This window comes from Haemaphysalis longicornis, unplaced genomic scaffold (assembly GCF_048455015.1).
Source record: "Haemaphysalis longicornis isolate Haplotype H1 unplaced genomic scaffold, Haemaphysalis longicornis Haplotype H1 scaffold_7, whole genome shotgun sequence".
NCBI lineage: Eukaryota > Metazoa > Arthropoda > Arachnida > Ixodida > Ixodidae > Haemaphysalis > Haemaphysalis longicornis.
Window position 1 is genome coordinate 70,103,284 of NW_027526422.1, and position 134,846 is coordinate 70,238,129.

Below are 134,846 nucleotides of genomic sequence, written 5' to 3' on the forward strand. Positions count from 1 at the left end.
TGTGTACATGCAGGCACTGCGCTCCACAGCGAGGCACTTTGTGAGTGACTGGCGCTACAACGCGACCCCAGTCACCCCTGAAGGAAGAGGGAATCGAGATGGGTCCCAAATGTCTTGTTTTTGGTTATTACTTTTGGTTGGAGAGGGCGATATTATTTCCTCAGCTACTGGGAAAAGGTTGTTTTATCTAGGATCTGTCTTGAGCTAGTCGACTGTACAACGACGTCAATGAAATCGTCACCAACAAATCGGGATGGGCGCGACCGAACGGTTGTGACCTAGCGTGTGGCGCTGATACACTCGGGCCCGTACGAATCTGATATTTTACTCAAGAGTTCTTTCTTTATCGCTTCGTAACCTCCTTCGATTCAGATTTCCTCCATTGACTAGTGGCTGCTTCACTGGTAAGCCCGAACCTCACATTTTATACTTTATGCTGTGTTCGTTTTCCCAAGATGCCAATGTCAATTAACTTATTTGCAAATGTGTGGTGGAATCTTTTTACAACGTACGAAAGGAAACGACAACATTGTCGCAGATAAACATCCACACGACTAGCCGTGCACTGGCCGCTTAGACGACTCATGTACGGCCAGTCATCTCTTTCCCTGCTAAATGTTCCCTTTCTATCTGCTTCCATTCTCAGTAATCACATAACCATAGAAATAGAGACCCGACAATGTATCTATTTCAAACGTACTGAAATTCTCACTTAGAGAAATTTCCAGCAGTTGCATGCTGGCACAGAGGCTGCCTTTAGTGACAAACGGGCAGGCGCAGGCGGTTTTTCCTAATTTATGGGGCGGTCGTTTCCTTCACATTTTATACCACTTTTCCTGCACAATACTTGGAAATAGCTTTTTTTTAAGTCCGGCTGTTGTTTATTTGCTGGGACAACTTCTATTTCTCCCCCAGCCTTCTTTCACCAGGCTCCGCCTGTGGTCCTTCAAGCATAATTTGTTCAAGGTGTGTTCCTAGACACAGGAAAATTGATGCGAATGAAGCGACTATTTGTCTTGCATGTGTTGCCTTTAAACAGCCCTATCATTGCTGGCCACCCTCCTCCAGGCCCGCGGGACGTCTGCATGATTTAGTCGGCACAGCGGGCTGCAAAGCTTTCCGAACGCCTCTGGCGACCACCTTATAATAAGTGTCGTTTTCTGACGAGGCCCGAGACTCTCTCACACTTCCATTGCTCTTGCAGGCATCCATTCGCTTGGTATCGGCTGTAAGATGTGGTACTCTCACACTGCCGCATATCAGCCTTCACTTTTCCCCTAACCTACTTTGGTTTGGCGCATTACACCCTGTGCTGCCGCAAGTAGCTCTTGGCCACTCCTTTCTCGGCTGCTAATGGTGTTTTCGTGCTCACGAGTGACACACCATAACGCTCCTTACTGTGGGGATTTTTATCGATGCCTAATTTACTGGAAAGGTCAGTGTTGTGTATCAAGATCTGCACCAGAGTCGTCGTCTGGGGTTCTCTAAACCAAGCTCGTGTAGCTATTATTGCCTAAATAACACACGGCTTCTTATCTTGCTGCTTACTTTTCTAATATACTATTGCCAGTTCTTTATAAATAACTACACATCAAGTATCCTGTGGCTTCATTTCGCATCGCATGTCGCATATTATGCATGCTTGCATTGACGTTTCGAAGCCCATGCACTCAGTAGCTGTAAAAAGTTTTTTTTACATTGGTATCCAAATGAAAGACACAAAATTTGTCGAGACCAATCGTTCTTGTCGCGCGATGAGAACAATGCCGAGTGACAAGAGTGACAGAAATCGCTTTTGGTAGCTCCAGTCACAAGTGTGAACCAGCCTTCATATGCTAACAATAGAAGACATTAATATTATCAATAATAACAATAACACTAGTTTTATTATTAATCATTGTTTTGTATATGTGAGGGGGAGACAAATTTTCTGAGCCCCGGGTGCAAGTTTACCCAGCAACGCCACTGCTCAGCTTCCATTGCCATCACTGCTGGAGAGAGAAAACTGACAAGCAAAACCTCATCCCTGACTAATTTCAGTTTTAAGTTGTAGTGGTACTTTTGTGCTGTTCGACAAGCAATCACTTATTTGCGGTAAGGTTGCTGCAGGCAAGTCCTCAGTCACGCTAAACACAGAAGAAATGAACTTGAAAGCATTGCACATCATAAGATCTGTTCCTAAAAGTACCAACTGAAGTACAATATTGTTCTTCAGCATGTGACAGCACATATCAAGGGCATATTGGGTGAACTGTCCAGCATCTGTTGAATGCATGGCATTATACCAGCTTGAACGTGCCTTAGAAGGGATAATTTTAAAAACGGTAACTTGAGAGGGCCCACGAAAAAAAAAAATGCTTGGCACCAGGGCTAAGTGCAACTAGTTAATATTTTCTCATTCACTACTTGAGGCCTGGATGTGGATTAAGGCTTGGTTCCTACAGCCGGTAACAACAACAACAAAAAAAACCTTTGTCCTGTGCGCAGCCCTACCTCCCACCGGGCTGCATGTCCTATTATCAGCTGGCTTAAGGTTTCAGACCAACAAAGTGATTAGCAGACAGATTATGGTAGTTACTACACCTTCGCAATGGTGAACATTACCTGCCTGCCTCACGACTCCGAACACACAATTATACCTTCGCACAGGTTAACTCCGTTGTACTGGGACAAAAACACAGCCCTGTGGTCTACGTTTGCAGTGGCTAGCTTGGTTACGATGGGAGTGGTCATGCGCCATCCCAGTGCCCTAGTCTGACCGGCGTTGCTGCCTCTCGCCACGGCACGTAGGCGGCGAAACGCCCAGCGGCCTCAACACGGCGCTCTAATAAAACACAGTGCAGAAATTCGACGGGAACGCACTCATCACTGTCGTAAATCGAGGCGGCAGAACTGAGTGCAGTGCGCCCGTCGTCACCGTCGCAACGTACTACGCGAAAACTAGGCAGTCGCACGCACTCAGCGTCCCGATCACACACTGCACACCACCGTAAAGTGCTCTCCAGAAGTTCTTCAAGAGCACCTTCATCACAATCGTAAGCCAAACACCCATGCACCGCTGCAACGGCAGGCAAAAAAATCACGACGAGAAGAGCGCAGCGAAATGACCGCGCAACAGCTGCCATTTTTTTAAAATCATGACGTCACATCCGGCAAAAAAAAAAAGTCGCTTTCTTTGTTTTTTGATGTCTAGTTGGCGCATGCGCAGTAGTGCTCGTCCACCGTTCCTGAACGTCAGGTGTCACAAGATGCCGCCTTCCGCCGTCGGGCAGCGGGTGCCAGTGGGTGCCAGCACACGTTGCCATAGCAACGGGGCTGATACGGCGCCTAGTTGGCCTAGTCGGTTCACTTCACTGCCGCCCTGCCGCCGTGTGCGTAGGGCTGTGTCCTTGCCGCTTGTGTCTCGCGGTGACTTTTGTTGACCACGGGAAGCTTTTCATAACCATGCCAGCTCGGTGAACGTGTTGGGAGTTGTATGAGCACCAAAAATGCCCGGTTGTTGCGTTCCGCAATGTACGAACCATTGCAGAAAAGGCACACGGATGTTCCGCTTCCCGGCCAGCCCGAACCGAAGAAAGCGCTGGCTCGTTCAAGTGAAAAGGGACCGCTGGGAGCCCACTGCTGCTTCTCGTGTTTGCGCTGTGAGTATTGCACCTCGCTTCATGTTTTTTTGCACGCGTACTTGCAGCTATATTCTATTATTTAAGTGCTCTGCACCTGCAACGCTTTCAGCGTTTGTGGTCGTGTCCTCAACATCTCCTCCGTCGCCGCAGCGCCGTTGCGCGCCGGTAGCGCAGGCCATGGCCTGTTTTGATGGCTTCCAGCGACGGCTGCACGTAGCCGAGCGGCAATTTAGCGTGCGAATGCAGCGTGCGCGCAAGTGGATTGTTTGCGTGGCTCGATTATGCCGGATTCCGCATGCATGAAACGTGAATGTTCAAAACAGCCTGGTTATAAAACATCCCCGAAAGGCAAGGACCGTTCACGCTTGCGACAGAAAAGGCGCGATTCTCGTCACTGCGACAAAATTTGGTTGATACCAAGCGACAAAAGCGATCGCTGGGCGACTGCGCAATCTTCGAACGCGCTGCAATTCAGAGTATTGTCTCATCCCTCAGCTGCGTTCGGCAATCGACTTTGAAGCTGCCGTGTGCTGGATGTTCATCGGATCTCTGAAAACATTGTCCCCTGCGTTGCTTGTGCTGATATTCCGCACGGGGGTGGAATATATCATTTATTTATTTATTTATACATACTGCAGCCCCTATTAGGGCTATTGCAGGAGTGGACATAGAAATGATCAGGTGATAACAGGTGATTGATTCTTTCTTGCAACACTGCCAAACTGCGAATGAGGGGTCACTAAAGTCTGCAAAGATTTCTGTGGCGAACCGCCCTATAAAAATTCCCGTACTGAATTAGTTGGAGGGGATAATCAATTTCCATTCCAAAAGGTAAAAAAAAAAAAAAAAAAACGCGCGAGAGCAAGCATTCTGCCTCGCGAGCGAGTAATTCAAGTGCATTATGTGGTTTTCAAATATTTTTGTTAAGAATGACATTTTTTTTCTAGGCACATTTTGAAGATTCAAGTTTTGAGCAGCACCGACAAGATGGACTGAAAAAGCTGAGGCCGGATGCTGTCCCAACTCTCTTTCCCTATCGTGGTAAGAACATATCTGAAATCGTTATATAAAGCCGTAAAATGGACACAAATTTAATTTTCCTTTGAATTTGTGAATCTAATTCGGGTCATTCAGAGAAAAGCAAGCTGTATTCTCTACTTGCTTCCTCCTCCATTAGTTATCTCTGCGTTGGCCTCATCAACAATGGGCCTCTTCGATTTTCCACTTCTGGCTCCCCGCGGGCTGCCCGCGGGTAGTCCGAGGATTCCCCGAAGCCATAGGGATACACGGCAAAATCAAATGTTGGACTGCTTCTCGGGGAGTCCGCGGTGAGCCCGAGACTGTAAATCGAAGAGGCCCAATGTCCACCTGTGTAGCCCATCTGGGCTTTAATCTTGCTCGTTGCCTGTGTGTTCAGTTTTTTTTTCAACAGCTCCATTGAAAAAAAGTCACAAATTAGTGATATCACTTTTACAGGCATTACTCTGCTACGTAAATGCTTCTTGAAATTCGATGCCTTTATCGGCTCGGACACGTTTACTTCGTGTGTTTGTTGTATTTACCATGTACCCCTGTTCGAGAAGGGGGCATCTGCATGTCATGCATACCTGCCAACTCTTCTGAATTTTCCGTAAAATGTACGAATTTCGACCCGTCTTACGATTTTACTAATCGAGCCTGAAATTATACGAATTTTTGAAAAAAATATAACCACTTATTTAAACGACACTGTGGTACCTGCGCCGCCACGAGAAAGCAGTACGTAGTGTTGTTATTACCGTCTGCGATGCTGCGATTTCTGTCGTCTTCTCGGGGTGGGCTACGCATCCATATCCAGAACTCGCTGCTGCCTCGGCAAGCCTGCTTCTAGCATGTTGTTCACGGGCCGGTTACGAATTCCGTGTTCATGGCGCTCTTTGCATGACTGGTGCGTCCTGTGCAGTAAGACCCGTGGTATAACCACGGTAGTTGCTTTGCTGTGTAATGGCGGGCTCGAAGCCGCGAAAGCACTACCAAGTGTTCTCAAAATCGTACATATCCGACTTTGCTGCCCTTCCCAATGAAGTTGCTGCTCATTACTCTTCAACACTGACGGTTTTCACGTATGGTTCGGAAAACGTGAATCCTTTTAGGCTTAAAAATTAGTGTGCTGCCCGCCACTTCCCACAGTCTGCAGATATTCCGAATTTCCATGTCACCAGGTTGGCAGGTATGTTCATGCAAGCAGTGCAATAAAATAATTTTACGTGAAGTTTGTCTTCCTCCCATATGCGTGTAATAAAAGTACGCTTCAAGGCGTGCTCACTTGGATGTTGAGCCATGGATGTAATATTTTGTGTTACCACCTCAACAATATTTTTCTTGATGTGCGTAAACACATTAAATTACACATTGGGCACGTTAAGTTGCCCAGTTTGGGCAGAACGATTCAAGCATAGGCTGGGGAGGTTCTATGAGCAACAGTGGTTTAGTCTGTCTTGGCCATTTTTCTTGTATGGGAAACTTTACTACTACACTGATATTTTCTATGCAAAAGCATTTGCTGGGTACCACAATAACATGTAATGCCTTGTATCTGCACAAAAATGCATAATTGGAGAAGTCAACCTATTCAATTGAATAATAGTGCATAAAAATAAAAGGGCAATAGTGCCAAAACAATTAAAAAAACGATATAAAAGGCAAAACTGGAACTGAAAATGAAATTACCGTCTCTCTAATGAGGCGTCATCGTGCAATTACCTAAACAAAGAACCTTTCCGGGTTAAGAATGACGGCGAAGTAAGGCGACAAAAAATCCCCGGCCATTTCCACTAACGTGAAACCTGGGGAAAGGCGAAGCACGCGGTGTGCAAGTGTATCCTCGGCGCTTTGGCGTTTTTGCCACGGAGGTGAAACCGTTGGGGGTAGAGGGATACAGCTTTGCTTGAAGTGCAGCGCGTTCTAGCGCGAGGCATCCCGCTGAAGCAACCTTTTGCAGTTACCAGCAGCATTCCATGTTTATGCTACTTGTGAATTTTTTTTTGTCGACTGCACGCAAGAAGAAAGAGCGGTAATGGTCGTCAGGAAGTTAGACCACCCGACCTGGCGATACTGTCCCACGCCGCGACGACCGCGACAACTCGCTCAAAAGAAGGCCGATAAATCGGCTTGTTTTAGTGGATATTATTTTGTTTAGCCTCTGGAACTACTTTAAGGGCTATTTCATACAGTATGCAGTCATTTAAACGCGCCACAAAGCGATTAAATTAAGTATAACCAACTTTTACTCGCTTGTATTGAAAACACATGAAGGGCAGCGAAGGTCATCTGCTTTTGTACTACCCAGAGGCGTCGGCCACTAGGGGCGCTGCATGTCGCCAGAACTCCAGCGCAGGAGGCCTATTGCGTGTCATGGAGAACTTCAAGCGAAAAGAGAGGATGGCTACTTGTGGTGCGAAAGCAGTTCTGCTAGCTGTTTCATCAGTATTGGCCGTGCTGCAGGCCCATATTTATTCACGTATAAAATCTCCATTTCTTCTAGCATTTATCTTAGTGCACATACAGTTTGCTAAAAACATTGAATTCGGCTTCTGGAACATGCGGTTGTCTAGAATCTTATCCTCGCGCCCGTGTGGAACGAAAACTGGGGGACCGGAATCGCCATCTGGTGGGCATTACCATTTTACGCTTACTGGCGGCCGATGGCTTCACGAGATTGCTCCGCGTATCTTGTGCGGGCCTCACTTCCAGAGTCCTTGCGCTGCCAGCGAGCTGTGCTGTTTGGGTTGACATTTCGGTTGAAGCGTTCAGCATAAAATAACCGCGCGCCTTGTGGCGGGAAGGCTCAGGAAATTTCAACGGAGCCATGGGGAGGCGGGGGAGGCCATGGGTCATCTGTACTCCACTAGGACAGCAAGAGTTTCAAGAACGCATACGGTCGCAGAAGCAAGACTACATGCGCCGCGTACGAGCGTCGCAAACTGCTGAAGAACGCGACAGTGAGGTCAAGCGCCGACGAGTGGCCCGTCAAGCCAACACGCAGCAACGAGCGATCGAGAATGCTCGCAGAAGGCTGAGGCACCAGGCCAACCAGGCGGCGAAGAAGGAAAAGGAAAACGCCTTCAAAGGTGCGCGTTCGAGATTCAAGCTATAGTGAATTCTAGTTCACTGTATTCAAGCATTCAAGCGCGACCACTTAGATCGGCATATCAGAGCTTTGAAGTCACAGACAACTTTTGAGGTTCTTTGCTAGCCGTTCCAAGTAAGAATGGGGCGCTGTAGCAGCTGTAGTCTGTAGTGGCTGTCCTGTAGCTTCTCTGCATTGATATGGCGTGCTCGTCGAATCTAGAACCACCAAATAGCATATTTAATGGTTCTAGTCGAAGCGAAGGTTTATAAAAAACGCTGTTTCGAAGCACCTTAGAGGAGCTTCGAGACAGCGAAAAGCTCTATGCGAAGCGCGGCTCGCCTAGAGCCATATTTCGTTGGTTACTCTCACTCCGGTAGTGCGTTCTGCGGGTGCGTAGCCTGCGGCAAACGTTTCGCTCCGTGGAGAACGTCGCCTTGTAACCAACGTTACCCCACTGTTTAATTCTCACCGAACGAGTGATGCAGACTTCGCGAGTGTTGTGTCCACCAATGCTGCAAAACGCGCAGCCCTCGCAAAGGCCCAGCGCCTCAGGCGCCAGGACCCCGTGGTGCGTGCCCGTGAAGCCAAAGCTAAGCGCCGTCATCGAGAGGACCCCGCAGTGCACTCCGCTGAAGCAGAAGCCCAGCGCCGCCGCCAACGGGACACCGTCGTTGGCGCAGACGAGTCAGCCGCCTTCCGCAAAGTGAGGAATGAGGGTGCGACGGCTGCAGTGCGGACCTCCCGGGGAGTGGCCAATAATTGTATGCACCTCTCTCACAATTTGCCGTACCTCATCTCAAAATCAAACGATACCTACAGCTGCACTTAAGATTTTCATTCATCTTTGGTCCATCTGCTACGCTGGCCAGCGCAGTGTTGTTGTAGGTGGTTTGGTTTGAGAATGATACAAACTGCGGTGAAATGTTGTGTTGTCATTGGGATTCGTCTTCATTCAAGTTGGCGAAGGGAGAGGGTACAAAAAGAGTGACGCAGAGGGGTTGCAGCTAGGACTGGGTCTTCGATGCACAAGCACTTCTCGTACGTACTCTGGGTTGGTGTGCTGCGCCCGAGAGAAGAATCTTTAAGTGATGAGGCAAACGTGATGCAGTGAGAAGGCATTCGCAGTGGTTTCTACTGCTTGATGAACAGCTGACTGCGGGGGCGTGGGAAACAGCTGTGTAGTTGGCCGCTTGGCAGTCGGAAGCAGATGAGTGCAGAAAAGCATGTCCGCACTGCTCAGTGGTGACAACTAAACTCAGCATGGCGGCTTCACTGCTGTCTCGCGAGACTACGGGGCTTCCGCTGCGTAGTCTACAACTATGAAAATGGAGGTCGAGGAGGATGTGGCAGCAGTGGAGAGGCACTGTTGGACTGCCAGAACTCTCTCAGCACTTGCACTCACTTGGAAGGGGTTCACTTGGCAACACATGGAGCATCTTTTCTTCAAACTGGCTTCAGAAGAGGAACATGAGGCTCACTGTAGTGCCAAGGCAGTGCAAAGTGTGACTGGAAGCTATGCCGTGTGCTTATGCAAACACCGGAACAGGGAGCAGCAGCGTGCCGCAACACTATCTCGGAGTATAAGGAGACCTGGAGAAAAGTGAAACACAGTCTAGAGCAGCATGAAGCTAGGCTTGCGTAACTACAGGCCTGGGGGAAATGGGTTCTACATCGGAACTGCACTCGGAGTAGTGTTCCACGTTATGGTTACTCTGCTAAATATTGCTGCAGAATTACTCTGAAAATGAGGATATATATCTGAGATCAGCGTAATAGAGAGCCCCATCGACTATAACCATATCTCGCTCTGGTGGTCACGTGAGGAGCTGGATTTTTAGATGCAAAGCATCTCTTAGTCGAGGCTCCGTCGTTCAATGTCCGGCGTCCACTCCTCTCCACAACAGCTGTGATAACGCCGCTCTCTCTCCCCTCCACCTCTCCACACCACCTGTGCGATAGCGCGCGCGCTGCTCCCCCTCTCCCCACCACCTATGCGCACTACTCCTCCTCTCCACTTCAGATAACCAGGTCCGCGCCGCTGCTCCCTTCAGTTGCTGCTTTCTGTCGAGACAACGCTGCGCTGTCCGATGAGCTGACAATGCACGCCAACGATTCTGGCAGTGAACTGGCTGTTACGCCTTCAACCAGCAACAACCAGTCCACTTCCAGAACCGCGAGCACCTCTGAAGACGGCTGCGAAGAGGAAAGCTCGTGACGCAGAACGTAAACGCCAGCGTCGCGCAGCGGATCCCGCGCTTTGAGAACGCGAAGCCGCTTCGAAACGCCAGCGTCGAACAGCGGATCCGGATGCCGTTCGTCAACACGACAACACTTGGAAACGTCGCCGTCGAGCAGCAGATTCCTCGCTTCGAGAACGTGAAGCCGCTTCGAAACGGCAACGTCGAGCAGTGCAAACTCCGTGCAAAGCCGTGCAAACTCGAGATGCTTTGCATCTCCTCAGGGTTCCCACGTGGGAAGATGGTGTCTTTTTTTTTTTTTTACTTCTGATGTGTGTGGGTGTCTGCATTTTGCCTCAATTAGCTGCTTAGATTGGCAATCAAGCCCTGCTATTGCATGGTAGCCTGACACACCTTCACCTTTCACTTGGCTTGGCACTAAAGATGACGCGAGACTTTATGGCTGTTGCTCCCCACTCCCATGCCTGACAGCAAAGAAATTGTGGTAGGGTCTGTTTAGTCCAGTTTTTGTAATGTTCCACTTCACAAGGTCTGTTTCATGAAATAGAAAAGGTTGGGTCCAGTAACTCCCAGTTTTACTGATTTTTCATAAATTCAAGTGTCCATCTTACTCCTGAGCATTTGTCTTATTTACATTTCTAGCCAACAATGTGGTCCTTGATAATCCCCCCAGAGAGCCTTGAAAGTCCCTGAACACTTTGTAATTGTTGTACAAGCCACACAAATCATGCTTGGTGTCTCTTTACTGGGCTGAACCTTAAATAACCTGCTGAAATTCTCACAGTCCCTCTTGAGTTTGGACTTGACGGCATTTCTTGTCCCAGGTTCTCGGGCGTGTGCAACCAGCGTAACTTGGCCATCGCTGTCGCCTGGGAAAAGCAATACGCTGACACAGTCCGTCGTGCCTATGAGGTTTAAGGCTTCGCAGGCAAATGTGAAAGTCAAATTAAAGAATGTCGGAGTGCAGACACGACATACTAGGAGAAGACGACGTACAGGTACGTGGGCACAACCTTTTGGTCATCAGAAGGAGGATATTTCCCCCTGCCCTGCTTTCTTTGTCTCCGCAATATGTTGCAAAGATGGCTGTGTCTTGGATGGAAATTTCGTTATATTTGAGCTGTTGAGGTGAAAACTTGTTGACATACACAGGGGTGAGACAGCTGCGCATATTGCGCAGTTTTGATACAAATTTGTTTTCTTACGCCAGGCTGCTCCAAAAGCTTGAAAATTGCAAAAATTGCGCCAAACTGCTCCAAAACAGTGTGAGAGCCAAGGATTTTAATGCTCCCGTCAGTTTCAGTGGGAAAAAGTGCTTACTTACGACACAATTTTCCAGCACCTCCAAGGTGATGCTGTTTTTAAAGGTTTAATTGATTGATCAGTCAATAAAAAACCGGCATAAAATTGTCCTCGGGATAGTTTTTTGAAAGTCGCTATGTCGGGTTGCACATGTTATATTCCGCGTGTTTTTCAAGTTTTGCCATCGAAAACAGGTGCAAAGGTTTTTAAAAATACTTCTGTGTACCGAGGTGAAAAATTAGTTGTGCAGGTTGATGAAAAAACGGCAATTTTCAGAGCACCGTTTCTCCGGAGCGACAGTACTGGGCGCCGCCATCTTGGTGTGGTGAACATTGGAAAACATTGCCGCCGGTCGAAGTAGTTGCTTCTGGTTGAGACAGAGTGCTCTTCGCCGATTTCTACCGCGGTTTTGGTTATGGGGGTGGCTGGGTTTACATTTAGTCGTTTGATTTGCTGCGGGAAGTAGTGCGACTCGCAAGACGGGAGTTCATCAAAAACAACACGGTGCCCGCGAATTCGCCATGTTTCGGCCTTGAGCATGAGGCGCGGTACATGCTTGAAGTGAAATTTCGGACTCATTGTGGTGTTATAAAACGCTGTTATTGCTGCCTTTGACAGCGAGCTTGTGAGCGGCGGGAATGGGACGATCGACACTGCAGAAGTGGCGGCGCAGGCTATATCGCTGAAAATGTTCAAGCAGTGTCCGATAGCGGGACAAGCTAATTTTGCACGGTAGTAAAAAATGGTTCATCTATCTGAAGTGAAATTTAATGCTTAAAGGGAGGGGCTAAACATACCAACGTTACTCAAATTACTATCGTAGTGAACGTACACCTTGGGGATTGAAATGGGAGGGCTAGTGGGGTGGGAAGACTGTCACCTCGCTTTGCACAACTTTTTTCGTGACTCTACACTTATTTGTTAAGCCGAGTATGTGATTACAAAAATAATTTCGGCATTCACGTGATAACAAAAAAAATGCCTTTCGATTGCTTTTTTTTTTTCAACTCGATATTTCCAACTGCACTTCATGCTATCTATGCATAGAGCCTAATAATTTAAAATGGTTTGTGAAAAGGTAGTGCAGTAGAAAAAACTTTGTTGAAATGCTGTTCAGTGTTATGCACGTTCAAACCCGATTAAAAAGTGCACTTCTTTACCTGGACTTGCCAAAACGTTGATTTTTTAGGCTCCTAAGGGTACATAATAAATGTTGTAATTCTGCTCCAAATCAAGGTTCTGCTCCAAAATCGAGATTTTGCTGCTCCAAAAACTGCTCCCAAATCTGATTCAGCTGTCTCACCCCTGCATACATGCATGGCTCAAAATACCAATTTGAAATGTGGGATTTCTTCTATGTGAAAAGGTTCTAATTTGGTGCCATTTTCCTCTTGCACCGCTTTTTTAGAAGAAATCTGCTCTTTTGATGCTCATTACTGTTGCCTTTCATGTCGTAGGGTGAGAGTGCGACTAAACAAAATCCCCACTTGAAAGATGCTGCTGCATTTTTTACTTTATTTTAATTGAGTTTCTCAATTTTTCTGCTTCCCATTAAATGTTGGTCAGGGTAAGGGCTGTCAGGTTTTTGTTGAAGGAAGAAAAGCCTCCGGCATATTCTCACAAGTAAATGTTTTCCTTAGGCAAATTTTTTTGTAATGTAATGCTGTTTCACTGCTAATGGCATAAGCATTTTTGATGACCCCAAATTATACTTTTAGGTCGTGTTATTAGGGCACACATTCAATATGCGACTTATGCTTTTGTTATCTTGGTTTTGCAGGATTTATTATTTTTTGGTTGGGAAAGTTGTTTTCAGATTTGCAGTAGTGAGATAGCTACGCGTGTGCAACTTTCTCATGTCCTTCTTTTCGGTCTCAACTTTAAACGTAGAAGTAAATGCGGAAATGTAGAAACAGTTTGTCGAGTGATCGTTCAACATACTTTGTTGAACACACTTCTTGCATTTGCATCATTGGGCATCGTGTGGCCAGGCTGCGTGGAGCTGAAACTGCGATGCTGACACTGTGACTCGCAATGAAGTGGGAAATTTTGTGCGTATACGGCAACACGTGCATTCTCTGACGTTCCCTTTGAGCATCGGCCGCTTTCTTTTCGCCTTCAGTGATTTGCGAAATGACTTCAGATACATGTGTGATCAATTTTGTGCAGCGCTGAGGCTTATGACTCGATTGTCAAACCTTTCTTCAGGTTTATGCAGACAAAATTCAACTGGTGAAGTATTTGAGCATGTTGTGGCTATTCTCCTTTGTGTTAGTTGGGAATGAGCGCTGGCAACGGAAGGAGGGCAGCTTTTTGTTTTGCAGTGATACTTATAGCACACGCAATTATTTGAAAATTAAGTCTGTGGTGTTAAAATTGGATGTGCAGGACGGCTTGGAAAGAAGACCTAAGTTCAACTACGATCCAGCCTCGAGCCATCCACAGCTGCTTGCCATGGTTCGGGAAGTCGGCAGCTGTGTTGTGGAGCAAGACTGGGAAGGGGCTGTCAGCGGCACCGTAGACTGCTTGCTGCAAACTGTGAGTGTTTTGAGCAGTGCTTAAGTCTTTAAAAAAGTTCTTTCGTTGTTACAAGACCTCTTTAATGTTAACGGCCAAGGCCAAGCACAAGAACGTTGCATCTCTCCCGGAAGTGGTTAGAGTCGTGTGACAAGTATTTTAATAATCTGCCTTCACAAGTTCATAAAAACTTAACTTCAAGTTTTTGTTGTGTTACATTTGAACTCCAGAAAACAACAGCAACAACAAAAAAGCTGGAAGCAATATTATGAGAGCCCAGCTGATCGATTAAGTGGTGACCTCAAACACCAAGAAGTTTGTTTCAGTTTTGGTGCAATACTGGGCCGGAAAATTGTGTGACCCTTGTAGGGGGTACCGTTTGCAGGCTTCTCTTTGCGGGCTTCTCCTGCACTAAAAAAAATACAGCAACACTTATTTTGGCTAAGTTCAGTATTGCATACCTGCCCACTCTTCCGAATTTTTCGTAAAGTTACGAATTTCGACCTGTCTCAAGATTTTACAAATCTTGCCTGAAATTTTACAGGAAATGATTTAATTTCCGGAAAAAAAAAAAAGAAAACATCTATTAAGATGACACTGTGGTACCTTGCGCAGCTATGAGAGGGCAATACGTACACCTGTAATCATCAGTAGCAGAAGCTGCGTCTTCTGTTATATTCTCGGGGTGGGCTATGCATCCATATCCAGAAGTCGCTGCCACCTCGACAAGCCTGTTTATAGCACGTTCGTGGGCCGGTTAGGGCTTCCGTGTTTGCTTCGCTCTTTGTATGACTGCCGCGTCCGATGCAGTACCACCTGTGGTACGACTGTGGTAGGTGCTTTGCAGTGCAAGGACGGGCTCGAAGCTGCGACAGTACTGTACCAAGTGTTTTTGAAATCGCACACGACAGAATTTGCTCCTGCTGCTTAGCGGAGTTGTTGCTCATTGCTCTTGAAGACTGACGATCACGGTGGAAGAATAAGAAGTATCTCAACAGCTCTGGCTTGCCGCTTGGGAGGCGAGCGCGCTGAATTGAGTGCCGTGTTTTTGTTCGAAGTGCCGAATGCAATTCCGTGATGAGAAAAAAGTGTTTCGTGCCTCATTGCGCGACGGGATACAAGACCTGTCAAGAGAAGTTTTCCCTATTTTTAACCCCGAAAGAAGAGGAATGCCTGAACGTGTGGCGCCATGCAATCCCAAGGGAAGACACCGGGTTGCTGCAACCGATGGACCACGTGTGTGAAAGACATTTTGAGCTGCACCTTGTATGAAAACAAACTGCAGAATACAGGGGACGTGTCCAGATGAGCATACCACGACATGCAGAACTTGCGAAGGACGCTCTGCCGACAGTTTCCTGATTGCCCTGTGTACCTTTCCAAGACCACTAAAAGCAGGAAGCGATCCGTGGAACGACATCCTCTCCAGCTCGTTCCACCGGCGAAAAAGAAGAATGCCACACCTGTAATGAAGGAGCTTCGCAAACAGCCGACTGATCTCCCTAGCCCAGACCACGGAGGATGCGGCTCCAGCCCTCTTTTTACGGCACTGCTCGATGAAAACACGAATTTTGCAGGTGAGTGTGAGCAAAGCGCCTCAGCTTTGTCAACAAAGGCTGTTTCCTTGCCCTTCGGAGATTGTTTGACGGCCCACTGGAACCCTGCCTTCTATTGGAAACATGGGGCCTTCACAGGATTGAATTTGGCCAGTTGAACAGCGTTGTCTTTTCCCAGTCAAAGTGCATGAAAATTGCAGGTGAAGGTGCATCGAATTCACCGCATGTCGACAAACCAGGTGCAACTGCATCATGCTCTTCGGGGGCCGCTAGCTTTGCATCATCATTCGTGGCACCGCGAATTGTGGAGATCGGTGACCAGGGCAGTGCTCCTAGGAAAGGCAGTGCTGGTAGAAAACAGGCAGCATTCAGGCCCCATGCCAACAGTTGAAAATGTCAGAGATCTGCTGAAGTGTGTAGAAGTACACTGGAGTATCCAGATGTGGAGCCAAGAAGTGCATTTGTGTACATGTATGACAAATGGTGAAACAGCTGCCAAGTCATGCTCAACACGTACTCATCAGTTTGCCAAAAATGTGCCAGCCTTTCAGACACCTTACGGATACACCAAAAAGAAAACTAGAGAACAAGTGCAAAGGGAAGGCTCAGGGTTTGTGCACTTTGCCATGGCAGCAAAGCAAAGACAAGATAGCAGCACTGCGACGTGCTAATTATGCTTTGGGGATATCAAAAAGTCACCTTCTCAAGAGGTTTAAGAACCTTTCTACAGAACTAAGCGAGGTCGTCAATGCATTCAAACGCTTTCCGTGTAAGAGCTTGACGTCAAAGTCAGTCAAATGAGTCTTCCAAGTGCACAGCTAACCGCAGTCAGAGAATGCATTTCAGCAGCCAGATTTCAGAATAAGGAAAGCCTTCGCTTCACAGAAGGCTGGCTTTTGATGTGCCTCCTGTTGCACATCTCTTCTTCGCGGCAACAATCTGCTACCTTTACCATGTGAAACAAGTTTTTATATGTTTGGAGACGATTACTTCCAGCCAGTTGCAGACTTTGCAAGCAAAAGGCCTTCGTGGGTGCTCTGGTGTGTGATGGTGCAACCAGAAGCCGCTGCATGTGGGGGGAGTTTGGGATAAGTGGCTTGCTGCAGCACACTAGGCACTCCTTCATACACCCTGTAGATGACACACGTAGTGTTTGTCTTTTCAGATGCGCTGCATCCGATGAAGTGTGTGCATAATCATCTCCATGCCGAAAAGGCGCTTTGTTTTAATGCTGAGCGTGCTCATTAGGCCCATTACGGTAAGCTATTTGTTGAGGATGGCAAGCAACCTGCCTACCTGCGTGTCTGCACAAAGATAACTTTTGCACGCATCAATCCCACAAACACCGAAAAGATGCTTGTGAAGCTGGCCAGTCCAATTCTTAGCCGAAGTGTAGCAGATGGCCTAGAGTTCTACTCAGCAAGGGGAACAAACAGGTGGCCTAAAGGGACAGTGCAGTTTACAAAAAAGTTCAGTGACCTCTTTGATGCACTGAACAGGAACCATCCCTATTGTATCTTCGCAGAAGCAGGGGCGGGACCGGCAGGCAGCACACGCTGAATAAGTGCAACACGTGTTTGTTCGGTCACACAATGAAGCAGTCTAAAGAAAGGAAGGAAAAGGGCGGCTGCGTATATATAGGCTGGAGCCACTATCACACCGAGGCATTGACGTCGCGTCCAGGGTCACCGGATGTGACAGTCCGGGGTCACCGCTGTCTGGGGTCACCACTGATCCGAGGTCCGGGGTCACCGCAGCAGCACCACGATGCACAAACACGATAACACAACACTCCTCTCCCCTTACGAGGTTTCATCTCATGGCACGTAACGGTCTGGCGGGCGCCTTAACCGGGTGGAACGTCGGAGCTGCGGTACTGATTGTCTCGAGGGGTCGCCATTATGGGGACCACTGGCGAGCGTCGGACCGCTGTCGGGTAGAAGGCTCGGAGTAAGCCCTGCCGACTCAGCTGCTGGTGAAGTCAGGTTTAATGCTGGTTAGTCCTGACCGTTGAGCGGAGTAGACGTGCTGGTCGAGGTGTGCTCTAGTGTCCATGATAAGTGGACCCCCGTCTTCCACTCTCGGCCTTCCAGTACTGTTCCCGCCGCCTTAAGCCAGTTCTGGTTCTCCTGAAATGTACGCAGTCGCAGGTTATCAGCATGAACATCTCGATCCTCGTCTCCAACGTGAACGATATACGTGCAAGCGCTGCACCGCTGAGCAATTGTACCCAGCAGCCATTTGTCGGCGCCCGGGCGGAGTCCTTTTACCAAGACCTGGTCGCCTTGACTGAAGTCTCTCCATGGCCCTCGATTCTGGTCTGCGTGGAGCTTCGTCTGCTCCCACCTTTCACGCATGCGTTGTTCCATTTCAGGGTGCAGCAGACTCAGTCTGGTTCTGGGCTGCCACGACCAGAGCAGCTGGGCTGGGGTCTCACCAGTGGTGCTGGATGGGGTGTTGCAATAACTGAAGAGGAATTGGTCTATACAATGTTGTACGGACTTCCTGTCTCCTTTTCTTTCTTCGTCTAGTGTCTGTTTAAACAAGTCCTTCTTGACTGTCTGAACGCACCGTTCGGCGCTACCATTCGAAGCTGGATGATAGGGAGGAGATTTGAAATGACGAATTCCATTCCTGCTCGGGAATGTTTCGAAGTGCTGCGATGTGAATTGGGGCCCGTTGTCCGTCATGATCTCCTCTAGTAGTCCGTAGGCCGCAATACACCTTGCAATATCTCTACCGTCTTTTCACTTGTTATGACAAACACCTCAACCCACTTCGAATGAGCGTCCATCAGGAACAAAAAGAAATGCTGATCCGTTTGCGCAAAATCAAGATGAACTCGCTGCCATCTACACGTTGGCCAGCCCCATGACATTAGTAGCATTCTGGGCGCCGTATTCTGTGACAACTGACAAGTGATGCACTCATTCACCGCTTGCTCTATGTCTAGCGTTAAGCGAGGCCAGCAAACATGACTCCTTGACAACATTTTCATTCGAGTCATCCCTGGGTGACCTTCGTGCAGCATTTCTGGAACCTTGAGCCGCACCGAAGCAGGTATAACCACGCGATTGCCCCATGTTACGCACTCTTGATCTACCGACAGTTCGTTACGGCGAACGAAGTATGGTGAAAGATCGTCCGACACATGCGCAGGCCACCCATTCTGCGTAAAAAACAACACTTTGGACAGCAGTTGATCTTTATGTGTTTCCAATCTGATTTCCCTTGCAAACAGTGGAGCCTCGTCTAGCACAGGAAAGAAATAAACGCCCTCCGGCTCCTCTGCTTTGTCTCTGAGCGGTAGCCGTGAAAGGGCGTCATCATTTTGGATTTCGCTTGCCTTTTGGTAGACCCATCGGTAGTCATACGCTGCAAGGATTAAGGCCGACCGCTGTATCCGTGGTGCTGCCATTGTAGGAATTGGCTTCCCATGCCCGAAAATTCCAACCAGGGGTTTGTGATCTGAATAAATGGAAAATTTTCGGCCAAACAAAAATTTGTGAAACTTCATTAGACCAAAAATAACTGCAAGAGCCTCTTTTTCCAGGTGGGCATAGCCCTGCTCTGCCTGGCTTAGTGTCCTCGATGCGAACGCTATCGGTCTTTTGGCCCCCGCGGTTTTATGGAATAAGATCGCACCTACTCTGTATTCCGCGCGTCGCCTACCACACCCAGTTCCTGATCCGGATTGTAATATATTAGTACTCTGGTATGCATAAGCCAATCCTTAGATCTCTTAAAAGTATCCACCACCCTGTCCGTCCGTTTCCACTTTACATTTTCACTTAACAACTCGTACAGTGGCTTCAGCTTTGCTGACGTGTTCAGAAGGAATTTGGCATAAAAATTGAGCATGCCCAAATATGCTCGCAGCTCCTGTTTGTTCTTTGGTGTGGGTGCCTGCTTTGATAGCGCGCACCTTATCATCCGATGGCTGAATGCCATTTGCGTCAAGCACATGACCCAGATACGTCACCGATGTTTCGAAAAACTTGCACTTTTCTTTACGCAGTGTAATGCCTCGTTCCTTGAACCTCGTCAGCGCGCTTTCCACCTTTTCCCAACACTCCTCAAAACTTTCCCCGGCAATCAACACATCATCAAGGTAGCAGGTGACTTTATCTAGGCCTCCTAGAACATCATCCATGACTGCCTGAAATATCGATGGTGCACTGGTTATCCCATACGGTAGGCACGTAAACTTAAAAACCCCATGTGTGTATTTATCGTGAGCAAAGACTGCGAGTCAGCGTGCAACTGCAGCTGCTGATAGGCTGTTGAAAGGTCAAGCACAGTGAAATATTTGCACCCATGCAAGGCTACAAACGCGTCTTCTATGACAGGCAGCGGATGATCGGTGCGCAAGCGGGGATTCGCCGTCGTTCTGTAGGTTCCGTGTATCCTAACCGTGTTGTCTCCTTTTGGAACCACTACCAGCGGCATGGCCCAGTCGCTTTTTAGGACGGGAACAATCACCGCTGCGTTCTGCCGGGCCCTCAATATTTGGGAAATGGGATCCCGGAGTGCGAAGGGTACTGGTCGGGGTTTACAAAAGACCGGTGTTGTGCCATCCTTCAGCAACAAGCTTACTTGACAATCCGCTATCGGTCCAAGCTCTGGTTCAAACACTTCCACGAATCTTTCAAGCAAGCTAGCTACTCGATCGATTCCCACCCCACACACACTCAACCAATCCAACTTAAGAGATTCCAGCCAGTCTCGCCCTAGCAACGCAGTCTGACTGTTTTGCAACGTGTGGACAACGACCAGAGGCAGTGTTGCTGTCTGGTTATTGTGCTCTACCGGCATCATCAGCTTGCCCAGAACCGCTAACGGCATTCCCCCATAAGCTTTTAGCTTTATGTTCACGGCCCGCCCAGTGTCGCTGATGGAGAGTCTCGGGGACGATAGAAACAGACGCGCCTGTATCTATTTGCATCGTCACATTACGACCCCCGACCCGTCTGTTTACAGTATAGCTTTGGACACTCTAGTCACAGGAAAATACATTCTGTAGCAAAATACTGTCCTCGCCACTACTTTCCTCCGCATAATGCGCCGTGTTGGCGGACAACCGCCACGCTCTTGCCAAGTGGCCTACTCGTTTGCAGGCACGGTAGCAGCTTTTCCGGAACGGGCACTTTTCGTCGGTGTGGGAGGAGGCTCCACAGCGATAGCAAGACCACCTTGTTTCTTTTGCCGCTCGGTTTTTCATGTAGTCTCTACGCGGCTGTCCCGACCTGGTACTTAGAGCTTGTCGTTGTACGGCAAGGACACCCAGTTCTTGCCCCTGGGGCTGGAATTTCTTTGTCTTGGAATGGGCGAGTTCAATACGTTGGGCTAGTTCGCACGCCTCTGCAAACGTCAGTGTGTGTGGTCCTCTTCAGAAGCTCTGCTTGGGTTATCTCGTCTTTCAGCTCGGCCACGAAACGGTCCCGCAAAGCTTCATCCCTAAAATGCGCCAAAATTGCAGGAGGCAGCCATACTCTTGAATTCCTACGCAAAGCCCGCTACTGGTGCTGTGTCCTGCTGAATCCGGCGGTTGAATCGGAAATGTTCAGCTATGACCCTGGGTTCCGGAGCATAATGCTTCTTGAGGATTTGAATTAGTTGCGCGTATTCTTTGTCCTCGGGCTTCGTGGGAGCTAGTAGATTTTTAAGCGTACTATAGGAGTTCTTCCCAATAGCGGTAGCCAACACCGAAACTTTGAGGTCGTCACTCTCCTCGGTCGCCCGAAGGAAGTTCTCGAGCCGCTCGATGTACAATTCGAAATCCTCGTCTCCGTCCTTGAGGAAAGGTTCGAACTTGGCAGCCGCTGCCATGTTGCAGTCTTCCGCTTCCACAAGGGGCCTGGGCGTCTGTTGGCAGTGCGGATTCACACGGATCCCTTCGTCGTCGCCACTGTTGTATCTTCACAGAAGCAGGGGCGGGACCGGCAGGCAGCACACGCTGGCTAAGCGCAACACGTGTTCGTTCGATCACACAACGAAACAGTTTAACAAAAGGAAGGAGAAGGGCGGCTGCTTGCATAAAGGCTGGAGCCACTATCACACCGAGGCATTGATGTCACGTAGAACAACAGTCCGGGGTCACCGCTGATAGCAAAGCACGTATTCTGCAGCACCACGATGCACAGACATGATAACAATCCAAACAAGGGCATTACCAATGGAAGCAAGGATTTAAACGTTCTTGCTTCCTTTCTGTATTGGCTAAATATGTGGGAAAAGGAAGCAGCATCAGGCAAAATAGCTGGAACAAACTTTTTAACCGACCAGATGGCTTAAGGCCTTCGTGGGACAGTTCTCTCCACACTGGAGCCGTCGCGATACCTCTTAAAAATGTGCTGTTTTAAGAATGTTTGGCTGGACAGTTCAATCAGAATGTGCTAGAGTGGTTTTTTGGGGTCATTCGCCATGTTGGCGGTCAGAATAAGTACCCCTCTATGCCCACTTTTCTTCAACTTTATAATATGTTGTCCTTCTATAGTCTAATGAAGCCACCGAAATTTGGAAATTGCAACTCCAGGGTAGCCAGGAACACTGTACGCTTACACTGACAGACTTGAAGCTTGCTTTCCAAGAAGCTCGTGCACAAACGACAAAGCTCCAGCAGCTGAAACAGAAACTAGATGGATTAGTTTCAGCAGAAGTCGAGTGCGATCATGTTTATAATAAAGTCCCAGGGACTTCTGACTGCATCATTTACTACCTTGCAGGATTTATGTGCAGGAAACTTCGTAACACATTCTGCCTCGTATGTCGAGAAGGCCTTGTTGAAGAAGGCGAAGTTCACAAACAACCGGAAGGAACGCTTTTTTTGTGCAAAACCATAGGTTGCCTTCTGCACTCGAAGCATCATATTTTTTGCTTTCTGCAAGTCGCAAAAGTGCAGTGTCATAAGCTTGAGGTTGACAGGACTGTTGATGAACTCACTGTTGAGAGTGTGCTTGAAAAGCAGAAATTTTCATTTCCTTGTCCAAGCCACAAAAAACAAATCATGGCTAGCTTGCTACATGGGTACGTTGCTATGAGAGTGAGGCTGTTTTGGAAGCAGAGGCTCGTTCAAATGAAGAACAAAGCCCAGCAACTGCTCAAGCTTGCGAAGCTGGCATTATTTGGTGGATTATATTGTATGTAATTGCTGAAGCGGTGTTTGTTACACAACTGTTTTCCACAAAGAGAAAGGACATGCTCAAAAGTGCCATGTGTAAATAACATAGCGCTAGCTGATTGTAATAATTCCGCTTTTGTGGTCCGCGCTGTGTTGGAGACAGCACGTTTCCTTACGATCTCTCGTGCTGCGTGAAATAGAGAAGGGATGCCCCATTTCTGCTCACCCAGCCTACGCAAGTGATCGATTGAGTTTTAAAGTACAGGGTGATTGCTGCGCTTGCCTTTAATGCCCCCGACGCCCATGGGCAATGCACATAGCCTGGCTACCATGACCCCGACACCAGTGCTTTCAGCTGCTGGAACGAGTGTAAGTGCGACTAAACCGTCTGCGCCCTCACGGCCTTCGTTCACACACCTGTAATATTCTTGCACCGTGCTGACGATTTTCACTTATGGTTGCGAAAACGTGAGAATACTTGACACACAATGTTAATCCTTTTAAACTTAAAAAAAATTGGCTTCAATCCACACTGTGAAGGTGGTTGGAAAGCAAAGCTTTAAATGACACCCACAGCAATTGCCCGTGCGACGTCACTTGAATTCAAGCACGTGGCTCTACAAAGAGTGAAACCAGAGATTTTGCCTGCCGTTACCTGGAATTCGCGGGGGCGGCGTTCTGAATGCAGCAGCGTCGGCCACGGCTGGCTTGAGCGGCGGACACCCCCACTGTACCCCGGCCGTGAGTTGGGAGAAAGAAAACGGAGACGAGCGTTTTTCGAAGGGTGAGACAGCAGAACCTAGCCATCCTGATGTGCTAGCTTTGGGCTACACCACCACTTTACACAAGCGCAGACATCGTAACAGTTCGGCATGTGAGCTTAGTGATTCCCATTTATACCGATTTAAACTAGTAAGTTTGAGGATTGCAAGAAAGCTGAGGGAACTTTTATAATCGCTATTTATCAGAACCAGTTGCTACTTTCGCCTTTCGAATTGGTTTTCACCAATTTAGAAAATGGACTCCCATTCGTGGCAAGCACTGCGCAGAAGGTAGTGTTTTTCTAGCGACCAAATGTCTGTGATTTGTACATTTTGTTTTCCCACCCTGCAAACCAATCCTTAATGTATGTTTTCTGTACGACCACTTTATTCCATCGGGTATGGGTTACTCAGGATGTGCTCTCGAGCAAGTTAATCAAGCTGTGCGAAAGAAGTGCGCAATGGACGCGAAGCTGTGCCAAAACAGGCCCAAAACAACCGTCGCTAAAGCAGACGACAATACATACCGCCGCCGCCGGTGAGCAGGCACTTCCGTGCAGGGAATGCTGGGTAAATTTTCCATGCCATCTCTAGTGTGCTCCGTGAGTGAAACCCTGCGCCCCCCCTCCTCCCGCTACCTTCACCACATTGGGAGTTTGTTGTCCCGCACGCCATGAAGGAACCGTTGACTGGTGGAACTAGAAAGCTTTGCTTTAAAAAATTAAAGTGTGCTGCCCCCCCCCCCCCCCATCTGCAGGTTTTTCAAATTCGTCACCAGGTTGGCAGGTTTGGTATTGGCAAGTGTATGCAATATCTGGCATGTTACGTGTTACGTTGCATTGTATCTTGTTGTACTGCTTTTTTTTCTGTTTTTTTTTGTTGTAGTTTACACACCATGTGGTATTGGCCCCCCCCCCCCTATGCAATACGCTCTTCTAGAGGGTTGCATTGTATGTTGTACTGCTTTTTTTTTCTGTTTTTTTTTTGTTGTAGTTTACACACCATGTGGTATTGGCCCCCCCCTATGCAATACGCTCTTCTAGAGGGCCTTTAGGGGTAACCTGAATAAATAAATGTGAAACGCCTTCCCTCATCCACACACAACTCATGCACACTTGTGGTGGTACCGCTATGCGAGAAGGCCTGCAGGTGCTGCGCATGAGCGATTGGTTGGATGGAAACATTCACGTGGCCTAAAAAGAACAATATGGTTTTCTTCAACAAAGCACCGATATTGAATAGGGTAGCACAAAGAAACATGTGGCATCTGGTATTCTGGTCATGCGCAAGTGTTGTTTTCACACTGTGCAGTTGGGTCAGATTTAATGATACCTGCATGCGTACATCTCTGTGTGCTCTCGCGCAGGCTCTGGAACGTCCCTGATCCAAGCATTCAGAGCTACTCCTCGAGTTCAATGACCAGGTGCACGCCAACCAGCTGCCAACTTTCCAAGCACCTATGAGGCTACTGTTCTAGAGAACTGCCCGGTGATCCAGAGAACTGCCCCGTGATCCATCCACACTGGGTCTACAGCAGCTCCTCCAGTGCAACCTGTGGTCACCTTCAACAAAGTGCGCTGTGATCTACCCACTGCACACGACAAGCAAGTGCTATCACCACTTGGCAATCTCAGCCCCAACAAGGACATCCAGAAGGCTCTTGTGGCTCTGGCAATCCGTGCGGGACCTCCAGTGCTTCAGCGAGACCCACTTACCTCCATGATGAAGGGCCCGGCCACAGGTGCCGCCGTCGGGTACAAGGTGGGCTTAACCGCCGACCCTCTGAGCAACTATTAGGCCACTGAATAAAGTTTTATCTCTCTCTGTCTCTCTCTTTCGAGGTGGCACTTGTAAACATGTGGTGTACAACTGCTCAGAGAACTGCCTACGTCGGCTTGTGTACTTAGGCGGAGCTGGGGACACATTAGTCCCTGATGTGGCAAGTGTGGATGGGGACTTTGTGACTGGTATCCTCGTATCTGGTCTGGCCTTAGCAGCCTCATGTAGGTAGCATTATCAGTGGCAGGGTTGAACATGAGGTTATTAGCCACCTACGCTGTCGATGTAGAACACGTCAGTTTCTACGTGTCACAGGCCTGAATGTGCTCTGATGAGAGATCATGTCTGGCCATTGTTTGGGAGCGTGTACATTGTGTACCATCTGATGGTTTGAGTGTGGGCATTGCTGATATTATTTTGAGCTATTGTTGAACCGGGGTTGCTGTTTCGACCTTCATTGTGCGGAGGCGGTCTCTGGTGAGATCATTACATTGCCCGTGTCAGCATCTATGGCAGGTGTGACCTTAAAGGAGCCATGAAGACAGCATAACATTGTTTTGTTCAGAAAGTTGTGTTTTATAGTACCCTCGGTGCTTGTCTGGCAGCAAGCGATTATTCATAGAGAAATTTGATATAATTAAACCCACCATTTCAATCCTGCTACATTGCATGTTTTGCAACTTTAAAGAAAGGTACTCAACTGGATAGTTTGGATGTCAACTCCCTGCTGAATCTAAATGCACTAATCTGCCAGAAACCAGTAGAAAAGCTGACAAGGCCATAGCAATACAGCAATATTGCTTTTGTGTGCGAGGTTTCGGCGTACGTAAAAGATCCCCAGGTGGTCAAAATTAATCCGGAGCCCTCCAGTACGGCGTGCCTCATCGCCTGCGTGGCGTCGGTGCGTTAAACCCTGCAGTCAATCAATCAACAGCGATGTTGCTCCACCTGGGCCCCTTAGCTCTGTCGAGCACACCGATTTCATGCTCAGTTTGCTTCATCTGAATTACGATTCATAGTTATCGTTTCTTGAAGCATTGCTCGACAAATAGGATTATGCGAGTGCTTTATAATTACTACGGCGCAATGAAACGGACGAAGAAGAAACACGTATAACAACACAGTGCCGCTTATGCCAACTGGTTGGTCCTATGTCAGCGTGCCACCATGATGGTCGCATCACACTGTGTCGGTTGGCAGTGATTTTGTGCGGGGTGCTTGCACAGTTGCGTGTTCGTCCGTAACTTCCGTTCTATATTTCCCCTTCTTACTGTGATGAATAGAATATGCACTAAATTCAAGCACAAATGTCTCGTTTTGCAAGCTTATAACCCTGTTTAATTATGCATTTTTCATCTGCCTCGGCCAATCGCGCTAGTGGGCCAATGCGCCATAACTCTAGTGTGGCAGAGTAGCTTGTGAGCAGTCTGTGGTGAGGGAAAACTCCCCCGCAGGTTCTTTTCAGGTATTCTATGGCAAATGGGACTTGCCACAGTGCCAATAACTAGACGAGGGCGCTTGACAATGACTCAAAAACATATTCTTAAACCGAACACACACATGGCAAGCAATTACAACTCAAGGTTAAACAACAGTTATATAAACTAGGAAATACAAATCTACAGCAAATATAAAGTACAGTCCCCACCAAATGTTTAGGGCGATGGAGTGTTGTCCGCAGGGCGTCGTGGGTGCTGGTGGTGTTGCGGGGCTATGGCGACGGCGTCGCGCACGCCAAAGCGTTGATGAGGAAGACGCACCGTTGGCCTTGTATGCAACGGTCTGCTTGGCAGCCACTCAGGATATGGCGCCCTTTAGCAGCAGGCAGGAGGAAACTGCACTGCCAGTCGCCTAGGGGCAACAGGCGGCGTGCCGTCCAAGGGCGGAGCATGCCAACGTTGCGCGCCTCCACGACTCGGGAGTCACGCCTTGGCTCCAGGATGCCAAGGTGCCAGGTAGACCCCTCTTGTGCTCGGGTCCCGAAAACCCAACGAGCTTCGAGTCTTCCACCAGGACATCGCGCTCCTCCAACCTGCTCCGTCCACTCCTCCCGGCGTTCTCTCTCGTTTCCGCCTGGCCTCCCTAGCTCTTCGGTTGTGGCCGCCTCTCATTGGCCCGCATCAGCCCCTCATGTGGCTTGCCACTTCTTTCTTCTCGGCACAGCCACACTGAGAACAATCGCTGCACAAGTACTGCGTGGTTGTCATCGTCATCGTCGTCACGAGAACCTCACCTCACACACTCATGGGCACGTTACTATTCAAAAGTATCTGTGTTACACTTACAGTTACCTAAGCCAAAAAGTAACTCTGTTACAGTTGCAGAAGTAACTTGTTAGGTACAGTTGCTGTGACAAAGTTTTCTATTACTGTATAATGTATAAAACTAAGTAATAAATAGATCGCAAACCAAATCACATAGAGTTTATTGGATAGAAACGCACGAAGGCGTGCGGGTAGTGAAGAATGCAGGAGTAAAACCCTAGATGAAGGGCACCTAAAAGGGGGCACACTCAAGCTCAACACTAACAGTTGTCGTGTACGACTCGTTTTGTTGATGCACCCTTAATGATGTCATTAGGGGTGCCCCGTTCTCACTGGGCCCTTCTATGGTGGTCTCTGCAAGGGTGCACCAGTGTCTCAACTGAGGAGGCCTAATTGACATTTTTTTGTTTTTGTATTGTTTCTGCTTGACTCGAGGCGAAGGAAAAGTTTTAAAAAATCACCTAAAGACCATCCTAGGTCTTTTGCAGGGACGATGACCTTTTCTGCTAAACTGGGAGGGAAGCTAGCTGTGCTGTGAAAAGAGTGTAGAGGATATGGCAAAGAAGTCTAGGAAAGTGGAAAACGCCAATTCTGTGCGTCGGCCCTTATTAACAAGTGTTGCAGTTGAATATTTTTGTATAAAAAGGAAGTAGCTAATGGTATTCCCTGTTAGAATTACTGTGTAAAGAAGTAACAGTATTGCAGTTATTCTAACTTAAAGTAACTAGATACAGTTACAAGTTACTCTAAAAGTAACTAGTTATGTACTGGTAGCATATTACTAGTAACTAGTTACTGCCCAAGACTGCTGGTGAGTCGTGTGCCTATTCCTTATTTTCCATGGTAGATTTAAATTTGTGTTAAAAGTGATATTTGTATTATTCTAACAAGGCAACCTTTTTAATTAACTAACCTTGTATTTAGGTAGTCTTCATCGCCACGTAAAGCCTACTCCTGCATCCCTCTTTATCGAAGACGACCCGCATCAGTTGCAAAGAAATGAGCCCCTGGTTTGCTGCAGTGCACCTCTCGCCTAACATCTATCAAGCACGTACCTTTAAATTCACGCTACATGCATTTCCCACTCAGGCGAAGAATTCAGTTGTGACCGGCAACTTTAACATAAACTGCTCACGCTTTTAAAGGTGAATGATCCAGCAACCTGCCTCTGGCTGTGAAAGTAGATGTACATACGCTGATACCTGCTATGATGAAGAATGCTGGTATGAATTTAGTTTTTGCTGCCCGAAGTCACCAAAGCAATGCTGTAAATATCCACTTGAGAAAACAGCCACTTCTCAAACCACGTAGGAACACTGATTATCTAAATAAATCATTTGAAACATTGTCAAAACTGCGTCATTGTGTACAATAGTTTCCGATATCTGGTTGCACAACCTCTCTCTCTGGTCCCTCTGCTGATGATAGTAACACTAGACATGATCACCTTCGCATTTCTTATTGTCGTTTTGCTTCCTTGTACAGGCTATGGCCGCTGTGGGCTGCCCTAGTGTTTCACTTTCCACTGTGAACCTTGTCTCCTTTTTTTCTACGTACTCTCATAACATTCAAATCACTGTGTCTGGCTGGTACTCAAGCTAAGCCATTTTTGCCGGCCAATGTGATACTCTTTTTCAGCACGACGAATTGAAATGTGAACTCAATGGTGAGAAGAAAAGAAAAAGAAAAATGGTTTAACTTGTTTTTTTTAAAGGATTGGTCAGAACCAAAATTATGTGAATACTACCACAAATGGTTCACGGAGCAGAGGAAAGGTGTGGTGGAGGTTATTTTTTCATTGTACCTTCAAGGATATGCCAAATACTTAGATGTGTTTTTTAAGATTGCCTGATCTTTATCAGGCCTAAGTTAACACATTGGCTTTTTGCCTCTTAAGAGAGAGAGAAAACTATTTGAATCACTCTACGTCACGGTTACCAAAGGCAGGTTTCAGGATGGCCAGATTGAGGGTCCCTTGCATATGCAATGTGCAGGGCGAGAGGAGATCATTTTGTAGAACATTTGCCTGTAGCAAGGTATCTTCACTGTGTTTTCACAACTCCAACATAAACGTTTGTGCAACTACCCGAGTTTACTGAAATGGTTTTTTGTTCTTACCAGTATGGCAGCTCGTTGGATCGCTGTCATGCTCTGCAGGGTGTTGATTGTTGGTGGAAGGGAGTAGCCCAAAGTGCTTAGCACATATTGCCCTGTAGCAGTTAGTCGAAGTTGTTGATTGATTGATTGTAGGGTTTAACGCGCCGACGCAACGCAGGCGATGAGGCGCGCCGTAGTGGAGGGCTCCAGATTAATTTTGACCACGTGGGGATCTTTATCGTGCGCCGAAATCTAGCGCACACGGGCGTTTTTGCTTTTCGCCTCCATCAGAAAAGCGACCGCCGCGGCCGGGCATCGAACCCGCGACCTCGTGCTCAGCAGTGCACCGCCTTAGCCAGTGAGCCACCGCGGCGGGTGTAGTCGAAGTTGTTGATGCAGACTGTTGGTGTAGGCTTCAATTAGTCCAGCCAGGGTGTTATGCAAGCCCAGCTGCAGGAGGCAGTAAGTTGATGGGAAGACTGGTAGGCCAAGGGCTGTTTTGTAGGCTTTGCGAATCATATCGATTTTGTTGGTCTTTTTGGTCTCGAGAGCCTTGTAGGGTGTCCCATAAGTGATTCTGCTGATCATCATGGCCTGAAGAATCCCGCGTGGGTCCGCTCTTTCGAGTCCACGATTGCGGGAGCAGACACGTTGGATAAGATGAGTCAGCTGGGCCAGTCTGTTGAAGCCTAGGAAGCTCTGCCAAGAGTCAGGATGGGTCTCCCAGGTTAGTTGTAGCGCGTTTTGGGAAAAGCTGAGGTCGGGAATGGTATCGGGCCTTGTTACACTAGTTCCCATGCACGTCGGTACCGTCAGGTTGTCGCATAGTATAAAGCTATACAGCTGCAGCATCTAGAAGAGCTGCGCCCTTTTTAGAAGCACAGTAGTAGTGGGTTGCCGCCCACACGCTTCACTGCTTGTTGGAGTAGGTTTTCTGTGGCTCTTAAAGGTCGCCGCGGTGGGCTGTAGACATTCATGACGAAAAGGCTGGGCCAGTCGGTTTGTTTCGGGAGTATGTCTGCGAAGACATGGTCCAGTTGAGAGTCCAACTTTATCGCTTGGGCAATAAGGTTGTGATTGACTAGAACTGCTGTGTGGTTATTGTTGGGGTTAATGAACGTGTCATAGTGACGGTTTGGGTGTGGGTCCCCTGTAAAGCAACGATGTTCGGGAGCGATGTCGTTTTTAGGAGATTGATGGCTGCTATTTTCGTTTGAAGTAGTGGCAATTCCATTGGTAGATGACCAAGGGTGGAGACCCATTGTTGCGGCAGTGGTGGGTCATGCAGCGTTCGGATTCTCTTGGCTTGCGGGAGGTTGGGGACGATTGCTTGTTCTAAGGCCGGCATTCGTTCGGTAAGGAGTTTGACGATTTGTTCTGCTGTGTCGGTGATTAACTAATTGGACATTTGCAGTGAAGATTGCTCGACTTGTTGCGCCACGTAGGGGATAACTTTTGGCAATGAATTGATCCTCCAGTGGCCTTTACCTGGTCCCGCATAGAGGGTGGTGTGGCGGCACAGGAAGCCTCAAGAGCCTCCAAGCAGTCTATCAGCTGGGCGTACTGCTGTTGAAGGTTCTGAATTAGCGCAATCAATGCACGTATCTCAGGTGACGGTTCATTGACTGTCAGGGGGGGGAGTTTGCGCAGTGTGTATCTGCAGTGACACTGTGTTGAGGGGGGGGGGGGGGGGAGGGGGTGTCTGTATAATGGTTTGTTGAGGTTGATTTTCGGCAGCGAGAGAGCGAGCAGCTACCTCAGACCAGCTCACCTGTTGTTGTTGACAGTCATGGAGGCAGTCCGTGACAAAACAAAGGATTAATTTTGTACGCGAAAAGTGACCCAATTCCAGGAACTTAGAGAATTGTCTACTGTGCAAAGATTCTTTGCCGCTTCTGTTCATTTTGAGGCTTTTAACTGTAGCCAGATTGGTGCTTATCAATGATATTTTTGGGGTTCCTGGTTGCATTTTCTGGATTATTTTATTTTTGCATCAGACATGAAGTGAATGAGGCGAATGAGGTTGTTTTTTATTTCAGTGTTTCATTTCTAGCTTCATTCATAATGTTAGTTTTCCTTCTACAAATAACACATCTACGCTATTATACGCAGATGTGTTAACTTTGCTTAATATGCCCTCTTGTGCAAATGCAAGGCGTTTACGTTTGGAGAGTTTTGCGAATTTTGAGGCTTGTATTTCAGGGATTTTTGTGATTTTGTTTTGACAGTTCGAGTGATGGTGGTGAATAAGTTGCACGTTTTGATGTAGCAAGTTTTTTTTTCTTACTCTAGGTCTTGTCGGATTGGCCTGCACTTTCTCCATGAGTCAGAATTAGTTCAGCACAGGTGCACTGTAGTAGAAGAGAGAGGTGTGCCGTTAGGGGCTGATTAAGGGGGTCCCTTTTGCGATGAAAATGTCTGCTGAGGAACTCTTGTTGTATGCTGCACCCCTGGTGGCTGCTGCTTGCCAGTTTGTTTTAGTAGTTTTGTTTGTTAATTAATCCTTGTCTATCACTCTAAATAGTCTTTTTTTATTTCGTGATATAAAGATTTTATAAAACCCACCAGATAACTGATAAGTTTGATTTAAAAACTTGTAGGTGGAGCTGGCTGCAACAGTTGTTTTCTGGGGGCTTACGCCCATTCCAATATGTATCAGCAGTTCAAAGAGATGCACAATGTTGATACATCCTTTTCTTTTTATTTTTTCATTACAGTTTGCATGCGTTCCTTCAGTTTACGCCTCTGATGTTTCGTCACTCTGTGAGTGCACATAGCTGAACCTTAAAATTGTCTGTACAAAGAAGCATACAAGACAAGCCCTAAACATCAACTGTAGTTTACCGACAGAAGGCACGACCACAATAAGAAATCACACGAGACACACACACACACACAGCGTGCTTTAAATATGTACTAATGACATAACATCGTAATTGCGACTTTCCAAAATGAGAGTGCAAGGTCGCCGCGTTCCCTTATGTCAGTCTGCAAATTGGCAGCGTATCTTAAAATGGGCACTCCAGCGTGGTTGCCTTAAGCACACCCACAATCACCCAGCTTGGAGCCACTGCCCCCTTCTCCTCTCCTACTGGTCATGCCTGTGTGCCTTCCGCTCATGCATCTTCAGCTGGCAGTGGTAAGTGAAGGCCTCTGGGCAGAAGCGGCAGCGGTAGGGCTTCTCTCCCGTGTGGGTGCGCACGTGGGTGATCAGCGTGGCCCTCTGGGTGAAATCCATGGGGCACAGGTGGCAGTGGAAGGGCCTCTCGCCAGTGTGGATGCGCACGTGGATGTCCAGGTCGCTTTTCTGCCTGAACGCCCTGCTGCAGTGGCTGCATTGGTAGGGGCGTTCACCCGAGTGTGTGCGCTGGTGTCTGTTCAGCTGGCCTTGGTACGATGTTACGTAGCTGCACTGCTGGCAGCGCAGCAGCCGACGACCGTGGGGAGGGCCCTGCTGCTGCCTGTGGCCATCGCCCAAGGAGGGGGAAGCGGAGGGGCCTGCATCAGGGAGGGAGGCGAAACACTGGGAGTCCTTGCACTAGGAAATAAGGTGGCAGTGCACCAACTTTAAATGCCAACTGGACTCTCTTGCTTCGGCCAAATTTACTTCTAACAAATCATAAGTATCCTGTAAACAACTGGCACTTGAATGGTAGCACCGTGAAATGCATTCTTAATTAATTAGAAACATTTAAAATAGCTCCGTCACAGACGACACTGCACCAGCCGGCGGATCGCGCACACGGACATTAAGTGGAAGTGACACTGCAGGCGGCCAGGTGCTGGTTCCTCCGCCCAGCCAGGAGAACCGGTAAAGCTCAAGCTCCACTGGGTGCTTCTTCGGGATGTAGCGAGTGCGATGCATCATGCGCAGGTTTGCTCCAGCTGGCTGGCCAGACGTAATGCCACTTCAGCCTGGCTGCAAAGGCACCACTCTGCTCAATTCCAGTTTCAAAATCAGCGATTTTTCATTCTGACTTGCGCCATGCATATGTGCATTTCAGCTGCCATATTTTGAATCTTGCAGTTTTTTAGCCAGACAATATGGAAATAAGGTTTTCAAGAGGTCAAAATTCTGAGTGCAGTTGGCCTTTGAAGATAATACTCTCTTTTGGGCTACCTAAATGCCAGTTTTTGGTCTGGCTGTTTGTCCCTCAACATGGCCTTCCAGTCAAAAATTGAAACCATTTGTCAAAATTAGGTATATTTTGGCAGACCCATTCAAAACAACATAACCTGCAGGCATAACGCAAATATGCCCTCTCCGTTACTGCAAAGGAAGCCAAAGGCACATTTGTTGCAGAATGTAAATACTGAATTGGCAAGACACGTGTTCTTCGAATTAAGAATATACCTTAAATTGGTTCTCACAATATCAAGTGCTTTAAAAATCGCGCAGAAGGACTTGAACACGTGCGAGATTAAAATAAGACAAAAGAAAAGACCACGCACGCATCATGCTGTTCTAGGCCGAGCAAGAAACAACAGGTAAAGAAAAGGGTGCGCGCTCACTTAATGGATGGGTGTGAGCAGTGCAAAAGCCATACCATCGAAATAAAGTGAATAAACATCCATTCAAGTCACTGCAAGAGTGAGAGCAGAGGAGTTAAATTACAGGGGTGACAGATGACCATCTTAAATGGAAGGTTTAGCGCAAACAAGACGAGGACGGTGGCAAACGGGACAGGCGCTCCCGTTTGCCACCGTCCTCGGCTTGTTTGCGCTAAACCTTCCATTTAAGTATGTACCAACTCGCCCAACAGCAGGTTCTGTTATATATGACCATCTTGTTTCGACGACATTTGCATCGAACCAAGCGCATTGTGGACTAACCTTTTTGAGGCTGCTTTGGAGCCTACCAGAAACAATCGTATCTGATTCACCCTTAACTGAACCAGATCACCTTCCACTCACAGCAGTCATTTCACCAATTCACAAAAACAAAGTTCTTGTCCGCAAAATTAACTTAAAAGAGTTACTGAAGAAAATTAGTCCCAGTCCTATTTGTGGCTTCATTACGAAGTGTCTCCCACGTGATTAATTCCTTGTTTAGCGAACTCTACAGTTTCGCTCTGCTGTTAGCAGGTGGAAGAACAGAACACCCTGTACACGAACTATGGCAGCCCTATCAACTACCGAAAGGGCACTGCACAGCTGGTTTGCAGTCTTTTTTCGTGCTGCGTCAGCTTTCAAAACTTTCGCTTTTTTCTTGTTTGTTACAATGAACGGTTTAATACGAAAGCACCAGTCAGTTCAGTATGTCTAAAACCATTGGTAAAGAGATAGCACACAACACGGCTGACGAATGGTTTACACACATACAAAGGAAACACCGGCATCTCAGAGAACACCAAAAGGTGAACGAATGCCCACATTGACGGCATATTTCTCAGCAAAGCTCCTTTAAACAAAGTATAATGCAATTGAGTTGAAAAGAGAATTGACTGTGCAAAGTACACCGTAGGAAAGAAAACCGTACAAAAAAAGGAGAAAGAGAAAAGGTTGCAGAAGAATAAGCTACCGGTAGGTAGCTCAACAAGAAGAAGCTGGTTTTAATGGCCACCACATGGCCAAAAAGCCAGGAAAATTAAATTAGGGGCCAACGTAGCTTGTACCTGCGCAAAAAACACACGGGACAAGCACTGAACATCACCATTTGCGTGGCCCCTTCTACTTTAAAGCTACTCTTACCAAATCAACCCCGCCGGAAAGTTAATATCATCTGGACTCCTGGCCATTCCTCACTGACGGGCAACAACTTTGCTCATCACCAAGCCTGCGCCCTCTCTCTCCAAGCTTCCGAGGAGATCACATGGTCAATCCCGCTCGTAACATATCAAGACAACATGCAATATTACCGGTCCGACAGACAACACTTTCCCCCCCCCCCTCACCCTGCACTCTCCAAGGAAGAAGAATCGCTGCTCCGCAGACTACAAACCAATATCTTTCCTCGCCCAGTTCGCCTGCATCGTATGTTTCCAACTCAATACTCTGCTGAATGCCAGTTTTGTTCACAACCCGGAACTCTACCTCATACACATTATAATACAGTGTGGGTGCGATCCCAAGCTTCCGACTTTCCAATCCCCTCTTCCCACCGCTGAGTTGTGGGAGAACCTGATGACCAGCAGCCATCTTGACGTACAGCAGCTCCTGGCATCCAGAGCGAAGGCTCTCTGCTCGCCTCATGGATTCCTGGACTAGGGAACCACTCCCAATTTAGAAAGCTCAAATAAACGTTTCTCTCTCTCTCTCTCCTGCTGACGGAAGGCAGCACACCACAGTGAGAAATAGCCTAAGACACATAAACAGTGCGTGTTAGCACATCTATCTAGAGTGATGCATTACGACTCCCCCATTTCACAAGGTGTGGTCCTTTTGCTTGCATCAATCTGCAAGGCTGCAGTGCCTGTTCATACAAGCACCCCATGGTTGTGGGCCGACCCTCGGTGCAAAGCGGTTGTGACCACCATAAGGCACGGCCGTCCGCCACAAGTCCCACCCAGAATGACGCTTCCCACACACATGGAGTGGAGCAATGGCCACCCGGCTGGTGAGGCCACAATGTCATCACAAAATCTTCGCTCGTAGCCAGGTCTCATTGCAAGAAAAAATTGGCTCTCCCTCCATGACTCCTGCACCTCCTGGCGCACTGCAATATTGCTCTGTAATGTTCCGCAAAGAGGAGCTCGCTCCAAATTATCTGCGCACACACCCGGCTGGGCACTTCCCGCTCTGCTGCACTACTGGCAGTGGCTGTGCACTTTCCGCTCGTGCCTCTTCTGCTGGCAGTGTTGTGTGAAGGCCTCTGGGCAGAAGCGGCAGCGGAAGGGCTTCTCTCCCGTGTGGGTGCGCAGGTGGCCATCCAGGTGGTCCTTCTGAACGAAGGCCTTGCCACAGGTGTTGCACTGGAAGGGGCGCTCGCCTGTGTCTATGCGCTGGTGCCTCTTCAGGCTGCCGAGACAGGGCGTCGCATAGCTGCACTGCTGACAGTGCCACTCCCCACGGCGTCCGCCCGGGGAGGGAGAAGAGGTGGAGCAGCCTGCAAGAGGGAAACAGTGAGGGTCCTTCTAGGGTTCTTCCGCCTCGTTTTTGAGGCACTGCCTCAAAAACGAGGCGGAAGGGGAAAGAACCAGCACGCAAGAGATGGGAGTGAACTCTGCAGATGCCAGGTGACCCTCCTTGCTGAAGCATAACATGCGTTGGCGTTGCCCAGTAGCTCAAACAAACCCCCCCCTCTTTCTTCCTGGCTCAGCAGTTTTTCACTCAGAAGACTTGTAAAATTACAAAATCATTGTTTCTTTAAGAACAGCACGTTTCTTGCTCTCACAATGAAAAAATGTGCCCATGCACAGGTGGGTAACCAGCAAAGGTGTGACACATGGCCGGTTTTACTTGGGTGTTACTCCTTAAGGTTCAATAAAGACTCTTTCATTATACATTGCATGGTTGTGGTATTTTCGCTCGCTCCCAACCCCGCCCACAACGTCGTTGACTGTACGCTTTCTGCTCCTCACAAGTACATATCTGCTTTTCACTCGGTAGCTGATTGCGCATTCACCCTGCTGAGAGAGGGATAAGCCCAGACAAACTCCGTCCTCGTACTTCTAATTCCTTTCCGATTAGTTTTTTTTCTGACGCATGCTTATAGGGTTTTTCTGGAGCAGCTAGCTTTCCATGTACACAGGAAAACCAGATTTTACTTTCGTGCAGCCAGATAAAGCTTCGCATTTAAGATCTCATTTGATGCCACTCTCTGGGCTGAAAGCTGCAAAGTTTGCGCCTACCCAATTTTTTTTTTATTTTGCAGGTTTTCTGGTCACACACCACTGGTATCGCAAAATGCACTCCCCACCAAACGGACACGCAATGTGAACGGCCCCTTTTCAGCGAGTGCTTGTCACCTCATTGTGGCTGTACCTGCCTCAGCCTCTATGCTCGCCTGTCACATATAGCATCCCTCTAAATACACACACACACACACAAAAAGCAACAGCTCAAAAGATTTAGAAGCAACTGTGTGGTTTTGACTCAGATAAAAATGGCTTCTCTACCACTCTCACTAGGCTAGCACCTCAGCAGTGTTCACTAATTTCGACATAGACAATATGCACAGCCATCAGATTATCCGACAACCTCAGATGAAGCAGCAAAAAAAAAAAAACACTAAACATCCTGTGCAAAACCTTCAACTGCAAAGCATGCACTTGGACTTGGTTAAAGTAGCCGTGGTTGTCTTCCTGCTACAACTAACCTAACCTAACCTAACCTAACCGTACAAACGTTGTACGAGTTGCGGGCTGTTTCTCTGGTGAATTTCGCTCAACTTCTGGAGTGCCTCAGGGAAGCAACCTGGGCTCCTTGTTGTTCTTGATTTTTATCAATGACTTGGCCGAGCACATGCAACACTCTGAAATGCTCCTCTTTGCTGATGACATTAAGATCTTTCGGCCTATAGACAGGGCTAGCGAGTGCTCTCTTCTACAAGATGACATTAACACTGTGTCAGCATGGTATTCAGAAAACATGCTTCGCATCAACCCATCAAAGACCAATGTGATATCATACCATCGTCGACAGATGCCGATTCAATTTTTGTATAAGCTGCATGGGGGTTCCATTACTCGAGCGTCAACAGTGTGGGACTTGGGTGTGCACATTGACTCATCACTAAGTTTTAAACACCACATTGAAAAAACAGCCAGCGATGCAATGAAAGCCCTTGGACTCGTAAAACGTGTCACGAAAGAGTTCACTGATCCTACCTGCTATTTGTCCCTGTTTCGGGCTATTGTACGTTCCCGGCTAGAGTACTGCTCGTTTGTATGGAACTCTGTTCCTCAATACTTGTCACTGTCTCTGGAACGAGTCCAGATGAGATTTGTTCGAATCTATTATGATCGTTACCTTTTCAGGAAAATATATTACACGTATGACAGAATACTCGACCACACTGGATTAAGCAGACTGAGTGACAGAAGAACACTCCTCGATATGTGCTTTCTTCACAAGCTCATTCATGGAGCTGTTGACTCTGCCGATTTGCTAACTTCCATCAATTTTCATGTCCCCACACAATGCCGTTCCTCGCCGCTATTTTATCCTGCTGTCAATCATAAAAGTCCTGTCCAGAGAATGCAACTCCTTTACAACTCACTTGAAGCGCCTGATCTGAGTATCTTTGATCGTTACAGCACTTTTGTGCAAGCTGTTAAAAATACATCTAAAGCCTGAGTGTGTACTTATGTGTTGTAAAATCAGGCCAGTCAGCCATGTGATGTCTGCTCCATTGAGGTTATTTTCATTTCTCATGCTCTTTTTTCGCTATGGTACACATCTTCTGAGTGTCTTCTTTTGCGTTGTAGAATCATGTGTGAGTCAGCCTTATAATGTTTGATCCATTGATGTTATTTTTACTATACTTTTTTTCCCCATTGTACACATCTCCCTTTCCTATCCTTTCCCTTGTTTCTTCTGTGCACCACGCTTAAGGCATCATGCTGTTTGTGGGCACTTATCTAAATAAATAAATAAATAAACTCAGAGTTCCCTCTTACAACAGGCAATAAATGCTACAACAGCAACACCAAGAAAGAAAGGGACAAGGCAAACAAAGGAACATTTTTGCACCACAATGACAATTGTGGCTTCATTACTGACCTAAAGTTTAGAATATTAACCAGTGGGCTTTGTACGTTCAATCACAGATCGACTGTTTCTTTTTCCCAAAAATACCACAGGCAGTAGAGAAGTCAGCCTGCCGTCAAGACCAAAGATAGTGGCCCCATAGTCACAACCGAAGGTTACATCCACATGAAGTCATCAACACGCACAACCTGTCATATTCGGATGGTATTTCATGCCAGCATGTGGGCACAAATTACAGCGCGCAATCTTCCCAGCGAAGCAACCGTACACAGTTGCTGCAGGCAAAACACGAAATAAGCCGCGTCGGGAACTCGGAAGAGAATGCAGGTGCCTGGTGTCATTTGTGAACAGTGTATTCTACAATAAGCTCCAACGTGCATATTTCTCCAGTTCTGGGTGCACGTCCATGCATGTCAAACAGGGGTACTTGGCAGGATCCAAGGGTGACATCTTACACTTCCATTAATCATAACAGCTCGTGGCCTCAGGGTGACTGCAAGAAATGCAACAAATTGTTTTCATCCACCTAGAAGCTGTATCAAGACCACTCACTCAGGAACCGTACATAGGACAACACACTTTTATATAACGCAGTTTTCACTTTTAGTCTTATAGAGCCACGCTGGAAATAAATTTGAACCAGACTACTACAGAATTCTGAAGCCTAAGCCCACCACTCTTGTCATCGAAGTATTGTGAAACGTTTGCGTCCGCAGTTCTCCGAGATAAGTAGTTGAAGTTGAACTCGTTGCTTTAGGCAAGTGTGTCAAACTACATTTCTTCAACTTGATATAACATTCCAGCTTAGATGTCATTTTGTGAAGACAGCTGGATAAAGTTCAATGGAGTTATGGCATTGCATTTGCGGTTCAGAGGTTCCATAAGATGAAGATATGAAGGTGGAAATGGAGGACTCGACGGATCCTTTAAGTAGGAGAGGTCAAGTGTTTACAGCAATGATGACACTGTTCCTAGAAGGAAGCTACTAGGAGCCACCTTGTCTCCTTTGAACTTATTTCACCCATGAAATAACAGCGCCTGCCTCCCAGAGACATTGTCATTGTTGATGTGAACAGTTGTTCCTCTCCATCCCTCATTTAAGCGATTCCCCAGGTCTTTCAGCGAAGAATAGATTGTGTGGGCACTGAGGTTATTAGATAATTCATTGCAGAATTTTAAGGTTCAAAGAAATCATTCAGGGAGTGAAAAAAAGACATACACTGATGCCAACAGTCTACTAAAGTTTATTTTTACCATTTACGAGTACACCAAAAAAACGGAACCAAATAATATCAAGTGTGTGGAAAAGGGGGAAGCATGAAACCAGTATTACGTATCGACAGTTAAAATAATGGACAATATTGACACTTTCTCCCTTTTTTTTTTCATCATGGTTTGTGCTTGTTCCTTTGCTACATTTGGCATATGACCGAAACGAACTAAAGTGATAGTTGGCATCAGTTTACGCTTCCGATGTTTCGTCTTTCTCTGAGTTGTCATAGATGCACTTTAAATTTGACTGTGCAAAAAGCATACAAGACAAGCCCTGGACATCAACTGTTGTTTACCACCGCAATGGGAAATTACACGAGAAACACACACACACACCCTGTGCATTTGCATGCGTATGAATGGCGACACATTCTGATTGCCACTTTCAAAAAGGGGCGTGTCTTTTCCTTATGTAAGTCTGCGATGCTGCTGCACGTCTTTAAATGGGCACTCCAGTGTAGCTGCTCTAGACCCACCCACAACTACACTAGCTTGGGGTCACTGGCCCCCTTCCTCTCTCCTCCTTGCCATGCCTGTGTGCCTTCCACTCGTGCATCTTCAGCTGGTGGCGGTATTGGAAGACCTCAGGGCAGAAGCGGCAGCAGAAGGGCCTCTCTCCTGTGTGGGTGCGCAGATGTCTAACCAGGTTGTTCTTCTGAGTGAAATCCATGGGGCACAGGTGGCAGTGGAAGGGCCTCTCGCCAGTGTGGACGTGCAGGTGGATGTCCAGGCTTCTTTTCTGCACGAATGCCTTGCTGCAGTGGCTGCACTGGTGGGGACGTTCGCCCGTGTGTGTGCGCTGGTGCCTCTTCAGGTGGCCGTGGTGTGATGTCACGTAGCTGCACTGCTGGCAGCGCAGCAGCCGATGACCCGAGGGAGGGCCCTGCTGCTGGCTGTGGCCGTCACCCAAGGAGGGGGAAGCGGGGGGGCCTGCATCAGGGAGGGAGGGGAAACTCTGAGAGTCCTTGCACTGGGAAACACGGTGGCAGTACACTGACAGCAGAACTTTAACTGGACTGATTCACCTCCGCCAAATTTACTTTTAACAAACCGTACGTATCTCCGAAACAACTGGCACGACTGGAAACACTGCGAAATGCATTAGTAATTAACTAGAAATGTCTAAACTAGCTCAGTCGCAGACGACGCTGCACCTGCCGGTGGATCGTGCACACAGCCATGAAGCGGAAGTGACACGCAAGCCGGTTGGGTGCCGGTTCCTCCGGCAGACCAGAAGAAGCAGGCGAGCTGCACCTGGGTGCGCTTCTCCTAGGGCTGCCGCAAGGGCAACAGGTTGGCTCCAGTCAGCCGAGAAAAGAAAATTAGTCTAGGTCCTATTTGTGGCTGCACTACTAAGTGCCCTCCACTTGAATTATTGATTATTTAGCAAACTAGAGTTTCGCCTTTTTTGCAGCAGACGGAAGAGAAAACCCCGTACATTAACTATGGCAGCCCCATCAACTACCGAAATGGCAACACACTTTTTTGCAGTCTGTTTTCGTGCTGCGTCAGTTATCAAAACTGGCGTTTTTCTTGTTTGTTAGAATTGACTGTTTAATGCGAAAGCATCAGTCATTTCGGTATGTCTAAAACCTGGTGTTGCCGTGATGAAGAGATGGCACACAGCAAGGCCGACGGATGATTCAGACACACAGAAAAGAAAGTCTGGCATCTCAGAGAATACCAAAATTTGAACGAACGCCCACATTGAAGGCATATTTCTTGCGAAAGCTCCCACAAGCAGAGTAATGTAATTCAGTTAAAATGCTCAACTTGACGGCATATTTCTCAGCAAAGCTCCCGCAAACAGTGTAATGCAATTCAGTTGAAAAGAAAATTGAGTAAATATTCCATCCCGGAGCTTCTGAAACGGAACAAGTAGGCATCCTCAACACCGCAGTGGCTGAATGGCTCCAGGTGTACCCACTGAATGTGTTGTGGCTTTTGACTTGGAAACACACATTACACGCATGTACAAAGGCCTACCCTTGCAGCTCAGGAATGCTAATTACAGAACTAACAATACAAATTTATGCAACATGCCTGCTTTTACAGTGTTACTATGTGGAATTATTGAAACATGCATTTATACGGCACTGTTCCGTCAGATTGTGGCAAGCAGGGCATACATGGGACCAGAGAAAGACAAAAGGGGAAATGATAGTGAGCGGACATGTTCGGCCATGGCACATTAATGCGTTCGCATTCACTGCATCATTAGGTGTCTCTGTAGCTTTATTTTTTGCACTGCATGTCGAACACGCTAGTACTCTGAGGGCTTGCCAGAGAGTCGTGGTGGACAACGTCAGCATTTCGGCAGGTAGGATGGTACGAGGAAAGAAGCACTTTAGCCCCTTGATGCCCAGTGTTGCTCAGGAGCAACAACTCAAGCAATATTTTTTTCTCTCGCACTTTGTGATTTTTCCAGCATTTAACACCACCTGTCGACAGACAAAGGATCCCGGACCTTCAAAGATTAAAGCAGACAGGGCAGCACGTACGTCCGTGGGCTAAAAAAGTTTGGTTTAAGCGTGTCAACTCGCATCGAGCCCGCGCAACTAAATGGGCTAGTGACAGGTAACCGAAATTGTGAAATTTCGTTGTTATTACATATGACAGAAATACAAATTTTACGTAGTTGTCTTCACTTGAACCATAAATCATGGTGGTCAAGGTAGCTCTCTTGTTCAAGTGATATACGGGCAGCCAATGCCCAGTGTGTCCTAGTGTCCGTCCTAATGGACCAAATTTTTTTCTGATTTCATATTTGTGATGTCGGAAGTCCTTTTGGATCATAAAAAAAACTTCTCACACGCTTAAGCAAAATAATAAAGTTTTGGGCATCAAAGGGTTAGAATGCACTTTCCCCATCAAGAAATGCACGTAAATCACCCATAAAAGCTTAAAACCTAGCTTAAAAATTCAGAACAGACAATGTTTACAACAGACGCAAGTGACCACTGAGGCAATAACAGATTAGAGACCAGCAGCTGGCTTATATATAGCTATGCAACGGCACATGCGGATGAAACTGCTGTCACTCTTGACAATAAATTATATCACGGAAAAAAATTTCATTGACATTCTGCCCACACCACCCTAGTGGTACATTTAAATGTGCACTTGCTAACAACTGAGCACGTCAGACAACTAACTGTAAGATGATAGCCACAGCAGCATCTAAAGACAACTGGAGGGCACTGAACAAGGATGGCCAACAACGGGAAACAACAGAGAAATTTGCAGCAAATCACCGACCAGCTCAAGCACTGATTAATGTAGCAGCACTGACACATGCAGCCCTTATTGGGGTAACCAAATGCTGCTAGAACGGTCACTCCTAACCGAGCTACAAAGTTCCAAGCACGGCCTTCTCTCTGGGTTGAACAGCTTGCACGTTCCTTCTTAGCAGATGGTAGAGCTAAGCTCGGGCAGTTGGTAGGACTAGAGGGGACCACGGGGAGGAGACGATGTGACTGCAAGGTCGTGCATAATCAATTCGAAGATCCCAGCCATGTCAGAATGCAGAAGGTGGGCCTTTTCAGCACGGTTGTCGTCCCAGCAGCTGAGCGGTTCACTAGCGGGACTGATGCCTGCAAATATGAAGCACAATACACCAAGCTTCTTCAGTTTTTCGAGGCCATAAAGCTTATTATCGAAGCCGCCGTGCGGCCCAGGAGTGCTTTCACGACGGCTCGAACATTCGCAACAAGCAGCTCGATACGGAATTGGCATGTGGAGTGCTTTAGTCTTAGAGCTTGACGGTCAACTGATTGTTGAGACCTGATAAGAGAGCACACTGTTCCGGAGAGCACAGTAGCTTATTCCTGCTGCTAGCTCGTTAATGACGCTGGAGCGATCGCCAGTAAGACGACGCGCCGGACAGGCCATTACGTCTGTTTCGCTCTTACCAGCATCTCGCTGACGGCAGTTTCGTTTACACTGCCGGGTTAAGAAGTGCGTATGTCGCAACCAAGGCGTCAAGATGAACCCCGTAGAAGTTTACCTTGCGGAAAACGCCAGCAACGAAGGCGCAAGTGAGTCACGACGACTTGAACGATTATGGGCGCATGTAGGCCCCGTTCTCCCAGAGTAATCTTCAACATGCAGAATGAGAGACACGTAAATTGTGGTAATAAATTCTCCGAGGTTACCGACACCTTCAGCAAAAACTGCGCGCGTGAGTGCCCTCATGCGCGCAGTTTCGAGCACACAGGACTGTCGGCACATACACAGCCGGGAGCGGAAACAACTGGTACGCGTCCAAAATTCGGTTATACAACTCTCCGATACGTTTGCCGTTTTCTCGTTAGTCAGTGAAACCTGGAATGAAACAAGCGTTGCGGCAGTCGGCTGGCATCGACAGGCGGTAATCCGTTCAAACTGCACGTCCCGCCAGTGCAAAGCCGCGCAAGCACGCCACTCATAATTTCCTTGGTCATCCCGTCAGCGAGCGTCACACCAAAGATTCCTTCAATGTTTCTGAAAGACTGGCGCACGCAAAAAGAAATTGGAATCCACTTATCAAATTGTCAAAACAAGCGGCCGGCTGCAGTCTCGGACTGGCTGGGCGCCGCCTTGTTCGATGCCATCTTGATGCCACTGGTAAGACTGGTAAGTATATTCTCTCTATGGCAAAGCCAGAGGATATGGGAAGTTTTTGGTGCAGAAAACTACCTCGCTTAAAACACCTCATGCTTTCTTTTCAGAATGCGCTTACGTAAAAAAGAAATATTTTGTCAGGGCCAGGCCCTCTTTCTCCAGCTTTCCCCCGATGTCTGTTTACATTTTCGTTTGTTTACATGGTAGATAAATTCCTTCGATGAAGGGACAGCATCATAGAGATAATATACTGGACAGCATCCATGATAGTATGACGACCGCATGACATAGTATGACCTGTGGTATGACCCTGAGTCGGGACTCGTGCTCGTCAACCGTTCCTGAACGCAGGTTGTTCGGAGGCGTACTGAGGCCACTGAGGTGCCGAGTAGCAGGTTTCGCTTCGGTACCGGTGATGTGGTACCTCGTTCTAAGAATATCGTATTTTTAGCGAGCTACTCTTTGCATTAACGAGTGCAGAATTTGTTTTTCTTTCCTTCTTTCTTTCATGACTTTCCACTCGACGGCGACTGCCTAGTTTCGGTTTCGAAATTTGGGGCGATCCTAGCTGCAAGGTGCTGCAGCGTGGCGTACCTTTCTCTTTTACTTGCTGTATTTTTTGTTTCTTTTTATGCTTTCGCGCCTCCTGACGCATGCGCAACAACTCATCGGCGCCATGTTTTTTTTTTTTTTTTGCATGAGTGAGGAAGCATCGGAAGCATGCCAAGTGTTGCTTGGGTTGCCTAAACGTCTGCGTGGGCTGGCAGTTTCGGTGCATTATAAAATATATTGTATTATCCTAAAAATGGGGCCGTGCAGAAAGGAGCATCACCAGTCCTGCGCAGCTCTGTGGTGCCGCAACACAGGGCGAAACAGTTCGGCCAAGTTTTTTGCGTTCCCCAAAGATAGCAGGTAAGGAAACTAGGTTTGTACGAGTTGTAATGAATTCAAAACAGGCCGACCGAAGGCACTCTTCTGCTTTAAAATGTTTTGCGCATGTTACGTGATGTTAACGAGACATGTCAGTCGTCTTAAAATGGATTTTTGGAAACGAACGTGCAAAAAAATTCCAAGCTTGCAGGCGCGCGAAGTTTTCCGAAGTTTTAATGAAAGCAAACTCTTGCTCGTTAGGTGAATTTGTGGCTGCATGCTCGTTGTATGATTTTTATGATTGCTTTATTACAGTTTAAACGTCGATTCAGGATTCTTATCGATGTATTTTTGCTGTTTTGTGCCGCAGGTTTGAGGCTTGGATGCGGTACGTGAATCGGCCGGACTGGGAGGGGCTGCCGAAGGAGAGAATACGGCTGTCGCACCGTCTCTGCTCCGACCACTTCGCCGTTGGCGACTTCGCCGACCCTGCAAGAACAAGATTGCTCGGTTCTGCGGTTCCGTGGGCTGGAGTCCGCGACGTTCGAGTGTTGGCCCTTGCCAGTGACGGTAAGCACAGCGCACCTGCTCAATACACGCACGACGTCGTGCGCTCTACGCACGAATATGATAATTATGATTAAAGGCCTCCTCTTTGAATCGGGGTGATGGCATGCGCCATCCAGCCTATTTTAGTAAATTAAATTTAGTTAACCCTCAACTTGTATTTCTTTTTAATTCTGCCCTGCCGCTACCCCTGCGTGGGATGACACTTTATCGACTTCCCTGCTTTTTTACCGCCAATACTCTAGCCCATGCTTAGTGATACATACTGCTGACCAGTAAATGCTTCCATCAACTGCGAAGCCAGTGCCTCAGGAAGTAGGACTTTCCCCCCCAATTCTAGCCGGCTGAATCTTTTGGCACTCTCTCACTATGTGGTCGATTGCTTCTTTATCGCTGCCACATCCCACACGTCTCATCTCATGTCTCATAGCTAGAGACGATTTATTTATTTATTTATTTATTTATTTGTTTATTTAACATACTTTCAAGGCCCGTAGCCATTACAGAAAGGAGTGGGTGAACAAACATACTCAAAAAATGTGCAAGGTACAAAGAAATCTTTCAACACGGCGTTTCATGAATGGTGGTTTTGAATGTGTTGGTATCCAGGATGACGGTGGCGGGAAGGTGGGTCCATTCTTTGCTTGTGCTTGGGATGAATGAATTGCTACAAAGTTTAGTACGAGAAGACGGCACACTAACTTTGAAATGGTGGTCAACGCAAGATGAAATGTATGTGTGAAGCTGTTCTTTCAAGAAAGGGTTGTGGTGGTATATTTTATGAAAAAGTGAAAGGGGGAAGCATCTACGATGGAAAGAAAGTTCTGGCAATTTAAGTGTTGTTTTCATTGAAGTCACGCTAGCATATCGGGTGTAGTTGGACAAGATAAAACGTGTTGCGCGATTTTGGATGGCTTCAATGCTGTGAACGAGGGTGATGTTTTACGGGTCCCAAATGGCGCATGCGTATTCTAGTTTGAAGCGAACTAATGTTTTGTAGAGTGTTAGCTTCAGAGATGATAGCGCAGACGAGAAATTCCGACGCTAGTAGCCCAACATGCGGTTAGCATTGCTGCATATAATATCGACATGCATGTGCCAGGATAGGTTGCTGGTAATGTTTAGTCCAAGATATTTGTAAGAAGAGACAACTGAGAGAGGGCTATCATTGAGTAGGTATGAATTCAGATTAGTAATATTAGTGCGCTGGGATACATGCATGCATTTACATTTGGTTAAGTTAAGTTTCATAGACCACTTGTTACACCACGATATAACGTTTCCATGTCTTGTTGAAGTTTGTTAGAATCACTTAAGTCAGTAATTTTACGATATAGAACGCAGTCATCAGCGAAAAGTCGGATAGTTGAAAATTTCACACAGGAAGCAAGATCATTAATATAGACAAGAAAAAGTAGAGGACCGAGAACCGACCCGTGTGGCACGCCTGAGGTTACCGCAAGGGGTGCAGAAGACGAGTTGTTAGCAGTTATGTATTGGGTTCTATTAGCAAGGAAGTTTTTAATCCAGCCTAGTACTAGCGGGTCAATGTTAAGAGAACTAAGTTTATGGATTAGTAGGTTATGGGAAACGGTATCAAAGGCCTTAGCGAAGTTGATAAAGATGCAATCAGTGTCAAATCCTAGGTCAGTGTTAGAAAACAGGTCGTTAGTAAAGCAAGCTAGTTGCGTTTCACAGGAGAAAGATTTCCTAAAGCCGTCCTGACTGTTGTTAAAAAAAGAGTTGGTCTCAAGAAAATCTATTAGGTGGGAATATATTACATGCTCAGGAATCTTACAGGGAATGCTGGTTAGAGATATGGGACGGTAGTTTTCTGGAGAATGTGTGCTACCTGACTTGTGAACCGGAACCACCTTCCCCACCTTCCAGTCGCTTGGCAGAAATGAGCAGTGTAATGATTGTTGAAATATCCTAGAAAGAATAATTGATGAGTACAGTTCAGTGCATTTCCACAGCCCTTCCAGCTTCTGCGCCAGATTGTACAGTCCGCCACGCGTACGAATATGGGTCTAGAGCCCGGTCTGAGAGTTCAAACCCGACTCGGGGTTGCTCGTCCGCATACGAAGCGGTAGCATCTGGTATGCTCCGATGCGACAAAGGCAGCCCTCCGTTCCACGCGCAGCGGGGCTCTAACGAGTGTGCCGCGGGCGGTGGGGGCCGGTACGCACGCACGGCGAGGATGTCGCCCTGAATGCGCTTCGCCTCTGCGGCGAGCTCCTCGAGATCCCTGAACCTCCCTCCTCGCAAGTACGCCATAAATGTCGGGTGCGCCTGTCGCGTCACGCGATCGACTTTCCACAGCCCTTGTCAGCCCTTCGATCACTTAAAAATAGGTCTTGACACTTCGGCGCACGGAAGAGGGACCCTTTTTCGGAACAAGATTTGTATCCGGAATTGCACCCTGGCACGCAACACCACCTCTGAGTTTTATGCAGAAATGCATTATAGTCGGGGGTTGTCGTGCGTTCCTTGGCCGGCGTGCGCAGCGCGTCTGATGATGATTGTGGCATGATGCTCCTAGGGATTGGCCAACCAAACAATCCATCACGAGATAGCTTCGCGTTCAACCACCATCGTCATCTTCCCGTAGAGGAACCGCTGAAGAAGAAGAAGGAGAAGAAGACAAAGCTGCGAAGAGGAGGGCTGCGTGAGTTTTGGCTACCGGTATTCTCCTCGGCTGGCACATCTTCCCGATCTGAACCCGGTCGAAGAGCGGCTCATCGCGCCTCGACTTCCCTTCATGAGCATCAGGCGGCTGACTCGAGGCAACGGGCAGTTTGGAATCAAGGGACAGGCGGTGAACGTGCCCATCGACGTATTGAAGGTTGTGCGGTGCCTTCCTCGCATGGTACCCGAGGACGTTGCGTTCGTCGTTCACATCAAGCGGAGGCTGATGAGTCCGGCAACGTACAAGCGCGGGTTGGTGAAGCGCGGCAACATCCTGGCTTGGCTCAAGCACCTGGAACACACCCCGCTGTATCGCGCCATCAACGTTCGGGTCGATTGGAGTCGGCTCGATCACTTCGATGACGGCGGCGAACGAGAGGAACCGCAGGAAGACGACGTCGATGATGCTGACGGTGAGTTCGAAACGATTCCCGACGACTTTGATGTGAACGATCCTCTGCAGTTGGCGGTTGCGTTCAACGCGGTCTCGAAGACGCTTCTCTATAACGAAGCGGAAATGACGGGTCTGGGAAAAGAAAAAAAATAAATGATTACGCTCACACTCTCGCCTCTCTCTTCGCCATTAATCGTACCACACTCATCGGTGCACCCAATGCATTTCTGCATCCTCACAATCCCCCTCGGGGAGGTGCGGGGATTTTTTGATTTCAAGTTGAAGGCATCTTCGCCACCGCACAGCAGTGCAGTCATACACGCTACACGCAATAATCTGCAGCAAAACACACCGCGAATAGTCCGCGTCCAGGTGCTGGCAGAGAGGCTGGCCGCTGGACTGGCTTTTCCCCGCAGAAACGCTGACGGCGCCCCTGACGACAGCGCCTTGTTTTGCCCCAGCAGCAGGCACGTGCCGGGGGAACACCCGCTCTGCGGGAAAGGCGCCGCGGTCATCACACCTTCCCATTCTAGCCACCCTATCACTGCGCTTGGAACGTTGGCAGAACCCCCCCCCCCAAAAAAAAGCGCAAACTTTTATCCGTGCCTTTTTAAGCCTAGCCAATCCTCAAGAATTAAATGCCAAGACAAAAGCGAGGTTTAGTTAACAACACGGGGTAGTTACGGGGAACCCGTTGCGTTGTCTCGTAACGAGAAATAAAAAGGGAACGTTTTACTACATCTGCAACAGGGCAACCTCATTTGCCATCTTTATGGTTTGTAAGCGACATTATGCAAGAATGCAAACACATCTTGCTCTTCTAGGCGCCTGTTAGATTTTAAAAGGAACGCAAATGGTCAACAGTGCACTCGTAACAGAAAATCTGTGCTGACCGTGAGGTCCCAGAAGCTGGGTTTACACACTGTAAACCTGTTTGTCACTTAGCAAGTCTAGCTAAACATAAGATGTTGATTGTACTGCGCGCGTTAGCAATTTAATTCGCAACTTCTGTTGCGACGAAAGCCTTAAATAAGTGATCCGACACCGTTATTCATCAAACCAGCCTTCAGAGTCGCTAAAATTTCATTTAACTAAAGCTGCGCGCAAATGACCTGTTAGAACGGCTGCATTTATATCTCTGCACTGGTTAAAATTGAGTAATTTTATGTTGCCTTTTGAACACAAAAAATATTGTAAGCACTTAGAAAAAAGGTTGGGGCAGTCAAGTGGTGTAACATTTCAGGGCACCCCGCAAATGCAAGAATGCGTCATACTACCAACGAAAGCGATTTAAGCTCCTGTTGTAAACTGAATTCCAGAGATCAGGGCTGCCTGATTTGTTTCTTTTTATGATTTTATTAAAGACTCAAAGCCATAGTCTGGAAAGATGGAGCTTGCTACGAGGCACGGTGTACAAATTCATTGTCATTATTGCGGCCGTTCTGAGATTCCCGATGGGTAGCCACTTTTTTGCATAATAATTAAGACTTATTGCCCTTCCATGCTATACATTCAACTTTGAGGAATTGAACTACAGCATACCACTCTTTCTGTCACTTTCGTGCGCACATATGGTGCGAGAAAGGCACGAAGCGCGCCCACTGTGTGCATTCTCCCGGGCAGCTCAGCGGAGCAGCATCCACACTAGCAGCGCAATACTGTTGCCACCTACATGTCAATCTCGTGAGGAATAGCATTGCTCATTCAATAAAACGTAAAGTGACCAGACGTCCCGATTTAGGCAGGACACATCCCGGTTTTGCGGCTGTGGTCCCGCTGTCTCGCGGCCTGCTTGTGGGATGGTGCTTTGTCCCGTTTTTGGCCGGAAATATGGAAAATGGGTATCAAGCCCAGTGTCACAAATAAAAAGCTGGAGGAATGAAAGAGCCAAAAGAAACCGTTTGAAGAACTTCAAGAAAGAGCGCACATGATGGGACTGAAACTGTTGTGTGTTTCTTGCTTAATCCCGATGTCATGAGCTGTTTTCTTGAAGTTACAGTGTATCAACAAACCGTTCGGTACACCCTTATTCGTCTGACGAACAGTGGGTAGACATGATTCAGTACTTATTTACTTATTCAGTAAATAACGGTGCGTTTCTTGTCTAACAAACACCGAGAGAACTACGAAACGAATTATCTTTCAGTTAAAACAAAGCTGCATTGAGCCTTAATGTCCCTTCAAGCTATGTGACACTTTCTTCCTCAAGCACCCCCCCTCCCCCCCCCCCTCCCCCGTTCCACTTTGGTGTCTGAGGAAGATGGTCACTTTAATAAAACGTGATCTCTTAACCTGATATAAATGTTTCCAGTTTAAAATCTACTTATTGCGCACCCAAGAGTTTTCACAAACGCCTAGAGGGAAGACAAAAGTGATGTCCACTGCACAACAACGCATTGGTATGGATGGATGGATGGAATAAACTTTATTCAGGACGAGCTTTAGGTGCTGATGTTAGGGGCACCTGTCCTGGGGGGGTCTTTTTTGGTCTGGAAAACCCAGGTCCACGCTGGCTGCTCTTGCTCCTCGTACCGGGTCTCGCTGGTCGGAGAAGTCCGAGCTGTTCAGCCAGTTTGCCCACTTCTTGTAAGTGGGGTTGGGGTTTGTGGAGAGGCTAGGGGTTTGTGAGCACTACCGTTATGGTATAGTGTGCTCGGCTGGATGCAGAATTTGCAGGTGTGGTATAGAGGGTGGGGTGGATGGCGTGTAGAATGGTGCCGTGCGGGTATGAGTTTGTCTGTAGTTGGCGCAGGGGGCCAATGGTGTAATTTTTGCATGCTGCTTGAGAGTGTAATTATCATGAGGAATTCCTCTTCATCCTGGTGGGGGGCAGTTGTTGCGGCCAATGCAATGGCCAGTTCTTCGGCAGTTTCTGTGCCTCTAGTGGAAATCGTTGCTGCTGTTAGTTCTGCTCCGTGGGGGTCAATTATACTGACTGCATGAGCCGGTTTGTGCGGGTACGGGGACGCGTCGCAATATTGGGTGTCAGATTGTGCAGCATACTTAATTTGCAGGGCTCCCACGTGTGCGACGGGTCGTGCTTGGTTGTAGATGGGATGCACATTGCGTAGTATTGCAGCGACTCTGATGTGATGGTTTTCCGAATGGCGTTGTTTTTGGTCCTTTGGGGGTGGGACCGTGCATCCCAAGTGGCCAAGGGTAGTTCGCCCAGTTTTGGTGAGTTTGAGGCGTGACAGCTGGGTGACATTGTCAGCGTCTCGTAAATCTTCCCATCTATTGTGAAGTCCGAGTTGCAGTAGTTTGCATGTGGCCGTTTACGGAGGTAGACCCAGTGCAGTTTTTTTTTTTTTTTTTTTTCATTTCTTGGCTTCTCTTTTTCAGCATATTTTAGGGCTATAGGTACGGTGCATGCGACTAATCAGGATAGCTTGGATTATGCGTGTGGTTCCGGCTCCTTTGATACCGTATCGGCAATGAGAGACCCGCCGAGTAATGCTGACCAACTGACTCAGAGTTTGTTGTAGAGGGAGATTAGTGTGAGAACCGGAGCCGTCCTTGGGGTTATTGAGGCCTAGAATTCGGAGGTGGGATACTTTAAGTACTGGTTGGCCATTTATGTTTCGATCAGCATCCGGGATTGCCTGTTCCTGTTTTTTGTGAGTTCGTTTTCATAGCGTGACGGGCGCGGATTTTTCAGGGGAGCATTCCAAATCACGAGGTTGCAGGTATATTTGGGCGATCTGTATTGCTTATTGAAGAGCGTCTTGTTGGGTGCCTGTGGACCCCATGTGGGTCTACATAGTCTGGTCATCTGCATGTATTGCAGCTGTTGGAGTGTTGTCCCTTGTTAGTGATGGTAAGCGCAGTCCACCTATTGAATTAAACGTGGTCTCTAAGCATGATGTAAATATTCCCACTTTAACATCTACGTATTGCGCGCCCAAGAGTGCACAAGTGTCTATTACCCCGGCAACTGCGAGAATTACCACCAGAAATTTCTCACGGCAGTCGCTTCTCATTGGCTAAACATGCTACCCGGAGTTTCTATGGGATAAATATTCCTTAAAATGCCGTGTTTGCAGCTGCCCTTGTAGCGCTGTGGTAGAGTACTTGGTTTTAAATGAGAAGGCGCAGGCTCGAGTCCATCATTGCGATGTCCTTTTTTTTAGCTTTCAGAATTTTTCTGTCATCGTGATTTTGTTAATACTTGTTTACTCTGGTTTTTACTATATCAAAAGATCGACGCGCAGGATTTCTAGAATGGATTGAATTACATTTGATATAGGTTGTGTTCTGTGTCGTTGGGCTGGGTTAGATTAGGTTTGTTGCAGTTGGGTTGAATTTTGGTAGGTTATGATGTGTTTGGTAAGGTTAGGCTAGGTTCGGTAAGGCTATATGTTAGGTTATGTTGGGATGTAATATTATTCAGCAAATTTTAGGCCAGCAAGCTTTTATTGAAACTGCCGTGAAACGCAGCCTTTTCACAAACACCTTGAGGGAAGAAAGAAGTGATGGTCGCTACACAATGCGTTATCTTTTTTTTTTTTTTTTTCAAGTTGCGGAGGCAGCAACTACTGGTGCCCCAAGACGAGGACGCATTGCGACTAAATTGGACGTTTCCTCCGGTGACTCTCCTCAACCTTTCCAAAGTCATCACGCCGGACCTGCTCACAAAGAAGGCAAGCTCAACTGCACGTGCTGCTTGCCATTCACTGCATATCTACTACCGCGGCGATTGGTGGGGTGGAAGTGCTGCACAATAACCCATTTTTCCTGCACCATCCTGCTCCAAAACGTAAGTTGCAGAGAAACTGCTGCCAATCGATGCTTCGGTGCGCTGAAAAAGTTGACGCAATAATGCAGTGTTCAATGCCAGTCGATTTGCACACGGAGCAGTGGAAGACCACCCCGAAATGCATGCATTGTCTGAAGCCGCCTTTGTAATTTCGCTCTTTTAACAAAAATAAAATAGCATTGCTGGCTTTGCTGTTCAGTCTAAACCGCGCGCCTTTGCCTTGTCATCTTATCGTGAGTGCACTTGCGGTTCCATAGTAAGTTTGAACCGTTGTACAAGTGGGACAGGATGAGATAAGAGGCGCTTCCCAGACAGGACCTAGAGGGTAGCTCGTGACAACCTAGCAGATACCTGCAAGTAATGAGCTCGGTAGATGTGGCTTACATTACAGGAACGCTTTTTTTCTTTTGCTGCGCATCTTATCCAACCCCTCCACCCTCCTCCGATAAGCACACTGTTCATGCGCCATTGAAAAAACTTGTCATAAATACTGCTGTTTTAAGGGCGGTCGCAGGTGTACGCCATAAGCAAGAGGCAGACCCCTACCCGCCGCGGTGGCTCAGTGGCTAAGGCGTTGCGCTGCTGAGCACGAGGTCGCGGGTTCGATTCCCGGCCGCTTTTCTGATGGAGGCGAAAAGCAAAAACGCCCGTGTGTACGAGATTTCGGCGCACGATAAAGATCCCCAGGTGGTCAAAATTAATCCGGAGCCCTCCACTACGGCGCGCCTCATCGCCTGCGTTGCGTCGGCGCGTTAAATCCTACAATCAATCAATCAAGAGGCAGACCCAGGAGCTCCACATTACCAGTTTATTCCAAGAGCGAACTGTTCTATAAATCTCTCACGCTGCCAGTTCATGTGCATTGCCCGCGATGTTGCTGTGGATGCCACATGACCCTGGAGTTTGACCATACAACATCTCCCTCCGAAATAAACGAGCGAGGGAAGTTCAGGCCTGCTACTTCTTTGCCCGAATTGCACATGATCCATAGCGGCTATGGCTATGTGACGTATATCTAGGTACACCTTCCTCCCTCGTGGTTTTATCTTCAAGTGAAGCTCCTTGTGCTTCATGAATTGACGCATGATCATCTTGAGGGAGAGGAACAAGGTGTGTTCGACTCTTATGCGCAGCGTCATCTTTCATGTCGACGATGTACGTCGACAGGAAACGTGTGTTGTGCACAACGGCAAGACACACGAAAACCATCTGCTAATTCGAATCCAGGGAGACCCCCCGACTAACACGTCTCATGTTCCTAGGACTTGCTGTTTGTGTTCTAGAGGTTCGCACTTGCGATCTACCTGCCCCGCAAAGGATGCGAAATGCAACTCGTGTCACGAAAAGGGACACTTTTCGTCCATATGCCTCTCCAAAAGGGTGGACATTGTTCAAGGCACTGACAAGGAAGCTGACTGTGCGTTTCTTGACACTGTGACTTCACCTGGCATCCACAGCTGGGAAACTACCATCATGGCACAAGGACAACCTTTGAAATTTAAAGTCAACACGGGCGCAGATGAAACTGCTCTTACTCCAGAAGCCTTGGAACGACTTCAACATCGTCCGCCCGCTTTGGCCAAGTCTCAACAGAAGCTTTACGAGACATATGGACAGTCGCCTGTACGGGAAGTAGCGGGACTGCAACTAGCGTTCCGAGATGAACAGAGCGCCGAAGATGTCTATGTTCTCGATGAAGTGCGCTACCCTCTAGTCGGGGAGCCAGCAATTGAAACGCTCTGGCTGATCACCTGTTTTAACTCTATCAGCAACACGGTCAATCCTAAAAAGGAGTTCCCGTCACTTTTCACTGGCCTAGGTAGGCACTCTGCGAAGGATTACATCATTCGCCTTCAAGATGTGGGGAACCCGGAGTCCCGGTGCATTCCCCATTCCTCACAGCCTGCCGCCGAGGCGAGAGGGGAAGGTTCCCTCTCTCTCTTCAGTGGCCTTGGGTCTCTTGCTGGGGCACAGGCGTGTCGCGGCGGTGGCATGGCGGACCCCCCCTCACATGACCGGTTTGTCGGGGGGCCCCAGGAATCTGGTCCGGGCACGCGGGATGAGGGAAGGCAGCTTTTGGTTTGAGACGTATACCACCGACGTGAGTACCGGTGCTCCAGCTTCGACTTCTTTTGTCTGTCCCTATCGCTCCTTTCTCCTGATCTTACCCAGTTGGCTGGGCCAGGACAAGCGAAGAGCCACACTGCGTTATTGGAGGACCCAATAAACGTGGGTTTGGCAATTCCGTTGTGTCTTGTATATTCCTTGCTGTTCGCTGCCGCTACACTAGTTGGCAGTCCGTGGTAGAGTTCTGGAGCTAGCCTTGCGGCTGTCTCTAGTGCGAGCTAGGTCACCGCAAGAACCCTGCTCCCCACAAGCGACACAGTTTGCACTGTGCTCACCCAGACACATTCCAATTCCTGCTTATGAGAAGACCAAGAAGAAACCAAAATGGACGGAACAAACAGGAGTCATTTTTCAAGTGGACGAGCCAACACATTGGTGCGCTCCAGTTGTGCCAGTGGTGAAGCCCCCAGGAGCCGCGCGCGCGCGCGCGCGCGCGTGCGTGCGTGCGTGCGTGCGTGCGTGCGTGCGTGCGTGCGTGCGTGCGTGCGTGTGTGTGGAAGGGGGGGGGGGGACTTCACAGAGCTCCACCGGTTTGAGCTCAGGGAATGGCACCCGATTTCTTCTGTTTAGCACACTTTAGGACGTCTCTCTAGAGCAAGAATGTTTCCAAAACTGGATGCCCATTCAGGTTTCTGGCAGATTAAGCTCGCTGAATCAAGCAAGAAGCTAAAAAAGGTCACACCATTTGGAAGGTTTCACTTCAGTCGTATCCCATTTGGCATTGCCTCAGCCCCTGAAATATTTCAGACAGATGAACACCGTCTTGGAATATTATGAGTCTTTTGTCACATGGATGACATTCACGTTTGGGGAGCTGCCACAGAGGAGCACAACGATACTCTTTGTACCGTTTCCTCGCCCAAGCGGGAGTCACGCTCATTGAGGCCAACTGCGGGTTCAACGTCCAAGAGTTCATCTACTCTGGGGGAAAATCGGCCAGGAAGACATCCGACCGGATGAAGCCAAAATCAAGGTGATCACAAAGATGAAAGCCCCAACGAACAGGGCAGAGTTGCAAAGAGTACTAGGTATGGCAACATACCTGGCTCGGTTTGTTTCCAACCTTGTGGAGGTGTTACAGCCTCTCACTCTGCTCCTGACCAAGAAACAATAGTTTTTCTGGGATTGATATCAACAAAACGCTTTTGACAGGTGGAAGCAGCTTCTCCTGACAAGCCCAGTTCTTGCTGTCTATGACCCTGCCAAGGAAACAGTCGTAACAGCCGATGCTTCTTTATTTGGACTCGGAGCCACTCTCCGTCAACGACAGGCTAAATGGAACTATGCAGTAATCGCCTATGCTTCTTGCCTGTTGACAGACACAGAAAGATGCTATGCATAGATCAAGGAAGAAGCTTTGGCACTCGTCTGGGCTCGCGTGAAGTTCTCAGATTACCTTGCCGGGAAGCAGTTTCATTTGGAAAGCGATCGCAAGCCAATATTCCAATATTCACCTTCAAAGCATTGAATGGTCTCACACCAAGGCTGCAGCGTCTGCAGATGTGCTACTCCTACGACATAACCTACGTGCCAGGGAAAGAATTTCTGGCTGCAGACGCACTGTCACGTGCACCGCTCACGGGTAGAGATCCCTGGGATCTAGCGAAGAAGTTTAGACCTTTGTACGTTTCGTGACATCGAGCGTGCCCTTAAAAGTGCCATGCCTGCAATGGCTGGAGGACAGTCAACAGGAAGACAGTTTGTGCGTACAACTAAGGAGGTTTTGCAGCAAACAGTGGCCACCTAGAAGAGACCTGTATCTAGACGCCAAACAGTTCTTCCAGTTCTGTCGCGAGCTGTTTTATGAAGATGATATTCGTTGGTATGGGATCAGAGTATTAGTTCCTCACTGAGGCCGACCAGCTATCTTGCGGCTACTGCATGAGGGACATTTTGGAATCTTGGAGACGGTGGCGAAAGCAAAAGAGACAGCCTGGTGGCCTGGAATTTCACAGGAAAGTTGAAGACATGGTCAAGCGTTGTCATAAATGCACCGAAACCACCTTCAACAGGAAAATGCCACCCAAACCAACACCATTTCCAGAAAGGCCCTAGCAGCGGATAGCAATGGACCTTTACTTCCAACATAGCAAGTGGTGGCTGATCATCACGGATTATTACTCCAGATATCCGGAGATCGCACGTTTTTATCAGCTATCGGCAACGACAGTGATAAACCAGTGCAAGTCAATCTTCGCTCGCCACGGGATACTCGAATTTGTCACAGACGATGGACCTCAGTTCTCCGGGGTTTCTACGTCAGAATTCGCCACCTTTACTTGTGAATACGGGTTTGAGCACGTCACTTATAGGCCTCACTACCCTCAGACTAATGGAATGGCGTAATCAGGTGTGAAGATCATTAAGGCGTCGACTTCGAAGACAAGAGACATCAACGCCACACTTTGGCTTACAGGACGACACTGCCTACAGCCCGGCCCAGCTACTGATGGGACGCTGCTTGCGTACTAAGCTGCCCATGGCATCCAAGCTACTGGTTCCTGAGCTGCTTGACGTCCGATTTGTCCAAAGGTTTGAACAAGAGGACAAGGATTGCCAGCGTAAAGCGTAGGATCGACGCCATGGCACATGACACCTGCCCAACCTTTTCGACGGAGAAGATGTCTAGATCGCTGACCTTAAGAAAAAGGGGAAGTGGTACAGACTGCAACCACCGAGTCCCGATCGTTCATTGTCGACACGAAAGATGGCACTGTGCGTAGGAATCGAACGCACCTTGTTCCTCTCCCTCAAGATGGCCATGGGTCCGCTCATGAAGCACACGGAGCTTCACTGCTAGATGGAACCATTAGGGAGGAAGGTGTAACTAGATGCCAGGATACATCACATAGCCATAGCCGCTGTGCACGACGTGTAGAGGCCACCTTCTTGATGGCTGCCAGGTCGGGGGGGAAGCTCTGCCTGATTGACTGACTGTATCGAGCTAGTGCATTCTTGAAGCATAGTCTGGCTGGCTACTACTTGTCACGAATGCTCATGACTGATCGGTCACAAACCAGTTGCTCCTGAAGGCTGCCGTACTCGCAATGCTGGGACAGTGCGTGAAACGCTGTCGCAAAGTATTCAGCAGACTACCCTTGTTCTTGCACCGCGTGTTGAAGCGTGCTCGCACGTAGATCACGTTGTGGCGATGGATGAAATATTTTTTGAAGCAGTCCATCACGACACTAAATTTATTTGCTTCGTCAGGGGCGAACTCAAATGTGCTGAAGATGTCCTCAGCCTTGTCCCTTGTGATGTAGAGCAGGGCATCCACTTGCTTGATGTTCTTCCAGCTTCGTGCTTAGGCCTGACGTCGTGTAGAAGCATTCAAACCGCCTTCGCCATTTGGGCCAGTCGGGTGAAGAAAAGCAAATGGGATCGGGGGGCTGAATAATGGACGCAAGTGAAGGTGTTTCAGTTGGTCGGTGTGGCCTTTGTATTCCATGGTTCTGAAGTTGCTCCCTTTGATGAAGGTGAAATCCAGCAAGGCCTAACTCAGTGCGGTGCTGCAGCGGTCCGTCGTGGCTTGCTGGGCGTTGTCCAGTCCTTGCAGGCTGGGTTTATTGCAATGCTCTCACTCAGCTTTTGATGCCATGTTTTATTAAGGACGATCGCAGGTGTACGCCATAAGCAAGAGGCAGACTTGGGAGCTCCGCGTCACCAGTTTATTCCAAGAGTGAACTGTTCTATAAATCTCTCGTGCTGCCAGATCACGCGCATTGCCCGCGATGTTGCTGCGCATGCCTTATGACCTTGGAGGGTGACCATGCAACTGCTGCGCTAGATTTGGGCTCTACGAAAATACGACGGGATGGGCATTATTTTTGTACGTAGATTTCAATGGCAAAGCTGGTTGTAGGTGATCATTGAAGACACAAAGTTGAGTTTTAGTGTTGTTGTGGTTGACACTGGCGGCACATTGTTTCAATGACCTTATGTTGAGCAAGGCAAGAGTGAGCTCGTTGTTTCGGTCGACTTTTTGGTAGACCACTCTGAAAAAGGGGACATGCTGCTCGAAACACCTTTTTTTTATTAATGAAGTTAGGAGGCTGAAATTTTCGCAGCTTGTAAAGATTGAGCTCCTTTTGTCATATATATGCAATCAGATTTCAAATATCTGCTCTGGTTGGAATTTTACGCGGCATGACGTGCAGAAAAATGGCTTTTTTTGTGCACACTATTGTCTATAGTAAAAATTTTTACTGAAAGTTTTAAAATAGCCTAGGTGGTTCCTTATGAACTGCAGAGTGCCGAAATCTACCTGAAAAAGCTGTATATTCATTTCCCTCACCATGAAAAAAAGATGACTGGTAGTGTGCCTTTTCTTGTTCTGCATATTTTTGTTTTATGACTGTCAGAAATATCGAAGGAGACAAATGGCATAATTAACATTGGCACATTGGTTAATGGCATAATTAACAAAGATTTTGGCATTCTACGTGTTATGATGAGCATATGTGCAAAATTTCATCGTGATACCTCAACTTTAAGTGGGAAAATAAGTGTGCACAAACTCAGAAAACGGACAAAAACAACAAACAGAAAAATGCAATTGAAAGTTTATTTCTTTGGCAGATTCAGAAATTCTTGCTCAAACAACATGAAACGTGGTGGGGATATAGTCTGAAATGCCCACATTGAGGTACTAAAACTAGCACGCTCCTGCTGCATAAGTTGCAGTCTCACGGTTCTTGCGGCTGTAGTGCTCGGTACGGGACCGTTTCACCAGGCTGCAGCGATGGGACTTGGACTCAGCAGTCAGCTTGGCAGACATCTGCCTGATCCCGCATTGGTCACTTGCACTGCTTAGTCTGACCAGTTCTTCTGAAGGAAAGATTCCCAGTTCTTAGTGAACTTGCTCAAAGCTAGTGTGGCCCTTGTTGAACCACAACACTGCGAGAGCGGCGGCCATTCCACTACAGTGAACTGCAGGTTGTACGATATCGTCCTGTGCCAAATGCGCAGTGCTGCTTCCGTTTCCATGGCATGGGATGAGCAGTCGACATTTTTTTCACACACAGGGGCGTGAAAGGCTTGCCACACTTCCTCCTCTTGCTCATCAAGCTTTTGGTGGTGGCTGCAACCTCCTTGACAGTAGTTAGACAGCACCTCAAAATCTAGGCAAAGACCAGTGTCTAGAGAAATGGCAGTACCAACACTGTTGTGGCTCTTGTGTCTTTGCTTCTGCCAAGTATCATCAAACATCACACTGACGTCAGTCTGACCAGTTTGGAACGCAGTTACTTGCCTTGCTTCGGCAAGGTTGTCAGAGACGACTTTTGTGGCCGCAAAATGAACTTTCTTGGCAATGTTGTGGAACGTCTTTTGGTGCGGTGGTTTCGGTAGACCAAGAATGGCACAAAACCTGGACAGGCGATCGTGCCCGATGCCAACCTCGCGTGCAGCGAGTACCACTTTCACAATGAAGGCGAAACTTTCACGGGGACTTCCAGTGCAGAGTTGAAGGTTGCGGCCAATGGCGGCAGTGCGATGCGACGAGTTGACAGAATAAACCAGTGGCCACTCCTGCAGGGCACTCCACGTTTTTGCAATTGAGTTCCAGTACCGATGCAAGGCCCTTCCGCTTGTTCGCGACCTCAACTACGACGAGTTCGCACTTCCCGCACATCACGCACACGGCACACGGCGCCGCTTACAAGGTCACCCAGACCGTCGACTTCGCAGATAACTGCGCTTGAACCGCTCTCGTTGCCGGCTGTCTTCCTGCCTTGGAAAGCTGCAACTTCTTCTCTGATGTGCGTACAGAGCTGATAGCGTCGCTGATAAAACCAGCCTCGCCTGGTTGAGCCGCGCTCGCAACGCTTGGAAGGCGCGTAGCCGTTAGGCCTCGCCGTGCCGGCGTATGCCGTAATCATCGCAATGCTGCGCCGCTTGCATTTTCCCTTGTACGGGCGTGAAGTCCGGGACTTGCGGCGATTAGAGTCATGCTTCTCACTGTTCATAATTAACAATACACGATAAGGAAATAGAAAAGACAGTGTGAAGTAGCGAATGGAACGACGGAGGCAATGGCGGCTGACAAGTGGCGAGAGTCAATGGCGGTCCTGATTTCGCGTCACGTGATTTAAATACCAAGTTGGAGCTCTCAAAACAACTGGGCAGAAATATTTTTTAAAATTTTTTACACGGAGATATGAAGCTGGCGAGCGGTTTGTTTGAGAGAAGAAGGCTTTGACTACCTCTCTCAAGTGGCTGAAATGGCCGCCAGCCACGCTTCCGTGCAGCAAAAACTCTCAAAGATGGCCAAAATTCGGCTTGATTGCGTGATTTCTAGGCTCACCGCGAGTCATTCAGACGCAATTTTCACCAAGTTCTTGTGCCTATTTCACTTTTATCGTTTTTTCATGAAAGAAGGATAGTCAAAGATGATAATGCAAGTGAAAACAAAAAACAACATATTTCGTAAAAATGGCGATTTTTTGACCTGCGTGTCCCCTTATGGTCTCTTGTGGATGCTTTGCACGCCGAGCCTCTGGAAGCAAAGTGGCTTCTTCCTTTCGGCCGTGCGAGCTATCCGTGGCCGGGCCATGTGGAGTCAAAGATCACCTACAGCAGCTTCGACATTCAAGTCGCGGCTCTTCTATGGTACAGAGCGCATGTGCACGACTACACGAGGACAAACTAACGAGAGGCATACGCTATGATGTGTCTTTCACGTTCCAATTAAGTGTTGCCACCATAGGGCGAACGGTAGAGTTTTTTTGTGAGCCATGTTGGCTCATCTCCCTAAGTGGGTATGCTTGGCTTGATGAACGTGCACTCTTCCTTTTCTTTGTTTTTTCTCTCTCTCAACAACTTCAAAACGAAAAACAAAGGGCGCAGAGTGGTGGCAACTGGGGCTGGGTCTTTTATGCTCAAACACTTGGCTGGCGCGCTGCATCTGGGAGAAGAATCATGAAGTGATGAGGCAAACTTGATGCAAAGAGAAGCCATTTGCACTGTGCTGTACCGCTTAAGTTCGATGAACAGGTGACTGTGCTGTGTAGTCGGTGGATGCGCAGTCTGAAGCAGATGACCGCACAAAAGCATGTCCGCACATCTCGGTGGCGACAACTAAACTCAGCGTAGTGGCTTCCCTGCTGTTGCGCATAAATACGTGGCTACTGCTGCATAGTCTATAACTGTGCAAATTCTCCCTAATCAGGGACAATGAATCGTTAAGAGTTTGTCATTTCGGAGGTTGAGGAGGCTGCGGACTGTTGGACTGCGAAACAGTCGCTCAGTGCTTGTGCTCCCTTGAAGGTGTTCACTCGGCAAACACACATAACATTGTTGTTTAAGAAGTGCTTCAGAAGAGGAAGATAAGGCCCGCTGTAGCGCCGAGGCAGAAGCCAGGAGGGACCGGCCTTAAAGGGAAGCTGAAGCGCTTTCCAAAAAATTTGAGTTAGATTAACAGTGATATAGTTTCTTGCGCGCTGATTCTGAATATCACATTGAAATTTATCGTACGAGTCCAAGTGGCATTGATCTTGCAAAAAGCGCGGCCCCGTTCGAAAGACGCGCGCTTTTCGTCTTTTGACGCCTCTGATTGGTTGCGCCCGTCATGACGTCAAAGGAGGACACCCTTCGGGCGCGCGGGTTGACGGAAGCATTGCGAACCATCGCACGGTTGCCTTTGCGGCAATTTAGCCTGCAGTTCAATTTTCGCACATGACTAGAAGTTTGTTTTATAATTTCCCGTGCTGTTGGTTCAATTATCTTGGAGCTTAAATTTGCTTTACACGACAGAGAACCCCAAAGCAGTGACTGTGACGTCGACTAGTGGGTTCCATCAAAATATTTTTGAATTAGGCAACCAGCATGGGGGGATTTTATACCTTATGTTAATATCAGGTACTGCCTTAACTGTTTCTTATTATACACAAAACCATTTATGCCGAAGATTAATGGGCGTTTTATAAACAATCTATGTACCAGCAAAAAGCACGTACGTGCACTGCGCGAAAAAATAGCGTTCATGCGCTGTAAACGTATATGCGAGACACATCTTGCCGGTACATGCATAAACCAACAAGCAGACTCTGCTTCCGCATTTCCTTTGTTCGTTGTCGCCCACCCCAGCACCGCTACTCATCCCCGTACACAGACCCACACGCGCGCGCCATTTCGGCAGCGGCGCTACGGCGCCTCCGCGATTGCTAGCTGCACTTCGATGAGTGGCGTCTTACTGCTTCACATGCATTTATTCTGAAAACACTGTAGCATACTAGTGCCTGCTCAGCATTATTGGCTGTAGTAGGGCTTGATTTTCGCTTGTGCGTTGCGCATTCTGCTACAATATTACGGCCACCTCGTTATAATTAACAGACCAGTCGGACAAGGCAGTTACGTTGTAGTTACGTTACTTTAGGTAACAATCACCAAACGTTTGTGATAATGAATCGTTGGCCTGTTTCAGCATTTCTAGATTTAAGCATTTACCGCGCTAGTCGGACAGAGGCCGTATTTACTCTTCGCTCCTAATTTTTTTAGTATCATCATTATATATATCACCGACTGGAGCACACTTGAGGTTCAGTGACAACAAGTGCTTGCCAGGTTATAATATGCAGCCACACAGAATCTTGGGCAAAAAATTGGGTCCCCGCAGTCAACACAAATTATGGCACGGTGGTGGTTCGGAGTGGTGTTTTTTTTTTAATTCCAGACAAACATCACCTTATCGTGACATGTATACTTGCAAAATAAGTAATCTGGTTGTCTTGGTTCTTTTACTTTGTAGGAATACTGTTTACCTCTTAGCCTGGAGAGAACTTCTATCAGGATTGGCCCCTTGTTTTAGTTTCGCCAAAAAATTGTTTTTTTGAACACTGTCCTGAGCCCATAGGGAAAGAAAACCGACGCGTTTAACGAAACAAGTATTTCCTGAACAAATGTGACTTGGTTTCTGGAATGGAACGAAACATCCCCGGCCAAAGTACAGCAGTATTCCCCATCCTTCCTAAATCTAGAATCTCACGTGAACATTCACGTCCGTCGCATCAAAAAAAAAAAAAAAACGTATTGGAGCGGTTTACAAAGTATTTAACGTTGTGTAGTATATCCTCTGTCATCAAGCACAGCCACCTCGGCTGTCGCTTCTGTATGTTATCAAGCACCCCGGCGTGGCATTATTCTGCTTAGGAATGCGGCATGATAACTTATGCCTCGTTTGGCGTTCATGCATACGTTTTGAACATGAAAATTGTACAAATGAGTGCTATCAACCACAACAACAACAAGTATCATTCACAAGGAAACACGGCGAAAAGAGCATGGCCGAGGCGGCGATCCGGCCGGAAGTCCAGGTATGACATTTTTCAGCCGGTTTTCGCCCGCGCTCTTCGGTCTTCCGGCATCGCGCGGTGAGATGGGGGCGGGGCATCGGGCCACTTTTGTTTGCTCATTGCGCTGCTTCTATTGCATGGATTGCGAAAATATTTCGTACACAGGAACTATTCAATGTGTACTTGCTGCTAGTCAACTTTTCTTTTAATTCTAAAACCGCTTCACCTTCCCTTTAATGTTAAGACTCTAGAACAGTGCGAAGTGTGGCTGGAAGCTGTGTCATGGGCTTAGGCGGACACACCAGAACAGGGAGCAGCAGCGAGCCGCAACGATATCTCGGATTAGCTAAGGAGACTTGAAGAAAAGCAAGACGCTAGAACAGCATGAGGCTAGACCTGCGCAATTGCAGGCTGGAAGGAATAGGTTCTGCATTGGAACTGCACTCAGAGTAGCTTTACTCGTAATGGTTAGTTACTTGGCTAAATATTACCAAAGAATAACTCTGAAAATGAGGATATCCGAGATCAGTGTAATAGAGGGCCCCGTCGGCCGTAGCCATAACATCTCGCTCTAGCAGTCAAGCGAGGAGCTGGATTTTTTTTTTTTTTTTACTTGTGGTGTGAGCGGGTGTTCTTGGATTTCGCCTCAATTGGCCGCTAAGATTGGCAATCAAGCCCTGCTATTGCATGGTAGCTGACACACTTTCAGCTGTTGCATGGCTCGGCATCAAAGCTGATGCGAGACTTTTACGGCTGTTGCTCCCCCCTCCTGTGCCTGGCAGCAAGCAAATTGTGGTAGGATTTTCTTTAGTCTAGTGTTTCTAACACTCCACATGACAAGGTTCATTCTGTCAAAGAAAAAGTTTGCCGATAATTACTATCTCAAGCATTCTTTTTGTTGGCAAAAGCTGATGAAGCTACGAAATGTCTTAGAGATCCCTGGGTTTGTTAGTTAAAACAAAAATGTATCTAGCCTTTCACAAGGTTCATGCGGGTCCTTGAAAACCCATAAATTTGGAAGGCTTGTATTCAAGGCCACTGAAAGTCCTGGACTTTTTATGAACCCTTAGAAATCCTTGAGTTTATGAATTCTTTTCTATTAGTGGTAAGCATGAAATCAATATGGAGCCTTAAATTTGTAAGGACTGAATGAGTGTTAGTTGGTGGGTTGATGTGCTTCAGCAAATAAAAGATTGCATTTTGTCACACGTGAAAGTGCTGATTCATGTAACTATAACTAACAATTATGGGAAACTGTTAAAGGAACAAATGTCACTGGAGGTATTATTTCGACAAAGTGACTTATCTGAAGACCAGTCCTGTTGCTGAATGGTTGGGTCCTGCAACTCTCCCAGTTTTACTGATTTTTCATAATTTCAAGCGTCCATCTAACCCCTGAGCATTTGTCTTATTTAGATTTCTAGCCAACAATGTGGTCCTTGATAATCCTCCCCCACAGAGCCTTGAAAGTCCTTGAACACTTTGTAATTGTTGTACAAGCCACACAAATCATGCTTGGTGTCTCTTTACTGGGCTGAACCTTAAATAATCTGCTGAAGTTCTCACGGTCCCTCTGAGTTTGGACTTGACGGCATATTGTTCTATTTCTTGTCCCAGGCTCTCGGGCGTGTGCAACCAGTGTAACTTGGCCATCACTGTTGCCTGGGAAGAGCAATACGCTGACACAGTCCATCGTGCCAATGAGGTTCCAGGCTTCACAGGCAAACGTAAAAGTCAAATCAAAGAACATCGGTGTGCAGACGCGGCGTAGTACGAGAAGAAAACATACACGTACTTTGGGCTGAACCTTTTGGTCATCAGAACGAGGGATATTTCCCCCCACCCTGCTTTTGTTATCTCAGCAATGTGTGGGAAACATGGCTGTGTCTTAGGTGGAAATTTTGTTATATTTGAGCTGTTGAGGTGAAAACTTGGCGACATACATGCATGTCTCAAAATACTTACTTTAAATGTGTAACTTCTTTTTCTATGTGAAAAAGTTCTTAACTTGTTCACTTTGAAAAAGAAACCTTTTCTTCTGATGCTTGTTACTGTTACATTTCATGTCATTCTAGAGCCAGATTGCAATTGTAAATAACAGGAGTGAGACAGCTGCGCATATTGCGCACTGTTGATACAAATCTGCTTTCCTGCGCCAGGCTGCTCCAAAAGCTTGAAAATTGCAAAAATTGTACCAAACTGCTCTAAAACAGTCTTAGAGCCAAGGATTTTAACGCTCCCGCCAATTTCAGTGGGGAAAAATGCTTACTGACGGCATAATTTTCCAGCACCCCCAAGGTGATCATGTTTGTAAAGGTTTAATTGATTGCTTATACAATAAAGCACCCGCATAAAATTGTCCCCAAGATAGTTTTTTGAAAGTCGCTATGTCGGGTTGCACATGTTATATTCCGCGTGTTTTTCAAGTTTTGCCATCGAAAACAGGTGCAAAGGTTTTTAAAAATACTTTTGTGTACCGAGGTGAAAAATTAGTTGTGCAGGTTGATGAAAAAACGGCAATTTTCAGAGCACCGTTTCTCCGGAGCGACAGTACTGGGCGCCGCCATCTTGGTGTGGTGAACATTGGAAAACATTGCCGCCGGTCGAAGTAGTTGCTTGTGGTTGAGACAGAGTGCTCTTCGCCGATTTCTACCGCGGTTTTGGTTATGGGGGTGGCTGGGTTTACATTTAGTCGTTTGATTTGCTGCGGTAAGTAGTGCGACTCGCAAGACGGGAGTTCATCAAAAACAACGTGGTGCCCGCGAATTCGCCATGTTTCGGCCTTGAGCATGAGGCGCGGTACATGCTTGAAGTGAAATTTCGGACTCATTGTGGTGTTATAAAACGCCGTTATTGCTGCCTTTGACAGCGAGCTTGTGAGCTTGTGAGCGGCGGGGTGACCAGTGGGCGCTGGGAATCTTCGTCCGAGCGGCCCAGGGCCTCCGTCCAGTGGTCAGGGGAAGTTATGGTGGGGTGAGGGTCCGAGGGGCAGGCCCACATGTGGTGCTGCACTGTGGATTTAGCGCCACACTGTGGGCAGACCGGAGACGGGTAGGCGGATGGGTAAATGTGATGAAGGAGGGTTCGGTTGGGGAGCGATTCCGTTTGGAGGAGGCGCCACAGCCGTTCCTCCAAGGGGGTTAGGGATGGGTGAGCCGGGGGCAGCGTGTTGCGGGAGAGGCGGTAGTGACCTGTAACCTCCCTGTCAGTGGTGAGGGAGTCCCTGGCGGAGTAAACTTCTTGGCGGGAAGTGGTCTTGTCAGGCGCACGGGTGACGAGTGCTCGTGCCGCCTTATGAGCCCACTTCGCGCCGTCTAGTCCCGTGCAGGCTGGTAACCAGAGGAGCTCCATAGGATGCTGGGGGGCTGCATTTCAGAGCAGAATTTTGCAGGCTAGCGTGGAGATACTGCCGCTAGCAAAATTTTTGATGGCCGTTTTTGAATCGGATAGTATTGGATCAGGGGGAGGCCGGTGTGCGAGAGCCAGGGCTATGGCCGCCTCTTCCGCAACATGTGGGGTTGCGGTGGGAATAGTGAAAGACATGAGAGTACCAGAGACACTGATGGGGCCGATCAAAGATCGGGAGGATACAGCAAACCAGTGGCACCTTCTTACGGCTAACCTAACCTCCATGCACTTCACCCCAACCCTGGCAGACTGCCATGTGCTCCCTGCCAAGAGGGAGGTGGCTGAACATACCAACGTTATTCAAATTGCGATCGTAGGGAATGCACACCTTGGGGATTGAAATGGGAGGGCTGGTGGGGTGTGAAGATTGTCACCTCACTTTTCGCAACTTTTGCCATGCCTCTACGATTGTGTGTAAAGCCGAGTCTGGGATTACAAAAATAATAATATCAGCGTTCACATGATAATGAAAATGCCTTACGATTGCTTAGTTTTTCGATTCGATGTTTTCTACGGCACTCCATGCTATCTATGCATAGAGCCTAAGAATTTATAAATGGCTTGCAAAAATGTGCAGTTCGTGCCTTGTGATACTCTAGTAGAAAAACTTCATTGAAAGGCTGTTTCAGTGTTATGTACGTTCAAAACCCATTAAAAAATGCACCCCCCCCCCCCCCCCCGAGTTGCCAAAAATTTGATTTTTAGGCTCCTAAGGTGACGTAATAAATGTCTGCTCCAAATCAAGGTTTTTCTGCTCCAAAATCGAGATTTCGTTGCTCCAAAAACTGCTCCCAAATATGATTCAGCTGTCCCACCCCTGAAATAAACAAAATCCCCTTTGGTGTGCTTGTATTTTTTTACCTTATTTTGATTGAGCTTCTCAATTTTTATGCTTCCCACACAATGTCGATAAGGGTGTAAGGGGTGGAAATGGAGACAACCTTCCTGCAAAATTCTCACTAGTAAAAGAAATTTTCTTTAGTAAGATTTTTTAAACCTTATGCTGTTTCATTGCTAATGGCAGAGGTATTTTTGATCACGTCAAGTTATACTTTTAGGTAATTTTATTAGGGGAAACATTCAATATGCCACATGTTTTTGTTATCTAGGTGTTGATTACAGGATTTATTTTTGATTATTTTTAGATTCGGAGGGTTGCTTTCAGTTTTACAGTAAAAGGCTAGCTGTGTGCATGCAACTCTGTTGGGGCCTTTTTCTTGGTCCCGATATTAAACGTAGCATATTAAACGTAGAATTAAAGAGGCCATGCAGACAAAATACAAGTTTGTCTTATTCGAAAGATTTTGTGTTTTTCAGTACCTCTGTGCTTGTCTGGAAGGAAACACTTTATTTACCAAGAAATAGTCAAGTAACAACTTCTATTCTTCCGCGAAATCGTATTTTCGTGACGTCTGCAATGGCGTCACAAGATCTGGTCTTCAAGTGAGACCTAGTGTAGCACGAGGTCGCGGGTTCGATTCCCGGCCGCGGCGGCCGCTTTTCTGATGGACGCGAAAAGCAAAAACGCTCGTGTGTACGAGATTTGGGCGCATGTTAAAGATCCCCAAATGGTCAAAATTAATCCGGAGCCCTCCACTACAGCGCGCCTCATCGCCTGCGTTGCGTCAGGGCGTTAAACCCTACAATCAATCAATCAATCAAATCAATCGAGACCTAGTGTACCATTAGGCTCGGCAGCCAACTGCGGAGCTGGTTGACCGTCAGCCCTCCCTGATTCTACCATACTGCGCCGGGCCATTTTCTACCTTTGCTTTGTTTCTGACTGCATCTGTACCTGGCTTGTTTTTGTTAACGTGGAAAATAATCGTTTTCTAAAACGTGGTGTTTGCTTGGCAAATATGGTCACGTAAGGCACCATCGCTTACGCCTTTGGGCCAGTGTTGTCTGAGGCAACCCTAAGCCACTGCACTGCTGTGTAGCTAAAACAAGCACGGTGTGTGCAGTGGTAGCAGCAATACACGTCGGTATTTTCTATGTTTACGTGTACTTTTGCAACTTCCGCTGTTTACACCACCACTCTTACTGCTATAAAAAAATGTTCCCTAAATGCAGGCGCAAATAGCTCGTTCGGCAAGCTTATAACCCTGCTTAATTTGCTTTCGCGTTTGCCAGCCTCAACCAATCACAGAGCTGGGATAATGACATCATAGGTTTTGTTGCAGGAAATGAGCAAGTGGGTTACATGGCCATTGCCTTTTTTCGTAATTATGTAGCTTATTTGAGTGAAGTTTACCGAACAAGTGGTGTCAGTATGATTCTAATGAGGCAGTATTTTGAATGAACCAAACTTGTGTTTTGTCTGCATGGCCCCTTTAAGCGTATAAATGTAGAAACAATGTAGAAGATGTGAAAACTTGGTTGAACAAACTTCTTGCCCTTCCTTTTTCGTCAGTGGGCACAATCTAGCCTTGTTGCAGGGAGCTGACGCGTTGATGCTTGCAATATGCCTCACAGTGCAGTGGGAGATTTTGTGGAAATAGGGCAAGATGTGCATTCCCTGACATCCCCCTTTGAGTTTTGAGCCTTTGATATTTTTCAAAATGGCTTCAGATACATTCGTAACTACGTTCATGCAGCATATAGGTGTGTGACTTGATGGTCACGAAATTCAACTAGGGAAGTTTCAGAGTATGTCGTGGCTATTCTCCTTTGTGTTAGTTTGGAAGGAGCAGTGGCACGTGGAAGGAGGGGGATTTTTTTAGTTTTGGGGTGATACATATAGCGCACAAAATTATTTGAAAATTAAGTCGCCGGTGTAACCATTGCATGCGCAGGACAGCTTGGAAAGAAGACCTAATGTGGACCACGAGCCGGCCTCCAGTTACCCACAGATGCTTGCCATTGGTTGGGAAGTCGGCAGCTGTGTTGTGGAGCAAGGCTTGGGAGAGGGTGTCAGCAGCACCGTGGACCACCTGCTACAAACTGTGAGCGTTTCAATAAGTCTTCTTTGAAAAATGTTCTGGCATTATCACAAGACCTCTTTCATACGAACATTGCCTCTCTGCAAAGGACCATTCGGGTAGACACCACATGGCTGACTACGGCAAGAGTTGTGGGTGGACACGGGATGTAGATAAAGCAGCTTCCCTGGACAAACAAAAGCTGAAACGGAGAAGGAGGGGTCATAGAGGCTTACTACATCATAAAAGCCAGAAAAAGACATGGCATCAGTGTCCCCTTTTCTTTAGTCTTTTACAACAAGGCATGGTCACCTGTAACCACCCCTGCACCATGCTCATGTATTAATAGGTCCCTTTACTGTGCTGCTTTAGCTGTATTTCAAACAATTTGTGACCTCGTTTGCATGTTACATTGATGCCTGTCACCTATTGAAGTCTGTGGTTTTGTGCTTGAAAAGAGTTAGTGTCAGTAGTCCTAGCCTGTGTGTGTTTGTACGTATTTATGTCTCCTCTTGGTCCCATCTTGTTTGTGCTGCAATTTTTCAGTACGAACTGAGTGTCTTGGGTCAAGGTAATATTGCAGTGTGGGATCCGTACTTGCTATTAGTTTCTCAGGCTATGATGCTCCAGTGTCATATGGAACTGGGTTCCTCCATGTCTGCTGCTGCTGTTGGACGTGCACCAGTGGAATAACACGCCACTGGAATCTTTACTCCTCTTTTCACCCTGGTCCTCACCAGTGGAATGTAGCGAGGGCAACGTTGTGTGCATTGGGCCCGTTACACTGAGGGGGCATTCAGTGCAGATTAAAAAAAATGGTCCCAGTGTTTTCAGATTCTCTCTCTCAACAAGGTGTGGTATCCTCCCATTTCTGAAAGCCTCTGTGATGCTTCCAGCATTACGTAGCCACCTTTTCTCTGTCAAATGAAACGACTTGCCAACTTTTTGCTTTGGAAAGTTATGGAACTGTTGCAGGGCTATCTTTTTTCTTTGTGACCCTGCGAAAAAATAGAGACATAAGGGAAGCATGTACTGCATTCAGATGTGGTCAGAATTGTTACAGGCAGAATTCAATCTTGGAAGTGGCGTGACATTCTGTCATTGCAAGGTGAGATCAGTGCATTAGTTTTTCAGCCATGGAGGAAGCGGAGCAGCATTCCTGTGCTGCGAGTACTGGTTCATCTTTTCTTTTCTCAACTTTACAACAAGTTTATAAAAGCTCACGTGGAGGTTTGTGTAGTGTTATGTTGAGCATCGAAGAACAAGCAAAAAAGCTAGAGAGAAAATTGTGGGAGCCCACCTGATAGGTCACCCGGCGACCTCAAATGCCAGCAAGTTCGTTTCGGGTTTGATGCAATACCTGGCGCAATACTCAGCTGGAAAATTGTGGGACCCCTGTACAGTACTGTGGTCATAGCTACTTTTATTTTCACCCTGTGCGTGCTTTTTCTGTGCAAAAAAAAAGAGAAACATTTATTCTGGCTAAATTCAGTATTTTCAATTGTACGCGATGTCTGGCGTGCACAACGCGTTCCCTGGCTGCAACTGGATGGCGCTACTCGTCCACACTTGCGGCCGTACCTCTATGTGAGAAGGCCTGCAGGGGCTGTGCGCGAGTGTTTGGTTTGATAGAAACATTCACGTGACCTTGAAAGAACAATTTGCTCTTCTCCAACAAAGCGTCGATACTGATGACGGGTATTGTGAAGAACCACCTGGCATCTGGTATTCTAGTCTTGCATAAGTGTTGTTTCCACAGTGTGCAGTTTGGTCAGATTTAATGAAGCCTGCATGCATGCATCTCTGTGCTCTCATGCAGGCTCTGCAACGTTCCTGATGCAAGCATTCAGCGCTACTCCTCGAGTTAAGTGGCCAAGAGCGCACCAGCCAGCTGCCAACTTTCCAAGCACCTATGAGGCTACTGTTCTAGAGAACTGCCCAGTGATCCATCCACGCTGGGCCTACAACAGCTCCTCTAGTACAACCTGTGATCCACTGCAGGGGCACCTTGTGTAATCAAGGTGACAGTAGTGGCGACACCGCAGACCCTGAGCCCATGTGGGTTGGACCCACCCATGCCCCGGCTGTGCGTGGCTGAGCCGTTCCTGGGGAAAAGGGAATCCGGCTGGCTGAGCCAAAGCCGGAATTGTTTTGGACCTTAAGGCCCCCCGGTAGCGATAACACGCCACTTCAGCCCCTGCTTCTCGCAGGCAGTGCCACTGGTCTGGCCCGCCAGGAGGGAATCAGCCCAGTTGCCTTTTCCTGCCTCCCCCTCAGCTCTTTCACCTTCCTATCTTCTTTAATATGCCTGTCCTGTCATCTCGTCTTTTCCTCATTTCCTCATATTTCCAGGCGGTGAGGGTTAACGCTTGGTAAAGAATCAACCTTGAGTACTTAAACAGAGTTATAGCAGCTGTGTATGGCCAGAGTCCTTCAATGCTTCTCTGGTCATGGAACTCCCGGCCAAGTTTCGTACAGGGACAAAGGGTACCGCGAGGGGCGCCACCGCAGATCGGAGGGCATCGGTTGGTCGCCGCTGCTCTAGAGCCAAACCAGCAGGCAGGAACACAGTAGTAGATGCCCGTTTGCGCCAAATTTTTTCTCCACTCATAAAATGACAAGTCCATTTGAGCGGCCCATGACACGTAAAGCAAAAGCGCACTGCTGATAAGGTGGCGAGCGTCTGTTTTATCTTACTCCGTGGTCCGTTCCCTGCCAAATGTGCTCTGCCAAACGGATTCGTCGTACTGCAAAAAGAGAAAGCTGGAATAAGTTTGTGTCGTCAATCACATCATATACTGATACGCGGAAAGTATGGAGAAAAATTAAACCACTCAGAGGAAGCAACTCAGGTACGCGCCCCTGGTCAGTACAGGTGGAGACACTTTACAAGACCGAGCGAATGCTCTAGGCGAGCATTTTGAGTATGTATCGAGCTCAGCTCACTATTCAGGTAATTTCTTGAGACAAAAAGGAGAACAACAAACGATCGGATGTGACAAAAGGCAGTCTGATGTAAGGTATAATTGCCCCTTTACCATGCAGGAGCTGAAAGTTACCCTTGCCACTTACGGGAAATTAGCACCAGGTGCAGACTGAATAACATATACTATGATTAAGTACCTTCAAGATGCCACACTTGAAGCACTTTTGCTGTTAATTTACAAGATATGGCACGAAGGACAATTTTCGAAAGCGTGGAAAGAAGCTATTGTGGTGCCGATTCTAAAAGAGGAGAAAGACCCAACACTTGCAACAAGTTTTAGGCCAGTCGCTTTGGCCAGTTGCTTATTCAAAATCTTGGAAAAAATGATTCACTGCCGCCTCGTATTTTCTTGAGTACAATGGTATTATCGACCATCGCCAGGTGGGGTTTCGCTCTGGGATATCCACAACGCACCATCTGATAATTCTTGAATGTTATATTAGAGATGCGTTTGTACACAAGCAGCATTGTTTATCCATTTTCTTTGACCTGCAGAAAGCTGTTGTGGCGTTATGGTATTCTTCGAGACCTGCAGCATATTGGTGTTTGCGGGAACGTGCTGACCTGCCTCTTGGAGGCAACCTCTTGGAGGCAACTTTCAGGTTAGAGTTGGAAATGTCCTATCCAAGAAGTTTATTCAAGGAAACGGAGTGCCACAGGGTGGGGTGCTGAGGTGCGCTCTGTTTATTGTGAAGATGAACTCTTTAGGCACTACGCTTCTACTCTGTCTCAACTCGCTGTATTTTGATGATGTTCACATCGCCTTTAAAGGTGAATTGCACTCAAATATTTCTCCAATCCAAATAAGTTGTCTATGCTCTTAAAATCACTATGGCAAAATCCTAAGCTTCGTAAGCACACAGAACACTAGGTACCGTCGTCCAAATTAGCCCCGTGCAGACGTTTGCACCTAGCGGAGAGTCGCCGAAACAAGTTCCGAGCGGCCTGTGACGGAGGTTGGAGAATCCGTGGAGCTCGCACTTCTCCAGCGACTTGCACAGTGCTCCGCCGGGCGCAGGGACGCGTTCTCCCAGTGTTTTTCTGCTACACCACCACGCTGTACCGCCGTCGCCATCAGAAGTATAAAACTAACCGCATAGGTAGCAATATCCGTGTTTTTTTTTCCAGTGCAATAAAAGAGACTAGAAGTCTACAAACTATTCACGCGCTTGCGAATGTTCTGGAGTTTGCAAAACATTTCTTACTTGAAAATAATATTACTACTGAAAAAATAGCACGACACGCACACTTCCTTTACAGTTTTCATTCCTATGGCATCTATCACAGAAAAAGAGGGTCCTTTAATAAATTATTGACCAGGTGCACTTCCGCGTATTCACAATATTCGGCCTGGGCCAACGCCACCTCCATCCCTTAGACCTGTCCAAAGTTTTGCTACCTAACTAGAGTTGTACACGCGGGTGTAAACATTTGTGCGACTTTTGCTTCACTCGCTAAGTGAACCAAAATCAGCCCTGCTCGTGGTAACATACATCCGCACAAATCTCGGCCGTCATATTTGCGAATTGAGAAAGCTAACAAAACTGCATCCTCTCCTAACAACAAAACTTGATTTTTTTTCAATTCCCAAATAAATTATTTACTTTTGTGGAGCACTAGATTTAGCTTACTTGAAAGTAAAATGTTTTCAACAGCACATGCATCTGGTGAAAGTAGAAAAAAAAGCAGTAGTTGGGTAACTTTTTTGTGTTTTAGTGCATCATTTAGCTGTGGAAGCCGGCTTATAGTTTCAGATCCCTTTTATAATTCAGTTCTCGATGTGCAGCAAGGCGAAAAATACTGGGCTGATATTCGCGAAGCTGGTTGCACGTAATGTATAGCAAAAATAGTGATTGATTGCCGCCCGCGTGCCGTTTATTACCTTCAAAGAGAGGGATGGGATAGCTGAGGCATCGGGTAACCAAAGCTGCTTTTCGGTATTGTACGAGCAACTAGCTTTATAAATCAGGGCCCGCTTTTTTACTCGCATTGCCAAGGATTGCTGCAACAGCAGTTATTCTGGTGGAAAAATATAACTGTCGTACGGACGACTTTATTTCGATTGATAGCAACGTGGTGTCGGAATTGCGCCTAACTGCATCATCTTGGGCAAACGTTAGTGGGAGTTCTCCTCTGAAAATAACAGTGCGAAACGCGACGTTACCACGCGCATTTGAAGGCGGCTCTGAGCGGCCACCGCGTCTAGCGCGACCGCTTCCGTTCCATCACGTACGTCGCGTCCGGCCACCGGTAATGGCCGCCTTTTCTGTTCAGTTTCGGTTCCGAAAACGCCAATGTCGTGAGCCGTTTGCGCCGCGCACGTTTATGTTTGAAACGTGGTATTTTGCATTTCGCACTCTTTTTACGTGTACTATAGGTGGCATTATTTTTACGTTGCCGAAAATTTGAGTGCAGTTGGCCTTTAAGTCATGCAATATGTCCATCTGTGAGAGGCAGATCCAACTAGCTACAAACTGATGAAATGGCCAGATGAAAATGGTTTATGTTTCAATCCGGACAAAAGCACGTGTGGTTTTCTCTAGACAACATGGGATTCGCCCAGACCCTGTCATTACACTTAATGAGACACCCATAACTGTAGAAGAGAGCACAAGTTTCTAGGTGTTGTACTTGATAAGAAACTCGTTTATCGCACATCAAGTGCCTCCGAATGAAATGCCTGGGTGCTGTCAACATTCTGGAAGTCCTTTCACACCAGTTATAAGGTAGTGACACGTAGTATCTACTGGCCTTATTTACGAGTCTTGTGAGGTCATGCATGGATTACAGATGTCTCGTGTATCAGTCTGCGCCAAAGACAGCACTAAGGATGTTAGACCCAGTGTACCACCTAGGCCTACGAGTGGCTACCGGAGACTAGTCCTAGTTTAAGCCTTCTTGTGGAGGCGAACCAGTGGTCTTTAGAGAAACAGTGCATATGCACTGGGCTATGACTGAACATCCCAACAGCACCACAAGCTATCAGGCAAAAAGGCTTTTTGAAAAGCAACCTGCAATGGCCAAACCTTTTCTACTGTCAGTTCGCACAGCAGCCGCAGATCTCAGAATGTCTTTTGCTGAGGTTGCGAAAACTAGCTTTGCTGGCTTTGTGCCCCCTTGGGAATTTGTCCCGTGTCTGTCGATTTGTCTTTTATGGAGATCGACAAGAAAACAGCTCCAGGGGAATTAATTATGCAGCACTTTTTGTACCCACAGAGCTAATAGAGAGTGAGTTCTACACAGATGCGTTGAAGTCCATAGATGCTGTTGCATGTGCTGCACATTGGCCTGCCCTCCCTTTTAAGGACAAAAAATATGCCTAAAACCACATCCATGTTCACTGCTGAAATGCATGGTCTTCTTTTGGCTGTACAGCATATAAATCATGGCAAAGTTCAGAAGTCAGTAATATTCAACTCTCAAAGTGCAGTGTGGGCCTTGTCCTAAGGTAAATTACAGAGAAATCCATTTTTTAATAGCCTTCTAAAGTAGCTCTGCTTAGCACACCAGCAAAACCTGGATGTCACAGTCTGTTGGGTTCCGGGCCACTGCGGCATAGCCGGAAATGAAGCAGTCAGGAATGCTGTAGAGGCTGCTCTTCCAAGTAACCTAGATGTTCGATGTGTGCCTTATGAGGATCTTAAATCGTGTGTTTGGAAGAGATTGCGTGACATTGGCAGGAAGAGTGGAACAGGCTGAAAACAAATAAATTGTATACGATAAAACCAAAAATAGGTAAATCTGTCACTGATAAACGAGAAACGATAATTGAGGTAACTCTTTGTAGACTGCAGATAGGCCATACCCATGCTACACATGCGTACCTATTAAGAGGTACAGAACAGCCACGCCGCTCAAGATGTGGAGGGTTGTCTGTCATTCATGTACTAGTGGAATGCAAAATACTTGAACCACAAAGAAAGCGCCACTTTCCAGAATTGCGTACACGCCTGATACCTCATCATCCATTTCTTTTTCTGACGAGCCAACTTTTTCTCAACCGGGTTTTTAAGTACTTGTCGGACGTAGATTTCTTAAGCTGTGTCATATCATCCATGAGCCCAGTCACCATCTCATCCTTCAGCCTGCAAGAGTCTAGCGTTGTTACCGCAAGGACAATGGTGTGGGGTGTGGTAAAGCCATGTCATAGTGACATTTGCTTTTACTTGGTCTTTTACACCAATTTTGACTATATAGTTTTTATTTATACATAAATTGTATAACCTACTGTTATATATAATCTCTACTTCATTTCCATTGTGAATGAATACTCATAATACTACTGCTCTTTTTGGCCTTGATGCCCTCGCTCCAAGAAAACCTAGCATCATCACAACCTGTGATCAATTTCAACAAAGTCCACAGAGATTTACCCACCGCACATAACCAGGTGCCATCACCACTTGCCAATCTCAAGGTGGCACTTGTAAACAAATAGTGCAACTGTTCAAAGAACTTGTGTAAGTAGCCCTAGGCAGAGCTGTGGACACAGTAGTCCTCGATGGGGCAAGTGTGGACAGGGACTTTGCGCCTGGCGTCCTAAAGTTTACGGCCTGGCCAGAGCAGCCTCACTTGGTGCTATCCATGGCGAGGTTCAACACAAAATTATTAGCCACCTACTCTGTCAATGTAGAACACACATCAGTGTCTACTTGTCACAGGCCTGAACGTACTCTGATCAGAGAACATGTCTGGCTGTCGACTGGGAGCGCATACATTGAGTGCCATCCCTTGGTTGGAGTGTGGACATTGCTTCTATTATTTTATGCTATTGTTAAGATGGGGTTGTTGTTCTGGCCTTCACGGTGTAGAGGCAGTCTCTGGCGAGATCATTCCACTGCCCCTGTTGCCATCTGCAAACAGGTGTGGCCTCAAAGGGGCCACGAATACAGCATAAAACATTGTTTTGTTTACAAGATTCCATGTTTTATAATACCCTCAGTGCTTGTCAGGCCACAAGCAATTATACACGAAGAAATTTAACAATTAAGTCTACCATTTCGATTCGGCTACATTGCATGTTTCGTGACTCTAAAAAAGGTACATAAAATGAATAGTTTGTATGTCAACTCCCTGCTGAATCCAAATGCACTACTGTGCCAGCAACCAGAAGTGAGGCTGCCAAGGCCATACCCAGTTGGTTGCCGTTGCCCATCCTAGGTGACACAACAAAACTCCGCCTGGGCCCCCCAAAATTTTTCTAGGAACCTTAGCACTTCTGACCACACTGCTGTCATGCTCAGTTTGCTTCTCATCGGAATTGCGGTTTGTTGTTACGGTTTCCTGAAACATTAACTATGCCTCAACAAGCAGGTTCATGTGAGTGGCAGTGTCTGTCACTTATGCCAACTGGCTGGTGCCATGTCTGTGCATTCACGACGGTGGTATTGCACTGCATTAGTTGTCGGTAATTTTGTGCATGGTTCTTTTATGGTTGCGTGATTGTTCATAACTTCTGTTGTTCATTCCACCTGTTTACTACGATAAAAAATTACGCACCACAGTTTAACTTCCTTATAATGAACACTGATATAGCGAATTATCGGCTATAGCGAACGAAATGCAAACTTCGGTTGGTCACGCTGTATTTAAATGACATTTTTTTATAACAATTGAGATGTGAGAGGCATGTGATATCGGATATAATGAAGAAATATTTAACCAGGAGTCTCAGAAGCTACTTGAAAAAAAAAAGATCCCATTGTCCGAAACTGCGTAAGTATAAAGACCCCCTTTGTTCAAAGACACAACTCCATCCTGCTCAGTGCTGTGAGTAGTTACCAAACCAAGATTACATCCTTAATCAAATAAGGACACAGGCCTGTTTTATCAGTGAACTTTGTTCTGGCGTAACTTAGTTACCAAACCAAGATTACATCCTTAATCAAATAAGGACACAGGCCTGTTTTATCAGTGAACTTTGTTCTGGCGTAACTTCGCGTACTCATGTTCCAGGTCATTGAGGCTGAAATGCAGCAAGGAGAACGGTAAGGGTTACCTTGTTTATATTGGATTTGAGGTCTAAAAGAATACATTTTTGTATCAAGTATTTTTACGTGAGCTAGATTTTCGATTTGTTAGGGCCGATTTTTACCTGTACTGTTACTGCCAATATGGGATATAACAAACAAATTTGCGGTCCTGATACTACATTATAATGAGGTTCGACTATAAATTCAAACCCGAATATTTCGTTTTCCAAGCCTACAATCCCTGTTTAATTCGTATTTGGTTTCGTCTGCATCGGCCAATCGCACAGGTGGGCCACAACACGTCGTAACTCTAGTGTTGAAAGAGGCTGGTGAGCAGCCATGGCATGTTACCAGTAAAAAGTAACAGTGCTTTAGTTGCAGTTACCTAAGTCACAATAACTGTTACAGTTTCAGAAATAACTTGTTACAGTTACTGTGAAAAAGTAACGTCGTCACTTTCCCATTACTGTATAAGACTAATATTTCACAAATGAGATCGTAGTTTACTTAATAGAAACACACGAAGGCATGCGGTTAGTCGAACATGCAGCAGTAAAACCTTAGATGAAGGGCACCTGAAAGGAGCACACTGCAGCCCAACACCAATTGTTGTGTATGACTAATTTTGGTGCATCAGCATTTTCGTTGATGCACCCTTGATGTCAGTTTGGGTGTTCCCTTCTGATTGGGCCCCTCTGCGGTGGTCTTTACAAGGGTAGGCCAGCTTCCTCGGCTGAGGAGGTCTAATTGGCAGTTTCTTTTCTTGCTTCTGGTCCACTCCAGATTGAGGAAAGGTTTTAACACATCACCTTAAAGTCCGACCTCCGACCTAGGTTTTCTGCAGGGACAATGATCCTCTTAGAAACCACGTATACGAAGGAGCCCTGTTGGGTACAGATGAAAGCTGGAGAGGATATGGGAAAGAAGAAAGTCCAACAAAGTGAAATGTGCAAATTCTGTACATCGGCTCCTAAAGGCTGTTCATTGGCTCTTGAAGGGATTTGTAAAAATTGCAAGATTACTAGCGCAATTTGTAGTCCGGAGTCCATAGGCCATGTTTCGACCACTCTGAGCGTGTTTACGTGAATTTATTTAGTAGAAAAATCAATTCGAAAATGCTGTCCTCTCTGCATCCTCGTCCATTTTCTGTGGTGTTTTTGTGTGACGTCAGGAAGAGGTGACTTGGCTTGTCTGCGCTACTGCACGGCTCGCCGGCCTTCCGACTGAGTCGGCCCAGCGTTTAGTCCGCCAGTTGCTGACGGGTCGTCGCAATTCGTTCGCTCAGTTGAAACAAAGCCTTGACATGCTTGTGAATAAAAGAATGTGTTTTTCTTTACTTTGTTTCTTTGTACACTGCATCTAGCTCCAAATCCAGGTCGCTCCACATAAGCGCTGCACAAGCGTGCGTGCGACTCTTCGCTGACTGGTACGCTAGTAGGAAAATCTAAGGCCACTTGAAGGTGGGAGAAGAGTCAGCGAAGTCAATATAGGTACTAAAGAAATCAGATCAACTGGAACTTGTACCATACAGTGTAAAACTATGGAGCAGGAAGCACTCTTTTGCGCTGGGTGAACAAGCGCAGCGGTCAGCAGCACGACCACACATCAGCGAACGCTTTTCCGTCTAAGAAATGCAATTGCTAGATGTGAGATTTTGTGGAATTTTGGAGACGCTTGCTGCAAGAGCGCTATTGGCCGCGAGGGCCACCACTGGAGAGGCCGGCGCTGCGATCGTTTTGACGTCACTCATGGGATCGCCGTTCCTGCTTGGTTCCTGCCTTCCTCCGGCTCGCTGGCCTTGTTGCGTAGTTTGCGTGACGCACCGCGAACACGTTTGTGGTCGTGCTTTCTACGTGTGTTTTCGTGTCAATTTTCGGCGTTTTGAGTTCGTTCTCAGTGTGTGAAGCGTAATTTCATAACCTGGTTACTTTGTGAACGTATCAACAGTGGTGGGTTGGCCGCAAACGTAAGCATGGTAGCGTATTGTTCGGTGCCGCAGTGCCGGACGTATGCGGCCGAACCCGGTGTAAGCTTTCATTTGTGTTGAAATAACTGCAATGAAATGAAGGAACTTTAACATGGACAGATTTTAAGGAGTATAGAACCACTGTTTTTTTATGTCATGCAAATGAAGATTATTCCGACCCCTGTGATTTTGCCATACCCTGCTTTGCACGTACAGGACGCTGCAGCCACGTCTCTTCCTTCAATGGTGACCTGAAGTTCGTGGGGATCCTTGTTGAGGCCGGAACTTTGCAGGACTAGTGCAGCCAGCGTAACGTCTTTCGCTCCCCGTTCCTTCACGCTACACACAACAACGTGCTTCGCCTCGAAGACAGCTTCGCCTTCTGTGAGCAGTCGCGAGGTCTCGAACTGCTTATCGATGAATTTCAGCACGCTGGAGAAAGGCAGGCTCACTGTAGACGGACAAAAAAAAAAAAAAGCACACGTTCCAATTGTAATTTTCCACGGCGAGGTCTTAACGAGAAGTAAACGTCATGTCTACATTCGCCGCGTAAGCACTGAAAACACGTTCTTACGTTGCCAGCAAGGTGTCGCAAACCGTACGGCAGTGATCGTTAATCAGATCAGAGCGTAACTAAAATGAACAGTGGAAAGGAAATAGGCACTGGTGAATCCGAATTGCAGATCCTACGAGCACTTTTAAGCACGTGTGGCGAAGCAATTCGCTCACAGCTGCCGCGTTCATTGCCAGCGCCGTACGCGCGGCGAGATTACTACTCAGCGGCACGTTTCCGCCGCTGTTGCAAGGCGTGTTGTTTTCATTGCATACAGTACAGTCTGATACATGTCACGTCGCAAGTATTTCATAATGAATTTACGGCGTACCTTTCTCGACGTCCGTTGTGTCGTCCTCCATGGCGTCTGCAGTGGTAGCGGCTACCTAGGCGGGGTTGTGCCGCCGCCGGCACGCGACTCGTTTGGTCGCCCGAAGTGTCGCCGGGAACAAGCCAGTCGTTAATTACTTGCCCGTCAGTACGTTTAAATCAAAACCACAGAAGGCGGGTGGGTACGCGGCGGCCACAAGAAGAACACACTTTTTCGTGCTGTCGCCTATGCACGGAAAAACGTGGTCAAGCAGACGACGCAACGACCCGGCATACCATGAGTGACGTCACTCGTAGGTGGCGCCACGGTATGTCCTCGAGGCCAATACAACAGTCACCTAAGCTGCTTGAAATGCTGAAACTAAATAAAAGTGCAAACTGCTTATACATTATATACGTTATATTTGGAAAGTCGGCAGTGCTGCCCCGTGGCCGAGTGGTCTGGAGCGCAAGGTTTGTTATTTTGCAAGTCACAAGTTCGAATCCCCGAGGGCACATTTTTTTCGTAAATTGATATTTTTGATTTTCGGCCGATGTTTGCTACACTAAGTTCACCATTTTTGGGCAGTAATTTTCTTGGAAAGAATTGGTCAGAACAAGGCATGCATGAATGCTACCACAAATGATTTATGGAGCAGAAGAAAGTTGAGGCGGGACTGTTGCGTACATAGGAACAAATTTTTTGCTTAGGTCAGGCGTACGCCGTATTTCAATTAATAAAGACAAGTTACGACTGATTCATCATAACCCAGACTAATTCGAATTTAGACTTAAAATTCGGAGAGTGTGTTCCTTTCCTAAGGTTCCGAATTTTTGATGATGATGATGTGCCTTCAAGGGCATGCATGTGAATGTCTTAATACTAAGATTTTTAAAAATTGAACTCTTAAACGAACTTAAAGGAATGTTATAGTTTTAAAAATTTAATTCTTAAACTCGTTTACAGGAATGTAATCTTGCAGAAACATGTCTTTACAACGTTCACAATATTTTTTGTACTTGTTTTTATCCCAAGATGACTAAATGCCTAAAAGCAAATTTCAGAATTTTTATATATTCAAGAAAAAATGGCCACTCAAGAAAAGGGTGTGTGTGCATGTCCGTTTCAATTCGGGATAGTTGGTGCAAGTTGCTCCTAGAAAAAAACCACTACAAAAGAAGAACAGAACAAGAAATTTGTATTATTTTGTTGCGATATTTATTTTGCTAGTGTGTGTGTGCATATCATGTGTAAGAATTTTAAGCTAAACGGTTTTTTCAAGCCATTACACATGCCAGAAAGCACAAAAATGTACATGTAGGAAAAGTTTGTGGAAGTTTGGGCTAATTATATATAACAGCTTGAAAGGCAAGGCCGAGAGAAGGGGACATATCAGAGTCCAAGGTTTCGTCCAGTCATTGACGCGTCCAGGTACTCCAAGCAATGTGCATAAATTTAACTAGCCCAACAAGAGTTGTGTAACAGGTAACAGTTGCAAGTTCATTTTTTTCATGCAAAGGACATTAAAACAGTCTCTCTGGCGTTATGAACAGAAGGAAGGTCGAAACTTATGCTACGGCCGAAATAGTTGACCCGCGAACCGATTACCTTTCAGAAAGTAGGCTGTGCCTACCGGCCATTCTGCCCTGAACACAAAGGGGACACGACAGGGTACCTAGCTGCTGATGACTCCCTATGTTGTGTCTCTGTGGCGACTGCTTTCAGCAGACCTCAAAGAACATTCCCCCGAAAACCACCACATAGCACAACCTGATGAAGCTTATATGACTCCAATCTCTCTTCCTCCTTCACCCCCGTCTTTTTTCTCCTCCTTTCCCTCCCTCTCCTGTGCACGCTTCGTGTCGTAGTTGGGTTACAGTGACCCAGAGTTGGGTGGGGGGGCCCTGAATGCCTGGCATCAGCTCCGAGTACGAACCAACGTATTTTATCAGTATTATGTGTTACCCCTGTCACACTGGCACTTTCAATCGTGATCGAGTTTTCGAGCGCGCTCGATGCACTGCCGCTGCTACACGGCACGTTTCAATCGCTATCGAGAAGTTGCACTGGTTGCACTCGTGTACACCAGATGGCGCTAACAATGTACTTGCGGCCGGTGTCTGGTAACTGCATGGTCGTAGGTATACGTAACTATGCAAACGTTACCGCACGCGTATTTGGGTCAAGTTATTTGAAACAATTTGTCGCACTGAAGTTGTCACCTTCTGTGCCATTGCTGAGTGGGGACAAGAGTATCGCCACTTTCGTTCGATCACGCGTAGAAGCCTCTATCGTGCTTGAGAAACCAGGATTGAGTTCAAGCGGGATCGAGCTCGATCCGAATTGAGCTCGATCCGGATCGACTCAATCGCGATTGAAAGTGCTTGTGTGGCAGGGGTAATAGAGTTTTAGCATAGTGGATACTGTTCGCTAACGCTACGGCGGCAGGTAGCAGTGCCCCGACTGGGGAGAGCGAATTCATTACGGTAAGGTGGATTAGTTCCGCGGGCCGGCATCACCATGCCCGCTCATTCCCTCTGCTCAGGGGCAACCTCCTCTCACTTCCCGCGCACGCATGCACAGTCAGGTCCCACTAACCCGCCGCCGTAGCGTGAGCCTCCGCTAGCCGCTATGCTAAAACTCTTTTTTTGCAGCTAGCAAAGGCTACGCTGGGGTTGGCAGGTAGCGGGACTGCAAGTACGGCAACTCCCCCCCCCCCTTTAGAATTATGGAGTTTCTTACAATATTTACTAAACTCTGGGCCACCCCTCCCTGGAACCATAGCGTAGCGCAGCTAGCTGTTATAATAAAGCACCCTACAGAGTTTCCAGTGAGGGGTAGCTAGCGTATGTGCGGCGGGTTGCAGGACCGGGCTAGGCTTGCACGTGCAAGAAGGGTAAGGAAATTTCCCCGCAGCCATTCAGCGGAGCGAACTCGCAGGCTTGGTGGCATTAACAGAATATTGGGGAACAAGCTTTAAGGAAAAACCTTAACGTGTTTTCAGTTATGTAGTTTTTGCATCAAATACTCCACGTTTAATTTTGGGCCTTGGGCTTTGCAAAGTCATATCACCTATATCAGAGTTTTATACTCACATGAAACTCTATCGTCAGTATGGTCGGATCAAGATGGCATCAACGATGGTGGTGCATAGTTTTTTGCATTTATGTTTTCACCATTTCTTCCTTCATGATTTTTGCCGTTACTTTGTGCTTGGCATGCTGCTTGACAGCTGACTTCAGGGGCTCACTTCTCTAAAGCGACGGTAGTTGTTATGAAGCAACAGGATGTCGGTGTGCAAATTCACGTATTATTGGATTGGGGCGACATGCCGGGTAGCTGGGCTGCGTATAGGCGTTTCCTAGTCAGCACAGCCAAACGATGCATGGCGCCATCTAGGGGCATGCTTGAAGGCATGTCCACGTGCTTCCGCTCCTGCGAAGCAAAAATTCTAGCCCGGATTCAAATCCCGTTGCCGCTTCTTTTTTAATTTTCAAGGGTTTGTCATATTTGATTATTAGCATTTGTTATCGTGCATATAATCTATTTATGACATCTTTATGCATTATAAATGGGAATTCGGGTGTTTTCGTTGCTTTTTGGTCACTTTCAGCTACTGCTTCTTGTACGTTTTTGTGGGTTTTGACCTTTTCGATCGGTTTCGGCTATTTCTGTAGAATATTTTTCTACACCTGCGGTTTTCAACCATTTGCAGGTCCGTTTTGGCTGTTATTTATTCCAGTTCTGGTGGTTTTGTATGCTTTAGGTACATTTGGGCTGTGATATAACACCCATAAGCAAGGCCAGGTGACGGCTGGCTGTACTGACTAGGAAACGCATATACGCCACCGGGTATTTCTCTATAGTTCCCCGCCGTTTCAAGCGGCGCCCCTACCCAACACCACATAACACATTGATACAAAACTGCGGCTGTCGCTTTAGTGAGGTGAGCCCCAATTTTCTTCCTATTTTTTTCGCCCCTCCAGTCTTCAGAATTACTGAATGGTCCAGGTGTGACGTTCACTGGCGGACAGACGGAAATGGAGTCGCGTGCTTGCACATACTTGCACTGACACGGCATGCAGTTTAAAGGGATTATGGTGTGTCAGTGCTGGCCGCCTGCCGCAACGCTTGTTTCATTCCAGGTGTCACTGAATTTCCTTAAATGATAAGAGAACTAATGTAACAGAGAGTGGTGTAATCGAGTTTTTGAGACTCGTACTAGTTGTTTCGGCTGCCGGCAGTATACGTGCCATCAGTCCAGTGTGTTCGGTTACGCGCGAGTGACGCCTTCATGCGCGCAGTTTTTGCTGAAGGCATCGGTTACCTTGCAGAATTTATTATCGCATGTTACGTGTTACATTCTGCATGTTAATTACTCTGGGAAACCGGGGTGGTTATAATATTCCAAATCACCGTGACTCACTTGCGCCGTCTTTGTTGCTGGCGTTTTCCACAAGGTAAGCTTCAATGCGGTTTATTTTAACACCGTGGTTGCGACATACGTACTTCCTAACTCGACAGCGCAGACGAAACTGCCGTGAGCGAGATGCTGGTAAGAGTGAAACAGACCTAATGACCTGTCTGGCCCATACTCTTACTGGAGATGTCTCCAGTGTCATTTCTGAACTAGTAGCAAAAAAAGGCTTTTGTGTTCTCCTGAACAGTCTGCTCTATCATCAGGCGTCGCAATTCATTTGGCAGTGAGGCTCCGAAAGACTAAACTAACCTATATGCCAATTCAGTATCGAGCTGCTGCTTGCAATTCTAAATTGTCGTGCCGTCGCGAAAGCACCCCTGGGCCGCACGGCGGCTTCTAGAATAAGCATTCCGATTTCGGAAAACTGAACAAGCTTGGTGCATCATTATTCATATTTGCAGGCATCAGTCCCGCAGCGAAGCCTGAGCTACTGGGACGAAAAGATTGCGCTCAAGAGGCCCACCATCTGCATTCTGACATGACTGTGATCTTCTAAATCAATATCCATGACCTGGCCATAAAATCGTCTCCTCCCTGCGGTCTCCTCTAGGCCTACCAAGTGACGGAGCTTAGCTGCGCCATCTGCTAAGCAAAAACTTGCAAGTTGTTCGACCCGGAAAGAAGGCTGTACTTGGAACTTTGTTGTTTGGTTATGAGGGACGGTTCTAGTAACATGTGGTTACACCAACAAGTGCTGCATATGTCATTGCCGCTACAATCATCTGTGCTTGAGCTGGTCAGTCATTTGCTACGAACTGCTGTGTTTTACCTTGTTGGTCGTTTTTGCTCAGTGTCCTCTAGTCATCAAAGGGTGGTTGTCTTACGGATGTCGGGTGTGCTTGACTGTTACTAAGTAGGCATTTATATGTAGCACTTGGGTGGTGCAGGAAGAAAACGAAAAATATTTACTTGATTTAATAATTTATTGTCCAAGTGGGTTTTAAGCTTTTAGGGATAATTTGTGCATTTTTCAATGGGGAAAGCATGGTCAAAAGTACTGCTATCCTTGTACCATCCTACCTGCTAAATTGCTGATGTACGCTGTGATGGCACAGTTGGAAGCCGTCAGGGGTAAATTTAACCGATTGATAGCGTGTTTAATAGGCACTAAACAAAAGCTAAATTGCAAGCATGACTTATGATTCAGTGAATGCCATTGCTGAACATATCTGGTCATGATCATTTCTCCTTGCGTCTTTCTCTTTTCCCATATATGCACTGCTTGCCACCACCTGATGATACAGTGCCATGTAAATGAAGGTTTCAGTAATGCCACATGGTGACACTGTTGTCAAACACTGAAAAAGCATGCATGTTGCATAACTGCTTGTTGCTTGATTGTTAGTTCTGTAATTAATATTCCTGAGCTACAACGGCAGTCCTTTGTGCACGCCTTTGCTGTGTTTTTCCAAGTCAAAAGCCACAACACATTCAGTAGGTACAGCTGTAGCCATTCAGCCATGGGGGTGTTGAGGATGCCTACTTGTTTCCTGTTGTAGAGGCGCTGGAATTGATGCTCACCCACATTTATATTTACTCACTTTTCTTTTCAGCTGAATTGTGTTACTTTGCTGAGAAATATGCCATCAATTCCAGCATTTTAATTGAAGTGCATTACTCTGGGAGCATTGCTGAGAAATGTGCCGTCAATGTGAGCATTCGTTCAACTTTTGTTATTCTCTGAGATGCCGGACTTTCTTTTGTGTGTGTGTGAACCATCTATCAGTCATGTTCTTTGCTGTCCCTTCCCCTCGGTGACACCAGGTTTTAGACATACCGAGTTTACTGATGCTTTCATATTAAACAATTCATTCTACCAAACAAGAAAAAGCCAAATTTTTGAAGGCTGATACAGCATTAATATAGTCGGCAAACTAGTATAATGTTATTTCGGCCGTAGCAAAGGTGTTCACGATGCTTCGCGCTCACTGCATCCCTAGCAGAAGCGCACCCAGTGGAGCTCAACTGGTTCTCCTGGCTGGCCGAAGGAACGGGCAACCGGCCGGCTGCAGTGTCACTTCCGCTTCATGGCTGTGTGCACAATTCATCGGAAGGTGCAGCGGAGTCTGCGACTAAGCTAGTTTAGACGTTTCTAGTTAATTGCCAATGCATTTAGCAATGTTTCCAGTCGTGTTCCACTTGTTTCGGAGGTACGTATGGTTTGTTAAAAGTAAACTTGGCTGAGGTGAAAGAGTCCAGTTGGCATTTAAAGCTTCGCTGTTGGTGCACTGCCACCATGTTTCCCATTGTAAGGACTCAGTGTTTCGCCTCCCTCCCTGATGCAGGCCCCTCCACTTCTCCCTCCTTGGGCGATGGCCACAGGCAGCAGCAGGGCCCCCCCCACGGTTGTCGGCTGCTGCGCTGCCAGCAGTGCAGCTACAAGACATGGAACAAAAGCCACCTGAAGAGGCACCAGTGCACACACACGGGCGAACGCCCCCACCAGTGCAGCCACTGCAGCAAGGCCTTCTTGCAGAAAAGCGACCTGGACATCCACCTGCGCATTCACACTGGTGACCGTCCGTACCAGTGCCATCTGTGCCCCATGGATTTCGCCCACAAGGCCAGTCTTGTTAGACATGTGCTCACCCACACGGGTGAGAGGCCCTTCCAATGCCGCTTCTGCCCCAAGGCCTTCCCACGCTGCAGTCAGCGGAAGAGACACGAGCAGAAGGTGCACAGCCACCAGCAGTAGTGCAGGAGGAGGTGAGGAGAAGGGGGCCAATGACTCCAATCTAGTGTAATTGTGGGTACGGCCTGTGACAGACAGTAGCATCACCTCTTGGTCTCAAGCAACCATCTCCAGTGCCCATTTAAAGTCGCACCGCAGCTTCGCAGACTGACATAAGCAAAAGACACACTCCCATTGAAAAGGGGCAGTTACAATGTGTCGCCACTGATACGCATACCATTGATACACACTGTACGTGTGTCATGTAATTTCTCACTGTGATGCTGCCTTCTATTGGAAACAAGTTTGTGTGTCCAGGGTGTGTACCTTGTACAGGTAATATTAACGTGCATCGACGAACACTCAGAGTGACAAAACATGAGAGGCATAAATTGATGCCCAACTATCACTCGTGTTAGGTTCCATCATTTTTCCAATTTATTGAAGGAACAAGAACACACAGGAATGAAATAAGAAGGAAATGTCAATATTGTCCATCTTTTTAATGTGACACTGGTATTAACTGTTGGGATAGTCATGTACCCCCTCTCCTCACACCTATTTTGGTATTGCCTGGTTCCATTTCTTTTGTATACTCGCTAAATGGTAATAAAAACCTTAGCAGGCATATGGATCAGCGTTCATCTGTTTCTTCATTTCCTGAATGTTTTTTTTACCATAAAAATATTTGTGCAATGAATTATCGAAGATCCTCAGTTCCCACTTGTTTCACTCTTTGCATATGAAAGACCCGGGGGATCCTTCAGATGGGGGATGGGGAGGAAACAACTGTTATTGGCAATGATAAAAATGTGCTTAGGAGACAGCTGCCATTATTTTATAGCTGAAAAACTTTAAAGGGGGCAAAATGGCTCTTGGTACCTTTCTTCTAGAAACAGTGCCATTGTCCTGCTTTTGTCCTCCCCAGTTTCACAGATCCCTTGTCTTCCATTTACACCTTCATAGCTTCATACTATGCAACTTCTGCACCACAAATGCAATGGCGTAACTGTATACACTTACTGTATACAGTAAGTTGCTTCTGTATAGAGCATACACTTCTCCGAAAATATTGTATTATGTATTTCTTGCTCACACAAGGGTACGAAATACCATCTCAATATGTCAGGTAGTGTGTGGTGACTTCATGTCGATGTAACCTTCGGTTGTGACTGGCTCGAATATCTTCGGTCATGACAGCAGGGTGACTTTTCTACTGCTTGTGGTGTTTCTGGTGGAAAACAAAAGAAGGATGCTTGCACTAATGTGCAAGACTTGCAGGTAGCAGAGCTGTATGCAATTAGGATGGTTTAAGTACATGATTGGAGCAGATTTGCTTCTTTGCTGCTGCAACAACCTTTGTTGGTATAAGTGTGGGCTTCCTTCAGTTTCTTGTAAGTGATAATCATTAGACATCACCTTAGAGGGGCATACGCAATGACGTGTCTTTCTTGTTCCGAGCAGGCCTTGCCATGATTACGATGAATGCTGGAGTTTCCTTTTTCTTTTTTTTTGCCAGTCACCTTAAGTGGGTATGCTTGGCTTTACAAACATGTGCCAGGGACTCTGCACATTGGCCGCAAGGCACACACACACGAGCACTCAAAATTTTTATGGTTTTAACAGTGAAGATGTGTAGCAAATTGTTTATGTATGGTGTCCGCAGATAAAATTACAAAGAAAAGGCCGAGTGCTTGTTTGTCAAGCCATGCAATACCCACGTAGGGAGATTAGCCAACACTGACCACAAAAAAACTCCAGTGTTCGCCTTATCGAGGCAACACTTACTCGGAATGAGAAAGACGCGTCATAGCATATGCCCCTTGCTCGTGTCATTGTGCGCATGCGCCGTGTACCGTAGAAGAGCCGCGACTTGAATGTCGAAGCTGCTGTAGGTGATCATTGACTCCACATGGTCCGGCCGTGAATGGTTCCCTCAGCCGAGGAAGAGGCCGCGCTTCGAGAGGCTCTGCATTCAAAGCATCTGCTACGATAAGTTGCGCTTGCAGAGTGGTGTACGAAAACGTCAACCAAAACAACAAGCTCACTGTCGCCCTGCTCAACACAAGGTCATTGAAATGTCACATGGCCGATGTCAACCATGCCACCACAACGATACTAAAACTCAACTTTGTGCTCATCAATAAACACGTGCTACTGCCAGGTGGCCACCACAATATTGGCATATCTCCCTAAGTGGGTATCCTTGGCTGGCTAAATGTGCCCCGCACGATTGGTGGTCGTCACAAAACATGCACACACGAGTGCTCGGCATTTTCGTTATTTTTAACTGCCGAGCGGTCGCAGCGAGACGTCCTCATGTGCACGCTCCGTATTTTCTTGGTATTTTTAACTGCGGACAGGAAAAATTACAATGGCTAAACAACTTACCTGTTAAAAAAGAACGGTTGATCTGTTTCTTTTAATGTCTAAGGTACTCTGGCTAAGGTTGTAAACTTGGGCCTCTATAATCAAGCCACAATTACCATCACAGTGAAAGGATATTGGTTTACTTGATTTTTGCCCGTATGTTTTCCTGTATGTCTGTTTTTGCATTTATTACTTGTTCTATGAGGCAGCTTTGAGTGGTAGCAGACAAGAGAACCACATCAGTGATAACTTAAAGCAACCATATGCTTTCAGTTGAGGAGCTGTATTAATGCAACCGTATGCTTTGCAGTTGAGAAGCTGTGCAGAGGATGGTGAGAATTTTTTTTTTTTTTCTGCTTCATCTGAGGCTGTTGGATAACCTGAAAACTGCATGTTTTCTACTCCGAAATTGCTGAGGTGCTCAGCTTAGTGGAAGTGGTATGGCAGAGAGCTTTGTCTCAGTCAAACCACACACTTGCTTTTTAATTTTTTGACTTGTTTCTTTTGTGTGGTGTATTTTGAGGGGCTGTTCATATGGGAAAGCTGGGCATAGAGGCTGATGCAGGTGCAGCCACAATGAGGTCACAAGCCCTTGCTTTGAAGGGGCCGTTTAACACGCGATTTGAATTCAGTATCTTTGCATTGTGGGACACCAGAGGTGTGGCCAGAAAGCCTACCGAATTTTTAAAATTTTTGGTTAGGCACGAACTTTGCAGCTTTCAGCCCATTTGAGGACACATCTTCAAAGTGAAGCTTCATATGGCATAGGCAAAAGGAAAATGTATGCAGAAAACCCCTCTGGCAAAACTCTACAAACATGAGGAAAGAAACAAGTTAGAGAGGCAGTAGTAGCGTGGTGTGCCCGGGAAGGTCAAGTTTCATATGTACTTGTGAGGAGCAGACAGCTCACAATCAGTCATTTGTGCAGGGATGGGAATGAAATAAAATACCACAACCATGCAACGTATGATGAAAAACACAAAATGTTATTGAACCATAAGGAGTAACATTTGAGTAAATACTGGCTGCACGTCTAGACTTTGCTGGTTAACAATCTGTAGATACCTAGTGCATGCAGGGTTTGTACAGGTGGTTGAAAACCTTGGAAACGAATTTATAAGTGTCGTTTCCAGAATGGGAGTTTGAGAAATGTGACGGTTGCATCGTCCTCATTGATGAGTCTGCTAGTGATTACTTACATTGAAGCAAACAGATATTCCAAAATTGTGTAATCTCAGTAAAGGAGCAGTTTGCAGGAGCAAGGCAATAGAAAAGACCCATTGTTGAGAAGGAGATTGGCAGCATGAGAAAAAAATCATACACCCCTTCACCTCGTGATAGCAATGGTTGAACGCGAAGCTTTTTCGTGATGGATTCTTTGTTTGGCAAATACCACACTGCGAGTATGTACTATTCTGGAGCTATGCACTATTTTCTGAAATACCCTCAGTAACTCTCGTGTGCGCACTCCGTAGGCCTAACATTTGGGTTTGGGGGGCATGGCCCGAATCGGAAACTGGTGCGTGGCATTCAGTTCACAATTTTTTGAGTAGGTGCTGGTTTGAGGTGTTAAAGCCGAAGATGTGAAATTAGTCCTAACGTCCTAAACCTCCTAATGGGAAGTTAGGCCTTACGTCTTGTGGTTAACAGCTTTACGGCACGCAGAGAAACTCCATTCTCATGGCGGATTCTTTGGTTTTTGGTCTCGAGTTTTCTGAACCGCTTCAGCCATGTTGAAATCGCACAATGCCAGAGATCCAGATTTGATTTCGGCCACGGGAAGCGTTTTTTTCTTTCACTTCACCCACGATCATTCATCATCGTCGACGAAAGTTGTCTTTTTGCAGGGCATATTGGCGTAAAATTGGATCAGTGCAGATAATAAAGCTTAGATTTAAAACGAAGGCAAAGCTTGCAGCAACAGTTGACTTACGATCTTCAGCTGATAGCTTTGCTGACGAAGCAGGAGTAGGGGCGACACATATACAGCCTGAAAAAAAACAGCAAAAATGCCAAAGCTCAAAGCAAAAAATAAAAAGTTCGGGTTAAGGAGCTTTCATAAACTCCTTAGCACCTTTTTAAATGCGCACTAATGTTATGAGGTATTTTGCAATAAGATACTTTTGCACTGTTGAAAAAATTATATATTATAAAGTATCCAAGATAAAGCATTAGATGGGATCCTTGAAAGTCCCTGAAAACCGACGAGTTTTTGCCTTTGAGGCCTCTACGAACTCTGTGCATCAGCACAGTTTTTTAGTGTGAGAGCACTAGACGTGCCATTCTTGAACAAACCACGATTTCAAAAGCCTCCGGAGAAATACTGCTGAGTCAGGAAAAAGACGACGTTTGCACTGCGGAACAATGCCCAGGCATGTTAGGCTTGTGCAGGGCCGCTCGCTTGGCACTTGCAGAGTTTGCTCTTTCCTTTGGAGCTGGTTCTTTCCTCTTCCACCACATTGACGATGCACTACCCCTCCATATGCCACTGGAAGGTCTGTGTTTTCCCCACCCTCCCTGTCTCGGGCCTCTCTTCCTCCATTTCGGGAGGTTCCCCACCAGGTTGTCGGCAGCGGTGCTGCCAGCAGTGCAGCTACACAACGCCATCTCCAAGCAAGGTGAATTGCCACCAGCGTATACATACAGGCGAGCGCCCCTTCCAGTGCAGCCACTGCAGCAGAGCCTTCGTGCAGAAGGGCCACCTGGTCGAGCACCTGCACATCTACACAGGAGTGAGGCCCTACCAGTGCCACCTGTGCCCCATGGATTTCGCCCACAAGACCAACCAGGTTAGACATGTGCGCACCCACACAGGCGAGAAGCCCTTCCGCTGCCATATTTCCCCCGTTGTTTTCACGCACCACACTCAGCAGAAGACACACGAGAAGAAGGTGCACAGCCACTGCCAGTACGGCAACATGATGTGAAGGTCCCAGCCGGGTGTGCGCAGACAATAGGGAACGAGCTCCTTGTTGTGGAACATTACAGAGAACAGTTTTGCAGTGCGCCAAGAGGTGCAGGACTCCTAGAGAGAGAGAGCCCATTTTGCCATACGACAATTGATTGCTTGAACAACTTTTATTGAGCTTCAAATAAACAATGGTGCCCGCAGGCGCCATATGACGAGACCTGGCTCTGAGCGAAGATTTTATCATGACATTGTGGCTTCATCAGCGGTGTTGTCATTGCTACACTCGAGTGTGCAAAGTGTCATTGTGGGTGGCACTTGTGGCAGACAGCCGCGCCCTGTGGTCACAACCGCTTTGCACCGAAGGTCGGCCCACCATCATGAAGTGGTTATTTGAACAGGCACTGCAGCTTTGCAGGCTGATGCAAGCAAAAAGACACCCCTTGTGAAATGGGGGAGTCCACAATGCATCGCTGTGGATAGGTGTGCAAACGTGCATACTGTGTGTCAGTTTCTCATGTAACTCTGATGCTGCCCTCTGCCGGAAACAGCAGTTGACACCCAGGGCTTGTCCCGAGTGATGCATCTACACGTATTTTTAAGGGGAAGTTTGTTTCCACTGTCAGGAAAATGCATTGAACAAATGACTGGAAACCATATTTAAAAAAAAGCAGCATGTCAGGACTTCTTGATAACGGATACGAAACACTCGTATATGGTACTGAACACGCTTTTCCAGCATGCTGTGTTTTCATATCTGATATATTTGCTAAATGTCGGAAGTAAGCTTTAGTCGTCAAGTGGCATCACTGTAGGTCGATGTTCCTTCCATTTGTTAACGTTTGTAGTTGAACCTTAAAATTCAGTTTCCGAATAATTATTCAACAACCTTAAAGGGTGCTTATTGATCACCTTTCAGGCTTGAGTGTTCTGAAAAGAGTAAAGGAGACGATAGGCCTCCTGCGCTGACCAGGGGGCGCTGCGGAAGCGGCTTCTGGCCAGTACTTCCGGGTGTACATAGCTGCGTGGGTCCCATAGGATCCCGTGTTGACAGAAGCAAAATGAGCTCGATGTTTCCGATTGTTTTGTGACATGGTCACCAGCCCATCCCCGACGAGTCCGGTCTCTTCCGGCGATCAACTTGGCATTAGGGGAAAAAGCTTTTCAGCGCTAAATACGTTTACAGTACCGACGAAAGTGCTGGGACGGTGACGGCGCTCTCCCACTCGCAGGTTCACTGACCATTTGCAGTGAACTTCTAGTTTAAACTAATACTCTAGGTGAAGGACTTTTCAGCAACAGCCGATCAAAAAACAAGGCTGACGCAATCGGCGATGATAGCGCTTTAAAAAGCCAGCGAGTACGGCGGACCGCAGGCTCGTCTGCTCCGGTGCACCGCTCTTTTGCATACCTGCGCACTATGCATGCACTTTCATTAAACAGTGCTCGTTTACGTCGCTGTTACCAACACATGGTGCAGCATTAGCTTGCCGTTTTATTGCGTGTCTCAGTGACAAAATTCCACGAGCGTCAGAAGCGTGAAATCTGTTTTGCGATTCCGAAATTAGTGGCCGTAAAACGTCGGGCGAACCGAGAGGCCGCTCGCTTTCCTTGTTTGCGCTCACTTTACTTAATTATGCTTTTGCATCATATATTCCCAGTTCGCACTTAATAGACTATGAGGGTCAGCAACGTTTTGAAGTGTAGGGCCGAGTTGCATGCAGCCGACACGGCGGAGGGCTGGACGGCAAATGGGTGGGATGGGAAGGGGGGCTTTGAATGCAAAGCGAAAAAATTCAGTGAATCGCCAATAATATTTGACAAAAATCTGAATAAGTGTGTAGATGGGGGACAATTCAACTGGAAGCGACCAATTTTCTCTTCTTGTCTCGCTGTCTAACTTCATTGGACGACAAAACTGGCGTGTCGGCGTTCAGATTGTTAGCGACGAAGATAACCAACAGAGTCGGTGATGATCGTATGTAAATATTCGGGGTCGCGCCGTGTATGCGGCTGTGTTATGCTATGTAATGCAAATATAGAAGTACACATTTCTGCAGGCAGCGGGCGTGTGATTTGGTGATTGTTTTGCATCCTTTAATAGCGATTGATTTGTTTATTTCACGCAATGCCTCACCTACTCGCTAGTGTACATGTACCCTGCCGTTCGTAAATCGTGCGGTGTAAAAAGTTACGCAAGGATCATTTAGTTTGGGAAAATACAAAACAAAATTTCCATTCGTTTTCAAGACGAAGCCAGGCCAGCAGTGTGCGCTGAGTCGGCTGCGCAATTCTTGGGATCGCTAGCATGCTCCCGCTGAAGCAACCTTTTGCTGTTACAGTCAAACGGCGCTACAACGAACGCTTCTACTACGAAATGGCCTGTACAACGAAGCATGCCATCCATATGGCCTGGCCAGATTCTGGTGTTTCCTATGTATTGTGAACGCCACTACAGCGAATATCACTACAGCAAATTTGCCTGTTTAACGAAGAAAATCATGTGTTCCCGATCGCTGAATTGTTGTTTGTTAACGAATACGGCTAGCCGCACACGTGGTAACGCGCAGCAGCGAACCGAATGCAAACGGCCAGACCAAGGTCACCCCGGGCTATCTTTTCAAGAACTACAAAAATAAAAAAGGGCGATAATGCCGCTGCACTGCTGCTCAGGGATGTAGCCAGCGGGAGGAGGGAGTTTGACCACCCCCCCTTTCCCCCTCCTTCCGAAATATTTTCCAGGCAGCGCGGCGCGTAAGCGAGGGCTAGTGTTTCCTTCCACAAAACTCATCCCCGGGAAGCCCACATGTTTCCTTTTACCAGAGTCCTTCAATGCTTTACTGGTCACGAAACTGCACCGTAACTGAATGGGAGAGCTTAATATGCTGCGTTTGGCCGCCGCGCAGTGGCGCCACCCTCTCACTGAGGTCACTCCTCGGGAGTCGGGCGGCGTTCCGCAGGCTCGAACGGCGGAGACGCGGTGTGTTGTGTTTGTTTTGTGCGAGAAAGAAATGTAACGTGCATCTCGGGCTAGTGTAATGCGACTGAAGTAGTGCAACGACGATGCCGAACACGTGTTGTGTCCCGGTATGTCGTTCCGGGTACAAGGCTACAAGAGAAGAAGTTCCCTTCTGTTTACCGAGCGACGGGGAGCTGCGTGAGGAATGGAAGCGCGTCATTTCAAAGCAAGAAACGGGAGATTTCAGCTTCGACTCTAAGTATGTGAGACTGTGTGAGAATGAAAAAAGCAATGTGCCGTTTTGAGGTCATCCTGGACCTATAATTGTACAACGCTAACTTAAAGAGGGATTTTTGCCAGATCAGTCCGGTACGTAGTATCGGTGCTTCATTACCTGTTTGCAATCTTGTATTACCCTGGGCACAGGCTCGCATGTAAAGAAAGCTTTGGGATGTCTTTGTGCTTTTACTTTTGGTATTTCCACGAACTGTCCCTTATAGTTCGTTTTGTTTGTTTTGTAACCACGCGTGGCCGCTTCCGGTTTTCTTATCCAAAGCGCCCGTTTGCTCTTTTTGTCGTACATCCCGTCGGGCAATATTGTTTGATATGGAAAGAGTATCACCTTGTCACTAACTTGATTTTTTGTTTCTTCGACAATGTTCTCGATCTTATTTCTATGGATATGAAATTAATAACGTTCCGAGAGTAATGCTTGCATAGCAAACGCCACGCAACTCAATTTATCGACGTTCATCTGTGCACGTCACGCTGCAGACTGCGTTTTCGACGATTCTGTTTCATTCTAGTCTTTTGTAGAGCAGAAGATCGCTTTAATAAACTTCGTTCAGAAAAACTGCGTCGTTCTTGGCTACGTGGCAATATTCCGCTTCCTCCGTGTGGTGCACATCGCAGCCCAAAAAAATAATTTTTTTTACGCTGGACCACGCTCTTTTTTCTTCCTTGGTAATATTGAATTTATTTTTGTTGCGTGTGATAGAAATCAGTTTTGTTCTTCTTTTTCCGCGCTTCCTTTTTTGCAAGGATTGCAAGCGTGGTAGCGGAAAGACACACGGTGCAACATATATCTCTTCGTGTTTTGATCCTTTGCATTTCTGGAGCGTTTTTAAATGTTCTCAAGTATGTCCCAACTCATTCAACCGGAAATATTATTGGGCTATCTCTTTGAGCGTTCTGTGCATTCCAGAGCAATCAACAGATTCATTAATAGCATAGTCTAAACGACGCGTACTTGCTTCCTTTCATTTTTTTATGGTATTATCGATAGGCATGCAGCTGTGCGTGACTACGGAGCTACCGTATGTATGGTAGTTACAACTTTTGCTTTAAGAAAAGAAGCAATAGGCATTTAAAAATCCGCAAACACGACGGCGCAGCGCTTGTGCTGGAGGACGCAGAAGCAGTTGCCGTTCGCGACCGAAGTCTACGGTAATTTATTCGGAAAAATAAAGCCCCATTGAAGGCGGGTGATATGCACAATGACTAGACGATTCATCGCTAACTACTACGAAAAAAAAGACACGCTTAATCAGCGCGCAGACACCAAAAATCATGGAGCGTTTGCACGCCAAGAGCTGGCAAACATTCTGCGCGCGCGGCGGCTGGATGCCCTTCGTGCGGCGGTGGCGCCAGTAGTGGCGCCCGCGGTTCCCATATGAAACGAGCGCCGAAGTTTCGTGACCAGTAAAGCATTGAAGGACTCTGCTTTTACGCAGCCAGAGAGGGGACGGTTCGCCTAATTGCGCCTTTGGCCCTCGGGGCGAAGAACACAATCACTGCAGGGGCGTAAACGCCTGCACAGAATGGCGGCGTGGCCCGACTGCGGTTACTCGCTCTTTTTAATGCGTTGGCCTGGAGCTGAACCAGCTGTACCTTCGGCCTTTCTTGTGTCGACAGACGCTGAATAGACAAAATAGGAGCGCGGAAGACATCGACAAACAATTTCCATGTCGCCTCTTAACTTCCAGGTTGGGTGGCCTTCCTTTTCTTCCGCTCCCTTCACTGTTTTCTTGCCGGCGGAAAAGCAGTCTGGACCGAGTTTCGTCGTCGCATCAGGGTCTACAGTGTTTTAAATAAAATGAGAAATGGCACAAAACAGGCACGGTACTTCGGCGTGGTCCCAAGTCCTGACTGGCTGTTCTGCTGTGCCCGGAGCACTTGCACTTTTTAGCGAGAAGAAGGAAAAGGGCGATCGGTGTGCAAATTTGGTATGAAACGTGTATGATATTTTTTTTCGCAGTGTCTAGAGTTACGTCTGATGGAACCCAAAATCGAAAACTAGAGTTACGTCCGACGGAACTTTAAGCCAGTTTCTAAAGTTACGTCTGACGGAACTCAGAATTGAAAACTAGGGTTACGTCCGACGTAACTTTAAGCCAGTTTCTAGAGTTACGTCCGACGTAACCCAAAATTGAAAACTAGGGTTACGTCCGACGGAACCCAAATCTGACAACTAGAGTTACGTCCGACGGAACTTTAAGCTGGTTTCTAGAGTTACGTCTGACCGAACCCCAAATTGAAAACTAAAGTTACGTCCGACGGAACTTTAGGCCAATGTTTTGATTTACGTTGGCATAACGTAAAGCACAAAAAATTTACAGCTCTTGAAGACTCTTGAACCAATTTACATGGTTCTCGCGCCGCGCTTTGTCTTCGGCACGAACAGAGGCAAGGGGCATCTGAACAGGCGAAAAGCATTGAATAGCCAGATTTCCGGATTACAATGTTCTCAGTTTCTTTTACTTGTATTTCTTTATATATTATCTGCGGATGAATCGTGACCGCCGCACGCAAACGGCGGCAGTTCTCGGCCACACTCGGCAATCATGATGCCAACTCCCATTTGGGCGGGCGAGAAAGTTCAATAAAAACTATTCCCCTTGCCTCTGTTCGTGCCGAAGAAAAAGCGCGGCGTGCGCGTGACGTGTACAGCTCTGAGTGCCATGAGCGCGTGGGCGTGGCTTTGCGGTGCTCAGCTCCCGCACGAGCCCGCTGTGCGCATCTGGAGCGCTGAGGTTCTGAGCGCTGTGGCTCTGCACGCAATTACAATTTCAAAAATCTAATTATCGATATCGGATGGACTCATGATCTTTTACAATTTCCCTATTACAACCAAGCACCTAACTAGAATAAATAGAAAGTTAATTAATAACTTCTAGTTAAGTATGCCCTTAAATCGCACTTGAAACCGTTTTATAGCTCCCGCTACGGTTCCTGTTCACTTGGCGCAATTAAAACAATTTTAGCTCCGAAAGCCTATTTTTAAAAATTACTTCGTCTTCCCGGAAACACCCAGTATATATATCCGCCGCTGAAAATCGTTAGTCTCCGTCCACGGGGACGACCTGCTGTATCCTAGCGATATACAGTTTCGATGTAAAAAACAAACGCATGGGGAATAAGATGAATACTTTACGCGTTGAACCCTCGATTCGCTACAATAAAGGCAAGAAAAAAATGCTGGTCATACACAACATGTTAAAGCGAAGCTTTTTATGGACACGCGAAAGGAACATCCGGCGCTGCCGTGTACGCAGAAAACTCCGCCGGCGCAACTGCATGCCATACGCTAAAAAAGAAATACAGGCTGGAGAGGAGTTAGAAGTAAGGGGAGAAAGATTGGCTGAGTTTGTAGATGACGTAGCTATACTATCGCTTCTACCGACCATAAGTGGGAACGGCGCATCGGACGGAGCGGAAACGAGTCTCTCTGGAAGCAGAGCGCGAGCGCAACGCGCTATCTACGTGAAGCACAGCTCAAGCGGCAACGGCGGGTAGGTTGTAATAAATAAAAAAAAATTGAATTATTTAATTGAAAAATTCATCAACCCAGCTGGGATTCGAACCCACAGCGCTGCATCGTACATCGTACGTCGTGTATCGTACAAGTGACAGATTACACCTATGGAGCGTCATGGTATTTGGTGCTGTTAGCTGTAATTTTTTAATGCTTTACGTTTGCCGGACGTAACTCAAAACATTGGCTTAAAGTTCCGTCGGACGTAACTCTATAAACTGGCTTAAAGTTACGTCGGACGTAGCTCTAGTTTTCAATTTTGCGTTCCGTCGGACGTAACTCTAGAAACTGGCTTATAGTTCCGTCGGACGTAACTTTAGTTTTTAATTTTGGGTTACGTCGGACGTAACTCTAGAAACTGGCTTATAGTTCCGTCGAGCGTAACTTTAGTTTTCAATTTTGGGTTACGTCGGACGTAACTCTAGAAACTGGCTTAAAGTTACGTCGGACGTAACCCTAGTTTTCAATTCTGGGTTCCGTCGAACGTAACTCTAGAAACTGGCTTAAAGTTCCGTCGGACGTAACTCTAGTTTTCAATTTTGGGTTCCGTCGGACGTAACTCTAGACACTGCGATTTTTTTTTAGAATGACGGTGGTTGCGAGAAGGAAGGGTCAAAGGGCAATAACGATTTAGAGGAGAGTTTTCGGGCTGGTCATGGGGAGGCGGCAGCAGAAAAACGGCGTAATAAGAGTCAGCTAAGTGCGCATGTGCGCACTGCCTAACTGCGGAGAGAAGCGAGTCTGTTCCTGATCTGGTCTGAAGCGTGGTTGTTCGATTGCGCCGTGTTCGTGTTGCAACGTCTTGGAATCGCCATGAGTGCAGGTGAAGGTGCAGGGACTAAAAAGCGACGATAATTCAGCCTCGATGAGAAAATGAAGATCATCAGTGCCGTGCAGAGCGGCCGGAAAAAAAGGACGTAGCAGAGGAGTACAGTCGCGTGCGATTTGAAGATAATCGCGCGAGCGTCGACCCACCTAGGGTGCCTGGATGTTCCTCCTCGCCGGCTCCTCCGTGAAGGGTGGAGACATTCTTTGCAGGGTCCCTCGCCGCCTCGACCGGTTTTCGGAGCCACCGGCCGCCATTACGTTCCGGCCGCGATTAGCGGCTCAAAATGCCTGGTTGCTGCGTGCCTCTGTGCACAAACCACTGCAGGAATGGTTGGCGAATGTGTCTGTGGTGGTATCTTGTGCAATATTTTTAATTGATCAAGTGAAGGTGCTGAACCAGACACGTACTTTTGGGATTTCATTGCATCATTTTGAGTATTATAACGAGATGTGGCTGTGTGTAGCAAACTGGGAGACTTTCTGTTGTAATCAGTTCCCCTTGAATTATATTTCATGCCTTCTCGCTTTGTTTGGTTGTGTTTGTTTGTATTTAACTTTTTACCAAATGATCCCCAATTCTTTTACTTTTAATTATGAATCGATTGTGAATCGATTTTTCTTTTTTCTCATAGTTTTCTTACAAGTTCCCCTCCTTCATTTTTGGAGGTAGGTCCAGTAGAGCTGTGCACGGGCCCGAAAGCCCGAGCTCGGCCCGACCCGCGGGCCCGGCTCGGGCTGGGTAGCATGCAATATTTCGGGCCCGGGCCGGACTCGGGCTTGAATCAAAAATTTTGTCGGGCCGGGCCGGTCCGATCCGGCCCGGGCAGTTCCTGAGGCACGGCTATCCTGTGCAGCAAATTCTAAATTGTTGGCAAGAGAAAGTTTTTTTGTTGATATTTCCGGTAAAGTGAAAAAAAAAAAGTGCTGATTCACTACCGCGCCGTTAAAAGATATGATAAAAAAACGATTGCACTTAGAAAGCCTTCACATCAATAAAAGAAACGTCTGTGTCCCACCAGCTTAGTTCATGCTGCTGAGCACGAGGTCGCGGGTTCGATTCCCGGCCGCGGCGGCCGATTTTCTGATGGAAGCGAAAAGCAGAAACGCACGAGATTTCGGCGCGCGTTAGATCCCCAGGTGGTCAAAATTAATCCGGAGCCCTCCACTACGGCGCCCCTACCCAACACCACATAACACATTGATACAAAACTGCGCCTGTCGCTTTAGTGAGGTGAGCCCCAATTTTCTTCCTATTTTTTTGGCCCCTCCAGTCTTCAGAATTACTGAATGGTCCAGGTGTGACGTTCACTGGCGGACAGACGGAAATGGAGTCGCGTGCTTGCACATACTTGCACTGACGGCATGCAGTTTAAAGGGATTATGGTGTGTCAGTGCTGGCCGCCTGCCGCAACGCTTGTTTCATTCCAGGTGTCACTGAATTTCCTTAAATGAGAAGAGAACTAATGTAACAGAGAGTGGTGTAATCGAGTTTTTGAGACGTACTAGTTGTTTCGGCTGCCGGCAGTATACGTGCCATCAGTCCAGTGTGTTCGGTTACGCGCGAGTGACGCCTTCATGCGCGCAGTTTTTGCTGAAGGCATCGGTTACCTTGCAGAATTTATTATCGCATGTTACGTGTCCGTCATTCTGCATGTTAATTACTCTGGGAAACCGGGGTGGTTATAATCTTCCAAATCGCCGTGACTCACTTGCACCGTCTTTGTTGCTGGCGTTTTCCACAAGGTAAGCTTCAATGCGGTTTATTTTAACACCTTGGTTGCGACATACGTACTTCCTAACTCGACAGTGCAGACGAAACTAGATGCTGGTAAGAGTGTAACAGACCTAATGACCTGTCTGGCCCATACTCTTACTGGAGATGTCTCCAGTGTCATTTCTGAACTAGCAGCAAGAAAAGGCTGTTGTGTTCTCCTGAACAGTCTGCTCTATCATCAGGCGTCGCAATTCATTTGGCAGTGAGGCTCCGAAAGACTAAACTAACCTATATGCCAATTCAGTATCGAGCTGCTGCTTGCAATTCTAAATTGTCGTGCCGTCGCGAAAGCACCCCTGGGCCGCACGGCGGCTTCTAGAATAAGCATTCCGATTTCGGAAAACTGAACAAGCTTGGTGCATCATTATTCATATTTTCAGGCATCAGTCCCGCAGCGAAGCCTGAGCTACTGGGACGAAAAGATTGCGCTCAAGAGGCCCACCATCTGCATTCTGACATGACTGTGATCTTCTAAATCAATATCCATGACCTGGCCATAAAATCGTCTCCTCCCTGCGGTCTCCTCTAGGCCTACCAAGTGACGGAGCTTAGCTGCGCCATCTGCAAGTTGTTCAACCCGGAAAGAAGGCTGTACTTGGAACTTTGTTGTTTGGTTATGAGGGACGGTTCTAGTAACATGTGGTTACACCAACAAGTGCTGCATATGTCATTGCTGCTACAATCATCTGTGCTTGAGCTGGTCAGTCATTTGCTACGAACTGCTGTTTTTTACCTTGTTGGTCGTTTTTGCTCAGTGTCGTCTAGTTGTCATCGAAGGGTGGTTGTCTTACGGATGTCGGGTGTGCTTGACTGTTACTAAGTAGGCATTTATATGTAGCACTTGGGTGGTGTAGGAAGAAAACGAAAAATATTTACTTGATTTAGTAATTTATTGTCCAGGTGGGTTTTAAGCTTTCAGGGATAATTTGTGCATTTTTCAATGGGGAAAGCGTGGTCAAAAGTACTGCTATCCTTGTACCATCCTACCTGCTAAATTGCTGATGTACGCTGTGATGGCACAGTTGCAAGCCGTCAGGGGTAAATTTAACCGATTGATAGTGTGTTTAATATGCACTAAACAAAAGCTAAATTGTGAGCATGACTTATGATTCAGTGAATGCCATTGCTGAACATATCTGGTCATGATCATTTCTCCTTGCGCCTTTTTCTTTTCCTATATATGCATTGCTTGTCACCACCTGATGGTACAGTGCCATGTAAATGAAGGTTTCAGTAATGCCAGATGGTGACACTGTTGTCGAACACTGAAAAAGCATGCATGTTGCATAACTGCTTGTTGCTTTATTGTTAGTTCTGTAATTAGCATTCCTGAGCTACAACGGCAGGCCTTTGTGCACGCCTTTGCTGTGTTTTTCCAAGTCAAAAGCCACAACACATTCAGTAGGTACAGCTGTTGCCATTCAGCCATGGGGGTGTTGAGGATGCCTACTTGTTTCCTGTTGTAGAGGCACTGGAACTGATTCTCACCCACAGTTATATTTACTCACTTTTCTTTTCAGCTGAATTGTGTTACTTTGCTGCGTTACTTTGCTGGGAAATATGCCATCAATTCCAGAATTTTAATTGAAGTGCATTACTCTGTGGGAGCATTGCTGAGAAATGTGCCGTCAATGTGAGCATTCGTTCAACTTTTGTATTCTCTGAGATACCGGACTTTCTTTTGTGTGTGTGTGTGAACCATCCATCAGTCATGTTGTTTGCTGTCCCTTCCCCTCGGTGACGCCAGGTTTTAGACATACCGAGTTTACTAATGCTTTCGTATTAAACAGTTCATTCCAGCAAACAAGAAAAAGCCAAATTTTTGAAGGCTGATACAGCATTAATAAAGTCGGCAAACTAGTATAATGTTATTTCGGTAGTTGATAGGGTTGCCGTAATTCGTTTATGGGTTTTGTTTATTGCCATCTGGTGCAAATTAATCAAAACTACTTTTCTAAATCACAACATGGAGGACACTTCATTATACAGACACCGATAAGACCTAGAATAATTTGCTTTGCTGTCTCTTAGTTTATTTTGTGGAGAAGAGCTTTGTGTTTGCAAATTTTGGACATGACTGCCGTGGATAGAAAGTAATCTGGGTCATTTGTTTCGGGTGAATCAGAGACGATCGTTTCTGGTGAAGTCGCCAAAAATTTGCCTCGTATCCACTTGGTTCACGGCAATGGCATTGATTTATTTTTGCCGTCAGCCACCACTGCCCCATTACTCCTCCGCTCTAACCCCTCATGCTATTTCCTCCTCCCTCACTCGTCTTGTGATCAGTTCAATGGAGGTGTGTTCAGGGCAATTCAAATTTTCTCGCCTTTGCACTGCTCTCGCTCACATGTCGGGTCAGTACACACCCTATTTATCTTTTGTGTCTTGCTCCGCCTAGAACAGCACGAACACAAGCTCTGTTTTGTTGTGCTTGATTTTGTCTCGCTAATATGGTGAAGTGTTTCTGTGCTATTTTGAGTGTGTGTTTGTCTCTTTTTAACTTTTAAGAACCAACCCAAGGTCTATTCCTAATTCCAAGAACATGGGTCCTACCATTGTTGTTTACATTGTCACTCAAGTATGCCTATAGTTTCCTTTGTGATAAATAAGGAGGTCTTGTATGAATTATGCCTGCAGGTTTTGTTGTTTGGAATTATTCTGCCGAAATATACCTCGTTTCGATGAACGATATCAACTTTTGGCTAGAAGGCCATGTGGGCAGACAGGCTAAAGTTTTTGCATTTGGTAGCCTGAAAAATTGTCATTTTTAAAGGCCAACTGCAGTCAAGCTTTCGACATCTTAAATACCTCATTTTTAATAAACTGCCTAAAAAGACTGCAAGATACAAAATATGACAGCTGAAATACAGGTGTGCACAGTACAAATGAGAATAAAATCGCTGATTTTGAGACCAAAATAAAGAAGAGTGCGGACACGGCGTTGCAGCGGGCCAGCCGTATCAAAGGTGCGCACGATGCTTCGCGCTCACTGCATCCCTAGCAGAAGTGCACCCAGTGGAGCTCAACTGGTTCTCCTGGCTGGCTGGAGGAACGGGCAACCGGCCAGCTGCAGTGTCACTTCCGCTTCATGGCTGTGTGCACGATTCATCGGAAGGTGCAGCGTCGTCTGCGACTAAGCTAGTTTAGACGTTTCTAGTTAATTGCCAATGCATTTAGCAATGTTTCCAGTCGTGTGCCACTTGTTTCGGGGGTACGTATGGTTTATTAAAAGTAAATTTGGCTGAGGTGAGAGAGTCCAGTTGGCGTTTAAAGCTTCGCTGTTGGTGCACTGCCACCATGTTTCCCATTGTAAGGACTCAGTGTTTTGACTCCCTCCCTGATGCAGGCCCCTCCACTTCTCCCTCCTTGGGCGATGGCCACAGGCGGCAGCAGGGTCCCCCCCACGGTCGTCGGCTGCTGCGCTGCCAGCAGTGCAGCTACAAGACATCGAACAAAAGCCACCTGAAGAGGCACCAGTGCACACACACGGGCGAACGCCCCCACCAGTGCAGCCACTGCAGCAAGGCCTTCGTGCAGAAAAGCCACCTGGACATCCACCTGCGCATCCACACTGGTGACCGTCCGTACCAGTGCCATCTGTGCCCCATGGATTTCGCCCACAAGGCCAGTCTTGTTAGACATGTGCTCACCCACACGGGTGAGAGGCCCTACCAATGCCGCTTCTGCCCCAAGGCCTTCCCAAACTGCAGTCAGCGGAAGAGACACCAGCAGAAGGCACACAGCCACCAGCAGTAGTGCAGGAGGAGGTGAGGAGAAGGGGGCCAATGACTCCAATCTAGTGTGATTGTGGGTACGGCCTGTGACAGACAGTAGCATCACCTGTTGGTCTCAAGCAACCATCTCCAGTGCCCATTTAAAGACGCACCGCAGCTTCGCAGACTGACATAAGCAAAAGACACACTCCCATTGAAAAGTGGCAGTTACAATGTGTCGCCACTGATACGCATACCATTGATAACACTGTACGTGTGTCATGTAATTTCTCACTTTGATGCTGCCTTCTATTGGAAACAAGTTTGGATGTCCAGGGTGTGTACCTTGTACAGGTAATATTAACGTGCATCGACGAACACTCAGAGTGACAAAACATGAGAGGCATAAATTGATGCCCAACTATCATTCGTGTTAGGTTCCACCATTTTTCCAATCTATTGAAGGAACAATAACACACACGAATGAAATAAGAAGGAAATGTCAATATTGTCCATCTTTTTTAATGTGACACTGGTATTAACTGTTGGGATAGTCATGTACCCCCTCTCCTCACACCTATTTTGGTATTGCCTGGTTCCATTTCTTTTGTATACTCGCTAAATGGTAATAAAAACCTTAGCAGGGATATGGATCAGTGTTCATCTGTTTCTTCATTTCCTGAATGTTTTTTTTTTACCATAAAAATATTTGTGCAATGAGTTATCGAAGATCCTCAGTTCCCACTCGTTTCACTCTTTGCATATGAAAGACCCGGGGGATCCTTCAGATGGGGGATGGGGAGGAAACAATTGTTATCGGCAATGATAAAAATGTGCTTAGGAGACAGCTGCCATTATTTTATAGCTGAAAAAATTTAAAGGGGGCAAAATGGCTCTTGGTACCTTTCTTCTAGAAACAGTGCCATTGTCCTGCTTTTGTCCTCCCCGGTTTCACAGATCCCTTGTCTTCCATTTACACCTTCATAGCTTCATACTATGCAACCTCTGCACCACAAATGCAATGGCGTAACTGTATACACTTACTATATACACTGTATACAGTAAGTTGCTTCTGTATAGAGCATACACTTCTCTGAAAATATTGTACTATGTATTTCTTGCTCACACAAGGGTGCGAAATACCATCTGAATATGCCAGGTTGTGTGTGGGGACTTCGTGTCGATGTAACCTTTGGTTGTGACTGGCTCGAATATCTTCGGTCATGACAGCAGGGTGACTTTTCTACTGCTTGTGGTGTTTCTGGTGGAAAACAAAAGAAGGATGCTTGCACTAATGCGCAAGACTTGCAGGTAGCAAAGCTGTACGCAATTAGGACAGTTTAAGTACATGATTGGAGTGGATTTGCTTCTTTGCTGCTGCAACAACCTTTGTTGGTATAAGTGTGGGCTTCCTTCAGTTTCTTGTTTCTTGTAAGTGATAGTCATTAGACATCACCTTAGAGGGGCTTACGCGATGACGTGTCTTTGTTGTTTCGAGCAGGTGTTGCCATGATTACGATGAATGCTGGAGTTTCTTTTTTCTTTTTTTTTGCCAGTCACCTTAAATGGGTATGCTTGGCTTTACAAACATGTGCCAGGGACTCTGCACAGTGGCCGCGAGGCACACACACACACGAGCACTCAAAATTTTTATGGTTTTAACAGTTAAGATGTTGAGCAAATTGTTTATGTATGGTGTCCGCAGATAAAATTCCAAAGAAAAGGCTGAGTGCATGTTTGTCAAGCCATGCAATACCCACTTAGGGAGATTAGCCAACACTGGCCACAAAAAACTCCAGTGTTCGCCTTATCGAGGCAACACTTGCTCGGAACGAGAAAGACGCGTCATAGCATATGCCCCTTGCTCGTGTCCTTGTGTCATTGTGCGCATGCGCCGTGTACCGTAGAAGAGCTGCGACTTGAATGTCGAAGCTGCTGTAGGTGATCTGCTACAATAAGTAGCGCTTGCAGAGTGGTGTACGAAAACGTCAACCAAAACAACAAGCTCACTGTCGCCCTGCTCAACACAAGGTCATTGAAATGTCACATGGCCGATGTCAACCACGACACCACCGCGATACTAAAACTCAACTTTGTGCCCATCAATAAACGTGTGCGACTGCCAGGCGGCCACCACAATTTTGGTATATCTCCCTAAGTGGGTATCCTTGGCTGGATAAATGTGCGCCGGGCACGATGGGTGGTCGTCAGAAAACACACACACGAGTGCTCGGCATTTTCTTTATTTTTAACTGCCGATTGGTCGCAGCAAGACGTGCTCATGTGCATGCTCCGCATTTTCTTGGTATTTTTAACTGCGGATAGGAAAAATTACAATGGCTAAACAGCTTAGCTGTTAAAAAAGAACGGTTGATCTGTTTCTTTTAATGTCGAAGGCACCCTGGCTAAGGTTGTAAACTTCTGCCTCTATAATCGAGCCACAATTACCATCACAGTGAAAGAATATTAGTTTACTTGATTTTTGCCCGTATGTTTTCTTGTGTTGCTGTTTTTGCATTGGTTTCTTGTTGTAGAGGCAACTTTGAATGGTAGCAGACAGAACCAAGTCAGTGATAACTTAATGCGACCGTATGTTTTGCAGTTGAGAAACTGTGCAGAGGATGGTGAGAACTTTTTTTTACTTTTCAGCTTCATCTGAGGGTGTCGGAGAACCTGAAAACTGCATGTTTTCTACTCCGAAATTGGTGAGGTGCTCAGCTTTGTGGAAGTGGTAGGGCAGAGAGCTTTGTCTCAGTCAAACCACACACTTGCTTTTTAATTTTTTGACTTTTTTTTTTGTGGTGTATTTTGAGGGAAAGCTGGGCATAGAGGCTGATGCAGGTACAGCCACAATGAGGTCACAAGAGCTGGCTTTGAAGGGGCCGTTTAACACGCGATTTGAATTGAGTATCTTTGCATTTTGCGACACCAGAGGTGTGGCCAGAAAGCCTGCCGAATTTTTTAAATTTTTGGGTAGGCACGAACTTTGCAGCTTTCAGCACATTTGAGGACATCTTCAAAGTGAAGCTTCATATGGCATAGGCAAAAGGAAAATGTACGCAGAAAACCCCTCCCGCGAAACTCTACAAACATGCGGAAAGAAACGAGTTGGAGAGGCAATAGTAGCGTGGTGTGGGGCGAGCAGCATCAGAGTGGTAATAATAAAGACTGGCGACACATTAATTACTTCAAAATGGGAAGGTCAAGTTTCATATGTACTTGTGAGGAGCAGACAGCTCACAATTAGTCATTTGTGCAGGGATGGAAATGAAATGAAAAACAAAATGTTATTGAACCTTAAGGAGTAACATTTGAGTGAATACTGGCCGCACCTCTAGACTTTGCTGGTTAACAATCTGTAGATAGTGCATGCAGGGTTTGTACAGGTGGTCGAAAACCTTGGAAATGAATTTATAAGTCGTTTCCAAGGCCTTAGAATTCATTTCTTCTTTCATCTGCAGATAGGGAGTTTGAGAAATGTGATAATTGCATCGTCCTCATTGATGAGTCCGCTAGTGATTACTTACATCGAAGCAAACAGATATACCAAAATGTGTAATCTCAGAAAAAGGGCACTTTGCAGGAGCAAGGCAATAGAAAAGACACATTGTTGAGAAGGAGATTGGCAACATGAGAAAAAAATCATGCACCCCTTCACCTAGTGATGACAATGGTTGAACGTGAAGCTTTCTCGTAATGGATTCTTTGTTTAGCAAATCCCACACTGCGAGTATGTACTATTCTCGAGCTATGCACTATTTTTCTGAAATACCCTCAGTAACTCTCGTGTGTGAACTCCGTAGGCCTAAAATTTGGGTTTGGGGTGCATGGCCTGAATCGGTAACTGGTGCGTGGCATTCAGTTCACAATTTTTTGAGTGGGTGCTGGTTTGAGGTGTTTAAGCCAAAGATGTGAAATTAGTCCTAACGTCCTAAGCCTCCTAATGGGAAGTGAAACCTTACGTCTTGTGGTTAACAGCTTTACGGCATGCAGAGAAACTCCATTCTCATGGTGGATTCTTTGGTTTTCGGCTTTGAGTTTCCTGAACCGCTTCAGCCATGTTGAAATCAAACAATGCGAGAGATCCAGATTTGATTTCGGCCACGGGAAGCATTTTTTTCTTTCACTTCACCCACGATCATTCATCATCGCCGACGAAAGTTGTCTTTTTGCAGGGCATATTGGCGTAAAATTGGATCAGTGCAGATAATAAAGCTTCGATTTTAAACGAAGGCAAAGCTTGCAGCAACAGTTGCTGATTTACGATCTTCAGCTGATAGCTTTACTGACAAAGCAGGAGTGGGGGCGACATTACATGCTGTTTAATATTATACAGCCTGAAAAAAAAACAGCGAAAAACCCAAGCTCAAAGTAAAAAATAAAAAGTTCGGGTAAAGGAGCTTTTATAAACTCCTTAGCACCTTTTTAAATGTGCACTAATGTTATGAGGTATTTTGCAATAAGATACCTTTGCACTGTTGAAAAAATTATATATTATAAAGTATCCAAGATAAACATTAGATGGGATCCTTGAAAGTCCCTGAAAACCGTCGAGTTTTTGCCTTTGAGGCCTCTACGAACTCTGTGCATCAGCACACTTTTTTAGTGAGAGCACTAGACGTGCCGTTTTTGAGCAAACCACGATTTCGAAAGCCTCCGGAGAAATACTGCTGAGTCAGGAAAAAGAGGATGTTTGCACTGCGGAACAATGCCCAGGCATGTTAAGCTTGTGCAGGGCGGCTCGCTTGGCAGTTGCAGAGTTTGGTCTTTCCCTCTGGGGCTGGTTCTTTCCTCTTCCACCCCATTCATGATGCGCTACCGCTCCATATGCCACTGGAAGGTCTGTGTTTTCCCCACCCTGCCTGTCTCGGGCCTCCCTTCCTGTGTTTCGGGTGGTTCCCCAACAGGTTGTCGGCAGCGGCGCTGCCAGAAGTGCAGCTACACGACGCCATCTCCAAGCAAGGTGAATGGCCACTAGCGCATACATACAGCCGAGCGCCCCTTCCAGTGCAGCCACTGCAGCAGAGCCTTTGTGCAGAAGGGCCACCTGGTCGAACACCTGCGCACCCACACAGGAGTGAGCCCTACCAAGCCGCCTGTGCCCCATCGACTTCGCCCACAAGACCAACCTGGTTAGACGTGCGCACACACACAGGCGAGAAGCCCTTCTGCTGCCACTTCTGCCATGTTGTTTTCACACACCACACTCAGCAGAAGAGACACGAGAAGAAGGTGCACAGCCACTGCCAGTACCGCAACAGGATGTGAAGGCCCCAGCCGGGTGTGCGCAGACAATAGGGAACTAGCTCCTTGCTGCAGAACATTACAGAGAACAGTTTTGCAGTGCGCCAAGAGGTGCAGGACTCTTGGAGAGAGAGAGAGCCCATTTTGCCGTACGATAATTGATTGCTTGAACAACTTTTATTGAGCTTCAAATAAAGAATGGTGCCTGTAAGCCGCCATATGACGAGACCTGGCTCTGAGCGAAGATTTTGTCATGACATTGTGGGTTCAGCAGCGGTATTGCCATTGCTACACTCGAGTGTGCAAAGTGTCATTGTGGGTGGCACTTGTGGCAGACTGCCGCCCCCTGTGATGGTCACAACCGCTTTGCACCGAAGGTCGGCCCGCCAACATGGAGTAGTTATTTGTACAGGCACTGCAGCTTTGCAGGCTGATGCAAGCAAAAAGACACCCCTTGTGAAATGGGGAGTCACAATGCATCGCTGTGGATAGGTGTGCAAACATGCATACTGTGTGTCAGTTTCTCATGTAACTCTGATGGTGCCCTCTGCCGGAAACAGCAGTTGACACCCAGGGCTTGTCCCGAGTGATGCATCTACAGGTATTTTTAAGGGGAAGTTTGTTTCCACTGTCAGGAAAACGCATTGAACAAATGGCTGGAAACCATATTTTAAAAAAAGCAGCATGTCAGGACTTCTTGATAAGGGATACGAAACACTCGTATATGGTACTGAACACGCTTTTCAGCATGTTGTGTTTTTATATCTGATATATTTGCTAAATGTCCGAAATAAGCTTTAGTCGTCAAGTGGTATCACTGTATGTTGATGTTCCTTCAATTTCTTAACGTTTGTAGTTGAACCTTAAAATTCAGTGTGCGAATACCTAATTATTCAACAACCTCAAAGGGTGCTTATTGATGACCTTTCAGGCTTGAGTGTTCTGAAAAGAGTAAAGCAGACGATGTAGACAAAGTGGCTCTTGGTAGCTGCCTTTCTGCAACAGTGTACTCGTTGCTATAAGCATTTGTCCCCACCCATTTAAAGGATCCCACCAGTCTTCCATTTCCGCCTTCAGATCTGCTATGTTATGTGACGTCTGTGTCACATCTGTGAAAACCAAATGTCTTGATGTCTTGATATCTGCTGAACGTTGCATCACATGGTGCTCAAACGTACAGCTCCTGTAAATTTGTGGTTCGTACAGCTACTTCTAGTATTAAAACAATTCGTTACATCTTTATAGCAGTAAACCTTGGAAGCGCAAGCTGTTATGCTTGGAGCCCATCAAGCATCCGTGTTTAATATCTGCAGATGTATCAGGAAAATATACGTGGACATTTAGTGTTCATTGTTCTGGGCATTTAAGACCCCTCCTCGAATTTAATTTTTTAAGGTCTAGGCCTTGTTTTATGTTTTTCAGGCTCATTCAGATGCATTTTTAATAAGAACAGCATGTTTTAAAGTACCGTTTCGCTCTTACCGTCCTGCCCACTGAATTTCTGACATTGTCCATTACGATACCTCAGCAAGTCAGTAGGGTCAACTTTAGTAAGTTGCCTGCATGTTTTGTGTGCTTATCGTGTACTACATCAGCATGAAGAAACAAAATTTTGAGGACACCTGACAATAATGTGAATGTGAAGGCACTATCGCGCAATAGTAAAACATGTCCTGTCATGACTATCATCATCAGTCCTCCTCTACATCGTTTTATTCCTTTGCCTCGGTTTCGTCCCTTGTTTGCAATGCCAAGTCCTCCGTGTGTCCAGGTCAGCATCGCCGGAAGGCAGGTCCTACTTTTTGGAAAAATTGCATGTGCACTATTTCAACCATAGCATAAATTTCGACCTTCTTTCTCTTGATAGCGCCAGAGAAACTGTTTTAATTTCTTTCGCACAAAATAAATGAACTTGCAACTGTTACCTGTCACACAGGACTTGTTCTTGTGCTAGTTAAAATTATCCACTTTGCTTTGAGTACTTGGACGCATCAATGCTTGTAATAAACCTTGGACTGTGGTATGTTCTATTCTCTCATACTTGCCCTTCACTCTGTTTACATATAACTAGCCCAAACTTCCCCTTTAGACAAACTCCACAAAGTTTTGCTAGATGCACACTTTTGTGCTTTTTGGCATTCCTAATGCTTGAAACAAAGTTTAGCTTAAACGTTTTGCACACGACACACGCGCAGATAGACTAGAAAAAAAATGAAGCGCTACAAAATGATTTCAATCTTTTCTTCCGTTCACCGTTTTATAGTGCTGTTTTTTGTAGTAGCAACTTGAACCAACTTGGTAACCCGAATTGGAACGCACACGCGCACACATGCCTTTTTCTGGAGTTTCCTATTTTCTTTTACAAGAAATATAAAAAAATTCGGAAATTTGTGTTTAGGCATCTGTATGAGTAGTCTTGGGATAAAAACAAGTCCAGAAGATATCATGGAAGTTGCAAAAACATGTTTCTGGGAGATAAAATGTATTTAAATTCGTTTGGTTAAATTTTCAAGGAATCTCCAAATCAGATTTAAGACATTCACATGCATACCCTTGAATGCACATCATCTTGAAGGTGAATATTATAAAATTCCATACCTTCAGGAAGGAATGCGCTCTCTAAATTTTAAGTCTAAATTCGATATGGCCTGGGTGATGATTAATCAGTCATGTCAACTTCTCTTTATGCATTGAAATATGGTGTACGCATGGCCTAAGCAAAAAATGTGTGCCTATGGCCCTGACGCCCGTGCGCGATTGCTTACTTCGGGCTCGCGCAACCTTTTCCTCTGCACCAACTTTCTTTGCGGCACCCCAGTCAAATCCTTTTTCTCGCTTGGCTTGACAGACTCCGAAGCATCCGGTCTCCGGGCACTTTCCCGGTTGGCCTGAAATACCCGTAATTAGCTGCGCCATGACACTCGCGGACGCTGCACTCTCCGCTTCACCGTCTGAAGACATTGCACAGCTGGCCCTATCGGAGATGAGGCTACTCACTACACATACGCATTTCTGAATGACCACCACTAAGGCCTTCTGTACTGATGCCATTACCAGCGCTTGCTGTTGCAGACACCCCTGTCTCACTTGTTCACCTTTCGGAGACCGTAAAATCAACTAAGTCAGTAGAGCTACTAGGGAGCAGCAAGCTGTCTTCGCCTGGCGTGTTCTCAGTGCGCTCACATCCAAGCGCCTAGCCTGTCGTTGAGCCACGCCCACACTGCCTCGCACTTCGAACGCGCTTTCATCCTCAGCGAGCTGTCTGAATAAACAATCGTTTTCTTTGTGCTCGTTTTTACACGCGGCCTTATCGTGATCTGTGGCATGCGTTCTTTCTATCTCACGTGAATCGTAGCGGTCAGCGACGCTCGAGCCTTCTGTCTCACATGCGGCGCGTTCACCATTTTTTAAGTGCGAATGCACTTTATAAGCGACCCCAAACCTTCCACCGCCGCCGGCGGCGGCGGCGGCGTCCGCAGTCCTCCTCTCCCTAGCAACGGCGTGGAGCGGAGAGGAGCGTCGGTAGCAACGGCGCAGTGACGTCACTCACCACGTGACGACACGCCCCTCACCACTCCTCGCGGCGCGACGGCGTGTGCGCGCGCGTCCCTCTCTTTTCCCCGCGCCGTGACGTCACACACTCCACCCCTCTCCCCGGCAGCTGCCGTGCGCCGCTGCGTGTCACTTTCCCTCCCCGCGCCGTGACGTCACGCACCCGCACCTCCTCTCCCCTCGCTCGGCTGCAGCTGCCGTGCGCCGCTGCGCGCGTCCCTCTCCCCTTGCGCTCGCCTCCTCTCTCAGCCACCTGGCTCGGTGCGGCGTGCCCCCCTATATATGCAGCGATAAACTGCCAGACCTCCGTGGGTCGGCTCGCGCGCGCTCTCTCGCTAGTCTCCTGGCTCGCTCTGCTCCAGTTTAGACCGTTCGCTGGCTGGGCGCCTCTCAAGGCGATGTCAGAATTACTACGCCGTGTACTCTCGGCGCAAGAAATGCATTCGCACTTCCTCACGATTCCCTTCGGGGAGGTGGGGGCAATTTTTTGTGTTCCTTTTCCTCGAGTCACAGCTATAGTTCTGCATGCTCACGTTCCGACTCTGCCAGTTCTAATGCAATTTCTTTCTTTTTCTCCTCAACGCTTTATTTCTCCTCCTCAATCCTTCTTTCATCCCCCTGAAATCTTTCCTTTTCTTTGCGATATTCTTCATTCAACCATCCAACAATTGAAAAAAAACTGCTGTTCAACCCTCGCGTTTGAACCAACGTCAACCACTTACCTAAATTCATTCTCGCAGCTGGAAAGACACGTGACTGGGCCTGATACAAATATTCTGGTTGAGGATAAACCTATCCTGGTAGGCTCGCCGATTGTTTTTATTGTCACGTGAATGCATGATGAGGTTGTCTTGACAAGCTCAGAGAGATGGATGCGGGAAAGCCGTTGACGGGTTTGACAAAGCACACATTTAATGCACACACTCGAAAAACCAAAGCACTCAAGAATCAATTGCCCACAACCAACGAAAAATTAAACCTCAAAATAAAATCTCAGTGTCCTACTACTGTGTCCCTAATGGACTGGCCTACCCCACTGTCGTCGGCGCTGTCGTGTCACGCCCGCTGCATGGCCGCGACTCGGTGGTAGCCGTCCTTGTCTCGCTTCGGTGCCGGCGTTCGACGCGCGCGGTCACTCCTTGGATGGCGTGGGCTCCGCGCGTCCTGAAGTTTCCTCGGGTGCTACCCCCTGGTAGCCACTGCCGCTGGAGGTCCTTGATGCCGGCGCTCGACGCGCGCGGTCGTTTCTTGGGTGGCGCACGTGCTTCGTCGGTGGATATCCTTGTTAGCCGCTGCCGCTGGAGGTCCCAGGTAGGCTCGGAACGAACGTAACCTTTGGGGCTGTCGAAACGAAGGTCGACGGAACATGAACGTTGGCCGCCGGTGCCCGACCGCCGCCGTTGGGGCCACAAAGACACAGGTTCGTGGTGTGCTTATAGTTCATACCACAAGCTAGCTGCAGCACTGTGGAGGCTACATTGTTATCAATAGTGAGCCCACTGAGGGCGCCTAACTCGCCGTGAAGGGGGTCCTGAAAGGACACTACCTTCTCCCCTCTCGGCAAGTGTCACCGCAAGGCCCCGGCACCTTCTGTCGCTCCCTTCGCGGTGAGTTAGGCGCCCTGAGGGGGACAACAATGTAGCCTCCACAGTGCTGCAGCTAGCTTGTGGTATGAACTATAGGATGCCACAGCCGATGCGAAGTCGGCCCGCTCCTGCCGCTCCCGCCCAGGCTTGGTAGGCATAGCCATTTGCCTGGCCACGTCCCCCTGGCTCGTTCTTTGAAGCTCACGTGCTCCTGCCGCCTCCTGGTTTCCTACCTCCTCATTTCTTGCCTCCCCGTTTCTGGCCTGCCGCTTCTAATTGTGCGCCCCGCTTTTATCGCCTCTGGGCTCTCTCGTGGAGCACTCCCATTGGCTCCTTGCCTTTTCCATGTCCGTATATGGTCATCACGCCACAGGTTTCCTGCGCGGAGTTCTCTAATTAGCTGACCAGAGCGCTGCCATATTTGACCATGATTCCTCGGGGTTTAGGCGCTGGCGTTCGCTCATTGGTGCGCTCCTGGCGCGCACTTCAAATTTCCATTCCTTTGTCCTTTTGTTCCCTTTTTTGGGTTTTTGATGCATCCCCTCTCGGGGGGTGCTCTTGACACATGACAGGCTTCGTAGGGTATAGCGTTTGGACCAGGCGCAGTTTTCCGCTTTGCACAGTCTATTGCTGCAAGGAATTCTGCCATCGTAAAAGCCGTGCCAATACCCTCGACGTCAGTGGGCAATGGAGGCTTGTCCACATGCGCAGGGAGGAATATTGGGCAAGGCAGGCGATTTCGGACAGGCGGTACATCATAGAGCGGAAAAAACGCTCTGGCTGCTTCTTTGGCGAAATCTTCGGGACCTAGCCTAGCGGCAAAGCAAGTGTGAGCAGCCGGATCCGGAGGTCGCCGTCCACGTTCCATCGCCCGGAATGTTTGTCAGTGAGGCATTGGAGGTCTTCGAGGAAACCCCTCACACCAAGTGTGCCACTGACAACGCGACAGGGCCTTTTCGTATCGGCGTGCCTTTGCTGTTAGGAACTGCAAGCGCACGAGGGCGTGTGGGGGAGCAGGAACACGAGAGGCTGTGAGATCTGCTTGCCTGCGAGCAGCCCAGAGATTAAGGAGGCCGATATCCGGCGCAGGCCTATCCACGTCCACGTCCACCCATGTGGTAGTGGTGGCACAATTGAGCGCAGTGCGTATCCTGTCGACAAGGTCTGTTGCCGCCTCCACAGACTGGGTAGCCAGCCTAGACCGAAAGCTGTCCCAATTCACGACACAGCACTTGCGACGCATTCGGCGGGCCCGCGACGGGTGTACTATAATGAAGGGATGGTGATCACTCTCCCAGCAATCGGGCTCCAGGTGCCATAAAGGAGTGCCTGGCCCCAAACACCAGGTAAGGTAGGGTGCATAGGACGTCCGGCGAGAATACTGCACCGCACGTGTCGCGGAACCGGGCTGGTTGAGCTGCACGAAGGACGCGTCTCAAACGCGTCCCGCACACGCGTGCCCCGGGGCCTTGATGCGGGGTAACCCCACTCAGAATGAGGAGCATTTAAGTCCCCACCCATTAAAATCGGGCATCCTGGGCATTGCTGACGGATAGCCAATAGCCAGCCTAAATTAATGCTTGAGGGAGAGCCACCTGAGTGAGTGAGTGAGTGAGTGAGTGAGTGAGTGAGTGAGTAATTTATTGATACAGAAAGTGGAAAAGAAGCGGACTGGGGATATTTTGAACTCATTTGGAGTTCACCAGCATACAACCCACTCCGGGAAAAGGGGATTGGTGAGAAAAAATTGGTATAAAGAAAGAGGGAGAGAGGGAAAGAAAGAGATAAGGAATGCGTAATGCTGGCCGGCAGGCATTCGGCTTCAGCCATTATATGACGTTCGTCTCCTCGAGGAAGGCCAGGAGAAGTCGGAATGCTTCCCGCCGGGTGGAGTTGGGGCCCGTCGGGAAAATTAGGTCCATCAGGGTGTCGCTAGGCAGCCCGAGACGCTGGAGTGTGGCCCGAAGCTCTGCTCGCAGGGCATCGTTCTGGCGGCAGGAGCAGAGCAGGTGCTCCAGGGTCTCGGGTTCTGGGCAGTCAGCACACGAGGGCGGCCTTGTCGGTGCAAGCGGTCTGCCACGTTGCACCAATCGAGCCGCGGGCGGAGGAGTATGGAGCGGGCTTTCCTGCTGATGCGGCCAGGCAGGACCCGGGGATCTTGGCCACTGCTGACTCTGGGGTCCGGGTGCATCGTCTCCACCACCCGCGCCAGGATGGGTTGTGCGGCGTTGAAGGGCCTCAGGTCACTGGAGGCAGGGACCCCATCCTGGCGAGCAGCACCTCTGGCCAGGGCGTCAGCCACCTCATTGCCGGTGATTCCGATATGAGAGGAGAGCCACCTGCTGGCCGCACGTAGCAAGAAACGACAATCACTGTTGCCCTTGTAAACTTGACTGCGACTGCCACTACTTCCTGATATGAGTTGCACCACTGTTCCAGGGAGAGTTGAATTTGCGGGTAATACGTCGCCACATACACGCAGTGCCGGATAAGGAAACTTTGGGGCCTGGGGCTACTGCGTCGTTGGGGTCTTAATGATGATGATGATGATGACCATGAAGATGATGATTCCTCTTTTTTATGCGAAAATTTTCGAAGCCCATGTTATGCTGTCTGATCAGTGATAAATTATACATAATTTTATGCTTTTCCGAAACTAATTTCTTGGCTTGATGTCTAGTATTATATAACCAATTTTGTCGGCCGTAAAAGTTAGTATGGTTTGATTGCCGGTTCATCACAGATTTACAATTAATCGGAGCGCCCTGTCGGCCTGCACACGCCATGGTACAGAAGAGTATTTTCTTAAAAGAAGCATATTTTATGAAGCCTGTAAGGTTTTAGTTTTATTGTAAAGTTCTCGACCTGCACATATGGGAGGGCTCAAAGTCCGCGCAGGCAGCTGTCGCTCACAGACATCTGCCAAACAGTTAGCCGCCACGGCTTACGGGACAAAATTCTGTAGGTTACCCGCGCAGACGAGAAAGCACGCGGCGGTTAGAACACGCGCCGCTCAGACGTGTGACGCAATGCAGCCTTCCTATCGCAGCACGATCACCACAAAGAAGATAAGCACAAAAATGTAGCTTTTTGGGCTAGGAAGCAGTCCGCTTCATGCGTGGGTAGTCTTGCTAGTCGGCAAGCCAATACACATTAACGGGTCCCCTTTGGGTTGGAGAGCGACAGGTTAGCACGAGAGATGGCATCAGACAACAGTTTAATAGGGATAGAATGTCTCTGCTCACCCCCGCGCTGCTGCTCCCGTCGGTGCCGCGCAACAGTTCCAGCAGTCAGTAGTTCGTTGTCGATCGGTCGGGTCGTTAACTGGCAGTGGAAACGCGCTGAAGCTTCTCGTCTAGATACGGGGTCTACGACGGAGGGGAGTTTTGGTGGACTTCTCGTTTTTGAGTCCACAACACGTCTGCCGCCTCCACTGTTTTCCCGCGCTCTTTCGGGGGTTCCTCTCCTCCTGCCGCCGCGCACAAGCTAGACCAGATCTGCGGGCCGGCCTTTGGGCCGTGCCGTCCGCCGGCTCATTCCAAAGTGAAAAGCGCCCACGGGGACAAACAGCTTACCGTGCCTGAGTAGCGGCGGAAGTCCGTTTTCAAGACTGAATCGAAGGGGCCGCACGCAGAATGCATTTTTAAGTGGACACACCTTTCCTCATCCCGAAAGGGAGCAGACGTTGTTGTTGCTTCGTTTGGCATCCACGCCTGAGCTCTTCACACCGCCTAGGCCCGCTGATTCCCCAGCTCGACGGGTGCCGCTAGGGTGGGGCTGGCCCGGCGGCCACTGCATCCACACGGAGTGGCGCATAGAGAATTACGCTACAAATGGAGTCCCACAGACATGTAGCTTCCGCAACGCTTGTTGCTCAGGCAGCCTGCAGAGGCTACAGCACAAAGGCGCGGGCTGAAGCCGAACGACCCCGCGAGTGGCCTACACAACCTTTCAACATTTACATGACCATATATACGCTGACCGTTCAGCGAGAAATATCGAGTTGATATCAATCACGCTTATGCGATTCAATTAATCCACTAGCTTTATTGAACGGGTCATCATCGCAATGGACTTCTATCCTTGTCAAGGGCTATACATTGAAATTTCTGGCAGAAACTGTATCAGCCCGTGGGGCAGTGCTTCAGTTGTCAATAATTACATATAATGTCCCTCAGGCTTGAACAATTTACAGTGTTTTTCGGAAATTATTTTATTATTCACATGCCTGACCCTTTCTTATACCGAAACGTGCGCGCGCCAAAACGTCCGCATACTTAGGTGTCCGTGTACCGAAAAGACTATCGAAATGACCTGTGCCGAAAAAGACCGGAGCCGAGCTCGGGCCTTTTTTATATGGCTTCTTAGGCCCGGTCAAGCTGTGTACCCACGACTTTTGGTCCAAGACGTATTCTCATAAACCTCGGGAAAACAAGGAGGAGTAGAATAACTAAATTAAATTGAAATGGACTCGAAGGTTGTCAACCATAACGGGAGGGGCCCCCCACCCCTCCCCACTAGTCACGAGTTAGTCAACATTAGTGCGAAAGTGAGTTTGAAGCTCCTTCCTTCAACTTTTAATGCGGGCATAGAGCACACTCAAGATATTTTTTTTTCTTATGATCGAGAGGTGCACCTGACAGCTGGGGGCTCGGGGCTGCAGCCCCCATAGACCCCCCTTAATCCGGCCCTGCATGATACACGGCCGCCTTGCCCGCAGGCACCGCAACGTGCACACCGTGATCGACCATAGATGGGGATACATGGCCACTGGAACCGGAAATTGCAGTGAGAGCGTTTGTTTCTTGAAGAAGCAGAGCCCAGACGTGCAAATTGTTGTTGAGGATACGATTCTTTAGCCCACCAATCTTTAGTGACAGGCCCCTGCAGTTCCACTGTAAGACACCGAATATAAGTGGAGTCGCCAGGGTGATTAGGATTCCAAGCGGTGTAGGAGGACTGATGTCAGGTGGCATAGCTGGCTAACCATGAAACGCAAGAGCGACGAGGTCAGTTGTCAGGAATCGCGGACGACGCTTGGGGTCCGAAATACGGCGGCGGCTGGCACACACACTAAACTTTTTTACACCCTTTTTGGCCGAAAAGGGTGTAAAAACCGTGTCCCATGGCTAACACCTTTAAAAGGTGTTTTCGCAAAAAAAGGGTGTATGGACGAAAAGAGGGTGTAAGAACAAAAAAAGGGTGTTGAGCTCAACACCTTGAAAAAAGGGTGTTGAGGACGCTCAACACCCTAAATAAAGGGTGTTGAGCATCCTCACACCGTTTTTTAAAGGTGATGGCATGCGCAGTACCATGGTGCTGCGCGCGTCATCACCAGGGCCTTGGAGGCTTGCGACCTATCACCATGGTGTCTTAATGCAATTCATGGCGACAGGTGTATGTCTGGAGGCTCTGTAAGTAAATGAAATGCAACAATTTATGACTAATGGCACAATTTTAAGTTATATATACAGTGATCCCTCGCGGCGTCAAACTCGGATATCTTGAAATATCGGTTAACTTGACATGACACAAAAAAAACGTAGTAGTCTGAACCAAAAAAGAAGAAATAATTTCACAATTTCCTGCACGTGACGATCACAACGTTGGTGCACTAGAGGGACCACTGAAAACTGTTATCAGTGTGCTCACTACACATTAGCATTGAAGTGATACAACTAGACAGAACTGGAGCCCCACTACAATTGCAATCATGTTTTCTGGTGGTAGCTTCCAAAAACAATATCCCATGTGATGTGCACCCGTAGAGAACTTGTATTGGTATTTGTCGTCACAACTTTTTTAAAAGGCAGACAACCACATTTATAAGTTCAATTGACCATAAATTGCACAATTCCTTTTGTGTCAAAAATCTTGAGACTCAAGCCGAACGAAACCACGTTTTCCGAACAAACTGTTACAATCGACAGTAAATGTCGCAACATAACAAAAAGAAACAAGAATGTTTGCAAAATTCTGTGCATGAATCCTGAGACTAAAACTAATTCACAACCATAAACTATGATTGAGGTGTCTATTAATAAACATTTTGGCAACTTCCCTTAAAACTTTACAGCCAAGCACATACCAAATATCAAGATACAAGCAATTATGAACTTCCTTCCCTCCGAATGCAATGAGGTGGACAGAGCAGTCTGAACTATAAAGAACATTTATCTTTGACCCATCCTATAGCCGGTATTCATTGAAAAGTTTAGCTGTCAATTTCTTTGTTTGGCAACACTGAAATAGCCACGAACATGGCTGATCGCGCCACGGACATGGCGCGGCTCGTGCCACTGCGGCCGCACGCCGAAGAAAAATATAACACCGACGCGTGTCGCCTGCTCCGTTTCAACCGATTCTCAACAGTGGTGTCATCAAAGTTGTTATTAAAAGCACTCGCATTGGAGTCAAGGCATTACTTTGCGTTCGGCGGGCTAGAGCTTGGAATGTCCAAACCATATCATGCGCTTGGCACGGACAAGTACCACCGTCTTGCGGAGCTCGATCTAACCCCACACTAAACATTTTTATTCCCAAAAGGGTTCGTTCAGCTTGTCGCCGCAGGAGCACCCTCATAACACAATATTTTACACCCTTTAGGGTGCCTGGATTCTGTCGCTGCAGGAGCACCCTTTTCTGCCCAAAATATCAGTGTGTTTACTTAGCACCCCAATCTGAGGAGCTTTTCCTGCAAAAGCACCCATCTAAAGGGGTACAAAAAGGGTGCATCATCCTCGGTTCACAAATGGCGCTGCAGGTGTGCAGCTGCAGGTGTGCAGCCACATATGGCACAGTATGACACACAATTACGGTATGAAACATTCGTGCTTTCCAAGCTCCGTTCTACGAGACATTCCATTGAAGCTCAATGTCAGCTGATAATTTACTTGAACTTTTTGACCCACCGATTTTTGAAACATCTATTTATAAAGTCTAATATTACAGCCAAATTGCAGTACAGAAGTTGTATCATTAGAGGTTGTTGATTATTCGAAACGGTGTTAAAAATTCAATTTTATGTTCATTTTGCTGAACTGCAGTGCACATCCTTCGAGCTTCACTGCACAGCATAAACGTGTTATGCAGTGAAAGCAAGTAGGCGTGCAACACATCAACTGCACAAAAGTTCTTTGAACCTTAAAACCCTTGGCTTCTCAGCACTGCATCAAACTTCCAATCACGGTAGCTACCCGCAATGTTTAGTGCCTTATTCTTGAGCTGAGCAGAAAAACTCAATATTAAGGCAGACCAAATGCAATATGTATACTTCCCTCCGTACTGTGGCTTTATTCTACCCATAAAAGTTGGGTCCTCACTGCCACTTATTTTATTTTACATTATTCTTTTTGCTTCATGAAAAATGACCCCACATAGCAATACCAAGAACTGTAAACATCACAGAACAATGCATATGAGTTCCCTGGTGAAGCCCATGGTTGAAATGTGATGACATTGTTGCTATAGCAGTATTTTATCATGAGTCTAGCTTGTGCATGGTGCCTTGCATTATGTCGCTGCTGGTGGATGTGGGGTCATTTTTCAATGTTGCAAATGAAAAGCCAACAGCCAGTGCCCATTAGTTTCGTCTAGTATTACGAGGTGCTTCATGGGAAGCATCAAACCCGTCTATAGCCCTTTTTAGAGTTGACTAGAAGTAAAATCAGCAAAATAGTATCGATAAAACGTTCAGCATCTTTTTTATTAGCAGCTTTAGTGTTGCTACTTTCCATATTTAGGTTTTTTCTGCTTTTCTTAATGACATTTTTGTTTCGCTGAGAAGGTGCATAACCAATGAAAGCTTTTCTGTAAACCTTTGGTAAATATGCAATTGTTAGAAAATATTTTACTAAATAAGGCAGCTTAAACTGAGAATACTTGCATTTAGAAACATTAAAATCAATTTAAATTGATCATACATTTCTGGCTGTTTTTACACAAAGCTGCACATGGGATATTAAGTGCACCGAAGAGGAGGGCTCTGGATTAGCATTGGCAACTTTGGGATATTTATTGTGGACTTAAATCTCCACACATGGGCATTTTCACTTTCTGCCTCCACCAGGAAAATGGTCACCAATTTAGAGAGCTATTCTTACTAGTATTTGACGTACATTTTAAAATAATCTCAAGTATTATAGCCACAATATTATTCTCTACAACAAGCACCCAGCGGGTGCTGTTATAGAGAGATTGTGCACTACACCAGACCCTGTACTACACTGTCGAGAGCTTTGCCATCTACAATGACCTCTACAAAGCAAGCTAATACTGGTAAAATGTTTCATACCGTAAGTACTGCATGTTCAAAGCTCACGTGTGAAGTACAGATACTGGTGCTTCAGCAAGAACCGAGGATGAGCACCCTTCCTGGTTCTGAAAAAAAAAATAAATAAACATGGAAAAATGCTTTAAGCAGGATTAAGAAACAGGGTTGAAAAAAAGTGAGCAAGCAATTCTTTCAAAATATGTAAAGCAATGCAAACAAATATTTATTTCAACTTCATGTCTACAAAAGACAATCTCATTAAGGCTGGTAATGGGGTCTTGGGTAAAAAAAGAGCAGGGAGCACTTATATAAATGCTACAGGGAACCTTCAAGCCAAAAATTGCATGAACACTTAAACTAATCACTGTTCAACAAATTCATGAGAATTGAATGGATGAAAAACCAGCGGTAAACACAAAGAACAACGGGACAAGCTTATCCCGTCGTTCTCTTCCGTACCCTGTGTTTTCCGCTGGTTTTTCATCCATTCAAACATGTACCAACTAGCACAGTCCGACGCCTTGGTATCATAAAAATACGAATTGTCACTCCTTACAGACAGTTAGAAAAAAAGAAAGTATAAAGCAGGTGACAAAATTAAAATGACAGCAGATTGGTTAACTTTTAATTTTAAGTGATAATATAAAAAATAATGGCATGAATGAAAGTGAGCAGCAACCAAAGGACCATGATGCTAGGCCGACATTCCACTTTGAAGCAAAATATCCGCTTTCAACGCTACATAGGCGAAACACGCAATGAGGCAACCCTTTAGGCCCACAAAAACAATATAATCTTTAAAAAAGCTACAATTTAGTTGAGAAAAACTGACCACAACAAATTGGAATTGACAACTAGATACAGTTGTCACACCCAAGCAAGCCGGCGAAAGATGAACAGATATCTAGCTGTCCTACCCCCTATTTGTGCCCTAGCCTCTGATCCTCTGCAGCAAACAAAAAAATTGTTTATATGTAGAACTACTATTGCTCTTGGTCAAACAGACAGTTCTAATGAAGGAGCCAAGTAGGTTCCGAAACGTTGGGAACGCTTCGGATAAAGTCCTTGGTTAGAGTATTATATTTGTTTCCATCAAACACAAAAAAATGCATGGTAAAGCTCTGACATTAACGTTGTCTACTGCGGTTCCTTTATGGTGACATCACTACAGGAACCAAAAATACAATACAGTGCATTAAAGGGGCCATTTGGACAACATAGAAGTTCGTTTCGTTCGAAATATTTCCTGTTTTATAGTGCCCCCACCACTTGACCGGCAGCAAATGATGCTGCATTCACTGAGAAATTAATTTAGGTTAAAAGTCTGATTCTCCCACCATATTGTGTGTTTTTGGGATGTCAGCAATGAAGCCATAACTGCGTGTGATCAAACAGACTACTTCGTCACTCGGGTCTGCAGCCTTGCTAGCCATCAGTCCTCCCAGGTGGAGCTACCATACTCATCCACGAACTGTTGTTTGCCATTGCTTTGTTTTTGACCGCGTCTGCACCTGGCTTGTTTTCGTTACTGTAGAAAGTAATGGTTTTGTGAAACATGGGGTATCCTCGACAAACAGGGTCACGTAAGACAACATCGCCTATGCCAATCGGCCAGTGCCGTGCAGGCCAACTCCAAAGCGGTGGAGTGCTGTCCAGCTAAAACAAGCATAGTGCACGCCGTACCAACAGCAGTGCGCATCGATACTTGTATGTTTACGCGTATTTTCGTAACTTTCATTGTTTACTGCCCCATTTTTACTGCTGTAAAATGAATATGCATTACATTTAAGTGCAAATAGCTCGCTTGGCATGCTTATAAGGCCTGCCCTATTTGCGTTTACTTTTGCCGGCCTCAGCCAATCGCACAGCTGGGGACATATGACATCATAGGTACTGCTGTGGGAAATGAGCTAGTGGGTCGCATGGCCATTCCCTTTTCCTAATTATATAGCTTATTCGAGTGAAGTGCGCGTTAAAAATGGTGTCAGTATGATTCTAACGACGCAATCTGTCAAATGAACCAAACTTGTGCGTTGTCTGCATGGCCCCTCTAAGCAAAGGCAAGGCAGCCAATTTTTTTATTTAGGCTGCCTTCATGCACACAGTAGTGCTCTATTGCTGCCAGAAACTCATTACGGGACTCCTGACATATTTACAGTTGCAATAAAAATCAGAAATAGAACGAAAAATCATTGGACACTCCACAATGTCCAAAAAACAAAGGAATAATGTGCGAGTGAGCTACCTAAAACACTGCGACAGAAGATCATATTCATCAAGGCAACTAATAAAAACCATGGCTAGTGCATAGCCACTACGCAGCTCATTTGTTAAGAGCTTATGTGCGTCCCCACAAGTTGGCTGTGTAAACCTACCGACACCTAACAGAGTCCAAGGTTCGACGAAAACTCGTCAGGGGAGGGTTATTCATTGATGAAATACAAACAGGCAGGCACTCGCCTGGTAATACAAGCAGGCACTCGCCTGGTCAAAAACAAATAAACAAATAAAGACGCCTTGGGGCCCCTACAGGCCCCTTGTTCACAATGAAGAGGGGTTGACAGGTCGCGACTATCTATAGGTTCGGTGGCGCAGAGTGCGCATGTATATCTCGGGGAGATTACCCCACGACCGGTTAGTCGTGTTTTTAGTTGGTTGAATATGCACTGATTCTAAAAGTAGTCGTGTCGACAGGCGCTTCTCTAATGCGATTATGCTTGCGGAATCCTAATCGATGACGTGGTCAGTAGCCAGGTGATGATCCGCCAAGGCATTTCAGCTTGCATTGCCTTTTTTGACATCGTTCTGGTGCTATTGAATTCTTTTAAAAATTTCCAGTTTCACCTATGTAGGATTAGGAACGAAAAAGAGACGCCGACCAGTCCAAACAAAACGTACTGACGTTTCGGCTTCCAGCACGAAGCCTTGTTCACAATAAATGCATCACCAGAAGTGGGTTGTTAAGTGGGCTTGAATAATCGCTGAAAAGAGCATGCGTAGATCGGGTTTAGATTTCAGTCATTACGATTGACTGTGTTAGATGTGGTCCAGTGTTGTACGTAACGGCGTTCCAAGGAACGGCGTTCCTGGAACTAGTTCCTTTTTGGAGGAACGAAGGAACGCCACCGTTCCATTAAGGATCGGTGGAACTGTAACGGTAACTCGTTAGATTTTTGAAGGAACGGCAGGAACGGCGTTCCTGCCGTTACATCACCAATATTTGGCTGTTTTTGATGCCAAAGGTCGAGTACAAAAATCCCAAGTCGTCGTGTTTCTCTTCCTATAAGCTGCCCAATTTGCCCGCCCTTCAGCGGATTGTGCTTCCTCGAAGGTCAAAGGCAGAAAAATAACCACGCAGTGATTCGCAGCTTAGGCTTGCTTTCATGCCGGTTGAGCTTACACGGCGTTCGACGGGTGAACAGCGCTGCCGCAAGAATGCTTTTTACCTTTCATCGTTGCCAAAATGCACGTCTGGCCGATAGAATTGTTGGCGCCGCAGGTTCCTTGTGAAACCACCCCTTCTGTATACTGTCACGGGTAATTACAGCATTAGTGCTCGCGAGGCGCGGGTGCGTTGTTGTCGGGGCAGTTGCGCTCGCTGTGAGGTCATTCAAAGGGTCGCCGGCTCTCAAAAGAGCTGGGCGCACCGCAGTGTCTCGGGATGTTGTACTGCTCGAAGTTACAGAATACGCGCACAGTTCTTCACGGCGCGGTCTGTCGCCGATCTGGCGGGAATGGGCCGACGGGAGTGGAAGGTGCTTTTGTATTGCATGCGTCGTGTTGACAAAGGGCAGTAATTCTGTCACTGTTGGGCATATTTTCGTCGCGCGCCGTATGGACAATACCTGAGAGAGGCCGCCCGAAGGTCAACTTCCAGCGCTCAGAGTTGGTGTAGTTGGTCGGTTTCAAGTTAAACCTGTGTTATACTTGTGCCTTGATGAATACCTGGAAGTTTGAGTGAGAGTGTTAGTGTGGATCACGTGATTGTTTGTGCACAAATATTTGGGTTTTGTTGACCTGGCCAATCAGCGGCTCAGTGTGAGTTAGAAATTAGTAGGTCCTCAAGGCTTGGTTTTAGTTTAATAAAACCGAAGTGCTTGGTGTTCTTGGACAGTCAGAGCGAGAACTATAAAGTCCATTTACAGAAGCTTGAGTCCGGTCGGTTGACAGAACCAGAGCGAACACGGAGCCCCTCGTGAGTTAGCTAGGTTTAGCCAGAGAAGACTCTGGTTTAGCTGAGATAATTTAAGCATTTCTCTGTTTTTTATGTGAACTTCGTTTATCGGGGGCGCAGGAATCGCGCGGCGCCGAGACTGACCATAAGAGAGAGAGATAGCTGGTTTTTTTTATTTTCGTTTTGTTTGAGCAAGTAGCAAGTTGGGTCTTCGTGGGTCTACCGGACATTTGAGAATCATCGAGCGCTATCTTGCCTGCTCCGGCACCAACCTGGATTCTGTCGCCTGCTGCAATGTGTTTTCTTACCCTCAAATTTGTGCTGTACGATCCGCAACGCTTCACTTTTGTAACCCCCTTAACCAAATCCTGCCAAGGGTCCTGTAAATTATTTTAAATAAACTGTAATATTGAATCTAATGCAAGAAATTTAATTATCTTCCTGCACGTGAGTAACTTTGTATTTGCACATCTGACGCGCAGGAACCTTACTGCGTCTATTATATGTGTTGCACCTAAAATAAACGAGCACCAAAAACGCAGTTAGACATGTCTGGGGTTTGTGCGGTGCTTCCTCAAAAAAAAAAAAAAAAATTGTCAGGGAGCGTTCCTTTGGATTATTTTTATTTCTAGATAATCTGCTGCCGGCGGTGTTCATATTCGTATAATATACGTAGTTCGATTATAGTTTTAAAATTCCAACTCTATTTTACCTATCAGACCCTATATTTTAAAAATCGAATGTAACGTTAAAGTAACGAAACGTTCCAATTTTTGAACTGGAACTGGAACGCGTTCCTTTCGAAATAAAGGAACTTGTAACGGTAACTCGTTTCAAAATTGGGAAGGAACGAGGAACGAGGTTTCGTTCCTATTTTAGAGGAACGTGTACAACACTGATGTGGTCTGAATGATTAGTGATTCCAGATGTAGCCGTGATGCTGTCACTTTTTCTGTAGTGACGATTCTTGCATTGTCCCAATCAATCTTGTGGTCATTCACGACGGCGTGTTCGGCTTTTATTCTTTACGTCACGTGCGTGCTGCTGCAGACGATTCTTATAATTCCCTGATTCCCCGATATACACGCCGCTGCAGCCTGCACAAGGTATCTCGTATACCACACTGGGGAAGCGCTCCTTGGGAAAGCGGTCCTTGACTCTCACGAGCTCATGGCGCATCTTTTTGGCTGGACCGTGGGCCACCTGCATGTCATATTCCCATAGGATATGTGCCAAACATTCACTTGTTCCTGGAAGGTAGGGCACAGGAGCTCGCTTCATCGGGGCAGGAGGCACGTCCAGTTGTCCCCGTCGGGTCAGTTGGCGTTCCGTTGCGTTTATAAAGTGCCTCGGGTAACCGCAGCTAGCCAGGTCGTCCCGCACCTTTGCCGTGTCCACCGCCGCATCCTCGGGCTTCGAGCACAATCTTTTCGCACGCTGCAGTAGCGTGCTAACAACAGCCCTCTTGTGGGAAGCGGGGTGCACGGAGTTGAAGTTCAGGTAGCGGCCTGTGTGCGTTTCCTTGCGGTATGCTGAAACGTGGCCTCTGGCCCTGCCGAGACACGAGGACGTCCAGGAAGGGAAGCTTGCCATCGGCCTCCTCTTCTGACGTGAACTGAATGGCACGGTCCATACAGTTGAGGTGGGCCAGCAAGCTGTTCGCCGCGTCTTTCTGAACGACGCAGAAACAATAATCGACATAACGCAAGAACACTTGGTTGAGGGGCAAAGGAGGCTAGCGTGCGTGCTTCCAGCGCTTCCATGGGCAGGTTCGCCGCCGTGACCGAAATAGCGGCACCCATTGGAGTCCCCTGCCTTTGCTTGTAAAAATGGCCCATAAAGACGAAGTACGTATTGTTCAGGCAAAAATCTAGAAGCCTGCGTAGTTCTGGCACATCCATCGGTGATCTCTCGGGCAACGTCTCATCAGCCTCGAGAGCAGCGGTGCATACGGTGACAGCCAGGTCACTCGGAATGCTCGTGAAAAGGGACTTCGTGTCGAAGGACACCATCAAGTCGTCTTTCTCGATCACGGTGTTGCGAGTCTTCTCGACAAAATCGAAAGAATTACGAACGTGAGTGGTCCCTTTATTGACGAGCGGAGCCAGAACTTGGAGCAGGAACTTCGACAGGTGGCCCACATTCCAGCCAAAAAGATGCGCCATGAGCTCGTGAGAGTCAAGGACCGCTTGCCCAAGGAGCGCTTGCCCGGTGTGGTATATGAGATACCTTGTGCAGACTGCAGCGGCGTGTATATCGGGGAATCAGGAAATTATAACAATCGTCCGCAGCAGCACGCACGTGACGTAAAGAATCAAAGCGTCCGCAACAATGCTGTAGCCAAACACGCCATCGTGAATGACCACAAGATTGATTGGGACAATGCAAGAATCGTCGCTACAGAAAAAGTGACAGCATCACGGCTACATCTGGAATCACTAATCATTCAGACCACATCTAACACAGTCAATCGTAACGACGGAAATCTAAACCCGATCTACGCACGCTCTTTGCAGCGATTATTCAAGCCCACTTAAACGACCCACTTCTGGTGATGCATTTATTGTGAATAAGGCTTCCGTGCTGGAAGCCGAAACGTCAGTACGTTTTGTTTGGACTGGTCGGCATCTCTTTTTCGTTTCTAATGTACCCTCCCGGCCAGACGGGATTCCGTCATGCTCTCGATTTCACCTATGTAGGATGCGTCACAATCCTTGCATGGAATTTTGTAGGCAACTACGGGGGCATCTTGATTTTTCTAAAGGGTCCTTCACGCGTACCAGCTTCTGATTAAGCTGGTACGCGTTTAACACCATATTTTAATTTTAACACCATATGTG

General features: G+C 47.1%; 5 protein-coding genes and 1 pseudogene across 22 annotated transcripts; 3 read left to right on the forward strand and 3 right to left on the reverse strand.

Annotated features, from left to right (window-relative positions):
- Nucleotides 1-3,360: 3,360 nt before the first annotated feature.
- Nucleotides 3,361-25,010, forward strand: LOC144145882 (uncharacterized). 6 transcript variants are annotated; one of them, XR_013317616.1, is made up of 6 exons: nucleotides 3,361-3,641; nucleotides 4,571-4,664; nucleotides 8,262-8,495; nucleotides 10,757-10,930; nucleotides 13,623-13,772; nucleotides 24,555-25,010. XR_013317616.1 is itself a non-coding variant. In XM_077677718.1 (6 exons), exons 3-6 carry the CDS (start codon nucleotides 10,886-10,888, stop codon nucleotides 24,649-24,651), a joined length of 327 nt encoding a protein of 108 aa, XP_077533844.1. In that variant the 5' UTR covers nucleotides 3,361-3,641; nucleotides 4,571-4,664; nucleotides 10,757-10,885; the 3' UTR covers nucleotides 24,652-25,010. The 6 variants fall into 6 exon arrangements, 3 of the variants coding, with proteins under 3 accessions (XP_077533844.1, XP_077533846.1, XP_077533845.1); XR_013317617.1 differs by lacking the exon at nucleotides 24,555-25,010 and adding an exon at nucleotides 21,233-21,268; XR_013317618.1 differs by lacking the exon at nucleotides 24,555-25,010 and adding an exon at nucleotides 16,833-20,819.
- On the reverse strand, nucleotides 17,305-21,223 carry LOC144144742 (uncharacterized; annotated as a pseudogene).
- Nucleotides 25,011-31,207: 6,197 nt separating the features above from the next.
- Nucleotides 31,208-37,991, reverse strand: LOC144146334 (uncharacterized). Its single transcript, XM_077678289.1, has 4 exons — nucleotides 37,956-37,991; nucleotides 36,083-36,401; nucleotides 34,933-34,943; nucleotides 31,208-32,866 (listed from the first exon to the last, which is right to left on the reverse strand). The coding sequence occupies exons 1-4, from the start codon at nucleotides 37,989-37,991 to the stop codon at nucleotides 32,417-32,419; spliced, it is 816 nt and encodes a 271-aa protein (XP_077534415.1). The 3' UTR covers nucleotides 31,208-32,416.
- Nucleotides 37,992-40,079: 2,088 nt separating this feature from the next.
- On the reverse strand, nucleotides 40,080-45,372 carry LOC144145887 (uncharacterized). Of its 4 annotated transcripts, none has more exons than XM_077677723.1 (2): nucleotides 44,258-45,088; nucleotides 40,080-41,181 (listed from the first exon to the last, which is right to left on the reverse strand). In XM_077677723.1, the coding sequence occupies exons 1-2, from the start codon at nucleotides 44,355-44,357 to the stop codon at nucleotides 40,739-40,741; spliced, it is 543 nt and encodes a 180-aa protein (XP_077533849.1). In that variant the 5' UTR covers nucleotides 44,358-45,088; the 3' UTR covers nucleotides 40,080-40,738. The 4 variants fall into 4 exon arrangements, 1 of the variants encoding a protein (XP_077533849.1); XR_013317621.1 differs by having other exon boundaries at nucleotides 41,047-41,181; nucleotides 43,597-45,139; XR_013317622.1 differs by lacking the exons at nucleotides 40,080-41,181; nucleotides 44,258-45,088 and adding exons at nucleotides 41,194-43,844; nucleotides 45,151-45,372.
- A 189-nt stretch (nucleotides 45,373-45,561) lies between these two features.
- On the forward strand, nucleotides 45,562-91,600 carry LOC144145876 (uncharacterized). Of its 10 annotated transcripts, none has more exons than XR_013317613.1 (7): nucleotides 45,562-45,765; nucleotides 46,094-46,293; nucleotides 51,875-51,958; nucleotides 53,890-54,128; nucleotides 67,163-67,336; nucleotides 71,749-71,898; nucleotides 73,694-75,310. XR_013317613.1 is itself a non-coding variant. In XM_077677698.1 (7 exons), the coding sequence occupies exons 6-7, from the start codon at nucleotides 75,306-75,308 to the stop codon at nucleotides 90,834-90,836; spliced, it is 567 nt and encodes a 188-aa protein (XP_077533824.1). In that variant the 5' UTR covers nucleotides 45,562-45,765; nucleotides 46,094-46,293; nucleotides 53,890-54,012; nucleotides 67,163-67,336; nucleotides 71,749-71,898; nucleotides 73,694-75,305; the 3' UTR covers nucleotides 90,837-91,600. The 10 variants fall into 10 exon arrangements, 7 of the variants coding, with proteins under 7 accessions (XP_077533824.1, XP_077533825.1, XP_077533822.1 ...); XR_013317612.1 differs by having other exon boundaries at nucleotides 53,890-54,012; XM_077677698.1 differs by lacking the exon at nucleotides 51,875-51,958 and adding an exon at nucleotides 90,427-91,600 and having other exon boundaries at nucleotides 53,890-54,012; nucleotides 73,694-75,462.
- A 16,765-nt stretch (nucleotides 91,601-108,365) lies between these two features.
- Nucleotides 108,366-109,818, forward strand: LOC144145889 (uncharacterized). The gene has a single exon (XM_077677726.1). The coding sequence runs from the start codon at nucleotides 108,763-108,765 to the stop codon at nucleotides 109,219-109,221; it is 459 nt and encodes a 152-aa protein (XP_077533852.1). The 5' UTR covers nucleotides 108,366-108,762; the 3' UTR covers nucleotides 109,222-109,818.
- Nucleotides 109,819-134,846: the final 25,028 nt, after the last annotated feature.

Excerpts from the sequence above, each read along its gene's own strand:
- LOC144145882 (XM_077677718.1), top strand. The coding sequence starts at position 10,886 with ATGTCGGAGTGCAGACACGACATACTAGGAGAAGACGACGTACAG. Across the intron at positions 10,931-13,622 it reads TAGGAGAAGACGACGTACAG|GACGGCTTGGAAAGAAGACC; the intron begins GTACGTGGGCAC and ends TTGGATGTGCAG. Across the intron at positions 21,267-24,553 it reads CCGGCAGGCAGCACACGCTG|GGCTCTGGAACGTCCCTGAT; the intron begins GCTAAGCGCAAC and ends TGCTCTCGCGCA.
- LOC144145876 (XM_077677696.1), top strand. The coding sequence starts at position 45,659 with ATGGGGCCGTGCAGAAAGGAGCATCACCAGTCCTGCGCAGCTCTGTGG. Across the intron at positions 45,766-46,093 it reads GCGTTCCCCAAAGATAGCAG|GTTTGAGGCTTGGATGCGGT; the intron begins GTAAGGAAACTA and ends TTTGTGCCGCAG. Across the intron at positions 67,337-71,753 it reads TACGAGAAGAAAACATACAC|CTTGGAAAGAAGACCTAATG; the intron begins GTACTTTGGGCT and ends TGCGCAGGACAG.
- LOC144146334 (XM_077678289.1), bottom strand. The coding sequence starts at position 37,991 with ATGTGCACACCCAAGTCCCACACTGTTGACGCTCGA. Across the intron at positions 36,402-37,955 it reads CCCACACTGTTGACGCTCGA|AAGGACCCTCACTGTTTCCC; the intron begins GTAATGGAACCC and ends GAAGAACCCTAG.
- LOC144145887 (XM_077677723.1), bottom strand. The coding sequence starts at position 44,357 with ATGTTGAAGATTACTCTGGGAGAACGGGGCCTACATGCGCCCATAATC. Across the intron at positions 41,182-44,257 it reads TTGCTGGCGTTTTCCGCAAG|GCCCCCCCGCTTCCCCCTCC; the intron begins GTAAACTTCTAC and ends TCCCTGATGCAG.
- LOC144145889 (XM_077677726.1), top strand. The coding sequence starts at position 108,763 with ATGTTTCCCATTGTAAGGACTCAGTGTTTTGACTCCCTCCCTGATGCA.